Consider the following 144,179-nt stretch of genomic DNA (forward strand, 5'->3'; position numbering starts at 1 on the left):
TCCTCTGCAACCTCTTCTCTACAAACCTCTTCATAACGTCACTGTATATAGACTTATGCAATCCGATTTGATCGGATTCCACGCAACACAGCCCAAAATCAAGCAAGATCAAAAGCCTGTCCATAGAATCATTGAGAAGTTCTGCTCCACTGGGCTAGTCTGTGAATTGGAATGTTTTGGATCTTACAGCCCTGAACTGAAGTATGCTTACTCAACGTAAGCCCTATTGATTTCAAAGGGATTTACTTCCAAGCAGCTATGTTTAGGATTGCTGCTTTAATCTTACTTCTGCCATCTATAGATGATGTGATATGCTTCAGGGAGTAAGACACTTTAATTTCTAGTTGAGATAAATTCAAGATATATAGCAGTTTCACTAATAGTAAGAATAAGGATGCAAATAAGAATAAGAACAATAAACTGTATTTATTAAGATAAAACAAACAAAAAATTAAATCATAACAGATCAAAAAGGGGGGAGGGGTGAAGAAAATACAAAATACAATAAAGAAACATTTCAAAGTCATTGTTAAAATCAATCATGTCACATGATATGTATTCTTAAAAACATATAATACTTCCAGGCAGCTATTCTCCTATCTTCAGGAGCATTAAAAAGAAAAGGAAGCAAATGGGTGATCAGACAAACTCCTCCTTTTCATGGAAGTCCTTGAAGACAAGGCCATCTGAAGAGAAGAGAAGAGAAGAGAAGAGAAGAGAAGAGAAGAGAAGAGAAGAGAAGAGAAGAGAAGAGAAGAGAAGAGAAAGTTTGGGAAGGAAGGAATGCTCTGTCACCCATGGGGCACCTCCTCATCGATGGTGACTCCGGATACTGCCGGGGAGCCCCCTGTGGGAGTTGGAGGTGGTGCTGGAGTAGGTTCAACACAGTGTTTCCATTTAAAGAACCTCCCTCTGGGGGGCTTGCCCTTGGCGGAGTCACTGGTGGGGGAGCTCTTAAACAGCCGCCTGCAGCAACGGCAGACTCTTTGCAGCCTAGAAGAGAGCAGGGAGAAAGCGAGAATGCGACCCTTAAACAGACATTGGCAGGAGAGGGGGGCAATGGGGCAGGGAAGGAGTGCAGAACAGAAGGAGGGCAGCAATACGGGTAGCCCAATAGGCTTCCAGATGGTGCATCATCCTCCTTCTGGCTGAGGAATTGGGTCGAGACAGCTGCCCCAACGCTTTGGGGCGGAGACCTTTGACATATGGGGTGCAGTTCTGGTCAGCCCAGCTCAGCCAGATGATGTTAGAGCTGGGAAAGTTGCAGAGAAGTACCATGAACGAGCTCAGGGGTGAATGGAAACCATGTAACCAAAAGGCAGTCCTGTTTTCAGGCACTGCATGACACTTCCTAGCTGGACCAGGCCTGTGAGGGGCCTGTGCCCAGGTTCACTTTTAAAATGAAGCAACTACAGTCATGCACAAAAAATCACCTACCAGTGTTCAGACACCTGCACACATGTACTACCGACTGTCTGAATAGGGCTTTCATTGCACTTACCTTCAAGATGCTGATTAAGTTCCAGACAGAGGGGGCCTCCTCCAGCAAAGCCCTGATCATCCTCTGGAGCACCTCAATGTTCTCATTCTAGGGGGGGAAGAAAAGATCAGACATGAGTATATGAGTGACAACCGGTCTTGAGAATGCAACATTGAAAAAGCACTCACGCTTATCGTGGTATTGTGTTTCATTCCAGTTGGGCCAAGAAACCACCAGGACATATGGAAGTGGGAAAGGGTGCTCACAATTAACTCCGAAGAAGAGCTTATACATTCAATCTCAGAAAAGTAAGAAACCACCTCTGCAGGGAGTCACACCATTTCAAACTTGGTCATTCTTTGGGAACTCTCCCGTTCAGTGTGGGGTCAAATATTCACTTTCCAAAGTGTTTTGGCAACCAGTTCAAACACCTTGAACCAGTTTAGTTACATTTCCTACAGAATAATATCCAAACTCTTAGCTTGCCATGTAACTCTAGAAAAAGACAACCATGGGACTTGACTTGAGAAGAAAGCATCATGCCAGTCTTTCTGAATGAAACCAATGATGGAATGATGGAACGCCATCTTCTGAACTGGTTACCACTACAGGGCTTCGCTTCTGGTTCCAGTTGGGGCCAACCGGGAGATTTTCAGTTGACACTGAATTCTCCCTTCTTCATAGAACATATTATGACAAAGCAAAACTGTGGCATCCTTACATAGAAAAGATTCTGAAGTGGTCTCAAATGGGACAAGTAGCCCGGGAGTGGAAGCAGCGGGAGTTTGTGGCGCAGGAGAAAAAAAGCTCAATAAGAATATCCCTGCGTCCCTGGGTCCAGCTGGTTGACTCTGGACACGGCCACGTGCAGGACTGCTGCTATTAGATGAATTGGCAGAGCTGGCTTCATTTTGCTGGAGGAAGAAATCTTAGATCTCATCGTGTGAGGAGGGCTGGTGATCCAGCCCACGGAAGCTCATCTAGAGCACAGCATCATGACAACCCAGCAAGTGTTGGGGAATGTCCCGGGCTCGGTGGAGGAAGACCCTCTACTCAATGGTTCCTGACCTCCGCTCTTTCTTTCTTTCTTTCTTCCTTTCTTTCTTTCTTCCTTTCTTTCTTTCTTTCTTTCTTTCTTTCTTTCTTTCTTTCTTTCTTTCTTTCTTTCTTTCTTTCTTTCTTTCTTTCTTCTGCTTTGCAGTCCTCAGACCTGGAATGAAAAAAGAAACAGAGAGGGGTGGGACACCGTCTTTTGGAATGAAGGCTGGCTACCATTGATTGGTTACAGCACAAGTCAATAATCCATCGGTAAGACAGCCGCCTTGCTACCAAATGGCAAAACCTAGCCTGGCTGCTGGGCAAAACTTTGGGGAGGAAGGAATGCTCTGTCACCCATGTCTTGGTCTGTGGAGTCACACCAGCTGACTGGGGATGTGGATGGTAACTGTGCCTGTTGGTGGGGGCTTGCATTACAGGACACAGCAATAAAACCACAAAGAAGACATTGGAAATGTGAATGGCACCTTGCTGACAGTGGGAAGGAAAAGGCTGACTAATGGGAAGACTAGTCCTCCCAGAAAACCAACTGAGAGACTAGCTCTCACCATATGTAATTTTATCTGGCTCAGTAGGGCAATGGACTGAAATGACCCTGACACAATTAAAAAGAAATCATTAAAAATCACCTGATTTCCCAATTGCTCTGTGGGTTGAGTGGTGGGTAGCACCCATCATGCCCAACCCTCTCTGGTGCCCCCAGAAACCATTTATTTATTTATTTGAAACATTTAATCTACTGCCCATTCCAAAGACTCCGGGCAGTGCACAAAAACATGCAAAGAAGGCAATATTAAAAATCACGTTTTAAATTAAAAACTCAAGTAACTAACAACAAACAAATATTTAAAGTACAGGGCAAAAGCCTGGTGAAAAAGAAAAGTCTTCAATAGAGATTTGAAGATCAGTAAGGAAGGGGCTAGATGGATCTGAAGGGGAAGAGTGTTCCAAAGAAGTGGGGCAGCACCCAAAAAGGCCCTTTCCCGGGTCCTAGAGCCCCGAACCTCTCGGAAATCAGGGACCGACTAAAGGGCCATCTGAGACGATCTAACCGGAAGGGATGTAACCTGAAAGGGAGAGGCGGGTCTGTAGGTAGACAGGCGCCAAACCCTGCAAGGCTTTGAAGGTCAGAACCAGGACCTTAAATTGAACTCGGAAGCCAATAGGCAACCAGTGCAATGACTGCAGGAGAGGTGTTACCCCATCATCTTTTCTGGCACCCATGGGAAGGTGAGCCGCTGCATTCCAGACCCGCTGTAGCTTCCTGATTGTCCTCAAAGGGAACCCTAGATAGAGAGCTCATCACAGCAATCACCAAGAAATATTACACACAGACACATAGAGCTGAGCTGCCACTGTCCCTTTCTCTCCACAACACCATCTCACACACAGACTACCAAACCAGAGCTCTAGGAAGGAAGGAAGGAAGGAAGGAAGGAAGGAAGGAAGGAAGGAAGGAAGGAAGGAAGGAAGGAAGGAAGGAAGGAAGGAAGCCAAGTACTGCTTTTGTCAATCTGAGATCCAGCAAAACCAGATCTTTATACTGACAAGAGAACAGCATTACACTCAGTGCAGAGAAAAGGACATTACAGAATCAAACCTCCTTGCCTCTCCTGAGGCACAGCATGGAGCAGAAAACCCCCAAACCAAACCATCCCGCAGAAGAAGGTCAGAGTTCCACTGGGTAGGAACCTCCTGAGGGATCAGGTGTTCAGGTAGGTCCAGCTCAAGCTGCCTCTCCTTCAGCATGCACTGAGCCTTTTCACCCCGGTGGAAATGGCCGGCTATCTTTTGGCGCTTCTCCGCAAGAGCGCCATGGGAGCAGCAGGGGCCCGTAGCCAGGGTGTGTCCCAGGTTGTACACTGAGGCTGGCTATGGGCCTGAGCAGGGCCTGTGTGGTGGGAGCCCCCTATTGCAAGTGCCCTTCGCATCCTGGAGGCTTGGGAGCAACAGCAGCAGCAGCTAGCCGAGGGCACGCCAGACCCATTGCTGCCAGCAGGAGAATGGACCCGCAGGTGAAAGGGGTCGCAGGTGCAGCAGCACCACCATTGTCCCAAGAGGCTTGGGGTTCTTTCCCATGCTGACCCATGTAGGTGCAGACAGTATCTACTACCCACTACTACCCAGTACCTGCTACTCAGTAGGTGCAGAAAGCATGTCTATGGTCACTAAGGCAGAACTTGAAGTGATCCCACACCATGCTGCCACCATGCTCACCGGCCCATGGGTGGTGAAGCTGCTGGTTCCTTCAGGGACCCCACCATCACAACTGGAGACTGGCATTGCTAAGGGGGATTGGGGGCATGGTGTGACCGATCTCCAAGCGAGACCACTCTGGTTGGGCTAGCAGCCAAAGCAGTCGGCACCTCCTCCACAACATGTATTCAACATCAGTCAGTCCCTGCTCATACCTTTGGCTTGTTCACACAGAGAGATGCAGCAAGTTCTCATCATCACTGGCAAGAAGCAAGCAGCCTGGCCTCTGTTGGAGGGTTTCCTTGTCTCAGGTTCAGGATTACATGTCAAAAGGATCTTCACTTTCAAAGAGTGTTCTAATCGGAGGCACCTTCAGCTCAAGATGCAAGTGCCTTACAGTTCTGTGTCCCCCTTGTGAGGAACCAGCAGGGCCGGTGCTACCGTTAGGCCAACTAGGCAGCAGAGTGCAGACCTCAGACCTCAGGGGGGTGCAGAGTGTCGAGTGTCAATGTGTTTGCCTAGGGCGCAAAAGAGTCTGGCACCGACCCTGGAAACAAGTGCACCAACATCCTACCGTTGGTTTTTTCTGCTAGATTGTCTTCAACATGTTCCAAAGCCCAGCTTTCTAGGCCATATGGAAGTTTTGATGCTGTCCATGAGATGTATTTGACATTACGAGAGGGAGGGAGGGAGAGATAAACCTCTTCATTTGTCTCTGCTCAGGAGACTTCCGTGCTCCTTTTGAAATTGAACGTACTGTAAAGAAGTTGCTATTATTAGCTCTGCTGTGGAATACAAAACTACACTTCTCTTGATGATGTGACCACGTTTGTTACCACATGAGAAACAACAGACCGATCAGGAAGACGTGTCAATCCAGCACAGAGCAGCATGACTTGACACCATGCAGAACTCAGTGGCGAGAATCCCAGGAACACATTAGAAGAGAGCCTTTCATACTGGAATCCTCAACTTCAGTTAGAAACTGTTGTTACAAGCAAAGAAGTGTGTACTGTCCCTCTCCTTGATCTGTCTGACAGCCTTGAGGTGCGTCAGGGAGATGAAAGAGAAGACCATGAATGGTTTGGTGTAAGTGTCATCCGCAGTAACATGCAAGAAGCCCACATGTGCAAGCCTGTGCTGCCAAAGAGCAGAGTGGAGGGGAGGGCAAGCAGACCCACACACCTTTCTCCTCCCCCTGGTAGGCATGCTGGTCTATGCAAGTCTCTGTGCTTCTCACTCTGGTGGATGGCACCTAGCAGCCAATGCTTCACCGCACCTCGCTTAAGTTAGAGTTCAGGATGAATGTGGCAGGAGCTGGTCACCCCCGGACCAAGTTTGTAATCTCCAAAGCCACAAATTCTTCAACACAGCAACACACTCTTGCTTTTTCTGTGCAATTCTCCATTCGGTCTAGAGAACCCGTGCTATCTGAGAGCTTCCTTTAGAGCAAGGTATGACCTGCTCCCGTCGGCTGTGCAGGCAGAGAGAATAAAGAGTATACCTAGGGAAGATAGAATCTGCCCTTGTGGTTAGAGGGAGATTGAAACCGTCCAACATGTATTGCTCCCTTGTCTGTTTTAAAGAGAGTTAAGACCCTCCCTGATATCTCCTTGTCTGGCACCCTTTCCAGGATGCTCAGGAGATTTTTGTGTCTCTTAGGGCCAGCAACAACATGCCTCCTGGCCATGAAGGAGGAGGATCCATGGCTTGCCTATAAAGCAGAACCCTTCATAGCCCTCCCAGAGATGGTGATATGAAAGGAAACCCCTTCATTCATTCCCTGGACCTGCTTTGGATCTTCTTTACAGATATCATGGGAGCATTGTGGAATTAAAAGGGCATGGCTGAAGTTGTCCTCAGGTTGAATTCAAACCCAGTTATTCATGGATCCTGTATCTGCGGACCGCTAGGGGCATTGGGAGTAGAGGTCGTGAGTGGGGGTCTCCCTCAACTATTCTAGCTGCCTCTACTCTATGACCCCTGATCTGACTCTTCCGCACTTCCTGTGCTGATGAGTCTCAATCCTTCCTTTCCCAATCCATCAGGGCGGCTGGAAGGAAGGGCACGGCCTACTCCCCACCCGTTAAATGTGTTGAAAGTTGCTCTTTATGGAAGGAGCGGAGGCAGCAGTGCCCAGGCTGACGCCTTGCCTGCACATGCTCCAAGCGATGTGCTTGCATGATGGCCAGTTTGAAGAACTACTCCAAGAGAGAGACAATAAGATTCCAGGATCAGAGTTCCAGTATCGATTGATTGATTTTATTGAACATATTTATGTACCACCCGAAACGTATGTCTCTGGGAGGTTTACAATAAACAGTACACATGAAAGAAAAATAAAACATGAAAATCGTGTATCGTCCTTGCTTGGTGTGAAAATGTGAAAGACACCAATTTTTGTATGATACTGAAAACAAAATCCCGCAATTAATACATCCTTTATTGGGTCTGTTGGGCAAAATGAAGAAAGCATCTCAAAAGGGAAAACCTCTTCTGGCCATGACTTCCTGATGGGAGAAAGAAGGGCTGGATAAGGGCCGCTTCTCAGCCATGGTGGTGATGGACTTCCTGGCCCCTGCTCAGCGGTCGCTGCAGCGGTGCTGGCGAGAGGGAAGACAGGGAATGTGGCGGCACTCACGGCAGGAATCAGCTGGACCTGCTCAGCTGCTGGACAGTGGAGCGCCACAGGATAGATCCAGCCCACGGACCCCGAGTTGGACATCCCTGTTCGAGGTTGTTGTGTCTTATAGACAGGTCAGTAGATTTGAATGACGTCTTCCCTTTCATCAATGGGCCAGATCCCATTGGCCTGTACATTGGGTAGTGAGGTCTTCCAGTCCCATGCCTTCATAGGTATCTTGCATGGTTGGCTTCGATATAGTGGAGGGCTTCACGCGGTACACGTACCCTGAGTTGTATGAACTCGGTCCAACAGAGTGTGGATTTGGAAAACAGGGACCTATGTAACATAAAAGGGAGGAGGGTTAACGCAATGCAGTTTTTAAAAAAGCCTTGCCATGAACTGGAGCACAACTTCTTATGATGCTGCTATGTGGAAGAACTGCATGCAGACAGCACTGTGTGTGCTGTCAGCCTAAATTCTGTGTGTGCACCGACAGCCTAAATTCTGCAACAAGCAAGGTTGAGTTCTGCAGTGAGATAACTGATGCAAATTAAACCCCTTCCCATTATTTCTCTCACTTTGCACAAAACAATTGTGCTTCTGTTGACTATAGGAATGGAAAGGGAAGGGTACACAGCCATGAAGTTGTGGCCTCTGGAGACTGGAAATGTGTCCAGGGTCAGTTACTCTCCCCCTGCTAAATGAAGAGAATCACCATGTGAAAAAGGTGCCTCTTTGCCCCATTAGCAGGGTCCTTCAGCATTCAAGGCCCAGGGGTCTTTCAACAGTATCAACATCCTCTTAAGAACCATTTGCGTACCTTTCTAAAATCACAGGGGCTAGAAATTGGCTTTTTGTTTCAAAGAGGGACAGAAAGCTGAGACTCAAGAAGCTGAATTCTGTAACCGGATTCTGAAGACATTTTGGCACTTTAAAAATGCTGAAAATGGTCCCAATAACTACACAGCTCTGAAGAACATTCTTCTGCCATCCATCCTCTTGCAGTCAAAGCTACACATGATTGACCCTTCCAAGAGAATTAACACCTCCTTGGGAATATCCTTTTTTGTATGTATGAGGGCAAGTTGGGTTCCAGCATTTTTCAAAAATGGTAGGGCATGCTATTCAGTTTGGCCCTCCCTTTCTTCGCTCCAGGTGCTGAAAGAGCTTCAGGTACTCCGAGGGAGACAGAGGCCTGGGATCTCCAATTGGATCTGAAGGTGTGGAACCCCATGCGATGCCCAGAGCTGTTTCAGCATCTTCCTCTGAGGCGGATTCTTCAGTTCAGGAATTTGGTGGTAGAGGGTCAAGGTCCGGCTGCTTAGGTGGTTGAGTTCTTTTATCTCTTGACTGAGACCAAGACCGGCAGTGCTGAGGAGAATGTGATCGGGACCGAGTGTCTGGATGGTCCAATCTCCCCGGATATTGGTTTCGATGTGGAGCCCAAGAGCAAGGGTAAAGATAGCGTCCTCTATCACCAATGCCAGATCTGTCGTCGAAGAAGTTAGTGGAACGATCAGGCATGATCAGATGGAGAGTAGTCCCAGTGTCGAGGTTCTCAGTAGCAATATGCCGAATCCTATGGGATAGTGTTTTGGAGAGTACAGATGGTGAGGGGATTCCCTGTGGCCCGGAGAGCCTTGGTATCACGTAGGGTCTCTTCTCGATCATTGGTATCGTGCAGGAGACTCTTTTCGGTCCGGAGGCGGCCGGTCTTGAGAAGACCAGCTAGTGTTGATGGTATCATCCTCCATATGTGCTTTGTTGATGTCACCTTCAGGATCGGAGGGTGATCTTGGTGTGACTTCTCTGGGGTCTCCCTTGTTGGGAGTGGAGCGGTCTCTCGAGTCTATGTTGGGATGGTAATGATCCCTGTCTTGGCCCGGAAGTCACTGTGCAGACTTAAGGTTTGTAGATACTCAAGTCAGCTTTTTTGGAATCAGAGCTGATGACTGAGACTTTTTTGTGGACTTTAGGCAGTAGAGATATCAGGGTGGGAGTGACGAGCTTCACGGTCGACACTCTATTGGCAGCACAGTGTAGTGTGTGCATTGGCTGAGGAATCTTTTCATTCGTAGTTGGTGAAAAATGCTGAGAATAGAAAGAAATATAGAAACATTTGATTTAGTTAAGATGCACATTCCAAAGTCCTGGGGAACCCTAGAAAAGGCTCGGTTTTGGGTCAGCACCAGCTCAACCAGTGGCAACTGCAACCAAACCTCCCCAGATGATCTGAATAGGAAGCAGCAGGGTTCATGAAGAAGGTAGCATTTCCTTTAATATCTTAGGCCCAAGCCCCAGAAACCAGCCTGGCTGCTGAATTCTACATACATTCTGCATACTACAGACAAAAACTGCCCAATGTACAGTGCATGGCACTAGTGCAGGATGTTACTAGCATATGCGCCACTGTTTCCAGCTGGTCTATCTCCAGGAATGGATGTAGCTGGCATATCAGCCTAAGCTGATAGAAAGCCCTCCTGGCCAGTGCCTCAACCTGAGAGACCAGGAAGAGGCTTGGGTCCAGAAGTACTCCCAGACTACATACGGGCTCTTTCTGGGAGTGTCACTCCATCCAAAACAGGCAGATCTAAGCCACTTCCTATGTCCCAACTTCCCACCATGAGTACCTTTGTCTTCCTTGGATTCAGCCTCAGTTTGTTCTCCCTCATCCGGCTCATCACGGACTCCAGGTAAGTCTTTCGGGAAGTTAGGCCATTTCCTAATGAAGTTGAGATGGAGAAAGAGGTTTGGGTGTCAGTATATGGATAACACCCTTCTCCAAATCCCTGACGATTTCCCCGCACCGTTCCATGTAGATATTAAAAAGCATTGGAGATAGAATGGAGCCCTGTGCAACCCCATACAATAGCTCTCCTTTGGAAGAGCAACAATCTCCAAGCAACAGCATCTGGGACCTACATGAGAAATAGGAGTGGAGCCACCGCAAAGCAGTGCCTCTCACTCCCTACCCCTCTCCTTACCTCTTCATGCACTCCAGTAGGTGCCATGATTCACTGATATCAAAAGGATCGGCTGAGAGATCCACAAGGATCCACAGGCTCACACTCCCCCTGTCAATTCCCAATTGGAGATCACCCAACCAAGGACCAAGTCCTTCTCAAACCCATAGCCCACCCGGAAGCCATTTTGAAATGGGCCCAGATCATCTCCTTCTTCCAAAACTCCTGGAGCTGAGATGGCACTACCCTCTCAGTCCCCTTGCCCTACCATGGGAGGTTGGAGACAGGCCTAGAATGGGATCCAATGCAGGTTTCTTCAACAGTGGTCTAATCATGGCCTTCCTGAGGCAAGGAGGCATCCTGCCCTTCCTCAGAGAAGCATTCATGATGCTTCCAAGACCTTCTCCAATCACCTCCTTGCAAGATGGTATAAGCCATATTGGGCAAGGATCAAGAAAACAGGTAGTCAAGTGAAGTCTCCCAAGCAGCTTGTCCACATCCTTCGTGCTCACAAATGGAAAATGATCCAATTTCACAGTGCAAGAGGAGCTGCCGGACACCTCCACAGTAGGCTCTGCACTACCTGTCGAGTCTAGTTCCGTTGGATGAAGAGAGTTTTCATTTAAACATCTCGTTTAAAATGTCAGAGTGGGTAACTGATGGATCCAAATACTCATTCAAGGGAGGAGGGTCATGTACTAACCCTTTCACAACTCGAGACAACTCTGCTGAACGTGAGCTTGCAGAAGCAATGCGGGCAGAAAAGAACTGCTTCTTTGTGGCACGCATGTGATTGATGGATGGAGTGCTGTCAAGTCGGTGTCAACTCTTAGCGACCACATCATTTTGATCATGGAAAGGCAAAATGTTCATAATAAAAACGATTTTGCCGTCCCATGAATTCTTTGCTTTGCATCAATTTTGGGTTTCTGTATCATGTACCTTTTTCACATAAGAAGTAATATAGCTTCTCCTGATAACTTGGCAAAGAGGTACCTTTAACGTGGTGATTTTCTTTATTTAGCGGGGGAGAGTAACTGGCCCTATCCACCCCCAGCACAGTATCTCCAGTGACAGTTGCTGGTGTCTGTCTTATGTTTCTTTTTAGATTGTCAGCCCTTTGGGGACAGGGATCCATCTTAATGATTTATTATTTCTCTGTTTAAACCGCCCTGAGCCATTTTTGGAAGGGCGGTATAGAAATAGAATAAATTATAAAAAATAAATACTTCCAAATTGGATCTATCCGGTTTCTAATGTCAGAAAATGAAATTAGAGCCAAAGAACATGTTTCCCATTTCAGGAGTAACCTGAAGGGTGTGTCTGTAGGGTGAGACCACTGTGCTTGGAATTTGAGCAAAAGCTCTACAGATCCTACACACGATTGCTGTCTGGAACACAAGACCGAAGGGATGGAATCAGGATGACAGAAATGGGGATCTGCTGAGTCAAAGACAGCAGCCAAGACAGGAGGTTCATTGAGGCCGGGTGGGCCAACGTATATGACGACACTTGGCTTGGTGGATCCTGGGTGGTTTAGACCTGCATTCAATGTTTGTGTACAATTCCATATGGGAACACGAACCAGTGATCCTGTTCTTACGTGTGCATGGAAGGTGTCAGGGTTTCCATATGAGAGCCACTTTCACTTTGACAAGCAACACTACCATAACACTGGGGGGGAACAAAACATAAAATTGTAACCCTCAAAAGAGTTTGCATTGGGGGAGACTTATTACTGAATGACCTCAAACCTGAAAGAAAGAGCCAGCTATTTGTACTTACATTCAATAAAATGAGAGAGAGAGAGAGAGAGAGAGAGAGAGAGAGAGAGAGAGAGAGAGAGAGAGAGACACCTTTCCTCTAGGAAGTGGGATGTCTGTTTTGGAATTTGGACTGTTAGCCCATCCATCAGTAGTTCTAGCCTGTCATGAAAGAAAGAAAGAAAGTCACATGATCCAGGCCAGTCAACCTAATACAGCAGAAGTGACTTTCTTTCCAACTAGTATCATAAAGGGGAGATCGAAAAATACCCAACCCACCAACCAACCCATTCACAAGAAGCAACTCCAAAAGCTCACGGCACATAGGCAACTAAGCAGGGGGAAAGCATCTTTTTTCCAGAGATTTGCATCGGAGGATAAAATGGGCCACAAGCTGGGGCAAGTCCTCTCCGCCTTTCCCTGTTCTTTCTTCTGTTTTTCCTCAGCATCCAGCCCTCAGAGGGATACCTGCAATCGTTCACCGGGCTCCCCAGAGCTCACCTGTCTATCGACAGACCTATCTTCCATTAATTGGCATAATTCTTCAGCGAAGCCGGTGGCACTCCCGACATCTCCAAGGGAATCCCGCAACATAAAGATGCATTGTGCAAAGCTGTCTGTCCTGAATCTACTGCCACTGGGTAACCAAGTTCTAGTATTGTTGGAGTGGTTGTTCTCTCTCAGCCTAGAAAACCAAACAAAAAGACCAAAGATTGAGTCTCCGGCTCAAATGGCTATTCAGCCACTCCTACCCTCTCCATTCTGATACTCATACAATTCTCAAACTCCTCCTCCTCGTCGAAGTCCTCCAGGACAAGATCGTCTGAAGGGAAGAGAAGAGAAAAGATTGGGTTTTCTTCTTTCCATTGGCTAAGAGAAGAGTTAAGGAGGGACAGGTCCATGTTGAATACATGAGGAGGTTCTAATGGGTCACTTTTTGCACTGGGCTTGCCAAAGCGGAAGACAAGCATGGCTTCCAGACCTCGCAGTTTAGCTGCAAGGACTTTCCCAAGAAGAACCGTGTTTGCCCATGTGAGAGGGGTTGGGAGTTTGAGACATGCCCACTTGGGAGGCCTGCCACAGAGAGGTCAGAGCAAAACTGGGGCTCCTTGGACGAATGATGACCTTTGTCACCCAGGCCCATTCTGGGATTCCAAGGAAACAGTTCTGCCCTCCCCACTTCCCTGGAAATTGGCATTACCTTTGATGGTGCTTTTAATCAAATGATGAATCAAGTCATCTTCAATGCAGGAGAGAGCCTTGTGTGTGGTCAGCTGTAGAAATTAAGACGGACATGTTTCTTTCATGTCAACGTGACACCATATCCAAAGCAGTGAAGAACTGAAGATGACCCAGTTGGGAACAAAGTTGAGGATTCCCAAAGATGGAGTGTGGCTCTTCTGGGCACTGGGCAGCCAGAAGAGACATGGGGAGGGGGCGGGTGACAGCTCTGTCCTGTTCCTCCTGTTCCTCGGTGAGCCCCAGTGGAAACAGCCCCTCTCCAGCAAGTGTGCTGCCAGGCAGCCCCCGTGTGACCAGAGACCAATGGGAGGTCTTCTTCTGAACCTGGAAGCTGACAAGGGGTCCCAGAGGATGCTGAAGCAGAGCCAAGCCATGTCCACAGCAGGGTACTTACTTCCACATTGGGCAGTCTGGCAACATGCTGCAGGATGTAGACGTAGGCTTCTCGGCCCAGAGCCTGCAGCCGGGGCTCCTCTGATTCAATATACCTGTGGAGCTCCTGTGGGTTGAAACAGCAGCTCAGAGTCATTGCACTGGCCTAAATCATCCCTTGCCATGCTACTGAGAGCTAAGCCCAGTAGGAATTTGTTCCACTACAGGAACATCCCTTGGTTGCGTCCCAATGGAGTCTAAGGAGGATCTAATTCCATATAAACATCCCCCCCCCCAATAAAGTTGACAAGATCTTCAATATTTCTGAAAGTTGCTTATGGGAGTGATGGTTTTCTCTGTCTTCTCAGCCAGTTGGCTTCTAATAAGGAAGTGACCTATTTGTATCTTAAATACACCAAGAGGATGGGGTCTGCTGCCTCTTTCTGTCAGACCACGTTCAGATGTCAGAGAGGATGAAGACAGAATCCCCATTCACACCTTATGTTGCACACTCGGACCACAAGTGGAGAGTGCACAGGGGCAGATCTGGACACAGGGACTGCAATTCATACATGCTGTTGAATACAGGCACTGCTTGACACTCCCTCTCTGTACCAGGCCTGTGAGGGGCCCGTGCCCAGGTTCCCTTTGAAAAGAAATGCCACTACAGTCATGCACGTACCAGCGTTCAGACACCTGCACGCATCTACTACCTAACATCCCAATAGGGCTTTCATTGCGCTTACCTTCAAGATGCCAATGGTGCTGTAGACAGAGGGGGCCTCCTCCAGCAGCCCCCTGAGCATATCCTTAAAGGATGCCATGTTCTCCTTGGAGGGGGGAAAGAGAAGATCAGTCATGAGTAGGAGACACAAGCGGTCTTGAGAATACAACATTGAAAAATCACTGGTACTGACAGTGGTATCACGTTTTCTTGGCAAGAGAAAAAAGCCCAAGAAGTACAGTATTTACCTGGGTCCCTGGGTCCACTTGGTTCAGCCCGGACACCGCCACGTTGAGGACTGCTGCCTTGAGATTGAAGGGCATAGGCAGCTTCATTTTGCTGGAGGGAGAAAGATGAGATTTCGTAGTGTGAGGCGGGCTGGTGATCCAGCCAATGGAAGCTCCTCTAGAGAAGAGGAACATGGCAACCCAGCAAGCGTCAAAAACGACGACAGGTCTGTGATGGTTTCCCTTCTTTTTTTCAAAAATGACCAATCCCCATCTGGGGAGGCCCTGATTCACAAAAGGCCGTAGTACTTAAGAAGATTTCTTTCTAAAAGAAAAACCTTCACATTAATGGCCATCTTTTGGGAAAGGGGAGATCCAGTTACAGATCTGGCCAGGTTTGCCACTGCCCTTTCCTGACACAACCCCCTCCTATTTAATCCCCGTGGGCTATAAGCATACGTGAGTTCCGTGACGGCGTCCAGGCTTAACCGCAGCAGGAACCCAGGGTCCGGATGCTTCTTGACATCCTCCATAATTTCCTGGCAGAGATCAAAGAGCAGAAGAGAGTTGGTCACTACCCACGGACTTCCTTGGGATAGCTCCATCCCCAAACACACACTTTGGACTGAGCCCTCACTTGGGCATTCCCTTCCATTCTCTGCCGCATCTCACTCACCAATACGGCCTCCATGGCATCGTCTTTACTATAGGAAAGCATATTGGAGCCTGACGACTTGGCATCTTTAACATCCTGGATGACGGATGTCAAAAACTGGCAGCTGTAGATGACCTGAAAATTAGAAGCACTGAACTGTTAGTGATGGAAGGACTCTCCGTGCCTTCCTGGAAATGGAGCGGGCACCCTGACTTGGTGGGCTGCTCTCAAGTCCTTTCTGGGGACACCACCCGCTCCATGGAATATTCTGCAGCTGCTGCTTCTCAGGGAGACTGCAGAACTGGGAAAAGGATCCGAGCAGAGAGTGGGTGCTCCCAGATCCCGGATGGGGCAAATGCCTCTCACAGGAATGTCCTGAGCTCTGTGGAGGAAGGCGTTCTCCTCAATGGTTCCCTACCTCAGCTCTGTCCACTTCCTCCTGGATAGTTGTCAAACCTGGAAGGGAAGAAGAATGGGAAGGGAGGGGGGATTCAGGAATTCCCATGAGGAATTAAGCAAGGTGAATTCCCTTTGTTGGAATTCAGGCTGGCTCCCGGGCTCCCAAGCACCAGCTGTCCCACACTCCCCAAAGAGTCAGCCCCAGTCCCAACCATTCCCCAGGAGCCTGGGGCACCTCCTCACCGATGGTGACTCCTGAGACTGCCGGGGTGACCCCTGAGGGAGTTGGGGGTGGCGCCGGATTCGGCTCAACCCGCTTGCTTCGTGGCCAGAACCTCCCTCTGGGGGGCTTGCCCTTTTCGGAGTCACTAGTGGGGGAGGTCTTAAAGAACTTTCTGCAGCATCTGCAGGCTCTTCGCAACCTAGAAGAGAGCAGCGAGAAGTTGAGAATGAGACCCTTAAGCAGACATTGGCAGGAGAGGGGGCCAATGGGGCAGAGAAGGAGTGCAGAACAGAAGGTGGGGCAGCAATATAGGAAGCCCAATAGGCTTCCAGGTGGTGCACCGTCCTCCTTCTGGCTGAGGAATTGGGTGGAGACAGCTGCGCCAATGCTTTGGGGCGGAGACCTTTGACATATGGGGTACAGTTCTGGTCAGCCCAGTTCAGCCAGGTTATGTTAGAGCTGGGAAAGGTGCAGAAAAGGCCAGCGAAGGTGCGGAGGGGTGGAACACGGAGGCAGAATTACAGGCTCCGAAGGCAGTGCAGGGGCCACCAGGCAGCTGGACTTAGAGGTGGTGCTGCTGGTGCCGGACTGCACACTCCTAGGCGCTCCAGCCCTCTCCTCCTGCTTGCGAACCAGCTTCCTCCTCTAGGCGCTCCAGCCCCCTCCTCCTGCTTGCGACCCAGCCTCCTCTACTCTGAGCTCATTTAATCGGGTTGCTCTGCTAAAGAGGGGTTGATTCAATTATTCCCCCCTACAATCGGGACCTCCGTGAAGCACGTCACAGTAGGCATCTTCAGAGCTGGTGCCCTTCCTAATCGGGCAGGTGGGCAGGCAGGCAGGCGGGGGTCTCTAGTCAGACCTGGCCCGGAACAGAGGGAGCAAGGCAAAGCTGTTATGGAATCCTACTCACCGTGCAAAAAAGCCTTTCCTCGTCTTCTCCCCCATTTCCCTTCCTGTCTAACTATTCCCCCCTGACTAACTATCCCTCCTCTTCCTAAAAGCTGACTGTCCCCCCTCCCCCCCTAGATCCCTCCCAAAACCACCCCAAACAAACAACAAACAACAAGCAACAAAATAACAAACACTAACACTAACTGTAACACTGAATGGATAAATAAATGGATAAATAGCTAAATAAATAAATGGATAAATAAAGAAACAGAAACAGAAACAGACTATCTAATAAACTCTTTCCTCGCTATCTCTCCAACTCCTCTCCACCTCGCCTCCTCCCTCCTCGCCTAACTCACCCACAAAGAGCAGCTGAGCCCCGGAGGTGTCATAAAAGAGGATGTGTCATGAGCCTCAGCAATGGCCACTGGTCCTCTTGCCTCTAGTGGTTGCTTCAGGACTTGGAGGCATCCCCTGCCAAGCGGGCAAAGAGGCACCTTTTCAAAGGGCTGATTCTCTTTATTGAACAGAGGCCGCACGGGGGAGCAGTTGGCCCTACCCACCCCCTGCCCAGTAACCCTCCAGTGATGGTTGCTGGTGTCAATCTTAGGTTTCTCTGTAGACTGTGAGCCTTTGGGGGCAGGGAGCCATCTTTATTCCTTTATTCTTACTCCACGTAAACTGCTTTGGAAACTTGTGTCGAAAAGCGGTATATCAATAGTAGTAGTAGTAGTAGTAGTAGTAGAAGTTCTTCCAAACCTCACCCTTCCTGTTCATATGTCTGTTGATCTGAGAAATCAGAGGACTCTTTTCCCCACCATGTTGAAAGCAAAACCACCACAGGCCCCTCAGAGCAGACCCCTCCACCTCCGCCCACTGCCATTCATCCCGAGAGCCACCTTGGTTGCTGGGATGTGCTCTTGTTGCAGCCCGACACGGGGACTCCTTCCTTCAGGGCAATCCTGACACTGATTCTCACCTGAGGGGACACACATCACTTTGCTGGCTCTGCCCTCTGGCCACTGCTCTCTGCTCTTTCCAGAGTTTGGCGATGCTGTTACTTGCCTGCCAGGAGGCAGCGTGGAGCAGGTCGGTGGCTGCTTAGCCTTCTCCACTCTGCCTCTTCATCGCTGACTTTGGCATTATTCAGCGGAGGGTGGCGGAAGACGCAGCAGCAGGATTCTCCCTCCCTCCCTCCCCTCTGAGTCTCAAAGCCAAGAGCTGATGCCCCAAGTGGAAGGAAGCTCTGAACAGCTGCCTGGCTTCCCTCTGGACCCTCTTGTTTGGGGAACAGCAGGGCTCTCCTTCCCATGCTTGGAGAGGAGGAGACCCCGTGGAAGTGAAGGAGGGAGGAGGCTACTGACGTAATAGTGCAGCAGTCAACCACAGAGAGGCAGCCGCTTGTCTTCTCCATGCTGCCTCTGGAGTCATACTTCAAAACCTGCTTGGAGGCAATGCATCAGTCATACCTGGAGGGGCCAATTTTCAGGTAGAAGAATGAGTTCATGGATGCTGGTGTTGGTCCGTTTGGGTGCAGACCCAAGGAAGAGAAGTCTGGAAATGGCTTGAGTGAAGTGTATGTGCAGGTTTGAAGGGGTGACCTTCAACTTCTCTGAGAAGTGGGATGTCTCTTTCAGGTGGAGAGCGAAAGTTTTCTGAACTCTTAACGGCTGAGTCCTCACCAGCTCATGAGGTTTACAAGTAGAGGGAGTTCCCTGTCCTAAAAAGGGCCAGTGGGCAACCATGAGGGTCAATCTCAAGTGTTGTTTAGCTTTCCACAACTGCTTGGATACCAACATTGCTCGCTGCTATAAGCTGCAGCTACATTGCTTTCATAGGGCTGTAGAGCTGACAACTGATATTATGGTGAACAGCATAGCCATTGCCTGATGACGTTTGAAGACTTGAGGAAGTCTGTTTCCTGATGTCTGCTCTTCAGAGTCACAATGGCACCAGCTTCCGGCCTGCCTTTGAACCCCAACGTGAGTGACAACATGACACACTTGATGGTGGACTTCTCTCAGGAAAGGCACATGCTCCAGGCTTGAACGCTCATTGCGCAGATCCTAAAGGCGGCAACTGCAGAAAGAAACCTAGAGGAGGAAAACCTGGCCAGCATAGCTCCAGAGATGACTGATAGTCTGTCTACACAATAGAAAGGAGGATACCTGTTTTTCACAGACAGAGAAGCAAACAGCAGGTTAGATTGAAAGAACAGGGGAGAGAGAGAGAGAGAGAGAGAGAGAGAGAGAGAGAGAGAGAGAGAGAGAGAGACTGACTGACTCAAAAAGACAAGTCTTTCAATGTAGCAACCAGAAATGAGAGGAATAGTTTTGTTATTGATTCAGGCACTACCCCCAAATATTCTGAATTCCCCTCAACTGTTGATAGATTTAGACAAAAATGACAAAGTTGCTGTTTGGTTTGCTGATGGGAACAATAGTTATTCAGCCAGGAGAGGAACTGCTGAACTGTCTAGTAAGCAATTGGATGGGGAAATGGAAAAGATTTTGATCCAAGATGCCCTCTTAGCCCCTGATATGGAGAGTAACTTGACCTCTGTGGGAGGTGGAGTCAATCAAAGTTGCAAAGTGACTTTGCAGGACAAAGTTTGCTACATCAGCTAAGAAGGATGATTTCATGATGACAGCCTATATGCATAAAGATGTGCTTTTTCAATTGAACTGTGTAACTGAACAGGCCAGGCTTGCAGCCTCATGCAAACACAAGAACTGTTTGACCATATGGCCTAAAAGACTAGCACTTAGGCAAATCCATGTGATAAATGAGCTTGGGAGAAATGGCTTTAGGAAGGACTTTAAAGTGGAGTCATGCAGAGAAGCTGCCACAAGGGGTCAGTGTTGCTTACTTAATCAAGGGGTGAGACCCAGCTTTTCTGCACAGACAGAGTCACAGTGTCCTTTGGAGCTAATACATTCTGATGTCATAGAAACATAGGAAGCTGCCATCTCCTGAGTCAGACCATTGGTTCATCTAGCTCAGTATTGTCTACACAGACTGGCAGCGACTTCTCCAAGGTTGCAGGCAGCAATCTCTCTCAGTCCTATCTTGGAGAAGCCAGGGAGGGGACTTGGAACCTTCCGCTCTTCCGAGAGCAGCTCCATCCCCTAAGAGGAATCTCTTACAGTGCTAGCCTCCCATTCATATGCAAGCAGGGTGGACCCCAACCTTCTCCCAACCTTGGAGAAGCCGCTGCCAGTCTGTGCAGACAATACTGAGCTAGATGGACCTTTGGTCTGACTCGGTCTATGGCAGCTTCCCATGTGTTCCTAAGTCCTTGAAACTCAGATTGCCAGCCAAAGCAATAGACAAGACAACATCTGAACGATGGCTTGGGCACAAACCCTCTCTAAAGCATGTCAAAATGTTTGGATCGAAAGCTTATGCATACGTCCCAAAGGCCAGGAGAACCAAACTCAATCGCAACTGTGAACTGGGAGTGTTGGTTAGATATTCGCCTGGCCAAAAGGGATAGAGAACCTCTGATCGTACAAATGGAGAGGTCCGGATCTACAATGTGGTGTCTTTTGAGGAGAGACAAGGGCCAACTAGGGATGATGTGCCAGAATTTGTGCCAGAGATCCAGGTGAAAGGGGCAAGATGTCTCACGATGCAAGAGCCAGTCCGTGAAGCCGAAGAATCTGTGCCACAACCAGAAGGGGCATTCCTTCTCCACCAGAAGCAGAAGATAAAGGATCTTCTCCAATGCCTGGTAGCTTCCTTGGTGCTTTGCTAAATAATCACAAAGCCCAACAACAGCCTCCTTGAAGTGAATGACCTTCACTGGGTTTGCGCATGTGTACTCGGTGAAATTACAATGCAGCAACCACATTGTAAATCGCAGTTCAATTGTCATGTTGTACACAATGCTTCTAAGTGTTAGCAACAAGATGGAGATCAGATCCTTGGAGGCCGTTTTCAGCAACAGCTCCCTGGTGAGCACCAATATCTGGTCTGACTTCTCACACTCTGATTTGCTTGCAGAAAAGCTTTGCCATATATGGGCAAAGCTTAAGTACACCAAAATATACCCGGGATACCAATAGGGCTGGCTCATTCTAAGAGAATAGCAACTGGCGCTTGTATTGTGCCAGCTCAGATGCAGCTCTTTGATTAGAACATTGAAGTCCACTCCCCTCTTCCACATCAAGCGTGATTTCTGTGCATGACAAGCCACATCAAACAGCTTGAGATATCCCACGTGCAGCCTGGCTTGCTCTGTACAGGCCTCTGCTACAGGGTAAACTTGTCCCAGGCTAGTTAGATGGTCATGAACATGTTCCAAAGCCCAGCTTTCTAGATCAAATGGAAGTTTTGATGCTGACCATGAAACTTTGATGGAAAGAAAGAAAAAGAGAGAGAGAGAGAGAGAGAGAGAGAGAGAGAGAGAGAGAGAGAGAGAGAGAGAGAGAGAGAGAGAGAGAGAGATTCAACTCTGCACAAGAGACTCCCATGCTTCTTTGGAATTAGGTCAGAAATTGCACTTACTGTAAAGAAGCTACTACTCTTCGAGTTGGAGATGGAGTTCCAGTGCATCGAGCTTTTGCACCAGCTCTCCTAATGACCACTTGGGGTATTGGGAGTAGAGGTAGTTAGTGAGGGTCTCCTTACCTGTCCCTGCTTGCCTCTACTCTATGGTCCCTGCCTCGACTCCTCAGCTATTTCCAGTCAAGAGTCGGTCCTCTTCCTTTCCTCTTAGAGAGTAGATGGAAACATCTCTCTCCCCCTTCCTATTCATTATGTAGCTGATAGATAGGACTAGGTTTTCCCTCTCTAAATGTACTTCACCAATACATCTTTTTCGTTTAGATTGTACAACAATCTCCATGCGAGTTCTTCACATAATGGCAACAACTCAACTCTGCACTCTACTCTGTAACTGGTTTGGGTAGCTTCCTTTTGGCGCCTTGCTAATAAGATCAATAAGATGCATAGCTATGTTGTGACCGGACGTCAAACCAAGACATTTCATAACCACATGTTAAGACAGAGATCTATCTAACTTGGATGCGTTTTTGATCACATTTTGTCTGTTCCCATTGCTCTTTTGGTTGCTGTTGCTGTTGTTGTTTTGTACTGAACGTGTGAAACAACCTTGAAGTGAACTAATCACAAAGTCAGATTTCTTGTGATAGCGAAAGGAAAATGATAGCTTCTGTGGACTCCACCCCACGCCTATAGGCTTTACTACCTTGAAAGAAGTTTGCTTTTGCAACGGAAGGTTGGAAGGCCATTGTGGTAGATTCAGTCTAGAACACACAGGTCTACTTGGTGGCAGTGGTTAAACGGGTCATTGGTCAGGAGATCCATGTCTGGTGTTAGCAGCAGAGCAGATCCTTCTAGGGACACACCAAGGTAATTTGGGCATCCGGACCGCCCAGCCACGAGCCCCCACCCCCACGCGAGGCTCCCCAAAACTTCCTTTGGGGGCCCCACCCCACCAAAGCTCCATTAAAAAACCAAACCAAAGACTCTAATGGTGGCTGAGGGGTGGCAGCGAGGGGGGAGGGACGGTGTCTTGAAGCAACTGAGTGTCTTGAAGCAACTGAGATGCACGCCTGTGCAGTTTAGAGATCGTCGCTAGCCCGTGACGTTACGGGGGCAACTCAAGTTGTTCGGAGGGCAACCCAAGCCATGATATTATTCAAAACTGAGCTGGCTTCATCCAGGTCAGGGTCTCCTTGGAAGTCCAACTGGCGCTTCCCCCCTCTGTGAAGGAAGGATGTTGAGAAATGGAATACAGAAGCAAACAACTACTTATCTTATTTATATCTCATGTTTCAAGGCAACTGTTCTCAAAGTGGTTTACATACAAAAAGGAGAAGAAAGTGGCCCCCTTTCCCCCAAAGAGCTCGCAATCTAAAAAGAAGCACAAGGGAGAAGCTAGTGCCAGTCACGGAAGGAATGCTGTTCTGGAGTTGTCGCCTAACAGAAAACCTGAATTGGTCATAAAGGTCTGTTGCCAGCTCTTCAATGTCTCGGCATGAAATAAAGAGGGCTTGGTGCTAGCATCACCAAGTTCCAGATGTCCTCTTGTCTAATCAAGTGCTGAGCCTCCAGCAGGATTGTAAACTGAGAGCAGGAGCAAGCCCCAGATCCAGCCCTATGGCCATTGGTGCTCCTGTGGAGACAGCCTCTCATAATGCATGACTGAGCCACCTCTCCTGGCTTCAGATTCTCTTTCAGCCATGAAAGACACTGGGTGGCCGTGGGCCAGTCACTATTCTCCGCCTAGCCTACCTCAGAAGGCTGTTGCAAGGATAACATGGAGAACTCTACCCTCAGGGAGGAAGAGTGGGGTATAAGTGTAATGGGGGTGGGGTGGGGTGGGGCAGCAGTGTTGATCTGGACCCCGGCTGACATCTGTGCTCAGCCATAAACTCACGGGTGGTCTTGAGCAAGTCACACTGTGATCCTGCCTGCCCACTGGTAAAACAGCAGCTATCATGACTCGCCCAGTTATGTGCAGATTAATCCCACCAAGAAAATGGTGTGTACAATCAAAGATGTGATGTCAAGACTATCATCCAGCACTGCTGTCAGTACAGAGCTCCTCTGCAACCTCTTCTCTCCAAACCTCTTCATAACGTCAGTGTATATAGACTTATGCAATAATATACAAGACTTCCAAACGATTCGATCGGATTCCACACAATACAGCCCAAAATCAAGCAAGATCAAAAGCCTGTCCATAGAATCATTGAGAAGTTCTGCTCCACTGGGCTAGTCTGTGAATTGGAATGTTTTGGATCTTACAGCCCTGAACTGAAGTATGCTTACTCAACGTAAGCCCTATTGATTTCAAAGGGATTTACTTTCAAGCAGCCATGTTTAGGATTGCTGCTTTAATCTTTCTTCTGCCATCTATAGATGGTGTGATATGCTTCAGGGAGTAAGACATTTTAATTTCTAGTTGAGATCAATGATGCTGAAGGTAAGAGTTTCATTCAAAAGGAAGAGCTGTGAAAGTTCTTCCCTTTGGGGAGATGAATCATGTTTGTAGTAGTCCAACTGGAATAGGAGAAAGACTGAGCTGGTCCACATAAGAAGGCCCCAAACTAGGTCCTTCTTTGTTCTCTGCATTAGTCCTCAGCGCTCTCCTGACTGTCATTTGGAAGTAGTGTCATCTTTTCAGGTGGCCTCATCTTTTAACCAGGTCTTTTAAAAGGTCTTTTAACCTTTTAATCAATAAAGGGGAGGAGGGGTGAAGAAAAAACAAAATACAATACGGAACCATTTCAAAGTCATTGTTAAAAACAATCATGTAATATGTCTGATATGTATTCTTAAAAACATATAATACTTCTAGGCAGCTATTCTCCTAGCTTTAGGAGCATTAAAAAGAAAAGGAAACAAATGGGCAATCAGACAAACTCCTCCTTTTCATGGAAGTCCTCGAAGACAAGGCCATCAGAAGAGAAGAGAAGAGAAGAGAAGAGAAGAGAAGAGAAGAGAAGAGAAGTAATATTCTGATCTTAATTGAGAGACGCCTTCCTGTTCATTTTTGTCCCAGACTGGGGTTGCACAGCCTGGCCCAGATGAGCCCCAAACCACCTACCCCGCTAACAACTGCTTTAACCTTTGGGGCCTGCCTCATCTGGGCCCGAGGAGCCATTTTTTAGCACCTCCTGGGAACAAGAGCGCCAAATGCACTCAGCATAGAATAGTCAGGTGAGCTCCTCCACCCGCCACCTTTCCCAGGTTTGGCCCACTCCAGGGCTCCAGGTATGCTATGAATGCTCCTGTGTGGCCAGCCATCATGGGCCTCCTTAGAGAGATTCCTTGAAGGAGATCAGGAATGCAGCATCACAGCCTAGAAGTGCTTGCCCCACTATCAAAACAAACAAAGCTTTCCATGTTTTCTTCGCAGAATTCAAAAAGAAAAATAGCACTTAAGATACACCTTATCATCACCTGTCACTGGGAGAGTCACTGTGGCACGAAGAGTCCACATTTCCCATTGGGAAGTCCCTACTTTAGATATTGTCTCTTCCACAAAAGGCATAAGGAGAGCTTAGACATACCCCAGTGCCTGAGTCATCCCATCTGTGAGATAGGGCCAACGAGACTCACCTACCCTACAGGGCTGTTGTATGAGTTGCAACAAGACACAAGGGTCAGGATTCTCCATTGCCTCTCAACAATTCCCCAGGGACCCAGTATTCTACTCACCTTCATTCTCTTCCTCTTCTCACTCTTCTTTCTGGGCACTTTTACATCTAGTTCCTTAAATATTTCCCAATTGTGTAGGGGTTCTCCACATCTGAGGGCCCCTCAGTGGCAATGTCGGTGTCCTTATCCAAGGATGCTTCAGGGTGTAAGTTAGGGTGGATACTGACATCCAACCCAATTCCGCCTTGGTGTTCCACAAGCTCTTTGGGTGAATATTTGCTCCTTTACCCTGAAGGAAGGAGACTCCCATCTCCTTTGTCCCCCCATCTTCATCCATAGGAGACATGGAAAGGACTTGAGCTATTGACGTGATCCTTCCTATGCACCTTCCTTTCCCACTGAGTGGTCCTCACCAGCTCTTCTTACTTTAATGTCCCCCCACTTAACCCAAACATCCCTTGCTTTCTTTCCTCGTCTCCTCTAATAATAAGCATCTAGTCAGTTAAGCACATACACTTAAGGCCCATTCACATGTTATGTTCAACACTCATACGACGAGTGTACAATGTACACAGGTAAAGATCTGTACACAGGGCAGTCATTCACATGTTATGCTGAGTGCAGTACAGAAGCAAACTTCCTATCTGTACCATAATAGGAAACAGATTTGAAGGAAATACCACTACTACTAATAATAACAACAAACAAACAAACTTTATTTGTTAGCTGCCCCATAACAAATTGTTCTCTGGCCTATATCCTGGCCTATATCCAGGTTCACTTTTAAAATAAACACAGGCACAGCCATTCACACAAACAAGTGAACAGGTGTACAGACATCTGTACACTCGTACCGCATAATGTCTGAATCAGACTATAGACAGTAATGCTGTATTAGTGGCCAGACACGTGAAACATCTTGCGTGATCTGTGTCATGTGGAAATGTCATGTGTGTTTCTTTAAATACAAGTCAAGCCTCTCTTTTGAATTCAATAACACATATTTTTATTTCTATTTTAAACCTGTGGGTGGTCAGTTCTTTTGAGAAGTGGTCTATAACTGTGACTCATTGATTTTTTGTTGAACCCTGTTTGCTCTTTGTGACATCACTCTCTGTGATATTACCAACTGCCTTCTCTCAACTGACTCAACTGCTCAGAAATTTCTGGTGGGAGCAAAAGGGGTTGATTTCTGCCATTCCTGGAGCCGTTCCCATCACTGAATGAGAGAGAGGAGCTGGGAGAGGAGCTGCTTCCTTCTCGCCTCTGCTTTCCTCTGCCGGGGTTAGCAGAAAGGTTGATCTCCAGATGATGCAGTTAAGGGCTTCAAGGATACCAGCAGGCCTTTCTCTCCTGGGCGCCTTCAGCATCATAGCAGGTACAGGATAAAGATCATGATGGAGGGTAAGGGGCTTCTCTTCTGTGCTGTGAACCGTTTCATCAAGTGGCGAGGAGTTTCAAGGGTAGCCCTGGCTTTCCTCTGTTTCCTTTGGAGGAGACGTAGGGGGTTTCTGTAGAATTTCCTTTATCCGGCTGTTAGCTAGACCTTGGTCCACTGGGCCAAGTAGAGACTCTTCTTTTGAGCAGGGGGAGAGCAGTTGTCCCTCTTCAGCACTGCACAGCGCCCTTTCCAGGGCCTCCCTTGTGTCTTTTTTCCAATCATGTGGCCCTTTGGAACAGGGAACCATGGCGGGGGGGTTCCTCTTTTTGTGCCACACAGTTTGGGAAACGGCCCTGCTCCCTGGGCCAAGAGGGACCTTTGGACGAAGTCACAGTTCCTTTTGGGACACGGAAACCTCTTCAGGCCTTCTTGTGACACACAGCTTGGCTTCCCTCCCTGCTAACTGAGCAAAACATTTTTTAAAGTGGTGCCTCGCTTATATTTCGGGGTGGGGGGCAGGGAGCAACTGTCCCCTAATCAACTCAGCATAGCATCCTTCTGAGGCTACTGCTGGCGTCTCTCTGGAGCTGCTGCTTGGACCGTGAGCCCCTCTGGGACAGGGAACTCTCTTCTCATTCCTTTTGCAATGTTAACTCCTTTTAGTTAAAAATGGCATCTCAACCTTTGTACTAATTGTGGATCGTGAGTGTGACTGGAAAGAGTGATGAGATCGCATGGTCCCTCCTCCCTGCATGAGAGGGAGGGGTCTGGTCTTGTTCAGACACACCTCTGCACGTCATTCAGACCCGGGAACTGTGGGTTAAGTGCTTACACATCTGGATGTATCTGATTTTTCTTTATGTCAAAAGAAAAAGAGATACCAAAGCTGGACCGTGAAAGATTTGGGGGCACAAGAGGAGAGCTGGTCTTGTGGAGGCAAGCATGACTTGTCCCCTTAGCTAAGCAGGGTCCACCCTGGTTGCATCTGAATGGGAGACTTGATGTGTGAGCACTGCAAGATATTCCCCTCCGGGGATGGAGCCACTCTGGGAAGAGGAGAAGGTTTCAAGTTCCCTCCCTGGCTTCTCCAAGATAGGGCTGAGAGAGAGTCCTGCCTGCAACCTTGCAGAAGCCACTGCCAGTCTGTGAAGACATTACTGAGCTAGATAGACCAATGGTCTGACTCAGTATATGGCAGTTATCTATGTTCTATGTTCCTATGTCTTTTCTTCTGTCTACCTGGAGGAAGGTCAAGCTGCACAAAGAGAATGCAGGATCCTGCAAGGAAACAGCTGACTGTGATGAGGGCATAATCAAGAAAGGTCTGGATTCTTGAACAGTAGAGCCTGAACCAGCTGCACCCAATAAGGGCTGGAGAGACCAGCTACAGGGTGGAGACCTGCAGGCCCCCATTTAAGCCCTGCTGAGTCTAGATGGCCCTTGCTACAAGAGCATGTTTAGCTGTGTTTCCTAATGTTTGAGTCTCTGTCTGTCCAGCATCCAGGCTCTGCTGGCTTATCTCCTGGGGCCTTGGTCTTTCCCTGTTGTTCCTTTCTGCAGGAGTTCTCTGGTCCTTGTCCAAACTGTCTTCCTCTCCTCTTTTTAGGCCTGGTCTCCACTTGGCCTAGCAGCCTTCCCTGAGCTGGGCCTGTGCCAAAGTAAAAGTGCCCAGGAGAAGGAGTGGGAATCGGAAAAGAATGAAGGCGAAGCAAGCAATGGAGGATCCTGATAGCTGTGTCTCCTGATCCATACTACAGTCCTGTAAGGTAGGCGAGTCTTGTTGGTTCCATATCACAGATGGGATAACTGAGGCATTCGGGGTTTGCCTGAAGTCTTCTGAGGCCAGATCCAAAGCAGGGACTTCCAGATGAGTCATCCAGACTCCTGGTCAGCCGGTCCTAGTAGCTCTCCTAGTTACAGAGAGGGCTTTGGGAAGAAGCTGGGTCCGTCTTAGAGAAAGTAGGTGCTCTTTGTGTCTCTGAATTCTGTGGGGGGAAACATGGAAAACTCTGCTGTGTTTGGGTTGTGGGGCAAGCACTGCTGGGCTGTGATGCTGCGTTCCTGGTCTCTTCCAAGGAATCTCTCCAAAGATTGGGGAAAGGAGGCTTGCCTTCTCCCCATGGCTCTGCTCTATGCTGAGAGCATTTGGGGCTCTTTCCCCCAGCAAGTGCTCCAAGATGGCCCCTCAGGCCCAGGGGAGGTAGGCCCCAAAGTTAAACCAGCTGTCACTGGGGTAGGTGGTGTGGGGCTCATCTGAGCCAGGCCGTGCAATCCCAGTCTGGGACCCAAATGAGCAGGTGTGGGGAAGAGATGCCCCTGAGGCCCGTGGGGAGTTGCAGGGAGGGAAGGAGAATCGTGTGGAGTGTCTCTTGTTTCAATCTGCAAATCAGCCCTATAGGGTAGGCAAGTCTCCTCCGGCAGATGGGAAGCCTGAGGCCCTGGGGTTTTCCTGATAGATTTTTAGCCTCTCTTAATGTCTCTCTGCCATTTAAGTCAAATACATTTAAAAAATATTGCACAAAGTTGACTGAAATGCAGCAAACTGGAAGGAGGTGGCAGCTAGCAGGCGGTCCTGGGACTGGATTTGGGGAAAGTGCTGCAGAAGTCGAGTGTGTGGAGGGGGTTGCAGGAAGGCCTGGTCCCTGCAGCTGTGTGGAAGACAAGGGCCAGATCGCAATGCTCAGTAGCAGTGAATGGGCCCCGTGAGCAGGGGGGGCTGGTCAGTAAGGGCAGGGGGGCTGTGCCCCCTCACCCCCCCCGAATCCCAGGAGGACAGGGGCAGAGGGGAGCATCTCCAGTCAGTGTCCCAGGAGCAGAAAAGGAAGGACTTGCCTAACTGATGTACCAGGCTAGAAGGACTCAGTATCACTTACTGCCTGGCTTTGTGTTTTCATTTTTGAATTCCTGTGTGTCTCCTTGGTTCCCTGTGCCTGCCTCTCAATTTGTGTGCCAAGGTAGGCTTGAGGTGAATATGCCCTAAATATTCTGTTTTCTCAGTATATTCTCACGGGGGCTGGGGGTGGGAATAGGAAATTGTGAGTAATTCCTACTGAGCATTAAAATATTTGGAAAACATTCTCCAAATAATTCTCCCAGCAGCCTCATTGGCAAATGAGAGCTGAACTTTTAATCTGCTTAGAAATGCAGATACAGTTAATTACCCAGCAGTTATAGCCCTTTATTGCTGTGACACCTCCTCCTCTCCCATACTTAATTGACAGATTCACTGTAAAACTGACTCCTGATTCAGTAAGAATTTCCCTTTTTTGTTCCTTTGATTTTTAAAATTAATCTCAGCCTGTTCAGAATCATCATAGCAGGAATGTTAGCATTGAGGAACAGGAGCAGCCCATCAAGACACACGTTTATGTCCTCTTTTCTGCAAACTGACCTTGGAAAAGCAGAATTAAACACAAAATTGTGAAATGTAAAACCCCACATTTGGTGTGCTGATTGTGTTGTGTCTGTTTACCACAAGACAACTGGCGTATGACTCAGGGAGGCGTGAGTTTGAATCCCCCACTCAGCCATGAAAGCCACTGTGTGTGACTGTGGGCCCACATGCTTGTCTCTCAGCCCAAACTACATCTCTGATGGTTGTGAGGATAATAATCATCATGTAAAAATACGACGATGGATATTCATATATTGCTTTTCAACAGCAGTTCCCAAAGCGATTTACAAAGAGAAATAAAAATAAAGATGGATCCCTGTCCCCAAAGGGCTCACAATCGAAAAAGAAACCTAAGGCAGACACCAGCAACAGCCACTGGAGGGATGCTGTGCCTGGGTTGGATGGGGCCTGTTGCTTGCCCCCTGCAATGGTAAACCCAAAGAAAACCACAGGGCTCTGTGGGCGCCAGGAGTCAAAATTGACTTGACGGCACACTTTACCCTGCCATAGAAATATATGGCACTGTCTATATTGCACTGTCCTCTTTGCCTTCTCCATACTCCATAATCTTAATCTTGACCAATCCCAAACTGAAAGAAGTGTGCACACAAATTCTAAACTTCAGACAAAGATCTTCATAAAGAGAAGAATAGGCAGCAGACACTTACCCATTGTTCCAAGAAAAGAGGTCAATCTCTCTCTCTCTGTATTAAGATTAAGAGAGGCTAGAAAACATCCCGTTCCTTTTTACCAAGGCCCTCTTCATAATGTGGAGACTGGAGTAGCACAGGGCCAAGAGGCTGCACTAGCAGTCTGACAGCCCCCACTGGATGCTGCCTCTATCAGGAAAACCCCAGGGCCTCAGGCTTCCCATCTGCCAGAGGGACTTACCTACCCTATAGGGTTGATTTGCAGATTGAAACAAGAGACACTCCACACGATTCTCCTTCCCTCCCTGCAACTCCCATGGGCCTCCAGAGCATCTCTTCCCCACACCTGCTCATTTTGGTCCCAGACAGGGATTGCACGGCCTGGCTCAGATAAACCCTGTGCAGTAGTCCTGTTCAGGTGTTACATCAACCGTAGATGCTGAAACCAAGATGTACTGGTTTCAATACTAGTACTGGTTTCAGTGCTAGATGTACTGAAACCAAGTACAGCATCCTCTAGAGCAGAGATTCTCAACATTGGGTCCCCAGATGTTATTGGACTTCAACTCCCATAATCCCCAGCCAAAGGCCACTGGGCCTGGGGATTATGGGAGTTGAAGTCCAATAACATCTGGAGACCCAACGTTGAGAATCCCTGCTCTAGAATATGCTCTGTCCCTCACGTCCACACTCCATCCCCACACTATCCATGAGTACAACATTCAAATACTATAGTCACAGATTGTGTGGGCTAAAGAACACGTCAGTGTGAGGATGAGGTGTGCTACTGGAGAATGCTGTAGCTGGGTACAGCATCCATGCTTATATAAGACCTGTACAGGGCTAGTGAATACAGTACCTACGATGCAGAAACTGGCACTTACCCAGATCACAATGGAATGTGGAGAATCCATGCATCTTTGATTGTGTTGAAAATTAGGATATCCCCATGGAGATGGTGGGCTCTGCACTACTTCCTGCACATTGCTACATCCCTAAGGATGCTCTGGACACTGCTCTTAGACCCATCCAAAGATATGTTCTTGCCTAGAAATCCTGACAGTTGCATTGTAAAACAATAGCAACAGAGAGATGGGAGGGGGGATAAGAAGAATGCCTTAGCTCAATGCTTTATCTGCAGACATCCACAGTAGTTAGGGTACAATGTAAAGGGACTGAAGTGAAACTTCATTTACATGTCAGAAATGTGGTACTTCTCTAGGCCATGACTGGACACTAGGAACCAAGCAGGAATCTCCCACAGCTTATTTGGGGGTTCTCCTGTCAGCCTGCACAGCTTTTCTGAGGGAGAAGCGAGGCCGATTTTCTCCTCGGAAACAAGGGCTTTTCTGATTAGGGCTATCTCTAGCTGGGAGGTTTTTTTCATGCGAGTTTGCGTTAGCTTATGCAAGGAATGGCACGGGGAGACAAGACTAGGGCCCTATACCTAGCGGTCCTTGCACTGGTTTATCCCACTATGTTCTGTCCACACCAGGGCAAGGTGTAGGGAGCTTCTTGGGTTGGGGTTGCTCACCTGCTCCTCCCTTTGAGGTTTAATCTTTTAAAATGGAGGTATCTTGTAGGTAGGGATGTGCACGGAACCGCCAAACTGCGGTCTGGAACTGGGGTGGGGGTAGCTTTAAGAGCGGCGGGAGGGCTTACTTACTCCTCCCGCCTCTTTCCCGCTCTGGCGCCGTAAGTTTAGTAGTAATTGGGGCGGCAGGATACCTCCCTGCCGCCCCTTCCCCGCTGTTGCTGTAAAACTCCCAGGAGTCCTTTGCGTGCACACGCGCACATTGTGCGCGCGCTTCACGTCTCTGTGACGTGCACGCGCGCAAAGGACTCCTGGGAGTTTTACAGCAACAGCGGGGAAGGGGCGGCAGGGAGGTATCCTGCCACCCCAATTACTCGTAACATTACGGCGCCAGAGCGGGAAAGAGTCGGGAGGGGTAAGTAAGCCCTCCCGCCGCTCTTAAAGCTACCCCCCCACCTGAACCGGAACGCCAAGGTCCGGACCATTCCGGGCCCATCCCTACTTGTAGGGATGTGGATGAATCAAGATCTGTGCACAGATTCACAGCACCGTTTTGGCCCCTTTAAAAGGGAGGAGAGAGCAGGTGTCTGCCTATTCCTCCACCTCTCCATGCTGCTTCCTACTGCGATGGCGCTCCCCCCAGTCGCCCTGGCGCAGCGGTGCAGCAGCACAAGCAGCACACACATGGCCTCTGCACATCTTGGTTTGTGCACATCCCTAGTATGTTGCTGCCCCTGCTAACTGAGGAAAGAGGCACCACCTTTTCAAGAGGTGACTTGGTCATATTGAGCAGTGGGTGGAGCAATTCTTCCTATCCAATTCCAGCATAACACCCCTCCATAGTAGTAAACCACTATGGCCTGGTTTACACAGTCATTTGAAGCTAGGTTTAATGTGGGTTACCAGCATTGAAGTGATTGTGTGAACCAAGGTGTTAACCTGAGATTCCCACCTTGACATGGGTTCATGCAATCACACTAATGCTGGTAACCCACATTAAACCTAGATTCAGACTATTCTGTGAACAAGCCATATATTGTTGTTGTGTTAAGATTTTTTTTAAAAGATTTTGAGCCTTTTGGGGAAAGGCAACCATCTTTTTCCTTTTTTCTATGTAATAATAATAATAATAACAATAATAATAATTCAATTTCTATACTGCCCTTCCAAAAATGGCTCAGGGTGGTTTACAAAGAGAAATAACCAACAAATAAGATGGCTCCCTGTCCCCAAAGGGCTCACATTCTAAAAAGAAACATAAGACACACACCAGCAACAGTCACTGGAAGTACTGTGCGGGGGGTGAATAGGGCCTGTTACTCTCCCCCTGCTAAATAAAGAGAATCACCACGGTAAAAGGTGCCTCCTTGCCAAGTTAGCAAGGGTTCCTTTAAAACCCTTGTTGCTCTTGTTGAAAAGTGATATAGAAATATTTGACATTGTCGTTGTTGCTGTGGACTTCTGGTAGTTCAGCCAATTTTGTTGCTCGTCTAGTCATCATGGTGGATGATTAGTGCTCGATTGTCTCTTATTTAGCCAGTGTCTTCATTATTTCCCCACTTTTATTTCCATTTTAGCAAAACAGTGCAATAGTGACTAGAACTCCCAGCATCATTTTCTTTTCTTTTTTAAATGTAGGAACAGAAGAAGCTGCCATATACTGAGTCAGACCATAGATCCATCTCTCTCACTATGGTCTACACAGACTGGCAGTGGCTTCTCCAAGGTTGCAGGCAGGACTCTCTCTCAGCCCTATCTTGGAGAAGCCAGGGAGGGAACTTGAAACCTTCTGCTCTTCCCAGAGCAGCTTCATCCCCTGAGGGGAATATCTTGCAGTGCTCACACATCAAGTCTCCCATTCATATGCAACTAGGGTGGACCCTGCTTAGCTAAGGGGACAAGTCATGCTTGCTACCACATGACCAGCCCACCTCTCTGTAGCTGCAGGATGTGTGGATATGGATAGGGGCCAGGGTGCAGAGGGATGGGGATCCAGTCTTCTGCTCTTGTGCCAATTACCAGCTTAGATCTCAGTATTCATCACGGAAAGGAAAGCTTATGGGCATTTCCCCTTCAACAGCTAACAAATTCTGGTAGCAATTAGCATTAGGGCTATGGATTTGAGGGGAAGCATTATACCCCTCCTGCACACTACAAACGTCATCCAAATCAGCCCCTCCCTTTGTGGCTTGCTTTATTGGAGGGAGGAGAGGGCATTAGGAGTTCCATAGAGATCCTGAAATACAGTCCCTCTATGTTCAAATACACCCCACCCATTGAGTATTTATCCTGTCTTGAGATTCAAGGTATAAAGAGAGTCTTTGGTCCTAGCAAAAATACATAATTTCTCCCTACAATCAGGCTCTGAAACTACAGGCTGCTTAGCTTAACTTCTGTGCCAGGTAAATTGATGGAAAGCATACTTAAGGACAAAATTGTTAAACAAATAGAAGAATAGGCCTTGCTGAATGAGAACAGGTTCATATGTGGTCTGGTAACAGAAGGCAGGAATAAATGGGCAGTTTTCACAATGGAGGGAAGTGTGAAGTGGGGTCCCCCAGAGATCTGTACTGGGACCAGTGTTATTCAACTTGTTCATAAATGATTTAGAAATTGGGGTAAGCAGCTAAGTGGCCAAATTTTCAGATGACACTCAACGATTTCGTGTAGTGAAATGCAAAACAGATTGTGAAGAGCTCCAAAAGGATCTCTCCAAACTGGGTGAGTGGGCGACAAAATGTCAAATGTGGTTCAATGTAAGCAAATGTAAAGTGATGCATATTGGTATTTTAAAAACCCCAACTTGACATATACACTGATGGGGTCTGAGCTGTCAGTGGCTGACCAGGAGAGAGAGCTTGAGGTCATGGTGGACAGCTCATTGAAAGTGTCCTCAGTGTGCGACAGCTGTGAAAAAAGGCCAATTCTGTGCTAGGGACCATAAGGAAGGGGACGGAAAATAAAAATGTTAGTATTATAATGCCCTTATACAAATCTATGGTGTGGCCAGATTTGGAGTACTGCGCACAGTTCTGGTCACCGTATTTTAAGAAGGACATTGTCGAACTGGAAAAGGTGCAGAAGAGGGCAACCAAGACAATCAGGGGCCTAGAACTAGGGGCATATCTAGGGGAAATAGTGCCTAGGGCAAGCACTGAAATTGCACTCCTGTCCAAACAGGGATGATGGGACTTGTAGTCAACAATATCTGGAAATGCCTGTTAAAAGGAACACTGTACCATCTAGAGTAGAACACTGTACCATCTAGACATGGTTGTTGATCAAAACCTGAAAACATGAGCCATCTCTGTAAAAGACTTAGAACAGCAGTCAGGAGTTATGTGAGGATTCCAAGTTTCATTTTCGGTCTCATCTCATGCTTTAAAAAAACAAAAAACAAAACCGTGACTTTGTCCTAGAGGATCACCTGCCCAAATAGCCACTAGCAAAATAGGGGAAGAAGAAGGTGTTGGTGGTGGTGGTGGGGTGTCTATAAACCAGTGAATGATTCCTGCCAGCCTTTGTCTTGTGATGACTGTTGGCTCATGATGGGGTATATGTGCATTCACCACACTAGTGCTTACTTTGGCACCAGGAGGGAGGAGGATACATTAGTTTGCCACACAAGACAGAGGAATTTGCATTTGCAACAGGAGCAGACAGCCAAGTTCTGGCAGGGCCAAAACCAGCCCCTGCCAGACTAAGAAATCATTGTCATTTGCCCCTTCCTGTCACAAGCAGTGTGCTGTTCTTTTATTATTGACTCTAACTCTCAGATATCCCAGTCATGGATGGAAAATTCAGGGTCAATTTACAAGAGACACATTTTCTACATGGAAGTTTCTTCTGTGCAGGTGTTGTGCAGAAACCCATGTGTAGTGACCACCAGGGGCATAGCAAGGTTGGAATGGGCCCAGAGATGAGATTTTAAAATGGGCCCCCAGCCCCTCAAAGTCCAGGGCCTCCACACATCCCAGGCCCCCAAGGATTAAGTCTGATATTTCAAAATAAGTATGCTGCCTGGAAATACATTTCACTGAATACACACACGCACACTTCACAGTATATAGTGATAGACATTGAGTACTATATATTTGTGCTACTTTTAATGCCTAGAACACACCAGAAACACTAATTATTAAAATGGCCTCCTCGCTGCAGATTAGCAAAGGAGACTTTCAACCATGCAGGGTGAGCCTATGTTTGTTTTCTCAGAATTCTTGAACAAATTCAGTCAAGTTTGATTCCAGGAGGTTTTTCACATGAGGCTTTTAAAGCCCTTTAACACACACCTCCTCTGGAATGGAGGTGCTGCATTCACATGTTGGCCAGATTTATCCTGAAGTCCCTACAAGTTATTGGGGAGCAGTTCACACGCAATTCAGGTTTTTCCACTGCTCGTTAGAGTGCAGCCTGATTGATATCCAGAGTATGAGAAGATGCTCTTATACAAAAGTTCTCATGTCTGAGCAAGTTACAGTCTTCATATGCTCATTGTAAGAGAGCAACTAATCATTGGTTTGACTCATGCTGTAGGACACTAAGTAAACAATTGAAGAGTATTTACAGACAGTATAGATCGGGCTCAGAACACTCCCACCAATCTATTTTTCAGATAAAGAAAACATACAAAAGCCGTCTCAAATTTGCTAAACATCAAGCCTCACCAAATGACAATGGATATTCATATACTGCTTTTCAACAGAAGTTCCCCAAGCGATTTACACAGAGAAATAAAAATAAAGATGGATCCCTGTCCCAAAGGGCTCACAATCGAAAAAGAACCCTAAGACAGAAGCCAGCAACAGCCACTGGAGGGATGCTGTGCTGGGGTTGGATGGGACCTGTTGCTTGCCCCCTGCAGTGGTAAACCCAAAGAAAACCACAGGGCTCTGTGGGCGCCAGGAGTCAAAACTGACTTGACGGCACACTTTACCTTACAAATGCCATCGGTATATAAATATCAGAGCATCAGCACTTAAAAAGGTGTCTCTTTGCTCAGTTAGCTGGGGTAGCTGCTAATTGAGTCAAGTTAAGTAGCTAATTGCTAAACTTTATTTTCTTAAAACTACTTGCTTTCATAAAACTCCCCTGCCTTGTCTAGCACTCCTCTGTGTATATGGAGATTGTAGCAAATCCTAAGAGATCAAAGGTAAAGGTAGACTGTGCCGTCGAGTCGGTATCGACTCCTAGTGACCAGGAGTGGTTTACCATTACCATCTCCCATGCAGTACGAGATGATGCCTTTCAGCACCTTCCTGCTGCTGCCCCATATAGGTGTTCCCCATAGTCTGGGAAACATACCACCAGGGATTTGAACCAGCAACCTCTGGCAGTCATGTCATTTCCCTGCTGTGCCATTGAGTAGCTCCTAAGAGATTAGCAAAGCATAAAAAATCTTTCTCTATTTCACAGTGTTGAAGAACCTCTTGAATTTGTCTTCCCAGAAGATGGAGAGGTAAGTCTGACTCCTACCACCTCCAGAGGCCAGACTGTCAGAGAGCTACATAGGAAAAGACAGCAGTCCACAGATATCAAAGGTGTTGAAAAAGGAGCGTACTTCCTCTCTGTTGCTACTGAGCGCAGCACTGAACGCTGCCAATACGAGAATGCAGGTTTAGGCTAGGCAGTAGGAATGCTTTCCCAAATGGGAGAAGGGTTGCCAAGGTCACCTCATGGAGTCCTGGGCTCCTCTTTGCTGATGGTTTTCAGACAGAAGCCAGATAACGATGATCTCCAAGGAGCCTTCCCACTCTAAAATGCAAAGATTCTGCTGTGATCGTCACATTGAGTCTGCAAGGGATCTGCAAGTCCCGCCCCCCCGACACCCAGACTGATTCTATTTGCCCCCCAAGTTGACTGCAGTTATGAGGAAGCAGATTTAAGCTAAGCCTTGAGAATAATTTCCCACGGGAGAGATGTCTGCAGAGGCACACACAACCATCCCAAGTACAGATATAGATAGTATAGAGGTACACTCGCACGTATACTTGTGAACACTTTTTTAATGTCAATAATTGGTAAAGAGGGACCAGTGATGCATGGATTTATTTTTCTGATTGAATCCCTTCCCTTGATGGGAGTTGCAGCCCAACAACATCTGGGACCAAGTTTGAGAATCTCTTGTCTGTTGGCTTCCCAGAGGCATCCAGTGAGCCCCTATGGGGAAACAGCATGCTGGATTAGATAGGCCTTGGGTCTGATCCAGCAGGGCTGTTAGGTTCTTAACAGTCAGGTATGATGGGAGTTGTAGTCCAACTTCTATTTCCAGTCATTCTCTTCAGCCTGACCTACTTTACAGGACTATTGTGAGGATAGAAGAATTGCATATTTGGAGGTCCCGGCAGTAAGGGCAGATATAAATTCCAGAAGCCAAGGGTTCTTAAAATTGGGTCCCCAGATGTTTTGGGACTAGAATTCCCATCATCCTCAGCTACAAAACCTTGCAGGAATATTGCATGTCTTGTTGATCAAAAGGGAATCATGCATGTTTGGAATGGAAGGGTCCTTGTAAGAGCCCTGAAAAGTCAGAAGTTAGATTACACAGAAGTTATATTAGAAGTTACAAATATTTTAAAGTTGATGCTTATGCTTTATTTTAAAAACATTTATATATTTCATATTGAAAAGACTCTTGGTTAAAACAACGCAGGGTTGTGTACAGCCCATCGGATCCCTCTACTACCTCTTGGTTTCTCCCAAGACGTGCTCAAGAGAGATTTCCATAGAGATCTGCTTGCACAGACATGACACTTTCATCTTGCTTCTGAATCCTTGCAATAGCTGCCACTTGAAGCACTAGAGGGGTGGGGAGGGATAGCTATTCACAGCAATTAGCCAAGAAGCTAGGGATGACCCACCTGTAGCTCAGCAGCTGCTGTTGGACTAGAACTCGCATCATCCCCAGCTGCTGTGTTGAGACTACAGATGATCACACCCATCAAAACAGGTGGCTGGGGATGGTAGAAGTTGTAGTATGGTGGGAGTTGTAATCCAACACAGTGATAACAAATATAGTCCCCTGATGCAAATCCATGGTGAAAAGCATCGTGAAAGAAAGCATCAGGGTTTGGGCAACAGCTTGTATAAGGGGGCTGGATAAAGAAATCAACATGAAAATAGGAAGGTTGAAACTAAGGGCGAATAAGGGAAGGCCATTAAAGTAACACATTGATCTGAATTTAAGATGCTATTACCCCAAATGATTTGATGTTAAAACTCAGGGTCACGACGTAAATTCAGAATCCTGCTGTTTTAGGTAAGTAAATGTTTAACATATATTAAACTGCCACCCATTCCTGGAGGGCCGGCTGCCCGTTGGTTCTTTCCTCCTGCCTCCCAAATGACTTGATGTTAAAATTCAGGTTCATGAAATAAATTCAGAATCCTGCTGTTTTAGGTAAGTAAATGTTTTAACATACATTAAACTGCCACCCATTCCTGGAGGGCCATTCGCCCGTTTGTTCCCCCCCCCTCTTGCCGGACCCCACGAGGCTTGGCGTTCCCCCCCCCTCTTGCCGGACCCCACGAGGCTTGGCGTTCCCCCCCCCCCCTCTTGCCGGACCCCACGAGGCTTGGCGTTCCCCCCCCCCCCTCTTGCCGGACCCCACGAGGCTTGGCGTTCCCCCCCCCCCCTCTTGCCGGACCCCACGAGGCTTGGCGTTCCCCCCCCCCTCTTGCCGGACCCCACGAGGCTTGGCGTTCCCCCCCCCTCTTGCCGGACCCCACGAGGCTTGGCGTTCCCCCCCCCTCTTGCCGGACCCCACGAGGCTTGGCGTTCCCCCCCCCTCTTGCCGGACCCCACGAGGCTTGGCGTTCCCCCCCCCCTCTTGCCGGACCCCACGAGGCTTGGCGTTCCCCCCCCCCTCTTGCCGGACCCCACGAGGCTTGGCGTTCCCCCCCCCCTCTTGCCGGACCCCACGAGGCTTGGCGTTCCCCCCCCCCTCTTGCCGGACCCCACGAGGCTTGGCGTTCCCCCCCCCCTCTTGCCGGACCCCACGAGGCTTGGCGTTCCCCCCCCCCTCTTGCCGGACCCCACGAGGCTTGGCGTTCCCCCCCCCCTCTTGCCGGACCCCACGAGGCTTGGCGTTCCCCCCCCCCTCTTGCCGGACCCCACGAGGCTTGGCGTTCCCCCCCCCCCTCTTGCCGGACCCCACGAGGCTTGGCGTTCCCCCCCCCCCTCTTGCCGGACCCCACGAGGCTTGGCGTTCCCCCCCCCCTCTTGCCGGACCCCACGAGGCTTGGCGTTCCCCCCCCCCTCTTGCCGGACCCCACGAGGCTTGGCGTTCCCCCCCCCCTCTTGCCGGACCCCACGAGGCTTGGCGTTCCCCCCCCCCTCTTGCCGGACCCCACGAGGCTTGGCGTTCCCCCCCCCCTCTTGCCGGACCCCACGAGGCTTGGCGTTCCCCCCCCCCCTCTTGCCGGACCCCACGAGGCTTGGCGTTCCCCCCCCCCTCTTGCCGGACCCCACGAGGCTTGGCGTTCCCCCCCCCCTCTTGCCGGACCCCACGAGGCTTGGCGTTCCCCCCCCCCTCTTGCCGGACCCCACGAGGCTTGGCGTTCCCCCCCCCCTCTTGCCGGACCCCACGAGGCTTGGCGTTCCCCCCCCCCTCTTGCCGGACCCCACGAGGCTTGGCGTTCCCCCCCCCCTCTTGCCGGACCCCACGAGGCTTGGCGTTCCCCCCCCCCTCTTGCCGGACCCCACGAGGCTTGGCGTTCCCCCCCCCCTCTTGCCGGACCCCACGAGGCTTGGCGTTCCCCCCCCCCTCTTGCCGGACCCCACGAGGCTTGGCGTTCCCCCCCCCCCTCTTGCCGGACCCCACGAGGCTTGGCGTTCCCCCCCCCCTCTTGCCGGACCCCACGAGGCTTGGCGTTCCCCCCCCCCTCTTGCCGGACCCCACGAGGCTTGGCGTTCCCCCCCCCCCTCTTGCCGGACCCCACGAGGCTTGGCGTTCCCCCCCCCCCTCTTGCCGGACCCCACGAGGCTTGGCGTTCCCCCCCCCCCCTCTTGCCGGACCCCACGAGGCTTGGCGTTCCCCCCCCCCCCTCTTGCCGGACCCCACGAGGCTTGGCGTTCCCCCCCCCCCTCTTGCCGGACCCCACGAGGCTTGGCGTTCCCCCCCCCCCCTCTTGCCGGACCCCACGAGGCTTGGCGTTCCCCCCCCCCCTCTTGCCGGACCCCACGAGGCTTGGCGTTCCCCCCCCCCCTCTTGCCGGACCCCACGAGGCTTGGCGTTCCCCCCCCCCCTCTTGCCGGACCCCACGAGGCTTGGCGTTCCCCCCCCCCCTCTTGCCGGACCCCACGAGGCTTGGCGTTCCCCCCCCCCCTCTTGCCGGACCCCACGAGGCTTGGCGTTCCCCCCCCCCCTCTTGCCGGACCCCACGAGGCTTGGCGTTCCCCCCCCCCCTCTTGCCGGACCCCACGAGGCTTGGCGTTCCCCCCCCCCCTCTTGCCGGACCCCACGAGGCTTGGCGTTCCCCCCCCCCTCTTGCCGGACCCCACGAGGCTTGGCGTTCCCCCCCCCCTCTTGCCGGACCCCACGAGGCTTGGCGTTCCCCCCCCCCTCTTGCCGGACCCCACGAGGCTTGGCGTTCCCCCCCCCCCTCTTGCCGGACCCCACGAGGCTTGGCGTTCCCCCCCCCCCTCTTGCCGGACCCCACGAGGCTTGGCGTTCCCCCCCCCCCTCTTGCCGGACCCCACGAGGCTTGGCGTTCCCCCCCCCCTCTTGCCGGACCCCACGAGGCTTGGCGTTCCCCCCCCCCTCTTGCCGGACCCCACGAGGCTTGGCGTTCCCCCCCCCCTCTTGCCGGACCCCACGAGGCTTTTCCAGTTGTTTTCTCAGGAGTGGGACAGGACTTCGCTAACTCATGAACCAAGGTTGTACCAAGTATTATTTCCTTTCTCATTTTGTCTTATTTTATTTCAATTCTTGTGTCTGTCCTTGGTTCCCTTTTCTTGTTTCCCCTGGAACTGTATTCGGGGCCCTTCAACTTTATTTGGGCAATGTCCCCCAGAAGTTTTGTATGTGAAATTTTTGTACTTTTAAATTGCCTCTCTCTTAAATGGTATCTTTAAATTTTTGTGCAGCCTATTGGATCCCTCTGCTGCCCTTTGATTTCTCTTGGACCAGCTTGACAGATGTTTCCGTAGTAGTCTCTTTCCACATGTTTCATGTTTCTGCTGCTTGTTTGCTGTAGCTGCCACTTGAGCCCTCATGCTAAATATGCTAAATAAAATAAATGTGTGGTTTTGTGGGGCAGCGGGTGGGGCTATCTATTCACAGCATTTAGGCTCTGGCCGGGTGGAGTTGTGGTGTCAAGAGGGGGCAGGGCAGCAAACTGATTCTCTGCAGAGCAGACATCCAAAAGCAAGAGAAATGGCACAGAGGAAGCCGAGAGGCTAGAGATTGCCCGACGCTCCCCAGCTCTTGTTGGATTACAACTCCCATCATCCCCAGCTTCTCTTGTTCAGGACTACAGCTCCCATCACCCCCTGCCATAAAGCTTGGCTGGGGATGATAGAAGCTGTCCTCCAATCACCCCCAGCCACCTTGTATTGTGGCATGAGTTGATGGGAGTTCAACAATAGCTAGAGAACCTCAGGCTGGCCACACCTGCAATAACAAATACAGTCCCCTGATGTAAATCCAGATCTTCTTATGAAGAGAACCATCACGTTTTGAGCAATGGCTTGTTGGGGGGGGGGGCGGATAAACAAATCAACATGAAAACCAGGCAGTTGAAACAGAGGGTCATGAAGAAAACACCACTTAAGTAGCTCACACTTGTTTCCTTTTTCTTCTCTCTCCGCTATACCAGCAAAGAAGAGCTTCCCTTTCAACATCTAACAAAGGATCCCATCCTGCTTCTGACGCACTGTTATCAACGCGAGTGCTGAGGGTTGCATCGGCCGGGTAAATATGCATTGACACAATGACAAATCTCTCCGGTGGCTGAGTGGAATGGTGGGCCCTAGAGAAGGCAGGAAGAGGCTGAGGAGAGCAACCCCACAACAGATGCCCATTCCCTTTTTGACTAGGTTTGCAAAAGCCTCATGTACACTCAAGGTCATGAGGCTTTTGCAAAGAGGGGGCATAGTTTCCCGGGAAACGACTTCACCCCAGGAGTGGAATCCACACCTTAGTTTACAGAGCTCCCTTCAAACTAGTTACTGAAGTTGCAGCCCAGGTTTGCACCCGTTCCCTCTGTCCCATCTCTTGATTCCGAGTGTGGGTCCCCACCCCACCCCTTCCCCTGGCTCTGCATCCAGTGCGGGGTGCAAATGTCATGTCCAGTCCTGGCAGGGTGCAAGAAACAAGGCTGGACCCCACAGTGAACCATTCTGTAAGGCCAAGCAGGGGGGCAGAGGGTGCGCTAGTGAAAGCGATCCCCGCCCTCTCTTGGCCTTCTGCAGGGACACCTTGGCATCCACTCACCCCCCTCAGGTGACAGTGTGGGACTAGCCGGTCGCCATTTGGGGCCGAGTAGGAATTTTCCCCATCCACCCGGATTGGCCTGGAGGTGGCTGGTTTTTTGCCTACTCTGCACTGTTGCACTGGAAGGGATTTCTGATCTGGCGGATGTTAGGAGTGGTGCCGCTAAATAGTGTAGCCCCTTGGTCACCATGGCAGGTCCGAGGAGGGGATGTAGTGCCCCACCCCATTGGTGGCAGGTGCGATTTCCCCCAGCTACACTCTAGTTCTCTGCTAAAATGAGTCAATAAAGTGATGGCCCTAGTTTCAACCCATTTCCTGTGTGCTGTCGTTTATTTCTGGGTGTGGGTGCAAAGGGACTTCATGGCAGAACGCTTGCAAGACAGTCTCAAGTAGCATTGAGTGTGAGCTATAGATCCACAAAGGCAAGCTTTACAAAGAGGCAGAATCCGAAATTCAGGAGAAGCATGAGTTGCTCCTTCTGCTCTAGACAGGTCTTCTGCTCCTCCAACTCCACAAATGGGAGTCTGGTTCATACTCACACAATCAAGTGGCAAAGCTCTGCATAGACTGTATCACTTCAGGCTGCAAGTGGAAGGTAGGGTTTTTAAATGCTCTCCCTCATAATAGTTTTTTTTAAAAAAATAGCATGTTGGGAACAAGTGTTCAACTCAGGGGTGCAAACAGAGAAAAAGCTTAAGGAGCACCTCATTAATTTTATTTTGTGGATAGGTATGGGCTATTAGAGGCACAGTGGGGAAGTAACTTGCCTAGGGAGCAAGAGGCTGCTGGTTCAAATCCCCGCTATTTCCCAGTCTATGGGAAACACCGATATCGGGCAGCAGTGATATGGGAAGATGCTGAAAGGCATCATCTCATACTGCCGGGAGATGGCAATGGTCAACCCCTTCCCAATTCTACCAAAGACAACCACATGGCTCTGTGGTTGCCAGGAGTTGGCAGGTGGTGTGATAAAATGCAGGGGAAACTGCTCAATTGGTTAAGGGTGATGTGCACTCTTGGTTCAGTCTAACCCTTTCCCTTCAGAGCTATTTTTCGATGTGCAGGGATCTTCTGTGGGGAGGGATGCACAAATCACACATCTGCAGCTTGAAGTGATACAATCCAGGAAAAGGTTACTCAGTGATTTTGCTGAATGTTTCAAGTATTGTCAGCAGTCTGTCTGTGAGCACAGCAAAAAGAGAATCTGGTGTTTAGTAGGTGCCAGCATGAATTTGTCACACTGGAGTAATCTCTCCTCATCTTTTAACAGAGTTACTAGTTTGGTAGAGGACAGGGATGCTGTGGACAAAGTGTGCCTTGATTTCTGCAAAGCATTTGACACAGTCCCCACAATATTCTCCTTGACTTCTGTGGAGAATGGGGCCAAAAACTCCATGTTGTAGGTTTGCTTGGTCTTTATTTTGATTTATATTTAAAATGGCTGTCCATTCCCCATTTGCGTTGCTGGAGTAGATGAAACCTTGACCTTTTCCCTACCCCAGGGTTGTTTTTCTGGCTGGTGTTCATCCCTGCCCCACCCCCCACCCCCAAGTTCTGGTTTGTGTTTGACCTGATTGGCTAATCCAGGGCGCTTTCCAGATTACACTCTGAAATTATGCAGGGATTGTGGTGTCACAACACAGGAAGTATGGAAGCACACTGAGCAGATTAGACATTGTTTTAGGGTTTAATCTGGAAAGCGGCCTCAGGAGGTGGGCAGAGTTCCAGGGATTCAAAGGGGAGGTTGGAGCAGTTTAGGGAGCAGGAGAGCAGTTGGAGGAGCTGAATCGCAAAGAAGAGCTGAAGATCACACAGAGGAGCTGGATTGCTCTTGGAGCAGCTGGAGGAACAGATAGCAGCAGAACCAGACAAGGCAGCGCTGAGCAGAGAGAGAGAGAGCCAGGCTTGCAGGGAAGCCAAGTGGGCTGACGAAGAGCTGCTGGTGAGGTGCCTCTTAGGGCCAGCGTGGAGTGTCCGATAATTGCTGGAAGGGCTTATCTCATTTTCTTCTTCTTCTTCTTCTTTGCTCTTATGGTTGTTAAACATTGCAAAAGCTACGTTCAAATTGGTATTTTTCCCTCTCAAGTAAAGATTTCACCTCTTGATTAAATTCTGGTGTCGTCTCTGTCTGTGTTCTCCACCCCAGGCTTAAATGCCACACCACCCTGCCTAGATTGAGTGAGAGACGGAAGGCTGATGGGCTGCCAAGTGGAGACAGCCAGGAAACATAAGGAATTCCACTTGGGGTCAGGAGCAGTAAAGCTGGTCAAATCATGGGGCTGGTTGAGACCAGACCGTGACAATCTCTCTCATAATCTGATCTATTTAACCTAACTAGCCTTTGCCTGCTGCTGCTTCTACAATTATACTGGATTCTCTGGATAAATCAGAGTGCAGCAAAATCCCCTCTAAAGCTTCCCTGAGAATTACTTGCCGCTTTCTGTAACAATTCTCTCTTTCAAAAACGGAAGACCAGAATGGGCGAGGTCTATTGGTATAAAATAGCACATGGTTTCCATAGATGGTGTGTGTCTGCCATCAGGGAGCATTTATGGCTCTAGTCTGGAGAGTGCCTTCAATAGGTGGAAAGGAAAAACACATCCACTCACTCATTTCATTCCACCATTAGTGGAGATGATTTTGTCTCTATGGCAATTACTACTGACTAATAACTTACTCCAGAGCAAGTGCACATAATGACATTCGTACCTGTAAGCCTAAATTTAATACCACAATTAGTGAAGAAGCTCTTGAAAGTTAGTTGGGTGGTAGAGCACACATCTTCATGTGCGAGGTAGCTTCAGACTTCAGTGTCTCCAATTCTGCACTCTCTCCAGGCCCATAAAAGTACGGAGGCACCTTCAGATGTGATATTGTGCATATTTTTCAGTGTTGAGAGCCAGTGTGGTGTAGGTCTTAGGGTTTTGGACTAGGAATAGGGAGACAAAGTTTAAATTCCTGTGCAGCTGTGAAATTCAGTGGGTGTACCTTCCAGGCTTGTTGTGGGGACAGACATAACATGTACTCTGCTCTGGGATCCTTGGAGGAAAGCCGGAGGTGGGGGTGGGGGAATAAAAGTAAAAACATTTGCCCATCTTATCCATCTAATGTTGTATACCTACAACAGCCCTGTAAGATAGTTTAGTATATTGCCAGTTGGGGGAGCCATGGCTAGTGGACAATGGGCTGCCAAAGGTCTGCTTCATGACTGAGTGGAGATTGGAACCAAGCAGTGTTCCCTAGAAGAGGGATTCCCAGATGTTGTTGACTACAACTCCCAGAATCCCCAAGCAAAAGCCATTGCAGCTGGGGATTCTGGGAGTTGTCAACATCTGGAAATCTCTCTTAGAGGGAACACTGCAGCCAAGGGTTTTTAGCTTGTGGTTGGAACCACGACGCTGCACCAATTCTTCTGCTTGGGTCCTGATTAGTACCTGGATCATCTGAGAAGCCCATGCATGTTGCTCCAAGCTCTGAAGAGGTGGTCTGTTTTGGTATTCATTCAAGACTGAAAGAAGACGCCACGTAGCAAGCATAGGATGAAAGAAGTCCTGTGGAATGTGCAGGGCTTTGGGGAGTAGTGAGGGTGAAGGGAGGCAGGCCAAAGCTTAGGCTCGAGTTGAAGTGATTCCATCAAACAGGGCCAAAGTAAATTGGATTGCTCCCCTGAAGCATCAAACTGAATTGAGAACACATCTGAAGCACCAAGGTGATCCCCAAATCAAATCAGTGCTGATTTATTTGGCCCTGCTATCTAGCCCAGCATCCCGTTGCCCACCATGACCAACTAGAAGTCTACAAGCAGGAGGGAGAGGCTATATGCTATCTCTAGGCTCAGTAGGGTGCTGAATGGCAGTTGTGGGGAGAAACAGTGGAAGAAGGGAGGTATGCCTTCAAGACCAATATCCACTGATAGATGTGTCCTCCATGAATTTGTCTAATCCTGTTTTAAAGCCATCTAAACTAGAGACCATCAATACACCTTGTGGCAGCAAATTCCAAAGACTGATTAAGTGCTGCTGTGTGCATGAATACAGGGAAACCTCGCTATCTGCAGATCCAACACCCATGCTTTCGTGTCTCTGCTGTCAAGTCATTGACAGCCGACCTCGGCTTACGCAGGGAAAAAAGGTGAAGAACGGGTTTATTTTGCATGTCCAGGGTGGCTGGAAATGATCCCCAAAGTCATTTCCGGCTGCCATTTTGGGAGTAGGAGCCATTTTGTGGCTCTTTTTAAAAAAGAAGACAAATGGCCAATTTGGGACTAGCGGAGGGTGGGGGTGGCGGTTTTCCTGGAAGGCTGGAGACTTTGATAGGGCACTTGCTTTTGCTATTTCCCCTCATTTCCTGCCATTTTTGCCCTTTCCCCAGCCTCCAGGAACCTAAGCCCCGGATTCCCATTGCCGCAATATGCCGCTATCTGTGGATAATGGGGTTCACCTGTAAGTCCTTTTGTCTGTCCTAAATCGTATGCCAATCAGTTTCATGGAATGACTCCTGTTCCATTTTTTCAAAGTCCAGCAGATGGAAGTCATTAGAATAATGTTTAAAAGGATACCATTGCTCCTGTGCAGCAGGCCTTTTAAAATTGGAATCAAAATCTGGGGTCTCTTCATTCTCAGCAGACCAGACCTCACTGGGTAATGGAATGACATCTCTTCTTTGGAGGTGCACAAAAACAGCTGCTGTGCAGCCAGCTCAGGATCCAATACCCTTGAAGTAGATGGTTTTGCATTTCACTGAGGAGGACCCAGCTTTGCTAAAAGCAGGCCAAGAAGTCCTGCACAGAGAGGAGAATTGGGGGAATGTAGCTTCTCTGGCAACCAGTGGGTGGGACAGCAAGAATGATAACAGATTGCACGCAATATCGTCAGACAGAAACCAGCTTCAAAAGGTGGAAGGCAATTCAGCAATCAAGAGAAACTCCAAAAGCCAGAAGGAAACCAGAGATGTGAAGGGGGAAATCCATGGCTTGCCAGGGGGACAACTTTCATGAAATTCCAGTTCAGCAAGCAAAACAAATAGGAATGAAAAGGAGTGTCTACCCAGTGTGTGAGAAAAGCTTGAATCGCACACCAGACTTTAATGCCCATTGGAGAATGCACACAAGAGGCAGTATAAATGCATGGAATGTGAACATTTTAATTATTTTAATTATCAATCAATGTGTACACACAGAAAAGCCATATAAATGTCTGGAATGTGGAAAGAGCTTTTCTGATCAATCATATCTTCTTAAACAGCAAAGAATCTGCACATGGAGAAAACTGGATCAATGCTTTTTTAATTTTGTATTATACACTACATTTATAGACCACCCCATCCAAAGGCTCTGGGTGGTGCACAACAAATTTAAAAAGACATAAAACACCATCTAAAACACAGTACTTAAAACAATATAAAAACAATTCAAAAGCATTTAAAATCAATTAAAACACGCCCAAACAATTTAAAAACCTTGGAAGACCAGGCCAAACAAGTTTTCAGGGCCCTCTTAAAGGCCAACAGCGAGCCTAAATTGTGGCTATCTGCTGGGAGTGCATTCCATAGGCCAGGAGCAGCTGCAGAGAAGGCCCGGTTCTGAGTCGCCACCAGACGTACCGGTGGCAACAGGAGATGGAACTTTCCAGATGACCTCATCGTGAGATAGGGATCATACAGAAGAAAGCACTCTCTAATGTAACCCAGACCCAAGCCCTTCAGGGCTTTAAAGGTAATAACTGGCACTTTGTATTTTGCCCGGAAACATATCAGCAACCAGTGCAACTCTTTAAAAACAGGCATAATCTGGTCTCTCCAGGTTACCCCAGAGACCAGTCTGGCTGCCGCATTTTGAACTAACTGAATTTTTCGTACGAGTGTAAGAGATTTTTGACTCCCCCAAAACTCCTGCAACCAGGAATAAATGAGGGCTCCAAAAATCCCCACATTCATAGACGTGGGTCCTTTCTGATGGTACTGGCTGCCAAGAATCCCAAGACCCAAGAAGACACGAGGAGAAGTGAAGAGATTATATTTAATCAAAACAGATTTATTTTCTTACCAATATTTAGATGAATCACAGCATACAGCATGCAGTAAAATTATTTCTCTCACACAAAGCAGTCACAAAACTAACAGCCTAGAGACACTGACAGATCCGCCAGACCCTTGCGGTCACAATATACTATACCCCAAGGGAACCTCGACTTGTTCCTCTTTTTGCTAGATGCTTGGTGCCGTCAAATTGATTGATCGGATCAACTTCCTGCTTTCCTCCTCCTGTGTGCCGTGCCTGAGCCACCCTCCCTGAGGGAGAGAGACCCTTTTTTCTATCCTCAAATTAGGGTTTTAAGTATCCTCTCCTTTCCCACCTACGCATCTAATAGTGATTGGATGAAGAAGGGGTCTTGACCATTCATGACCCTCGGCTAACCTGTTCCATTTGACATTTAATATCATTGTCTAGGGGAGATGTGGAAAAGGAACAAGGCGTGGGCCAAGTGACCCCCCCTTCAAATGGAACACCGAGCCTTGGCGTACTTTCGATCTGAGGTACTGAAAAATGAGGAAGTGTGCCCGAGCCGACAGGCCGATTTTCTCCAGTTTTAGACAGAAGCTCTAGATGGGGGCTGCTCTTGACAGCATGGAAAATTTGCTGGAACAGGGGAACTTGGCGTTCACTCACGGGTTCATGCCAAGATCAAGGCCTAAACTGTGTCGAGCAAACAGACTCAAGTTAAGCATCTATCTAATACAATATGGCTAACCTATCTATGCGCTAATTCAATATAAAATTGACCGGATTGGGCCTTACACTAGGTACATCACTGTTTTGAGATCATTCTCTTCAAGGAATGGACGCAGCTGTCGAATCAGCCCAAGTTGATGGACAGCACTCCTGGCCATAGCCTCCGCCTGAGATACCAGGATGAGGCCTGGATCCAAGAGCACTCCCAAGCTGCATACCTGTCCTTTCTAGGGGAGGGTAACCCCATCCAGCACAGGAAGATCTAACTCATCTCTCAGATTCCAATCCCCCACAATGAGCACCTCCATCTTGCTTGGATTCAGCTTCAATTTGTTATCTCTCACCCACCCCATTACTGCCCATAGGCAGCCATTTAGGGAGTTAATGCCATTTCCTGATGATGATGACGATGACGACGACTGATAAGGAGAAATAGATTTGGGTGTCATCAGCATACTGATAACACCCTGCACCAAATCTCCTGAAGACCTCACCCAGCAGTTTCATGTAGATGTTAGAAAGCATAGGTGACAGAATGAAGCCCTGAGGGGCTCCATACAATACTTCCCATTTCAAAGAGCAACCACCACCAAGCTCCACCATCTGGAATGGCAGGAGCAAAACCACTGCAAAGCAGTGCCCTCTATCGCCAACTCCTACAGGCAATCCAGAAAGAAGGGGGAGGGCAGGAGAGGGTGGGGCAGGGGGAGAGGGGCAGGGGGAGAGGGGGAGGGCAGGAGAGGGGAGCAGGGGGGAGAGGGATGGAGGGCAGGAGAGGGTGGGGCAGGGGGGAGAGGGGAAGGGCAGGAGGGAGGGTAGGATGAGGAGGGAGGAGGGCAGAAGGGAGGGCAGGAGAGGTTGGAGCAGGGAGGAGAGTGGGGCAGGAGAGAAGAGCAGGGGGAGGGGAGGGAGGGCAGGAGAGACTTTGGCAGGAGAGACTGGGGCAGGAGGGGGAGAGGGGGTGGGAGGGGAGGGAGGGCAGGAGAGACTGGGCCAGGAGGAGGAGAGAGGGGTGGGAGGGCAGGGGAGATGGGTGGGAGGGGGACGGAGGACAAGAGAGAGTGGGAGGGAGGGAGGGAGGGCAGGAGGGTGAGTGAGAGGGGTGGGAGGGGGAGGCAGGGGGCAAGAGAGTGGTGTGAGAGGGAGGGGCAAGAGAGTGGGGCAGGAGGGAGGGGAGGGGTAGGAGGGAGGGGAGAAGGCAAGAGTGTGGGACATAGGGGGGAGGGAGAGGGAGAGTGGGGCAGGAGGGAGGGAGGAACAGCCAGCCCCAAAGAGCACACAGATGCTCTGTGCGGGTTGGCTAGTTTCCTTGATTTCCTGACAATGAGCTCCTTTCCCTGCCTCACAGGGGCTGAGGAGCCACTGGCAGGACTACATCCTCTGGCCGCCCAAGTGTTCCTTGAGCCCCTGATGTTAGCCAGTGGCTAACATTCATTGCTTCTTTTCAGCTGATATGTTTATATAGAGATGGAGATGCTGCATTGCTAAGATTGAAGCCCTGGGTGCAAAGATTGTAGGGAACACAGCAAGTTTTGCAATTTCACTTCTCCTTATTGCATCTGTAAGTTTTGGAAACTTAGCTTCGATTCCTCTGATTAATATATGGTGATTGATTGATTAAGTGCCATCAAGTCAGTGTCGACTCTTAGTGATGACATAGATAGTTCTCTCCAGGATGATCTGTCTTCAACTTGGCCTTTAAGGTCTCTCAGTGGTGCATTCTGTTGGAAGTTAAGGACTTTGCACTGTCTCTTGTCTCAGACAGTGGAGGATAGACTAGTGAGTCAGAGGACTAGAGGGTCAAGACATTGGTCATCCCTTCTCTACTGCTCTGACACTATTCCTTTGGATATGTAGATTGCTAATCTCAGGGACTAGCTTCCTCTCTCTCTCTCTCTCTCTCTCTCTCTCTCTCTCCCCTAACAGCCCTTCTACCTTGCAACATGGCAAGCCTCTCTCCCTGCACCATGTGTGCAGAGAAGATGCAGAATCCATCTGCATCCAGATAGATAGATAGATTAGAGATCCTAACTCCTCACTTTCCTATCTAGAATAGAGTTCCTTAATAAATGCCTTATATATTGATTTGAAACTATGAATTGGCTCCAAGTTACTTTACTCTCAGCATACACGCATGCCTAACTAAATTCCGCTGTGCTGTGCCTCTGTGCACTCTGCTATAATGAGAAAGGGATTCTCTCACCACAGAGAATTTCCAACACATTCATTGCTGTTGTCATCGAGTCCATCCGCCTTGCTGCTAGTCGTCCTCTTCTCTTTCCTTCAACTTTCCCCAGCATTATGTACTTCTCCAGGGAGCTGGGTCTTTGCACAATGTGTCCAAAGTATGATAGTTTGAGCCTGGTCATTTGTGCCTCGAGTGGAAATTCTGGATTGATTGATTCTATGATCCATGTGTTTGTTTTCCTGGCTGTCCATGGTATCCTCAAAAGTCTTCTCCAGCACCAAAGTTCAAAAGCGTCAATGCTTTTTCTGTCTTGCTTCTTCAAAGTCCAGCTTTCACATCCATAGAGTGTCACGGGAAAAACCACGGTCCGAACAATTCTAATCTTTGTAGGTGTAGACACGTCATGGCATCTAAATATCCTTTCCAAGGGCTTCATTGCAACCCTACCAAGTGCTAGTCTGCGGCATATTTCTTGACTGCTGGATCCTTTACTGTTGACGGTCGATCCTAAAAGGCAGAAGCTATCTACCACTTCAATGTCTTCATTGTCAATTCTGAGGTTGGTTGCTGTACCTGTTGTCATTAGTTTAGTCTTCTTTACATTTAGTTGCAGTCCCATTTTTTTCACTGTGCTCCTTGACTTCCATTACTAGAGCTTGCAGATCATTCTCAGCTATCAGGGTGGTGTCATCAGCGTAGTGCAGGTTATTGATGTTTCTTCCTCCAACTTTAAAACAGATTGGTCTCTGGGGCAACCCGGAGAGACCATATGACGCCTGTTTTGAAACAGCTACACTGGCTGCCGATATGTTTCCGGGCAAAATACAAAGTGCTGGTTATTACCTTTAAAGCCCTGAATGGCTTAGGTCCGAGTTATCTAAGAGAGCGCCTTCTTCTACATGATCCCCACCGCACATTAAGGTCATCTGAGGAGGTCCGTCTCCAGTTGCCGTCTCCAGTTGTCTGGTGGCGACGCAGAGGCGGGCCTTCTCTGTAGCCGCTCCTGGGCTATGGAATGCACTCCCAGCAGAAATTTGTAATTTGAGATCTTTGCTGTCCTTCAAGAGAGCCCTTAAAACCTACCTGTTTGGCTTGGCCTTCCAGAGTTTGAAATGATTAACTGTTTTAAACTGTTTTAAACTGTTGCCCTGATTTTCAGGGCTTTTAGCTGTTTTATTGGTTTTATTGTGTTTTAATAGTTTGATTTTAATTGTTAATTTGTTTTAATTGTTTTTATCATGTTGTGAACTGCCCTGAGCCATTTTGGAAGGGCGGTATATAAATCAATCAAACAAACAAACAAACAACCACACTCATCTTCTTCCAATCCAGCTTCTCTCAGTCGATGCAATCAAAGGCTTTTCTGTAGTCAATAAAGCACATATTGAGTTCTTTCTGGTATTCTTTGGCTTTCTCAGTTATCCAGGGTGCTTCAGCAATGATGTCTCTTGTTCCTCAGCCTTTTCTGAAACCAGCTTGAACATCCAGCATTTCCCTTTCTACGTAGGGCTCTATTCTGCATTGGATGATCCTGAGCATTATTTTGTTAGCATGTGCTATTAAGGATATTGCGCGATGGTCTTCGCAATCTGTTAAGTCTCTTTTCTTTAGTAGGGGTATGTAGACTGACCTCTTCCAATCTGTTGGTCTCTAGGCATCTTAGAGTTCTTAGATCTCCTTGGGGACAGAATCCAGCTGCAGGACTTCCGCGGGTCACTACTTTTGCATTGATGCCTCCAGCACTGTCTGTCTGAGCAATTTTCAGCCCAGCCCAGAAAAATTAAAGCCTCACCTGGGGGATGGCTAAAAACAGGGGACAGGTCTGAGGAGATAAGGAAGCTAAAGGACAGGCAGCCCACAGGCAAGGAGGCTGAGGGAAGGGGGCATTGCTGGCAGTGAACTAAGGGCCGAACTACGTGTAGCGGCGTGAGTTTTGGGTGGTATATAAGTATGGTAAATAAATGAATGTGAGAACAAGCATGCGATTAGCCCTTGTGTGCCAGCTGTACAGCAGGGAAGGGCAGTCTGGCCTGGGGCCATGGTGTGTGGGACAGGGCTGAACTCTTTGCCGCTGCCACAGTTCCCATCCAGATCAGGCCCTCCCTAAGGCTGCTCTTCGCCCTGGGAAAGAAGTTCCCATTGGCTTCAGGTGGATGATCTTCACTGGGACTGTAGCGTGAAGGGAAATGGTTACGTATCCCCTTGCTGGACGTCACTGTCCTGATTCTGGGCAGCCTGTCAGATACTGTTTTAACTTTTAAAACAACAACAACAATTGCGGGGCCATACGGCGCATTACATTGACACGCACACAAACATGGCCCTAAAAGCATGGGCTGTGAACTCAGAAATTCTCAGTCATAGCTAAGTTGAGATATGGACTTACTGGTTGGCCTCCTAAGATAGTAGTTTAGATTCATTTAGCTTCCAGTCCCCATCTGCAATATCAAGAGTATTGAATAATAATGCTGATTATAATCCAAACTGTGCTTTGGATCTCAGAGACTGCTCAGGGCTGAATATCACACGCTTCCTCTGCTTGCAAATGCCACCTGCAGTTTGACACAGAAACCGGACAAAGAGCGGTTCTTTTAAAGTTCTGCTTTAATAACAGGAATCTGACGGCGGGTGGTTGTTGTAGGGTCACTGGGAGAAGTTCTTTAAAACGGTCAAAGTGTTATAACAATACTCGTTAAAGTGAAATAACTTGTCCCAAAATCCATCTCCGTTGATCAGGCAAAATAAAAGAAGAAAGGCAGCACAGGAAGATCTTTTATTGTCACAAGCCTACTTGTAGTCACAAGTGGAGCAAACAAAACCATGATCTACGACAGATCATCATTCTCGGAACTCTGCTTGTTTTTTCAGTTAGATTGCTTAAATCTTAAATCGTGAAGCACCAATGTGTGAAGCAGAGAAGTGTGAAAGAACAAGGAGAGAGGAGAGGAGAGCTGGTCTTGTGGTAGCAAGCATGACTTATCCCGTTAGCTAAGCAGGGTCTGCCCTGGTTGCATATGAATGGCAGACTAGAAGTGTGAGCACTGTAAGATATTCCCCTCAGGGGATGGAGGTGCTCTGGGAAGAGCACAAGGTTCCAACTTCCCAGTTCCCTCCCTGGCTTCTTCAAGATAGGGCTGAAAGAGAGATTCCTGCCTGCAACCTTGGAGAAGCCTCTGCCAGTCTGTGAAGACAATACTGAAGCTAGATAGGTCAATGGTCTGACTCAGTATATAGCAGCTTCCTATGTTCCTATGTAGCAAGTGACACAAACCTAAATGGCCCTTCATTCTCAATTGATTTATTAATCATCAGCTTGGAGAACCTCCAGCTCTCAGCAGCTGCAAGATGTGATGGGCTTAGTGCTACCATGTGTGTCCAGGCAGGCACTAGATGGCCTGGTCCAGACCTTTCTGAACTGGAACCTGGACCGGCCTTAGGGGTGGGCAAGGCAACTGGTTGCCCAGGGTGTCAACTTTAAGCAAGTGCAAAGAGCTGAGTTTGCACAAGCTGCACAACTTGGCAACACTGAAAGACCAACCTGAGGGGTGTGTGTGTGTGTGTGTGTATGTGTGCGTGTGCATGCCAAAAGCACTCCTCTCTCCTCAAAGGTGCTGTGTATGATAGGGCCAGCCCTACTCAGAGTACTGAGTAGTTAGCTTGTAAATATTTCCAAAAACAAATATGCAACACTCTGCGTGCAGGAGCGTGTATGTGGATGAACTAGGGGGGAAGGAAGAAGTTGGAAGATGCTGCAAGTCATAAGAGTCTAGGTCAGGGCTGCACAACTCAAATGCCCTAGTGGGCCAGAACCATACACAACTTGGCATGCAAGGGCCGAGGTCAATTTTTAGCACATTATTACCTTAAAATAAAAATATCGTTAGTTACTTGTGGACCTATTCCCCCTGTCAACAGACCCATAGTTTTAACCAAGAAATAGTGGCCAGAAAATAGGTCCTGTCCCTGCTCAGTCAGTGGGACCCCTGGAGTGCAAACCGGCCCCCCAAATATGCCAAGTCCTCTCCTCTCCCTAAATTGTCGTTGCTTTCAGGCTGCAATGCTAGGCATGCTTACATGGGAGTAAGCCTCACTGGGTACACCATGGAACATATTTCTGAGAAACCATGCATAGGATGGCGCGATAAGGCAGTTTTCAGCTCCTATGTTGCTGCAGGATACCTGGGGGCCAGTAAAATATTCCCTGCAGGCCGAATCTGGCCCCCGGGCCTTATGTTATGCAAACCAGGTCTGGGTGGCTGCACACACACCTGCCCTCTTGTGCCTTAGCCAGATTGATTTCCAAATGAAAAGGGAGAAGATGTAGACATGCTGCTGACCCAAATGGAACCTCCCCTCCTGGACAATGGCAGAGAAATCTCTGCTGTGAGAAAAACCCATTTTTGGGTTTTTTTGGTCAGTATCCCTGCCCTGCCAGAGCACTACAGACTGGATGTGCAATTCTGTCTTCCCAAGACGTGTCTGGATGGGAATCAAGATATGCCATCCTTGCTTCTCCTTATGCTGTTTAGAACCATATTTCTTTAGGGGCTCCATTTTGTATTGCTATCGCCTTCTTGGCTAAATGCTCTGGAATCTAACATATAGATGAAAACCATAGTCCACTGCCCTCTGCAGCACAGTGGACTATCAAGTTTTCATCTATATCTTAAATGGCTACTTGGATCACATTTTATTTTCCAACTCTGGATTTAGACAGCCATCCCTTTTATTTGCCATTATGAGGGCATGTTATTCTGAATTATGCTCTCCCACAACTTACCTGGGTGCTCAAATGCATTCCCAGTTATACCTCAGAATGAAAGAACTGTTGGGAATTCTCTCTGGTAAGAGATACTCTTCTAATATAGCAGAGTGCACAGAGGCACAACACAGCGGAGTCCGCCCAGGCATGCGTGTATGCTAAGAGTAAAATAACCTGGAGCCAGTTCATCGTTTCAGATCAATATATGGAGCATTTATTAGTGAACTCCATTCTAGATAGTAAAGTGGAGAAATAGTATCTCTACTCTATCTAGATAGCTGGATGCAGATGGATTCTACATCTCTGCATACATAATGCAGGGAGAAAGGAGCTTGCATTGTATGTTGCAAGGAAAAAGAAAGGAAAGAGAAGGAAGAGGAAGTGGCCAGGCAGCAGGCAGGAAGTCAATCCCTGAGAGTAGCAATCTACATACCAAAGGGATAATGTCAGAGCAGTAGAGAAAGGATGACCAATGTCTTGACCTCTCTAGCCCTCTGACCCACTAGTCTGTCCTCTTATGTCATTGAGACATGAGACAGCGCAAAGTCCTTCACTTCCAACAAGAACTTTAATCTTGCAGAAGCATTATGAAGAATTGGTAGACGTGCATTTTACAAAATGTGCCCTCACTTGACTTGTATTTCCATCTCTGAATAAAGTGCTTCTTTTCACTCTTCCCTTCTTTTTCTCCTCTTCCCCCGCTCTGCCTCGCCCCCCCCCCACCTTTCCTGAAATATGTGGGACTGATCTGCTCAGATTCCGAGGTGGCTTGGATGTTACGAGAGGTCAGACAGGAACAGAGTCTGTCTACACCAATTTCCGGGGCAAGGAGATCATGTTCCATGTCTCTACAAAGCTACCCTTCACAGAGGGAGATGCCCAGCAGGTACCTGATGATTCGTGGTGCTTAGGGAGGTGCAAACTGTGGGCGGGGTGGAAGAGAGAGTGATGTATGAGCATCTAGACTGGTAGCGACATATAAATATTTTAGTGTTGATGGAGCATGCTGGGATTGGGCTTTAGAATGGATTCTGGTTTGCAACTGAGATGGGAGGCCGGTGGGGTTAAGTAGGCCATGTTGGGCTATTTGCTGTTTGGAAGAATAACTCCCTCTCTTGTGTGCTTCCTTCCAGCTTCAGCGGAAGCGCCACATTGGGAACGATATTGTGGCCATTGTCTTCCAGGATGAAAATACTCCCTTTGTCCCTGACATGATTGCCTCCAATTTCCTGCATGCCTATGTGGTAGTGCAGCTTCATCACCATGCCCTTGGGGAGACTCTCTACAAGGTAAAAGGCACACCTGGGAGCCATAAACACTTTAAAAAGTAGCACCTGCTGCATCTCTGAACTTTTTCCGTTGCCTTCGCTCCTTGCTCCTGGCCACTAGGCCTGTGTAAATATTTGGCTCCAAGTAGCCAAAGTCAGATAATCCTCCGGGCCAAAGTCAAAGAACCCTTCCGAAGTGACTATCCCCATTGCCCACCTGCTCACAATGTTGTGCTGTTCCCCGCAGTGGTGGAGACCCTTAAAGATGCCGCTGGATGCTCTGGCAAACTCCAGTGGCATCTGGGAAGGCACGCAGGGAGCACTGGAAAGTGAGGAGTCCATGGGAAAGCGCGGGAAGGATTCCACTTCCCAGACATTGCTGCAGCTCACCAGGGCACCTACTGGCCACGTTGGGGCTCTTCTGCTGTATTAGCAGCAGGGAGCGGCAGTCATCTGCCTGTATAACAGGGTCTTAATCTAAGCTGCACTTTGTCCCTCAAGAGGCAGGGATCAGATTGCTTTGTCATTGCTTAAAAGATGTGGAAGTGAAGCCTTTCGTGCTCACTGGTTCTGTGTATTTTGTTGAGAATGGCCAGTGTATCATGTGTGTGCCATTCTCCACCAATGCACAGCGTGCTGCTTGTTGTCCTCTGCTATCCTTAAATAAGTACCGAATTGACTTCTGTGATCACACTGGTAACGCTGACTCTGATTGGTGATAATGTGACCCATTCTTGTTTGGGGACAAGAACCTGGATAATGGCAGGCCGGTTAGTTTCTTAGTGCTGCAGAAGCACCCAGCACAAATCCTGGAAGGAACAAGAGTGGGAGGCTGAGGTTGCCGAGGTGTTTTGCCACTCTGGTCTGCGATCTCTTCGGAAAAGCTAAGGAGGCTGTTCACACGAGCAGCCTGGATAGAGCTGCTTGTGTGGAGCACCGGCGGTCAGAGCCGATCTTGGCGCTGCCCTGCCGGGTAGCCGAATTTCTGTCCTGGGGCTATTCTCGGGGTAGACTGGTACCCTGGTCATGTGTCTGCTGGGGCTGGCTGGGGTGGAAATGCCCCCAATGCGCCTGGCTCCTTGCGCAATGCATTGAGGGGTTTCTGGAGGCCAGGCTGTGTTCCCCAGGCCTCCAGATGGCTGTGCTGCCATGAGGAGCATGGCATTTATGGGCCTGTGAGTCGTGCAGTCCCGGAAACAGTAAAGATCATCTGGGGAAAAGGTCAGATCGATCCTGCCTCCCCCCGACCGCACCCTCCCTGCCCTGCTCACAGGTTGTGAGAATGACCTGAAGGAGTTCCCTGGTGAAGAGAAATGCAGCTGATCTGATCTCTTTAGAGTTATCAAGGCATTTTTAGAGCACTGCCTAGTAAACCACAAATAAGCCATCTTATATTATTATTATTTCTCTGTGTAAACCGCTTTGGAAACTTTTGTTGAAAAGTGGTATATAAGTATCACACATGCCATGATGTAAGCAACTTAGTCCGGTTTCATTGGTTGCTGACTCCCACTACAGTCCAGGAGCAGGCAGCACAGGTTTTTGGGGTGCATGGTCCTGGAAGCAGGACCCCAGCCCTTGCCTGTCATGACACAGAAATGCCACGATAGCCTCAGGCAAAGTGCCTCATTGTGAGCGGGAGGATTTGCATGGAACTTGTTGCAAGTGTGAATGGGATCAAGGCTGGAGGATTTCATACCCTGTTTTGTACAATGCTGGGGGAGTCCACAAGAAGAACCTTTGCAGCAGCCGCAGTTGTCAACTAAAGTGTTGTGTCCTGGAGCTGGGCACATCCACAGCCTTTGGGCACATCCAAGTTTGTAACTTGTCACATCACCTTGCAGCCACCTAATGGCGCAGCAGGGAAGTAACGTGTCTAGGGAGCACGAGGTTGCTGTTTTGAATCCCCACTGGCATGTTTCCAAGAGTAGTATGGGAAACACCTGTATTGGGCAGCAGAGAAATAGGAAGGTGCTGAAAGGCATCATCTCACACTGCACGGGAGATGGCAATGGCCAACCCCTCCTGTATTCTCCCCAAGACAACCACAGGGCTCTGTGGTCTCCTGGAGTCGACACGGACTCGACGGCACCACCTGACTTTCCTTGACATCCCCTGGGCAGTTTCCATCTTGCTTTCCCAGGCTTTGATGGAGCTGCCCCTGCCCAGGACTGGAGAAATGCTTGTGGGGCTTCCTTCCACTGGCCGAAGATATGAGGACAAAGGTCTGTGGGGACCGAGTTCCTTCTCTCCAGATGCTTCTGGGCAGACTCTGCGAGTAATCTTTACTTCAGCAAGAAAGAGAGGTTTCTAGTCCCTCCCGGTAGTTGTAGATATTCCTCTATATTCCAAGCTTCTTTTTCATCTGAAAAGAGAAGCCTGGTAAGAGGAAGTCAAAAGCATCCTTGAAGAAGAGAGATGATTTTTTCATACTTACAAGCCCCTCATGGCAGTTGCAGCTTCTCCTGCAGAAAGCTCCTGTTCCAGCCATAAGCAATGGCAGCTAAATCAAGCCTCCATGGGCAGAGACAGTATTCTTCAGAAGACCAACTGCTGAATACCAAATACCACAGAACTATCACCTTAAAGGGGTGCGGGGTGGGGGGACACCTAATATCATTCTCTCTGCCCTTAAGTTTTTTGGTTTTTTAAAAAAGACTGAGCCTCCGGCTGTTACCGGCAGTGATTAACCAATTGCACACAGACAGGCAGGTGGGGAAACAGCCCTCCCTTCTGGTTTGTCCCCAGCATTTGGTATTCAGCAGCATACTGCCTCTGCCCATGGAGGCTTGATCTAGCTGTCAGTACTGTTGGTGGAACAGACAGGAGGAGCTTTGAGTGGGGAGAGAGAAGTGGATGGAGGTGTGGGAGTGGCTTGTAGCACCTCCACATTTTGGAGGCCCCAGCTGCCCTTGGCACAGGGAGGCACACAATGGTTTTGCAAGACCAACACCAAAAAATTAGGAACTAGATCAGTGGTTCCCAACCTGGGTCCCTCCAGATGTTGCTGAACTAAACTCCCAGCATGGGCGTAGCTGGGAATGATGGGAGTTGTAGTTCAGCAACATCTGGAAGAACCCAGGCTGGGAACCACGGATCTAGATTAAAGGGAGGGAGGGGGAGCATCAGTGGGAGGAGGGATGCTGTTCTTACAAGCGTGTTCTGGTCTGCTCCTCCTTCTCTCGCTACCTCTCCTGCTAGTCCTGCTGCTCCACCTGGACTTGAGAGCGCTGTGAGCCAGACTGCAATGCAAGGGTGATGGAGCTGAGGGAGCTAATTGAGCCAGGAAAAGAATCAAGTAGGGAGTAAACTAATGGTCCAGTGGGGAAGTAACTTGCCTAGGGAGCAAGAGGTTGTTGGGTTGAATCCCTGCTGGTATATTTCCCAGATAATGGGAAACTCCTATACTGGGCAGCAGCGATATAGGAAGATGCTGAAAGGGATCATCTCATACTGCGCGGGAGAAGGCAATGGTAAACCCCTCCTGTATTCTACCAAAGAAAACCGCAGGGCTCTGTGGTTGCCAAGAGTCGACACTGACTCGATGGCACAACTTTACTTTAAGAGGAGATAGCAGCCAAGTCTTCTAAATAGCAGCATGGGGGAAGAAGAAATCGGCTCCATTGTTTTGGCAGGAAGCAGCCTACCTGCTAGTCATGATGAGGTCAGATGCCACTACCGTCTGAGTGCCTTGCCTCGGGGATGGGATCACATATCTGTTATTCTTGATGATTTCTGGAGTGTAAAAGGCAGGAGCTTGAAATAAATGAGAATATTGGACAGGAAATGATGTAATGCCCTGAAGCATGCAACTCCTGCTTTTTCATGATGGTTGGCAATCATTTGGCACTCCCCCAAAAGGTGCAGAGTTTCAGGGGCAGCACTAAAGGGTTTAATTTCCTTTGGATGAAAAAGAACACAGGAGACTTCTCTTGTCTTGGTAGTAATTGCTTCATTTACAAAAATGCAAGCAGAGTATTATGAAAGCAAACAAATGTTCTTATAGCAACAGCAGATCCAGTAACCCTCAGCCAGAACCTTAGAGAGAGCCTGTGTGTCCCAAAATGCTTCAGCCAATTTATCGTCCTGTTTCTCCTGGGCGCTTTCCAAACTAGCTGCTCAACAGCAGCAAAATGCCTCTGTTCAGCAAGTTGTATTTGGAATGTAAACAGCAGGGAGAGCAGTCTTGCAGAAATTAACAACCTGAAAAAACAGCAACTTTCTTGAACCAGATATGCGACGTCATAGCACTATATCGCAGTGATTAAATTCAAAACAAGTCACTGGAAATGTGAACGGCAGGCACCCTCCTGTCCGCATAGGGACTGCCGTGTCACAACGCAGGAAGTGTGGAAGCACACTTCAGAGATACGCCGTGACCCCGTTGCAGGGTCTAATCTGGAAAGTGCCCGGGATTCAAACTGTAAACTGGTTCCAAATTGTTTTCTCTGTGCCCTGGCAACAGTTAGAAGGTATCGCCTTTCCAATTCTGATGGCTATTGCATTCCATGGACTGGAGAGAGACTTACAGATGGAACATTAAACATCCTTCTGCTGTTTAGATCCCCGACTCCTTGGTTAGACACAATAATAATTATCCCTCTCTCACTGCACTAGAATGAGGGGTCATCCCATGAAACTGAATGCTGATAAATTTAGGACCAACAAAAGGAGGTACTTTTTTTACACAGCACATAATTAATCTATGGAATCCTCTGCCATGGGACGTGGTGATGGCCACTAGCTTAGATGGCTTTAAAAGGGGCTTAGATAAATCCAGGGAGGTGAGGGCTATCGACGGCTACTGGTCTGAGCGCTATAAGCCACCTCTAGCCTCAGAGGCGAAATGCCTCTAAATACCAGTTGCAGGGGAGCCACAGAAGGAGAAAGGGCATGCCTTCATCTCTTGCCTGTGGACCTCTCAGAGGCATTTGGTGGGCCAAACAGGATGCTGGACTAGATAGGGGCCTTGGGCTTGATCCAGCAGGGCTGTTCTTATGTTCTTATTTGGATAGACACATACACAGTAATCAAGATGACCAAACTTACAGCAAGACTTGTAGCCCAGTCACCCAATGGCTATGTTTCCCACAATGTTATAATCATCCCGAAAACAGTGATGTAGGAAGGAATGCAGATACTTTGCAATAGAAAAGCCAAAAAATGTCCTATCCTAAGGAAACCCATCCTATGCAATATGTGTACATTACAAAGGTGAAGTATGTATTCCCGTATTCTGCACAATTTTGTTCTGATTTTGCTAGAAGCACTGAGCCATGCAAGGCATTGGAGCCCCCTTTCCTAGCCCACGAGCATTCTACTGACAACTCTGCCCCCGTTCCCTCTACCTAGCCTGGCTTTGGGTATCTCATGAGTAGGCATTGCCTGCTTGACTGATCTGGCCAGCTCTAAGGCTCTGAAACCTGCTTTTCTGTTCACAGAGATGATCAGGATGCTGAATTCCTGCCAGTACCAGATCTTAGCAGCTTGTCTGTACTTGCACAGAATTGTGGCGCTCTGAGTAGGCCCTCCTACTGCAGGTGTGTCCATAGCACATATCTAGACCAGGGCCAGACAACTTCCTGCCCTCCAGCTGCTGTTGGACTACAATTCCCATCATCCCTAGCCACAGTGGCCAGTAGTCAGGGATGATGAGAGTTGTACTCCAACAGCTGGAAGGCTGCAGCCCTAATCTAGAGAGTACATTTTAAACCCCTCAACAAGCTCCATCAGACCCTGTGGTACTTCTGCAGGAGATGCTGATATTTCCGCTTAGCTCTAGCTAGGGAAAGGGATCAGGCAAGAATCAATGAGGCAATCTGCATTACTGGCTTTTCACTAAGAAAATGAGGATGGGAAGCAGCTCAGGGCAAAGGGTCTGTTTCTATGATGGACTTTTTCCCTGCCTCTGATCTGGAGAGAAAAAAAAGCATAATCAATACCCTCATTCAGGGTATCAATTGTTGGGATGCACCACTGTAGAGTGTGGGGAATGCGGGGGCACTGAATCTAGTGGCAGACCATATCAACGCCACTGACTTAAATGGGTTTGATATTCATTTCCCCAGGGAACCCTTAGAAATGTCATTGTTTCCCCCCGGAGTGAGAATGGAACCTGTCCAGTGCATGAGATTATTGATCCTGTAACATGTGAAATGTCTATATGAGGAAAGAGGCACCTCTTCCCAATGGCACCAAATTAGTTCCCGAGCTGGCCACCCTGTTTAGCGAAACTCAGGGCTGACAAAAACCAAGGAGGCTGGCCACAAGCTCTTCGTGACATCTGCTCTTGTGATATAGGTGCTGCCGTCGACAGCACATCCTGTAACCTGCCGCTGTTTAGTGCTCTCCGTCTTGGGGCTTTTTGCAATATAGACACATCCTGAATTCTTCTCTCCTTTGTAGAAGATCTGTCTCACTCAGGTCTGGTGCTTATTGATGGCCCATATGTATAATCACTGACTCTGCTTTCTGCTTGTGCTGTACATGATAGTCCATGGCTAAAGTTTCAGTCTTAAGGGCATTTTCACTTGAAAGCAGATTCCATTCAAAGCAAGGAGACTGAACAACAAATGTGCTTAGAACTGGGGTACAAGCAGGAAAGGGCTCTAGAGCTGGTAAGATTCTGGACTGCATGACTTCTGTGGCAGGTGAAGATTTGAATGACTTTTCACTTAACAAAACAGAACCACCTCCCTCTATCTAGTATACTAGAGTCACAGGGCAAGGGTTGTGCTGAACTTTACTTTTACTGCCCTATATCCTATAAGTGCGCATGCATGGTTCGGGTTTTGTTTTGTTTGCTGTGGGGTGGGCCGCATTCAGACATGCAATCCTCCACCTGCAGTTTAAAGTGGCATAATTCTGCCACATCAGTTCTGTCACCTTATTTTGCATGGTGTGGGCCTGGTTTCCACAACCAGCAGAATATAGAATCCTGAGATGACAGAGTTGCCTGTTTCTCAACACCCCTGGAGGTACGCAAAACACAGGCAGGGGTATGGGACGAGGAGAGCGGGGAAGAAGCTCAAGAAGGAGGGTAGAGAGGAGAGGGCCCAGTTGCCTTTGCTGCTCAGTCTTTGCTGCTGTTTTTTGCCTAGAATTAGTCTCGCTTTCTCACAGCCTTATACACACAACCCTTCTTCCATCATATGGCACCCGTTATTGTGAATATAAAATCAACTGGAAAATTGAGGTTCTACTTAAATTTCTCAGAAGGTAGGGGTTCTCTCTACTTAGAAGGCTGAAAGACTTGGGCCTGTATAACTTGAGGCTGCAAGATGCGATTTTTGAATCCTCCTTCACCTTAAACAAACTTTCTGCAAGTAAAAAGCACTCTCTGCTACACTGCGCATTCAACAATGTGATTGCTCCATCTGCAGCCCACTTCCTCATTCTGCTTTATGTGCAGACCAGGTCATGTAGAACGATTCTGAGGGGCCTGGGCATTTTTCACACAGGGCTTTTAAAGCCCTGTAGCTGAACGCACATCTCCTCCGGAATGGAGGGTGTGCGTTCACATATCGGGCAGATTTATCCCGAAGTCCCTACAAGCTATCAGGGAGCACTTCACACACAATTCGGGGTTTTCACTGTGTATTAGAGCGTAGCCCAATTTATATCCCAGGTTAAAAAATCCACTTTTTGTATCAGTTTTTTGGAACAACTTGGAGTTTGCAGTCAAGCTTGCTGTGTGAAGGATGCCCTGGGAAGTCATCACCTTTTTGACTCTAGATGGAAAACCTTGATTCTATTTTTGATGGAATATCTTCATTACAGTAATGAGAGCCTACTCTCTCAACTGGTGCTGGTGGCTCTAGATAGCAGTGGAAGATGTTGGGTTTTTGGAGAATTGGAATTATGTTGGTGAGTATCTCTTATTTGCAGGAGACTGAGAACAAAGACTTTGGCAACACTGCTAAGGATGATCTGGATTAGATCAGTCCAAGTAGCTTCTGTCCAAGGAGGTTCAGAAAGCAGTACCTTCTCTGCCTGAGTCTTGGCGATGTAACCTTAGTTCCCTCGGCGATGTAACCTTAGTCTTGGCGATGTAACCTTAGTTCCCTCGGCCTCCCTCCCCACTACCCTCTGCTGTCTTGTGGTGCTCTTCATGATGTCCTTCTGTGTGTCTGTGAACCTGTCTGTGTCTGTCTCCCTGTTGCCCTCTCTCCAGCGGGTGATCCGGGGCCGTAGCCAGAGCCTGGATACCATGGGAATAGCCATGAGGAAGCAGCAGCAGCATTCGCCATCCACTCTGCCCAGCCGCCCGGCTACTGCTGGTCTTGCTCTCAACCAGAGTGTCGCCGAGGGCCCCAAGGCCATTGCTGCGGTAAGGTATTGGGGAGGTGGGGGTCACAGTGTGGAGAGTACCAGGTCTTCAGTGTCCCCTCCCCTCATTCCCCTGGACCTGCTACTCTGTTGACATTATCAGCTCTTGGTTGCTCCATGTTTGCGTTAAGTGCAGCAGGGTTCATCTCTGTGTTCATTTCCCCATCTTATTTCCCCTCTGTCTGGACCCGAATCATTTATGTGCTGATTCTGACTTTGACACACAACTTGAGGAATGGGGAATGCTTCACTTCTATGGGGTTGAATATTGTAAACTTTAGAGACCCCTCCCTCCTTGAGCATGGCGAGCAAGGACTCTCTCGGCTGCTTGCGGACCTTTTGGGGCATTGATTCTTCACATTCAATCTATGCAAAGTAATTCTTTCCCTAAATGCAGATGTAGGAATTTAGTTTAATATATTTATTGAAGTTAATTTTCCATCTCAGCCTTGCCTGACCAGACCTTGGCTGTTGGGTTGGAATTGTCCACTGCTTCAGGAATGGAATACAAACTCAAGAAATCAAGTTTAAAAGTTTATTTCTATCTTATCAACTTCAAAACAGCAATTGCAAATGTAGATTAGACAACCATAAAAATCGCAAACATAATTCAGACAGACAGTACACCCAGAGTCAATTGACCGTTGCCTGTGGTAGGTTACAGTGGACAGTACTTGTATACTCCACCCACTTTCAGAAAATCCTCCTTTCTGTAGGAAACAGAATCCATTTTAGTCTGTGATAGGCTATTACAAATAGATATTCGTCTACCTTAAGTGGTGCAGTGGGGAAATGCTTGACTAACAAGCCGAAGGTTGCTGGTTCGAATCTCCACTATATCAGGCAGCAGCGATATAGGAAAAATGCTGAAAGGCATCATCTCATACTGCGTGGGAGGTGGCAATGGTAAACCTCTTCTGTATTCTACCAAAGAAAACCACAGGGCTCTGTGGGCGCCAGGAGTCGAAATTGACTTGACGGCACATTTTACCTTTATTCAACATTACAATATATCCTCTCCCAACATGAATCAAGCACCCTCTATATTTTTGTGCTGACAACCAATTGTTTTTGCTGATAGGTCTGTCATTCTTTCTCCCATTTACGCCCTGTAACTACTAGTAGCACATCGATATCAATGGCTTTGCTTAATTCCCCTTTTCCTACAGCCAAGATATCCTATGCTTAAAGCTTATGAAGGGCTACCCATGCTAACTAATGATGCTTGCTGTAGGCTTGGTGGTTCTGAATATATATTGACGATTGATTAAGCCCCCATATATATCTTACATAGTAAAGTGAAATTTTGAAACTCATTTGGAGGCTTGCGCTTGGGCAAAACCCCCCTACCAAACCTAATATCTGAAGAATTTTGAGAGAAGTAAGAGTTTTGATAATGTTTCTAGAATTTTAGGTCTATCTGTTCTTACATGGGCCCCTGCATAAAACATATAGCTCAGAATATTTAGTGCTGCTGAGTAAGAAATGACACCCGGAATCCAGGTAGACGAAACACCTGCATTAAAAATGTAATGTCAGTGCTTCATCAGGTTGTGGGTATAGCTGCCTTTCAGCAGCATTAAATTGTCCTGTTAAGAGTCCAGAATTGGTAAAGAAGTCTCCCATGCAATGAGCAAACTTGAGAAGAATAGGGATGTTTGCTGCCACCCCCAATCTCCCCCCACCCCACTCCCTTCAGTGCTCACGTGTTGAGGCCACCCCCAGACCTGGAGTTGACCTTGGCCACCGTATTTCTTGAAAGTGAAATTTTCTGGGAGAAACTGTCTGAGGAGTTCTGAGGGAAGTAAACATTTCTATAAGAGTAGCAAAATTTCTCAGGGTTTTCCCCACTTACAGCAGGCAATTTGCTGAGGATATTGTATCTGCAATGGGTATTGTTTGCATAGCAGGGCCAGTCTGTTCAATGACTCACTGACTGCGAAGTGTGATTAAGTGGTGTCTGTCTAGAAGCTAGAATAGCTGGAGATGCTACATTGGCAGCTGTTCTTTCACTTGGCATTCATGTAACTGTTGCTTGATCAGATTTGGGCTGAGCTTGTTTGGGATGGTTTCTAATGAGACAAGTGAGCATTTCCTCTCTTGCACAGGCAAGGCTTTGGAAGGACAGGAATCCTAACATCTTTTTCAAAAAGCCACAATTGGGTGGGTGGCGTGATTTGGAACAGAACTGCACAAGGGGTCGCCTAACAGTTTGTCCCACCTTGCCACAGCTCTGCTCCAAATCACTCTCTTGGCAGTTGCTTTTTGAAAGAGAAAAAGTCATCTGGAGTTCCAGTTGCAGAACTCCTGCATCTTTGGCCTTGAATTACTCCTGCAACTTTGGCCTTGAATTACATGTGAAGAAAAAGCTGTTCTGGAGATAGTCCAGTCAGCTTGAGGCTTTAGTAGCAACCAGAATGTGAAAAGCCTGTCTGTGTGGATTTGTTCTCAGACAGGGCTTAATTTGAGCAAGGCATGGTCCCTGAAGACTCCGAGAACTGTAGTCAAAACCGGTGTTCAGTCACTGAACCATGTCCTTCCCTTTAGTAGTAGAGTGCATGCTGTAGAATACCTTTTCCTTAGGTCGGAGGCTGTGGCTTACAGTTAGTCTTAAGCCATGATACCACTGCCCTCAGGGCTCCAGAACATTCAATCACATCTGACCTCTATGTTGCCGATATCACGTGTGCAAGAAGGGCAGTAGCCAAAGGAGAAATGGCAAGTTGATTTTCTTTTCCTTTCTTTTCTTGCAATGAGATTACAGTACATAAACATGGTCAAGGATGATGATAATAATGCATGTTAATATAATGGCGGGGGGAAGGGGTCGGGGAGAAAAAACCCATAAACATAGCTTAAACATAGTAAGATACAACCAATGCAGGAGAAAAGTGGGGGAGGGGGAGGGGGGATCGCCTTCTTCAAGAATATATATCTTATATTTCAAAGCATAAACAGTTAATTAAAGTTCAGCCAGGTCGCTGAAAATTCTCCTTTGCCTTGCCGATGAAAAAAGACCCGTTCAAATGCTGACAGAGAACACATACCAGTAATCCAAAGTAGCAATTCAGGAGTGAATTTGTCCTTCCAGTGTTGTATTATAATCCTTTTGGCAACACCCCAAGTGCAAAGAATCCACAGTTCTTGATATAGTTCTAGATTCTATATGCTGGGGATGTACCCCAACAATATGTGAACATCCTTAAAGGCAATGATAATTGCAATGTCATATTAACTACCGTATTAATTTCAAGCCAAAATGGCACAATAACTGGATAGAACCAAACCATACGCTTAAGTGTACCCTCATACAGATTACACCAACATCTAGCAGTCTGCAGCCATCCTTGATTAACATTGATTTAAGGCAATGGGATGTGCTGCGCCTTTTCTTTTTTCTTATCCTCTGGACCAAACTAGACGATTATAGTAAATGTTCAGGTACTCCACACACACTGGCCCTCACACACCTAGTTCCACCCCCACCTTAGTCTTGCCGAGTAGAACTGTTCCTGCCATTACATCATGACATCCCACGTTCTGCATCCCTGCTTCACTTCATTGGCTTCTGGCTATGGCAGAGAAGGAGACGTGTCTCAGGAAGTTCTCGTGAATTTTAGGCAGGAAGGTGGAGCTTGACACCAGGGTGCCATTTTCAGCCACAACTACACATCTCTCAGAGTGTCCCACTTGGCCCTCTGGGGATCTGTGCATCTACCTTTCTGTGTGTTCTCTTCCCTGGATCTATATCTCCCCTTGTTTGTGCTACTGTCACTCTCCCACCCCCATACTTATGGAGTTCTGTCTACTGAAGTTTGTTCCCTTCTGTCATTAGTGTGCTCCTCTTTCTCGAGATTCTTCCCTTTCTCCTTTCCTGTTCTGTCAACCCTTGGCCGCTCCCTCATCCTGCTCACCTGGTACCTTGTGAGACTGGACAGGGCTGGATCTGTTGGCACTGAACAGCAGTACAAGGACAGGGCCTGGACTCCAGGCCTCCCCCTAGTCTTCCTCTTCCAGCTCTTGTCTTTGTTTCCTTCCCTTCCTTTCCTCCCTCTAGTCCTTTGCCCTGCCTGGGAGAAGCCCGTCGCGCAACCGGGGCAGCCGCTTCAATGGGAGACACAGTAGTGCCATTGGCATTGAGAACATCCAAGAGGAGAACAGGTATGGCTGTGCGAGGGAAAGGGAAGGCTAGAACGGGGGCTGCTGGGCGGGGGGTGATGATGGCAGCTCTCTGGGTTGTGCGAACCTCTTTCTGTGAGAGCTGTTACTAGAATGAGTGGTCATCGGCGCTTGCCATTGCAGAGCCCGAAGTGAGGTGACATTTTTTAAACTGAGGGGCTTCATCCTTTTTAGTCATAACCTTCACTCACTGTTGTGAGCTGTGGGCTCTGTCGGCCCCCTCTTTCCCCCAAGAGCTTCAGGCCAACCGGAAGAGGCACCAGCTCCCGATTGCCACTCGCTGGTGACACATCACCCCTGGGAAACGGGTCTCTCCCCCTTTGTATGCATCTTAATCACTGGGCATTTGGGGGAGGTGATGTGTCCAGTTTTAATTTCTGTAGTCAATTATTTGAAACTTGCATGTGGCACTTTTTGTGCAGGTTTTTGCTATTTACATGTTTAGGAGTTCTCTGACTTGGCTAGCTTTTCTGTATATTAAAATGGGGGGGGGAATAGAGCAATAACCGGAGAGAGTTGTTAGTATTGTGTGATCTTGTTTCCAAATTGATGACATGAAAAAAAACAACACCCTAGAAAACCAGTTCTAGATAAAATAGGATAAGATGGCACCAGGTGGAACTGAGAGTCTGGATTTGGGGGAGAGAGAGGGGAACAAATGGCTGGGGCTGAAGAGAAGGCAATGGTTCCAGTGTTCCTTCTAACAGGGATTCCCAGCGGTTGTTGAGTACAACTCCCAGAATCCCCAGCTGTGACAGTTTCTGCTTGGGGATTATGGGAGTTGTAGTCAACAACCTCTGGGAATCCCTGTTAGAGGGAACACTGAATAGTTCGTAAGAGAGGTGAAGGTGGTACCAATAGAAGATCATTCCCCATAATCTTCCATGCTCTTCTCTTTTATCCCACTGTCTTCTCTGGTCAAACAGTGGCAAAATGACAGTGCATGTCATGGGCAATCATAACGATTGTACCACCTTCTTTTTGGATGAAAAACAACCGCCTATTACATGTTTTCATCCTAGGAGATGGAAAATGATGCAAAAGTGGAAGATAAGTCCAAAGAATCAAATTTTCTCAAATGGTGAAGGGATTTTGAGTTTTATGACGGGAAGAAGGACATAGATAATCTGTATTATAATTTGTGGCAAAATTTGACCTTTCCTTTTTGCAGCTGACCAGAATGGGATTGTTACTTTCAAATTATAAAATAACAAAAGTTTCTGGTGAGATTGAAGCACGCTATGCTAAGTAAAGAGGCTTTTCCAAAGTTTGCAGCTGCGATTGTAAGAGTCTTTTGTGTGTGTGCCAGGGAAAAGTGATATTCTGACTTAATAATAGCCCCATTTGCTGCACTGCAAACAGCTTTGGAAGGGTCTCAGGAGTTTTTAGAAAGAACTTGTACAGCAGTTCAACACCACACTGTGCTCCTGAAACTTGCCGCCTTTCTCTGTCATACGTCTGTCATCTCATGGATTAGGGTTTAAGAGTATACTCAGTAATAGTAAGCAGGGGCAGAATGACCCTTATTTTACTCACAGTCCCTTCCCAAAAGTGTGTTGTCATCCCTTTGCCCCACCTATGGGCAAAAATGGAGGTTTTTTCATTTGCTCCAAGAGCGACAGAAGTAAATTAAGATTCCTGTTACATGGGCAGTAACAAAATAGCAAAATTCAGGCATTATATGGCCTTCCAAGTCCCACCACCACCACATATTTATTTTCATTATGTGAACAACACATAGTGTGAACATCACATAAGAATAGCTAGAGTCTGTGGAGCAAACTAGATAAGACATTGAAGACACATGCAGCATCTGTTTCAGTTTTTTATTTTGAACTAAGTGTAAACTCCAAGTTTGATGAGAGCAGCAGCAGGGGGAAGAAGGGGTGTTTAGCCCTTTCCCCGTGGGCTATTTCCCCATTCTTAATTCTGCTCCTCCTTACTTTCTCCCAGCATCTCAGATCACCAGCTGACATCCTGACTAACAAAGTGTGTGTGTGTGCTTCAAGGGACTGAAGGGCAGGTTGGGAGCCCTTGAAGAGTTCCCCCCTTTCCTCCTGCACGCACCCTGTTGATCCAGAGCCCTTAGAATCCAGAGCACTCCGCACACTCCAGAAGGGCTCTGCAAGATTGGAAACGCATTGCTGGCTGGGACTTGTGTAAGGGCTCCTGTCATGGCCCCGCAGTCTCTTGAAGTGTGCGTACTTCATTAGTGGGGATGTCGGCCACTGTATCTTTCCCAGCCAGAAGAAAACCAACTGGATAGAATGTTTTTGATCAAGCAAAGGGCCTGTAGGGAAGGCGTTAATCACCTCCGGCTCCCTCAGTGCTACTGCTCTGGTCAAATTTAAATTAGGAACATAGGAAGCTGCCATATACTGAGTCAGACCATTGGCCTATCTAGCTTACTCAGTAGTGTCTTCACAGACTGGCAGTGGCTCCTCCAAGGTTGCAGGCAGGAATCTCTCTCAGCCCTGTCTTGGAGAAGCCAGGGAGGGAACTTGAAACCTTCTCCTCTTCCCAGAGTGGCTCCATCCCCGGAGGGGAATATCTTACAGTGCTCACACATCAAGTCTCCCATTCAGATGCAACCAGGGCGGACCCTGCTTGGCTAAGGGGAGAAGTCTTGCTTGCTACCACAAGACCAGCTTCCCCACTCGGCAGCATTAAAGTAACAGAGATTTCTCTTGCATCACTTCTAATTTGACCCTCCACTGTGACAGTGGAGTCTACAAACCAAAGTTGCAGCAGCTGGCCTGCCTTGCTCTCCAAGAGTAATGCTCAGTTTTAGTTGCAAAGAAAGTACGTCTCTGTGTGTGTGTGTGTGTGTGTGTGTGTCCATCCCTTCTCCTTACAGTCATGAGGGCTGGAATATCTAAATCGGATCCACCTTGTATTATGTCAAACTTGTGTCTTGTCTGACTGTCCATGAGAATGGGGAGCAGTACAAAGCCAAATTTCTGGCTACATGTAACAATTTCTGGCATACTCCTAACGACTAGAGTGCATTTGCCCTTCTTCAGCTTAATTGGAAAGAACAAACGGACAAAGCCAAGAGAGATTTAAATGACCTTTAAACAAAACAACAACAACCCTCTTCCCTACCAGTCAGGTTTCCTCTCTCTATGGTACCACTAAACACATAATTGCAGAGAGGAAATGTGACTATGTGGCTCTTCTTCTTCTTTTTTTAAAAAAATTAAATTTTTATTAATTTTAACAATAATCAATCACAACACATTAAACAAATAAGGACTTCCCGCTCACACCTCCTCGTGAATCACCAACTATAGAGTTAACCCTTGCTATAATAATAATTCAAAACATAGATTTAAACTTTACAAACACAATTTTGATCTACTCAACCTGCTAATATTACTAAATTTCAAACCCTGTGGTAAAATCAATATTTTACAAAATAGTTCTTTAAATACAATAAAAATGGTTTCCAATCTTCTTTAAAGCATTCCAAATTTTGGTCTCTTATCAATACTGTAAGTTTTGCCATCTCCGCATATTCCAAAATTTGTATCAGCCAATCTTCTTTTGAAGGCAGTTCATTGCTCTTCCATTTCTGTGCATATATTATTCTGGCCGCCGTGGTAGCATACTTAAAGAATGTTAAGTTAGTTTTAGAAAACACTCCTTGTGTTATTCCCAGCAGGAAGGATTCTGGCTTCTTAGGAAATGTCGTTTTAAATATTTTCTTTAATTCATTATATATCATGTCCCAAAAGGCCTTAGCCTTCCTACAAGACCACCACATATGAAAAAAGGTTCCTTCAGAGTGTCCACATTTCCAACATTTGTTTGAAACATTTTTATACATTAATGCCATTTTTTTAGGTGTCAAATACCACCTATACATCATTTTATAATAATTTTCTTTTAAAACATAACATGCAGTGAACTTTAAATCAGTTTTCCATAATTTTTCCCAGGCTGCCATTTCTATATTGCACCCCACATCTTGGGCCCATTTTACCATAGTCATTTTAACCACTTCGTCTCTTGTCTCCTCCAAAAGCAAGAGCTTATACATTTTAGAAACTAATTTTTCATCATTTTCACACAGCTCCTTCTCAAATCTCAACATCTGATCCTCAAATCCAACTTTAAGATCCTTCTTATAAACTTCGTTTAGCTGATGGTACTGAAACCAATCACTAACCAAATTTTGTACTTCAATTATACTTTTTAACTTACAGCCCTTTCCTTGAAAATATAACAGATCCCTCTAAGTACCCCATTGTGATTGGATATTTACCTCTTTACGTGCTAAAGCTTCAATCAGAGATACCCATAGCGGAGTTTTAGGTTCCAGCCATTTTTAATATTTTACCCATACCCTCATTAGACTCCTTCTTACATAGTGATTCAGAAAGTCTTTATGTATTTTACTTTTTTCATACCACAAATATGAATGCCATCCAAACCTTCTATCAAATCCTTCCAAATCAAGTATTCTAGGATTTCTTAATGTTATCCATTTTTTCAACCAGGTCAAACAAACAGCATCAAAATACAACCTTATGTCTGGTAGGGTAAGACCACCTCTTTCCTTTGCATCTGTTAAATTCTTAAAATTAATTCTTGATCTTTTCCCTTGCCAAACAAATTTAGTTATGTCCTTCTGCCATTGCTTAAAACAAGTTAAAGTATTGATTATAGGAATAGTCTGAAAAAGAAATAACATTTTAGGCAAGACATTCATTTTCACCACTGCAATTCTTCCCATTAAAGACAAATTCATATCAGACCATCTTTGTAAATCAGTTTTCACTGTATTCCATATTTTAATATAATTATTTGAGAACAACAAAGAATTATTATTTGTCAGCCAAACCCCCAGACATTTAATTTTCTTCTCCAATTTCAACTCACTTATTTCAGAGAATCTATCCTTAGATTTCTGATCCATATTTTTAGTCAAGACCTTCGTTTTAGTCTTATTTATATAAAACCCAGCCAATTGGCCAAATTGTTGTATTTTTTCCAAGAGTCTTCCAATCTTGTCCAATGGATTTTCTAAAAAGAACACAACATCACCTGCAAAGGCTCTTAGTTTATATTCTTGTTTCCCAATTTTCGGGCCTTGTAAGCTCCACACCACAACTCATATATCTCATCACTGCCAGTTTAATTTTCTCACGGTAGAGTGGAACGCCTTCTTTTTTTAATTGGCTGACTTGATGATAGACATATTCAATAGCAAACAGCAAAACGCTTCTTTCATAGACTTTCTCAAACAGCAGTGGGGGGGAAAAGCAATAGTAATTCCCACTAATATAGGTTTTTTTTAAAGCTTTAAAGCTTTTAGACATCAGTTCAGTTCTTGAATCCCAGCATTTAGTAAGAAGATTGAATTTCCCTCCTTGATTTATAGTCAGAACACTTACAGCAACGGCTTGAGTTCTGTGAAGTCCTTCCAACAAAAGCAGGTGCGATTCCAGCAAGTTATCCTTAATCACGCTGAGAGGTGAGCTTCTTGAACTTTAAGTAATTAATTAAATCCAAACCGTAGAGATTAGATGCCAACCAGCTTCAGTCGAAAGGATTTCCGATGGAGGAGTGAGCTTGATGTCTCCCAGCCCCCACCGCTCTACTTAAAACAGAACTGCGCTCTTCAACACAGCTCTAAATTAAGGAGCCGGCTCAGGGGGAATCTGTGGGAGATCTTGATCCAAACCCTTTAATCCAGGGTGGCATGGGGGTGGTGGTTATGAAGCCTCAAACCCCCCTTAAATTGCTCCTCCTCGGTCTCCCCTGTCGGGAAGCGTGCAGCCTCATTAGCTATCCAACCGGAAGTCCGACTATGTGGCTCTTCTGACAGATTAGCCCGTATCAAAATTGTGGTGTCTCACAAGCAGAGAACTGGAAAGTGCTGCGATGTTTGTAGTGCAAGGAATAATGATAGAAAATTGTGCTGTTTGCTACAGAAAAGGGTCAAGAATCCTTGAGATTACTAGTCAAACTAGTGAAAAGGGGAGTAATTTCTCTGGCCTTGAGCTTCTGGAGAATCTAAATGGTCCCTACACAGCCTGGGCTGGAGGAGCGTCTGCTGATGAGCCTTATAGAAATTGTTAGCTCTTTTGGAAGGACTCCTGGCTCTGTGTAGTAAACTCTTTCTCATTTCTCCTTAGCAGACGTTGCTGAAAGAATACAGAAGGTACTGGAGAGTCCAGGACCCTTCTTTGACCTCAAGTCAGATGGTTCCTCCAGTCCCAGTTCCCCAGAATTCCCTAACAGGAAGTGCAAGTGAGTTCCGACAAAATATTGCTGTGAAGGGAGAGGCTGGAAAAGGTTTCAGTAGAGCATAGAAAAATTGGTCATCCCTACCGTGTTGCTACCTACCAATACAGAAGACATTGGCTGACATGATGTGCAGCCCACCAACCTCTGTAAGGATGCGTTGTGGGGCTCTTGCAGTCGCAGACTTCAAAGGAAGCTCCAAGGTTGCCCTGAGGCAGCAACTGCAGAAGCTATGTTTCCACAGGTTTCCCCAGTTGGCACTTCCTCTCAAGGCTGCAGAGCCCCACAGTGGATCCTCCTTATGGAGGTGGTAAGCTGCGCACCATGTCAGCCATTGAGCATAGTAGCTAGAGGCTTGAGCAGTTCTGTTCTCACAGAATAGACTTTAAGATCTATATACAACAGGAAAGCTTTGTTGTAGGGATGTGCGTGAAATGGATTTTGCATTCTGTCCCAAGCTCGGAATGGAATGCAAAATTCCTGGAAAGTTCTGTCAGAACAACCAGTCGTGTCAGTTGTTCCGACAGAATGACCCTGTTTTGAGTCAGAACGCTCCGAGCACCATTTTCAACTCCAAAATGGTGGTGCTGACCACAAAAATGGCTGCCATGTGTGTGCAGAGGCCAGAAGAGTGCCATTTTGCTTGAATGTTTTGAGCTCGAGTTCTTCTGTTCTGAGCTCATTTGAAGGCACTCTGCTCTGAGCTCGGAACACTTGAAATGGCTGGTTCCCAGTCAGAATGTTCCGACCATGATCCATTCTGCATATCCCTACGTTGTTATAAGGGAATGTAACATTTTTTGATCCTGTGTTATTACAAGGGGGGTGACTGGGGCTTCTGTTCTTTCAGCAGAATCCCCTCCAGCCAGACATCCGAATATTGTGTGATGCAGCCCCTGTCCCACTCCTCATCCAATGTGAGGAGCTGTTGCAGAAGAGTGAGTGAAAATGGAACGTCTGAGGAGGAGGAGATTGAGGCGGTCAGTGTGGGGTCTTCTGAGCCCCTTTCACTCTAGTAATTCCCCTGTCTCAACTGAGTAGATACAGCAACCCTAAAAGCTCCCTCTTAACATCTAGTGATGGGGGCCTCTTTCCCATTTCTTTTGTGCAAGAGTTGATGTGTTCCCTTGAAGGTCCCCAGAAGCAGGACACGCTGGCTCAGAGTGCGTGGTTGGACGATAATGTCTGTACACCCAGCAGTACCAGCTCACCAGGTAAAAACAGCAGGAATTCTTGTGTGTTCTTGGTCAGACTGTACATTCCAGGGGCAAGGATAAGAACATAAGAACAGCCCTGCTGGATCAGGCCCAAGGCCCATCTAGTCCAGCATCCTGTTTCACACAGTGGCCCACCAGATGCCGCTGGAAGCCACAGGCAGGAGTTGAGGGCATGCCCTCTCTCTTGCTGTTACTCCCATGCAACTGGTACTCAGAGGCATCCTGCCTTTGAGGCTGGAGGTGGCCCATAGCCCTCTGACTAGTAGCCATTGATAGACCTCTCCTCCATGAAGTTATCCAAACCCCTCTTAAAGCCATCCAGATACAATGGATAAATTTGTGTCTAAATGGACATTGTTTGTCCAGCATTGGAATGGGAAAGTCCAAGATTCTGTACATGCTTATGAATGGTTATCAATGCTATGATTTGTTAATTGAATAATGTTGATATTTCAATTTAAACAAACTTCAACAGATTGTTCAGGTCAACTCATACATTACTCTGGCAGTGTTGTTGATGTGCAAAGTCATGGCAGGCCTCATGACACTACAATGATGACAGGAATGTTTATATTGCACAAGAAGATTTGAATCATATGGGAACCTTGCTGCCCTGATGGAAGGAGGATACCAGCCTGGGAAAGACCCATGGGTGTCCTGGCCTATTGGCATGATGTAATCCCGATTCTCCCTTCAACCTCCGACATTTAGGGAGGCGACTGAAACCTTAAAATAGCAACACCTCTTGAATTACCCCATAAAAGATAAATAGGGTCAGCAATTTTCCAGGGAGTAGTACCAGAAGATTGGGACTGTCTTGGGCAAATTTAGTTAGCAGGTGATTATGATTCAGTGTCACAGTTGGGAAAAGGATGAATCTAAAGCTCCCAAAATAGGTTGATTTAAAAACCTGCTTTTTTTAAACCCTTGGTTCCTTTTCAGTTACTCGTCTGCTCCCTTGCGGCAGCGGTGCAGGCTCCATGGAGAAGGGGAAAGGTGGCAAAGTGGATGCTCAGCATTACAGCCCAGTATGTTTCCGTTTTTTCCATGACATTCAGGAGGCAGGGAGGTGATTCGTGGGTTCTTCATATCTAGGAAACCAGGGGCAAGGGGAAGAATTTTTAAGAAACTGCCACTTCCTTGTTCCACAGGCCTCCATTTTGTGCTGTGTGTGATATCATCGCTGGAGGGGTGTCTCAGTGCATGCTGGGTAACGCACAGGTAATCCACACCCTAGGGGGCCTTGGTGCCCTAGGGTAAGGGAATAAGGGCATGTGGGGAAAAGATGACGGAAGGGAAAGGGACTCTGCCATTCCTACACAACCTGGTAGAAAAATGTGGGCTGGAATCCAAAGTAAAACTTCTTTGGGTCTGTGTTCTCCTTTGCCCCACAGCACTTCCCAATCCCTTTTCCTTGACCCTCTTGCCACACTATGTGGGCCATATCTAGAGAAGATGAATATGCTCTGTTCCCTACCCAGCACCATTCTCTCACGGTGTCTCCTGCATGCTTCTAACAGGCTCGGTGAACCTCTTGGCTAAATTCTCCCCCAAATCTCTGTTCCTTACGATGCCCTTCCCCACTCCGTCTCTCTGTGTTGCTGTGGCTTGCTGCTTTTCTGAATCATCTCTCTGCTCACTGGCTAGTTTTGTGTGTGTCTGCCTTTGCTGCTTTCTGTCTCCTGTCATTAAGGTTGGTTGCACCCTTTTGTCAGTTTCCCAGTGTGTTTAGGGAAGTGTAAGGTGTTGAGGTCAGGAGAGGGGCAGCCAAGGCTAGGGAGGCTTTCGAATGGCACTCTGCAGCTTCTTTGATCTGTAACTCATTTTCCAGGCAATGTGCTCTTTGACCCCTGAATACTTCCTGATCTGGCACAATATTGATTTTTCGGTCTGGCTTTGCAAGAGACAAGCAGAGCGTCTTGCAGCACAATGGATGCCAGGCTATTGTGTGGGCTCCATAGATCAGGATGATACAGGAAACCCAGCCCACCGGACCCTCATCACTTAGGGTCCATCACTTAGTCCATCACTTACCTCATCACTTAGCTGCTTGTGCCCTAACAGGCAGTGCTTTCTGCTTTGCAGGATCAGCCCCAATTGAACCCACAGTGTTGATTCTGAAATCCTTCCACCATCTTTCTACTCTCTGAATATCAAGCAATTGATTCATATGCCCACATGCAGCTAACAGGCTGCTTGGCTCTGCATGACATTTGGTAAATAGCAGTCACAGGGGCCGGTGTCCAGAATGGGGTTGTGGTATGCAGGGATTGGGATTTTACCTTTTATCATGATCCCAATCCAAGTTGCAGGCTTGCGCAACTGCTATTCAGTAAACAAACCACCACGCAAACAAGATGCTTAAAATCACGTCTAGTTTGGCCCTGGTGACCAAACTTGCCATGTGATGGGATTGGTGCATCCCTGCAAACAGTCCAAATGACCTGAGTGTTTATTGCTGACTTGTGTATCAGCCCAGAGTGAGTGTGTGAATTGGCCTCCCAGCTGCATTCATAGTAAGTGCCATGTTGTTGTTCTTCCTTACTTTCTACCCACAGTCTCTTCCTCCTCCTCCTCCTCCAGCACCAAAGGGTGTTCCCTCCAATGGGATGAGCATTCTGGGGAGCCTCTGAGCAACGTCATTTTCCTTGTAGGAAAAACCCCGTGGAAGGGGATTCTTTCAGCCTGGCTAAAAAGCCCACACAGATCTCTACAGAAACCACTTGCCCCACTTGTTACCCCTGCTAACTTGGCAAAGAGGCACCTTTTAACATGGTGATTTTCTTTATTTAGCAGGGGGAGAGTAACTGGCCCTATCCACCCCCCAGCACAGTACTTCCAGTGACTGTTGCTGCTGTCTCTCTTATGTTTCTTTTTAGATTGTGAGCCCTTTGGGGACAGGGATCCATCTTATTGAGTTGTTATTTCTCTGTGTAAACCGCCCTGAGCCATTTTTGGAAGGGCGGTATAGAAATCAAATAAATAAATAATAATGAATAAATAATGAATCTATTTTGGGCTTAAAATAAATTTTAAAAATGATTCATGTATAGCTTCCTCAGCTGGTCACCTGAGTGCTTTTTTACTCCCGCCACACACGTTGACAAGTCTGGATTCTTTACGGAGGCTGCTGGTAACTGAGAGGTCACTTTCTGGCTTCTCTGCTGCAGTGCTGTCTGGTGTAATCTCCAAGAGGGGAGGGCTTTTTCTGTCTAACCTTATTACAGCTAAAGTAAGTGTCCATGATCCAACATGGAAGGACTCTTGTACCCAACTAAGCCTTCTCAGGAAGGCAATGTCTGTGTCCCAAATTCACTCTTCAGACTCCAGGCCTCAAAAACTGAGTACTGAAAACCTTATCACTCCAAAGATTATACCCGATTTGTAAGAAGGCCTGCTCCAACAGGTGCTGCATTATGCAGTATAAATACATGTGCATATTTATTTATTTTATGTTATTGTTAAATTTATATACTGCCTTTCATTAAAGCAATCCCAAGGCAGTTTACAGCAAAAAGTTTTTTAACACAAGATGGTAAAAAAGACACAATTAAAATAATAAGTGGGGGGGGGGGGATATTAAATCCAATTAAAAAATTTAAACAAAAAGCATAAAAGCAATAAGGATTATAAGGAGCAGCAGCAGAGAATCAAATAAATGCCTGGGCAAAAAGGCAAGATTTGACTTTTTTTTCCTAAAAGCTGTGATGGAAACTGAGGAGCGAATAGCCACAGGGAGAGCATTCCAGAGTCTGGGGGCAGCAACAGAGAAGGCCCTGTCCAGCGTGCATGACAACAGTGTCTCCCTCATTGTCGGCACCCGGAGCAGAGCCCCCTCAGATGATCTCGTCAAGCGGGCAGCAACCCTTGGGAGCAGGCGGTCCCTCAGGTATCCCGGGCCCAAACCATTTAGGGCTTTAAAGGTCAAAACCAGCACCTTGAATTGGACCCGGAAACAAACTGGTTGCCAGGGCAGCTCTTTCAAAATGGGTGTGATGTGCTCCCACTGGGCAGCTCCGGATAAAACCCTAGCTGCCGCATTTTGCACTAGCTGCAGTTTCCGGATGTTCTTCAAGGCAGCCCCACGTAGAGCACGTTACAGTAATCCAGCCTTGACGTGACTAAGGCATGGGTAACTGTGGCCAGATCTGCCTTCTCGAGAAAGGGACGCAGCTAGTGCACTAGCCGAAGCCGTGCAAAGGAACCCCTGGCCACCGCCTCCACTTGAGCTTCCAAAAGCAGAGCCAGGTCCAGTAATACCCCCAAGCTGCGTACTTGTTCCATTCAAGGGGAGGACAACTCCATCCAGAACCGGTAAAATCTCCTCATCCCGATTGGCTCTCCTAATGACCAACATTACCTCCGTCTTGTCTGGATTCAATTTCAGTTTATTAGCCCACATCCAACCCATCATGGCCTCCAGACCCTGATTCAGGACATCCACCGCCACCCTAGGATCAGGTGACAAGGAGAGATATTGCTGAGTGTCATCCGCATATTGCTGACAACTCCGTCCAAGTCCCCGGATGACCTCTCCCAGCGGGTTCATGTAGATGTTAAACAGCATGGGGGATAAGACTGAACCCTGCGGGACCCCACAGGCCAACGGCCACGGGGCCGAGCAGTAGTCCCCCATCACCACCTTCTGGACCCTCCCCCCAAGAAAGGACCGGAACCACTGCAACACAGTACCTCCGATTCCCATACTCGAGAGGCAGCCCAGAAGGATACCATGGTAGATGGTATCGAATGCCGCAGAGAGGTCCAGCAGAACTAACAGGGACGCACTCCCCCTGTCTAGTTCCCGGCGTAGGTTATCCACTAGAGCGACCAAGGCAGTCTCAGTCCCATATCCGGGGCGAAAGCCAGATTGAAAAGGGTCCAGATAATCCGTATCATCTAAGACCCTCTGCAGCTGGAACACCACCACACACTCTATCACCTTGCCCAAAAAGGGCAGATTAGAGACCAGTCTATAGTTGTTCAGGTTGGAGGAATCAAGGGAGGGCTTTTTTAATAATGGTTTCACCATCATCTCCTTGAGGCATGATGGCATCTTGCCCTCCCTTAATGAGGCATTGATAATCACCTCCAACCATCTACCTACCCCTCCCTGGCAGCTGCATTAGCCATGAAGGACAAGGGTCAAGAGCACACAATGTCACCCATACACTGCCCAGCATATGATAGCAGGAGGGGTGTGTGTTCCATTTCATAATTCATGGGACTCCTCAGATCTATGGAATTTCACTGTACATACATATATACAGGTGAAACTCAGAAAATTAGAATATCGTGCAAAAGTCCACTAATTTCAGTAATGCAAATTAAAAGGTGAAACTGATATATGAGACAGACGCATTACATGCAAAGCGAGATAAGTCAAGCCTTAATTTGTTATAATTGTGATGATCATGGCGTACAGCTCATGAAAACCCCAAATCCACAATCCCAGAAAATTAGAATATTACATGGAACCAAGAAGACAAGGATTGTAGAACAGAACAATATCGGACCTCTGAAAAGTATAAGCATGCATATGTATTCAGTACTTGGTTTGGGCCCCTTTTGCAGCAATTACTGCCGCAATGCGGCGTGGCATGGATGCTATCAGCCTGTGGCACTGATGAGGTGTTATGGAAGACCAGAATGCTTCATTAGCGGCCTTCAGCTCTTCTGCATTCTTTGGTCTCATGTCTCTCATCCTTCTCTTGGCAATGCCCCATAGATTCTCTATGGGGTCAGGTCAGGCGAGTTTGCTGGCCAATCAAGCACAGTACACTGTATACTTTTCAGAGGTCCGATATTGTTCTATTCTACTGCTCTGACACTATCCCTTTGGAATGGAGATTGCTACTCTCAGGGACACTTCCTACCTGCCTGCCTTGTCACTTCTTCTCGCCCTTCCTTCTCCCTTGCAACATGCAAACTCCTCTCTCCCTGCACCATGTGTGCAGAGATGCAGAATCCATCTGCATCCAGCTAGAGAGATAGAGATCCTATCTCTTCACTTTCCTAACTAGAATGGAGTTCTCTAATAAATACTCCTGATATTGGTTGAAACTATGAACTAGCTCCAAGTTATTTTACTCTCAGCATACATGCATGCCTAAGCAAATTCCGCTGTGTTGTGCCTCTGTGCACTCTGCTATCGTGAATAAGGGTTTCTCCTACCAGAGGGAATTCCCAACAGCACTGGTGACTCCTTGCTGTGTATGTCAGCTTGATTAATTTCATGTGTTCCATTATTGTGAAATAGAAAAGAATAGAAAACATTACAAAATTGAAACAATATAGGTCTCAATATTCTACTACCAGAAATATATGACTACCCCACTTAATATGTCAGCCTTTCTTTCTATCTATAATTCATCATATTTCTGCTTATATTACAGTTCAAGAGAAATCTATTCACAACATTGAGATTATTGTTATTCCTTCTTATCCACCCTTCTACATAAGAGGTAAATTTCAAGAAGTTGATAATACCCTAGCCATTATTTTCCCATTATTTAATAATTGGAGTTGCTTTTTGTTTCCAGCATTGAGCTCCTAAACTCCTAGCTGTCACAAGCAAAAGAAAAATAATCTGTACCTCTTGTTTTCTTCCCAGTTAATCCTAATGGTCCAATACTTGATGTTTAGAATCTAGTGGAATAAGAACGCTCACTATCTTTTGGATTCTATCTAGTCAAGGTTATGTTTTGTTAACTAGACGTTTGTCCAAGTGGGGATCCTGCGGGAGTGTTGGGGGGGGCGGTCAGGAACAAAAAGGAGGGAAAGGAGAAGGAGAAAATTGAGTTGTTTCTGAATAAAGACTTAGTTAAATCTACATAAGATGGTTTTGTGTTTACAAGGGAAGCAATTTTAAAGTATTTGGTGAATTTTGAGCCAGCTATGCGTGGGAGCCTGCAAAGCTTGTGACTGTCTCTGCATCTTCATTTCATCGCATTACTGGGCCGACATTCCTGAACTACTGCATTCTACTCTTGGGAATGCAGGAAATACTCCTGGCACTGCCATATATTTACAAACAGCACAAACGGAGTTAGCTAGATTCAGAAAATGAAGCAACAATCCACAGACAATCCAATTATGCCCCTAAAATATATATTAATGGAATGTATGCCATCGGGTTGGTGTCAGGTATAGTGGCAAGAGTGATTAACCTGGATCAAATTGACCTGGTTTAAGTTGCTGCTCTATCAAGTTGCTTGCTGAGTCAGCTTCAGCAAGAGCTTTTTCAGGGAGCATCTTCACTTTGGGAGGGTTAGTGTGCGGCCACATATCGGCCCAATTAACCCAAAGTGCCTGAAAAATTTCAGAGAGCACTTCACACACCATTCAGGGGTTTCCCTCCATATTGGAACCTAGCCCGGTTGATGTCCAGGGTGAAAAAATCCTCTTCTTGCATCGGCATATCCGTTATGCCCCAAACTTGCAGTAAAGCCTCGTGGTAAGGCCTGCTGTCTAAAAAGCCTCCCGGATGCTTTCCAGACTGGACACAACAACAGTGTAACTCCATGGCCATTAATTGTCCTTCCGCACTGCCTGGGTTTCTACATCGCAGTCCCTGCACATCAGCACGGTGCCATCCACATTTCCAATGCTTTCTTTCAGGTTTTCTCTTTGCAATACAGCGCTACAACCTTGTAAATAGATAGCTGTATTTTCCCGATGCAAAAGTTTCATGCAAGCTAGAAAAGACTGCTCCCCCTGGTGTTGAGTTTGCACAACAACCTCTATTTACGAGTTCAAAACGATTTTGCTAAGCTGAAGTCAACTACCGCTGTTCAGTGGGTAATCTGGAAAATGCCCTGGGAGCTTTCCAGATGACACTCTGTTCAGCAGTAAAATGCTTCGGCTTCAGGATCATTTTAAAAATGAAAATAGCTTGCGCAACCCTCCTACAACGGGAAAATACAGCTATTTATTTGTGATGCACATGCAACGTTGTAGGACTAAAACAGAAGGATAAAATCCTAAAGATGTCATGAGAAATGTGAATGGCACCTTTCTGACAGCACAGGGTTTGCAGTGTTGAAACACAGGCAGTACGGAAGCACACTTAACAGACAGTAGTGACACTGTTGTAGTGTGTCATCTGGAAAGCACCCTGGTCAATTTCTCTTCCTTGCAGTCTAATTTCTCTTGCAGCATTGTTGTGAGGATAAAGTTGAATAACCCTGTATTCTGCACTGAAGTCCTTCGAGGAAGAGCAGGCTATCAGTATGAGAAATAAAGAAGGAAAAATTAAACATTTTCTTTGAGAAAATGAGTTTTCTCTCTTTTTAAAAACAGGAAGCAAAGCACAGATGTAGTGGAACATGAGCATAAACGAAAGTATAACTAGCATGTTTTTGGAGAGGTTTGCCAAGTCTTTACTCCAAAGAAGAGAAACTTGAGCTACTAACTATTTATTCCATGTTATCCATGTCTGTGTTCAAGACTGTGTTCCAAATGACTGCTATATGAATGAGATTTTCTCAATCAAAGGATTTGATAGAAGGTTTGGATGGCATTCATATCTGTGGTATGATAAAAGTAAAGTGCATAAAGATTTCCTTAATCACTATGTGAGAAGGAGTCTAATGAGAGTGTGGGTAAAATACAAAAAATGGTTGGAATGTAAAACTCCATGATGGCTATCTCCAATTGAAGCTTTAGCACGTAAAGAGATCAATATGCAACCTGAATGGGGTACCTATAGGGATTTGTTATGTTTCCAAGAAAAGGGCTGTAAGTAAAAAAAACCCTAACTGAAGTACAAAATCTGGTTTCAGTATCATCAGTTAAATGAAATCTATAAGAAGGATCTTAAAGTTGGATTTGAGGATCAAATGTCAAGATTTGAGAAGGAGCTGTGTGAAAATGATGAAAAATTAGTTTCTAAGATGTACAAGCTGCTGCTTCTGGAGGAGACAAGAGATGAAGTGGTTAAAATGACTATGATAAAATGGGCTCAAGATGTGGGTCATAATATAGATATGGCAGCTTGGGGGAAATTATGGAAAATTGATTTAAAGTTTACCGCATGTTATACTTTAAAAGAAAATTATTATAAGATGATGTACAGGTGGTATTTAACACGCCAAAAATTAGCGTTAATGTATAAAAATGTTCCAAACAAATGCTGGAAATGTGGACACTGTGAAAGAACCTTTTTTCATATGTGGTGGTCTTGTGGGAAGGCAAAGGCTTTCTGGGATATGATATATAATGAGTTGAAGGAAATTTTTTAAATGACATTTCCTAAGAAACCAAAATCCTTCCTGCTGGGAATAACGCAAGGAGAGTTTTCCAGAAGAAATTTAACAATTGTTATGTATGCAACCACGGCGGCTAGAATAGTATATGCGCAGAAATGGAAGAACAATGAAATGCCCTCCAAAGAAGATTGGCTGATAAAAATTTTGGAATATGCTGAGATGGCAAAACTTACAGTACTGATAAGGGATGAAAACCTGGAATGTTTTAAAGAAGATTGGAAACCATTCTTACTATACTTAAAGAACTATTTCTCTAATATTGATTTTTCAGCAGGGTTTGAAATGTAGTAATAATAGCAGGTCGGGTAGAGTAAAATTGAGTTTGTAATGTTTAGGATATATGTTTTCAATTATTATAGCAATGGTTGACTTGTATACTGAATGAATCACACAGACTGGTGAGTGGGAAGTCAATATTTAAGATATTGCAAAAACCAATAAAATTTTAAAAGCAAGAAAACCAGGAAAACAACACTTGTGATGTACCATATGACCTAATTTCAACTTATACGATAAATCCATTCTTTTATAGGTTGAAGAAAATGTCAGTTAAGAAATGTTGTTAGTTTGTACATTCCATTACAATTAAAAGCAACATACCTATCCGAGAGAGAGAGAGAGAGAGAGAGAGAGAGAGAGAGAGAGATTTTCTCAATCGATGTTTGCTGGAGAAAAGTATGTGGACTTTGTCTATAAAAATAAAAGCTGTGCATTGAATAAAAATTAAGCAAGTACCTGGATTATCTGTGCGTCTGAAAGATTTAACAGATTCCATTCAGATTGTCTGCTGCTTCAAACTGTCATCAAGATGCAAACAAAATATGGGAGTTCAGTCAAAGCAGAGTTGTCACAACCAAAAGATGCTTTTCATCTAGAGGTGTTGCTGCAGTTCATATTTCCTTCAGAAATATGGGCCCTGGGAGCTCCTAATGCTCACTTCAATCATTTGAATCTGAGGCAGGCATTTGAATCTGAAGGGGAATTTCCCCCGTCCTTCCAGAATAGGCACCTTCTAACCCCAATAATTGTTGCAATCCAACTTCATACTACTTGTTGCAATCCTCAAACCTAACTTCATAATCTGAACCATCCAGCTAGAAATTGGTTGAGATAAGGTTTGAAGACCTCTGTGGGGTTGACTGTAGGTGAGGAGTAAAACTGGGGATCTCCTAAACCGAAAGGAAGGTGCTCAACCACCCAATCCCTGATTTTAACTCAAACACCAACACAAAGTAGCTTGTGTCCCTGCTGAGGAAGTACTGAGGAAGTACTTGGGGCATGGATAGCAAAAGAAAGTCAACCACTAGTTTCAGTACCCCCCAAATAACTTCAAAATCTTTTACACTCTCATTTTGTGAACTGCAGCTGCAGAATACCTCACAATGATAAGACCTAAGAACTCAGCACAGTTTCACATAGGACTAAAAAAAAGAGTTCCCAGATGGTCCTCATGATCCGCGGTTTCAACAACCCCAGATCCACATATCTGCGAACGGGTCTTAGAGACAAGGTTTCTTTAACTGTAGTACAAAAATAGACTAAAATCCACCAATTCGTCATTTTGAGGGGCAAGAAATGACCCAGAAATTACTTCCGATGGCATTTCCGGCCACTATTTTACAGGGCAGAGCTATTTTGTGTGTGGAAATGGGGGGTTTGGGTGGGCATTGCTGGAGACCTGGAGAGCAAGGTAGAGTACTTTATTTCTCTTATTTATGCCCCCCCCCATTATTAGTCTTTTTTGGTGTGTGGGAACCTAACACACAACCTCCAGTGATTAACCCTCTACTTCTAAGACAATGAGGTGATTCTTACGATTGCAAAAAAAGTGGGCTAAGGGAGCCTAGCCCAACTTTTGGCGAGCGTGAGAACCACCAGGCGAGCCCAGTGTCCTCAAAGCGGGTAACCCGCTGACGGAGCCCTCCCCTTAGACAAGGTTAGTGGAGCAAGTGCTCCGCTAAGCCCATCTATTGGATTGTGTGTTGCCACGGCACGGCTCTGCGCCACGGCAACACATGAGGAGACCCCCGCCAGGAGGCTGAAAGAAACCTCCCACACTTGTGTGGGTCATCCTGGAACTCCCAGGGGCTGCGCGACCCCCAATCCCCACAGCCCCCTCTCTTATTTTTACTGATAACCTCATTTCTAATCAACATCTTCAAGATGCATGGTTCAAGAAGATAAAGAGGGTAAGTCCTCATAGATCATTTGCATCTCACCATTCCTTTCCCATTTCCAGGATCAAATCTGATATTCTAAAGACAAGCAGAGAGGCCTTCAACTATTTTCATTGGGTTGTGATGATAAAGAAGATTTAGATCAAGTTCTGCAACCACAGAACGTTTTCCAAGAAGTTTTCTGGGCAGCCGGCAGACCCAGTAAAACTGCCATCACGGAGGGCTTCAAGATGACTGCTGCCAGCATTGTGTGGAAGCACTTTGACATCTCTCCAAGTGCCCCAAACCGTGCTTCTTGTGTCCACTACAAGGCACAAGTCAGCAGTGGGGAGGTGGTCAAGCATCTGGGGACGTCCTCGACACGGTGACACATCTTGTGGCATCACCCTGGTGTCCTTTCTGCTACTGACAGTGCTAGCAACCTATTTGTGTGCCTTTGATGAGCTCTGCCAAGGGCTGTGCCCCAGTTGCTGAGAAGCAGGGGACATTGCCTGCCAAGCAGTCGGCACACTCATGATCGGGCAAGCTTCCTGGTCATCCAGACCCAGGTCTCATCACCCAGACCATTGAGGATTGTGGAGAATGTCAGCTCACGCTAGCTACTCGCCCCAGATGATCAGATCTCCTCAAGAACCATCTTCAGTCCTGTCCCTGTACCGAGCATGCAGGGAGCTCTTGTCGGGGCTACTGGAGGCAAGAGGGCCCAGCCCCAGTGTGCATTTTACAACTGACCTGGACTAGCCTCAGTGGAATGCAGACTGGTTTCCTGTTCCTCACTGCTCGCTAGGGACATCTGGTGCTGCTGCTGTGGCCAGCCCCTCGCATACAGCATGGCCCAGGTGGGCTGTGCTGCATGTGCAGGCAATGGGTATGACACACAGGGCTGATAAGCTGGTGGCCATCATCAGTCAACACACTGAGGAATGGCTAACTGGGAAGCCAAACCTTGGGCGCGTCTTCATTGTCACTCACAGTGGCTCCAAGGCAGTCTCCCAGCTGCAGTCTGTGTCCATACACTGTATGGCCCACACTCCGCACTTGGTGGTATCAGATGCCCTGGGCCTCAAGGAGGTCAAGGAGGCCAAGGAACAGGGAAGCAAGCCTAGTGGTCCTTCTGCTTCCACAGCTGCACTTGTGGAGAAGTGCTGCAAGATTGCAACCTATTATCACTGCAGTGAGAAGGGCAGGCGCATACTCTGTGAGCAGCAGCGTGAGCTTGACCTCCCTTGACACCTCATCCCTGGGGATCTTCAGAACTGGGGGATCTCCACCCTTCTCTTGCTCCAGCACATGGTAAAGCAAGAGGTGGCCATCCACAACCTGGCAAAGAATCGTGGGGTGTGTGTGTGAGAGAGACCTTTCCAACTTGGAGTGGAAACTCATGTCTGGGCCAGTCTTGGCACTCCTGACTGTTTGCCACAAAGAGTGTACTGAGGCAATACCACTTAGACAGGCTCTGCCCACCACACTTCTCCTTAAGAACGTGATGAGAGAACTCCAGACCTCCCTGACCATTAGGGAGGGCAAAGCCCTGGCAGGTTGGCTGAGCACTGGGTGGGTGGAGTAGCTATGCAACAAACTGAGTGACTCAGAAGACCATACTTTGGCCTGCCTGTGTTGACCCAACTATGACGGGCAATGCCATCAACCCTGGTTGAGTGCATTAGTGAAGCAAAGCAGAGGAGGCTAAATAACCAGGGGGAGGGTGCTAATGCACCTACATCTAGTGCATGTTCCACACCGAGCACCAGTATAGGTAGGTCGTCGCCCCCTCCTCTTCCCAGTCCAACAGCGTGGCATCCCTGGTGTGACCAATATTTAAGGGGGTCACCTTTAATTAGGAGTATTGCTTCGGATAAGGCTAATACAAGTCCCAAAAAGAAAACAGATCCCGGACAACAGCTGGATTTAGTTCATCAGTTTATTGTTACATCCTAAACATTAGCTAAAGTATAGTCCATTCACTCACACACACACACATACATACATACTCACCAGCCCCATTTAAAAGGTGTTCAGTCTTTAAAATGGGGTGTTGGAAGAAGCTGTGGGCCCCACGATCTTCGATGCTTCTCTGGGGAAGCATCTGTTGATGCCTGGCTTTAAAAAGGGTTGCCTGTCCTTGAAGCAAGGGTTACCTGTCTTTGAAGCTATATGATGTTCTGTATTGGCCTCCGTTCTTATCTCTTGGACTGACCATAGTCCTTGTTTGAGCAACTCCTTTCCTGCTGCCTTCGGCATTTCATTCCGGTCTTCCCTGGCCCTTCTTGGGGCCATCTGCATTTCTCCCCAACATTTATTCTGTCTTTGGGGCTGGTATGTATTTTGCTCACTCATGCATTCTTTCACATACACCCCCCCCCCCAATTCCTTTTACCTTTTGTTTTGGACAGAAGTAAATCATACCAACAACCTTTCAAGTGGGACCAATTCCCCTTATCAACATCAATACTTCATTCAGTTATACTACAGAACTACAACATGGACAATCACTTTTAATCAAATAATTATACTAGCTGTATTATATGTCACTGGCAACGCTGCTGCCAGTTCCACACTTTGTTCCATCCAGCAGGAATGGTTTGTTCCATCCAGCAGGGTTCCATTATGCTTTAGCACATCAAAGTGCTAAAGCATAATGGGATTGCAACAGTGCCAGCGCCAGGTTGGAGTGGACCCTGAGGCAAAGCCCTGTACTGACCGCGATGGCTCTCTGGGCTCCCAATGGGTGGCAGCCAGGAGCTCCTTCCATCCTCCCCATCAGTAAATGGGGTAAAATCTTCAGTGGTAGCTCCTCCTTCTTCCACCCAGTGCCTGATCTGGTCCTGATGCTGACCTTGGATTGCACACAATGGGGCCTAGAGCCTCAAAACAAGTGACAGATCTGGGCCTGATGATGCTGTAGACTTCCATGGGTCAACCTGTCGATGTCTGCATTTGTTTTATCAGAAGTTCCATCCAGCAGGGTTTGTTCCATCCAGCAGCTGTGTCCTTGGCACAGGAGGAGAGGGGGCACCCTGCCCTGAAACCTGAGCTTGCCGGAAAAAGGTTGGGTCTACGTTTACGATTCCTCTGAAGAATAAATGAGAAGGTACATTTTGAAAAAACAGCAGTTTAGCAATGAGGTTGACTTGGAACCGAAAATTCAAAAAGCATCCTACTAAAGGAAGGGGTATCATAATACAAAGAGACCAATCAGGCACACAGAAGAAGATCAGGAGACCTGCCTTCAGATATTCGAAACCAAAGGAGAAGCATCGATTCTGTCTGGAGTGAGTGTAGAATGGGGGCGTTTGAGGGGGCCTTGTCGGCCTGGGCCACCTAGGCCAATCTCCTGCATGATGCAGGGAATCCGGAGCTAGAGAATCCCCAGCACAGCTGACGATCCAGTCTCTGCTCAAAGACCTTCAGTGAGTGGGAGCCCCAGCCCAGGTTAAGGGATCCATTCTCAAACGGCACTTCATGTGTATGTTTGAGGGATGTACGTGATCACAGCAGCTTTCATATCTGTCAGTTTTTGAGCCACAGATTAATCCTTAGCTTTCAAAGAGGAATGTAATGCTTTAGCATCAACTAAATTATAAATATAATATGACTACATGCACACTCCTTTGAAGCTATTCTGACGATCACTGAAAACCGGGCTAGAGGAGCCCAGCCCGATTTTCAGTGATCTTCTGGACAGTGGACTTGTCTCTTTATGTTTTCTGCTGCTGCTCTCAGGCAATTGCAGGGGCGATGGGGTGGGGGTGGGGAGGTTTGCTGGATGTGGGGAGGTGGAAAGGCAATGGACTTGGGAAAGGGGGGCAGCTAAAGCAACTTAAGTGGACGCTTCTTTCTGTTTGCTGCTACTCAAAAAGGGGGGTGTCTTTTTGTGAGCCATCTTATTTATTTATATATCTATGTAAACCGCTTTGGGAACTTTTGCTGAAAAGCAGTATATAAATATGTGACATATTCATATTGTGGGGAGTTGGGAGGAGTGTGGCGGGGGGGGGGAGTCAGCAACACCAGTGGACTGTTTTTTTCTATTGTGTTCAGGGAAGCAAGAGGATTGTTGGATGTGGGGAGGCAGAGAGTTAGCCCAAGCAAAATAAGTGGACTGTTCTGTTTGCTCCTGCTGCTCAGAAGATGATTTGTGGAGCATAGGGGGTTGTTGCTGTGGGGAAGTGGGAGGAAATTCAAAGCTGTGTTCAGCTGCAGAAACAAATAATTTCCCACACATAGCTTTGTAGGATTGTGGCCACTGTGTGAAACAGGATGCTGGACTAGATGGGCCTCCTTGGGCCTGACCCAGCAGGGCGGTTCTTATGTTTTTATGTAGAAATACAATCCTCATTGCAGTGGTGTACCAGGGAAATAGAACCATGGTGGAAATTTGTCGTTTGAAAGACAAATGGCCAGATGGATTCTCACAGATGGAACATTTGTGAAAAGGAGAGCAATGAAACATTCATATTATTAATGATGAAACTCAACATCAATGTTCATGACATGTGATTTGATATGTCTTTTCGTAGATGTGTAAATTTATATCCCACTCTTCCTCCAAGGGGCAGTGTATATGGTAACCTTATTTATCCTCACAACAAGCCTGTGAGGCGGGTTAGGCTGAGAGAAAAGTTGCTGACTTTTCAGTGTTGTCAGTGACAAGTCAGTGCTGGCCAGTGAGTTAAGAGTTGTTGTTGTTCTTCTTCTTCTTCTTCTTCTTGACTTAAGATCTAGTGTGGAGCTAGAAATGATGATGAATAGCAGTAGGGAAGTGAGAAAGCCGTGCCTGGATCCCTGTCCCTGTTTTAATTTTAATGTTCAGTTAATAGGTGCAATAAAAGGGCTGAAATATTTATTTATTTATTTATTTATTTACACAGTCAGACAGTTGTTATTAACTGGTTTGTTTTATCCAGACATCGAGTCCTTCCCAAGGACCTGGGATGGCTGAATTTTATTGTCAATGTTGTTGCTGTTTTTATAGATATCGTCACAAAATGTGCTGAAAAAATCAGCATCGGCTTATACTCGAGTCATCTATCTGTCCATGCTAAAATGTCCCCCTGAAATAAAGTAGATACTGGTCACAATATACCCCACTGATGTCTCAATTAATGTAATTTTATTGGCATTTGTTTTGATTATTGAAACTCACCAGTAGCTGCTGCATTTCCCACCCTAGACTTATACTCAAGTCAATCAGTTTTTTGGTTTCTTAGGTAAAATTAGGTACCTCGGCTTATATTCAGATCGGCTTATACTCAAGTATATACAGTAGGCTGTTCCCAATAAAGCTCCTTTTTGTAATTGGCTGATGGTGATTTCTGTGGCCCCTATGATGTTGAGGTGCTCTTCAAGGTCTTTTGGAACTGCACCCAGGGCGCCAATTGCCACTGGGATTATTTTGGTCTTTTTCTGCCACAGCCTTTCCATTTCAATTTGTAGATCTTTGTATTTGGTGATTTTTTTCTATTTCTTTTTCTTCTATTCTGCTATCCCCTGGTATAGCTATGTCGATTATTTTGACTTGTTTTTCTTTCTTCTCGACTACAGTTATATCTGGTGTATTGTGTGGCAGATGTTTGTCTGTTTGTAGTCGGAAGTCCCATAATTTTTTTTTTGCATCTTCATTTTCTACAACTTTTTCAATTTTATGGTCCCACCAATCTTTGGCTACAGGTAGCTTGTATTTTTTGCAGATGTTCCAGTGTATCATGCCTGCTACCTTGTCATGCCTTTGTTTGTAGTCAGTCTGTGCGATCTTTTTACAACAGCTGATTAGGTGGTCCACTGTTGCATCTGCTTCTTTACAAAGGTGGCACTTGCTGTTTGTTGTTGATTTTTCTACTTTTGCTCTTATTGCATTTGTTCTTAGTACCTGTTCCTGTGCAGCCAGTATTAAACCCTCTGTTTCTTTCTTCAAGTTGCCATTCTTAAGCCATTGCCAGGTCTTGGTGATGTCTGATTTTCCACTTATATTGTGCACATATTGGCCATGCAGGGGCTTATTTCTCCATTTTTCTGCTCAGTTCTTGACTTGTTCTTTCTTGTAGGCCTGCTTTGTTTCATTGGTATTGAACAGTTTCTCATTATTGACCATTTGAAGTGCATCTTCTTCACTGTCCTTGATATATTCTTCAAGGCCTCTTTTCTCCTCCTCTACTGTTTGATGGACTTGCAGAATTCCTCTTCCACCTGAGCTGCGAGGGAGGTATAACCTATCGACATCACTGCGGGGGTGCAGAGCATGATTGATGGTCATGATTTTCCTGGTCTTACGATCTAGCGTCTCTAGCTCTGCCTGGGTCCAGTCTATTATTCCTGCAGTGTATCTGATAACAGGTAAAGCCCAGGAGTGTATGGTTTGTATGGTGTTCCTGCCATTGAGTTTAGACTTGAGGATTTTTCTAACTCTCCTGATGTGTTCAGTTCCAATTTTTCTTTTAACTTCAGTGTGTGCAATGTTTTCAGCCTGGAAAATGCCCAAGTATTTGTAATGTTCTTTCTCTTCCAGGTTCTTGATGTTGCTTCCATTGGGCAGTTCTATTCCTTCTGTTTTTCTTATTTTTCCTCTGTTCATTATTAATGCAGCACACTTGTCTAGTCCAAACTCCAATGCTATATTGCTACTGAATATACAGACAGTATTTAGCAGTGATTTGATTTCTGACTGGGACTTTCCATACAACTTCAGATCATCGATGTACAGCAGATGGTTGATTTGACTTGATGTTTTAGATGTTTGGTATCCAAGGCCTGTTTTGTTTAGTATTTGTGAAAGTAGGGTCATGGCGATTACAAACAAGAGAGGGGATAGTGAATCCCCTTGGAAAATGCCTCTTCTAATTCTACTGATTGTTAACTGTGTACTCCACATGCTCATTGCTTTTTAAATAAATATCTGATTGTTTAGGCTGACACCAGTTGTTTCTAAACATTTTAGTACCCATGTGTGAGGCAAGGAGTCGAAGGCTTTCTTGTAGTCAATCTATGCAACACTTAGATTTGTTTTTCTTCTCTTGCAATTTTCTAAAATCATTTTGTCAATCAGCAGCTCGTCTTTTGTGCCTCTGGTGTTCGGGCAATTTCCTTTCTGTTCAACTGGAAGCTGTTTGTCAGTTAATAAGTGTTGCATCACTTCATCTGCTATTATTCCAGTTAATAATTTGAACATGGTTGGCAGGCAGGTTATCGGTCTATAATTACTTGGGACTGTACCTTTTGCTGGGTCTTTCATTATGAGATGAGTTTTCCCAGTTGTTAGCCATTGTTCAATATCACCACCTGCAAAATGTGATTGAACTGTTTTGATGGTGGTTTATGAAGGCTTGTTAGGTGTTTAAGCCAAAAGCCATGCAGTTCATCGTCGCCTGGAGCAGTCCAATTTTTAATTTTCTTTGCTCTTTCACTTATTAATTCTGGTGTTATTATTAGATCTTGAAGATGCTACATCTGAATTTGTCACCTCTGCACATGTATCCTCTGTACCAGTTTGAGAGAGAAGTCTCTAGTGGATTTGAAGAGATGCAAGAACCAATTAGAAAAATGTCGACCCCCCTGTCCCCAACAGCAAGCAATTTTAAAGGCTATTTCACATACAGATATTCATCACTTGATGCAGCCGTGTCGTGGCTTTTTCCTTGAATTTGGCAGCATCGAGAGAGACCTCATCAGGGTACATCTGAAAGACAGGGGAAGATTTCTGTCTATTTGTTATTTATTTATTTATTAGAAACATTTGATATACCGCCCACTCCGAAGACTCCAGGTGGTGCACAAAACTATGCAAGCAAGACAACATTAAAAATTACATCCTGAATTAAAAACTAAAGTAACTAACAAAAAGCAGGGCAAAAGCCTGGTGAAAAAGAAAAGTCTTCAATAGAGATTTGAAGATCAGTAAGGAAGGGGCTAAACGAATCTGGAGGGGAAGAGATTCCCTTTAAAAAGCTGCTTCTTTCTACCTCTCTGTGATAGATTTTGATTTTTGAAACTCTCTGGACGGGTTGTAAAAGTTGTAAAAACCACATTTACAAGATACAGTCAACTGGAGAACACATCTTGGACAATTCCCTGCACCAACCTTTGTTTAGCTGTTGTGCTGTGGACACAATTTCTTTTTCTTCTGCACATCTCATTTGAAAAACATATCTCTCATCCTACAAAACAAAACAGAAAACAAAACATGAAGTCTCTGGCTTATATCCAATGGCTATTCAATCATTCCCACTCTCTCCTTTCTGATTCTCATATATTTACCAAACTCCTCTTCCTCGTTAAAGTCTTCCAAGACAAGGTCATCTGAAGAGAAGAGAAAAGACTTGATTTTCTTATTTGAATTGACTTTGATAAGAGGTAAGGAGGGACTCATGCATGTTGAATCAATGAAGGAGGGTCTACAGGGATACAGTTCTGCCCCCCCCTTCCCTGGAAATAGCCCAAGTTACCTTGGATGCTGCTCTTTATCTTTATGGCGAAAGGATACTTCAGTGTCTTGAGCTGTAGAAATAGAGATGCATTTTATTTATTAAATATGTGGACTTCTTTTTCCGTGTCTATGAGTACCAAAAAGATGATACAGTTGGGTGCAAAGTTGAGGATTACCAAAGCTGGAGTGTGGCTCTTTGGGGCACTGGGCAGCCAGAAGAGACACAGGGGGAACCCAGCTCTCTGCTGTTCCTCCTGCCACTGCTGCTGTCCCAAGGGGCATTGGGTGAGCCCCAATGGAAACAGCCCTTCTGCAGCAGGTGTGCTGCCAGGCAGCCCCCGTGTGACCAAAGACCAATCGGAGGTCTTCTTCTGAACCTGGAACCTGACAGGGGTCCCGGAGGATTTTGAAGAAGAGCCAAACCATGTCCACAGAGGGGTACTTACATCAAAACCTGGCAGGCTGGCAGCATGGCTCAAAATGCACCTGCAGGCTTCCTGGCCCAGAGCCTTCAGTTGGGGCTCCTTGGCACTGATGTACCTCGAGAGCTCCTGTGGGTTGAAAGAGCAGCTCAGTCACTGCACTGGCCTAAATAATACCTTGCCATGCTACTGAGAGCTAAGCCCGGAAGGAATTTGCCCCATTACAGGAATATCCATTGACTGATGGCCCAAACAAGTTTAAGGGTGATCTATTCCTGTACAAACATCCCCCAAAATTAAGTTTAAAAGATCTTAAATATTTGTGAAGGGTTGTTTATTGGATTGATGTTTTTCTCCTTCTTCTCAGGCAGTTTGCTTCTAATTGGGAAGTGGCCTAGAAATACTCTAAATCAACAAAGAGAATGGGGTCTGCTGCTTCCTTCTGTCAGACCAGGTGCAGATGTCTGAAAGGATGAAGACAGAAGCCCCATTGACACCTGATGTTCAACACTCGGACAACGAGTGGACAGTGCACAGGTGCAGAAGTGTACACAGGGACAGCTATACATACAGGCTGTGGAAGACAGGCACTGCTAGACACTTCCCATCTGGACCATGCCTTGGAGGGGCCTCTATCCAGGTTCACTTTTTAAAGGAATGCAACTACAGTCATGTACACAAAATCACGTCCAAGTGTCCAGACACCTATACACATGTACTGCCTAATGTCCGAATAGGGCACATTACACATTAAATTGCACATTGCACATTAAATTGCACTTACCTTCAAGATGCTGTTTAAGTTGGAGACTGTGGGGGCCTCCTCCAGAAACCCCCGGATCATCCTCAGGAGACTTTCAAAGGTCTCATTCTAGGGGGTAAAGAGAAGATCAGTCATGAGTAGGAGAGACAACCTGTCTTAAGAACACAATACTGAAAAGCACTCATGCTTACGGCAGTATCATGTTTGATTCCAGTTGGACCGAGAAAGAACCAGGATATTTGGAAGTAGGAAAGGCCACTCACAATTATCCCGGAAGAAGAGCTTACACATTATATCTCAGAAATGTAAGGAAGAACCTCTGCAGGCAGTCAAACCATTTCAAGGACCCCAGGAGTAGAAGCAGCAGGAGTCTGTGCTGCAGGAGGAAAAAGCTCAGTGAGAATTTACCTGGGTCCCTGGCTCCAGGTAGTTGGCCCCGGACACCGCCACGTGCAGCACTGCCAACTTGAGTTTTTGTGGTAAAGCCGGCTTGATTTTGCTGGAAGGGGGGGAAATATAAGATTGCATAGTGTGAGCAAGGCTGGTGACTCAGTCAAGGGAAGCTCATGTCGAGAAGAGGAACAGGGCAACTAAGCAAGCGTCAAAACGGTTGGTCTGTGATGGTTTCTCCTGTTTTTTCAAAAATGACAAATCCAGGCCTGGGGAGGCCCTGATGCAGATAAGGCTACTTCTAGCCTTATCTACCTCTAGCCTTATAACTTAACAAGATTTTACCCAACCCGTTAGAATTAATTGCCATCTTTTTTAAAAGGGCAGATCCAGTTACAGATCTCGTCTAGTTTGTCACTGCCCTTTTCTGATACAACCCCCTCCTATTTAATCCCTGATGACTATGTGTCTACCTGAGCAACGTGACCGTGTCCATGGCTCTTCGTAAGAGGGAGCCAGGGTCCGGATGTATTGTTATGTTCTCCATTAGCTCCTGGGAGAAGGTAAAGAGCAGAAAAGAGTTGATCAGTACCCATGGACTTCATTGGGACAGATCCCACAACAACATTTTCACACTGTTTTTCAACAAAAGTTTACTTAGAGAAAAAATAAATAGAACAACAAACAAACAAGATGATGCCCCAAACACACAGTCTTGGAAGTCAGGTTTAGACTGAGCCTGCTCTTGGTCATTCTCTGCTGCATCTCACTCACCAAAATGGCATCAACAGCCTCCGCCTTGCTGAATTCCAATGTATCAATGCCCCTTGATTCAGCATCTTGTACTTTCTCCACTATGGAATCCAGCAAATATTTCCACCAGCGGATGATCTGAAAATTAGAAGCATTGAGCTGTTAGTGATGGAAGGACTTCTCTGTGGCTTCCTGGAAATGGACCAGACACCCTTACTGCATGGGTTGCTTCAAGTTCTTGGGACCCCACCCCCTCCATGGGTTATTCTGCTGCTTCTCAGGGAGATTGCAGAACTGGGAAAGGGATCACAGCAGAGGGTGGGTGCTCCCAGATCCCCTGTGGGGCAAATGCCTCTCACAGCAATGACCTGGGCTCTGTGGAGGAAGGCCCTTTACTCAATGATAGCTTACCTTAGCTCTATCTCTTTTCTGCGCTGCAGTGCTCAAGTCTGGAAGGGAAGAAGAAATTCAGGCCCACACATTTTAAATTAAGGCCCACAAATCTGCCAGTCTGCTAAGCACTAGCTGTCCCATCCCCCCCAAAGTGTCACCCCCAGTCCCAACCATTCCCCAGGAGCCTGGGGCACCTCCTCACCGATGGTGACTCCCGAAGATGTCTGGCCCCCTTTGGAGTTGGTGGAGGAGCCACAGTTGGAGGAGGAGCCGGAGTGGGCTCAATCCAGTTCCTCCTCTTCCAGAACCTCTGTCTGGGGGGCTTGGAGTCACCTGTGGGGGAGGCTTTCCACAGTTCCCTGCAGCAACTGCAGACCCTTCGCAGCCTAGAAGAGAGCAGGGAGAAGGTGAAAAAGAGACCTTTAAGCACACATTTGGAGGAGAGGGAGCCAATGGGACAGGGAAGGGTTGCAGAACAGCCGGGGCAGCCTAATAGGTTTCCAGGTATCGCATTGTCTTCTTTCTGGCTGAGGAATTAAGTAGAGACAGCCGCCAAAATACATTGGTGCAGAGACCTTTGGAACATTGTGTGCAGTTCTGCTCAACCCAACTCACCAAGCTTATGTTAGAGCTTGGACAGGTATAGGAAAGGACCATGAAAGAGCTCAGGGGTGTAGCTCCTTCCTGGAAGGGAAAAGGTGGAGGCAACTGGGACCTTTTCGTTTAGAAAGAATGGGGGGCATGAGAGAGGTGCACCATCGTGCATCATGTTTGGGATGGGTTTTTGGAGTATGCTGCCACAAGATGAAGTGAAGAACAGTAACTTAAACAGGAGTCGCTTTTCACTTCCAACTACTACTGATGTGCTGGCTGCATTGGCGCAGCCAGGGACACCATGCTGCTGGACTAGGAAGTGGAGATGACACTGCTGCTGGGTATGGACTGCACACTAGAAGTAGGCACTCCAGCACCCTCCTCCTGGTTCAGACCCAGCCTCCTCTCCTCTGCCTGCCTAACTTCTTGAACCCGGAGGGCCCTCCACCTGGGTGTTGCCCTTCACAGTTGGGTCACATCGGCAGGCCAAACCATGCTCTGCCAATTGACCCAACTTGCTGCTGAGCCATGCCACCACTCCAGTCCTCAACGGACCTGCCAGGGGGGCAGGTGCTTCCCCAGTGGTCAGGGAGGGCTGGAGCACACTCATCATCTTCTCCAGGAGAAGAGCAGCCACCTCGTCACACAAGCTGCTCATCGCAAGAAGGAACGGCTCAAGTGTCATGACAAGCTCGGAAATGAGCTTCCTGTCTGCGTTGGACTGTTGGCATACTCCCAAGCCCAGTTCCTTGCCAGGGCATGGATGTGTCCACCTCTTGCTTCTGTAGGCGCTGGAGCCAGAAAAAGGTGGAGTTTCACCATATCTCAACATACTCCAGATGTTGCTGAACTACAACTCCCATCATTCTTAGCCACAATAAATTGCAGCTGGGGATGATGGGATCTGTAGTTCAGCAACATGTGAAGTACCACTGGTTCGGAACCCCTGATCTAGAAAAGGGAACACAAGTATTTGCAGAAGGCAGAGGGCCTGCAAAGTTGCACTGGGAACTGGGAGAAATGGAGAAACCATTAAACTAAGAGTTGAAGACGCTTATATGGTACCATACCTGAAGCCAGTTTAATGTCAGTCACTTGACAGTACTTATGCTACTGAGAAAGGCTCTGAAATGTTCAAGGGAAAGCATTGTTTTGTTATAACTGGAAAGGAATTGCTTATGAATGGACTCCAGAAGAACAGCCCCGCTGGATCAGGCCAAGGTCTGTCTACACCAGCATCTTGTTTCACACAGTAGCCCACCAGATGCCTCCAAAAAGCCCACAGGCAAGAGGTATGTGCATGCCCTGTCTCTTCTTGTTACTCCTCTGAGAGTGATATTTGGAGGCATCCTGCCTTTGAGGCTGGAGGTGGCCTATAGCCACCAGATTAGTAGTCATTGATAGACATGTCCTCCATGATTTTCTCTAAGTCCCTTTTAAAGCCATCCTAGCTGGTGGCCGTCACTACATCCAGTGGCAGAGAATTCCATAGGTTAATTATGTGCTATGTGCGGAAAAATACGTCCTTTCATCTTCCTGGCCCTCAGTTTCACAGGATGGCCCCTAGTGTTGTGAGAGAGGGATAAAACTTTCACTCTCTCTACTCCATGCATAATTTGATAAACCTCTACCATATCATCCCATAGCTGCTCTTTTCCAAACTAAAAAGCCCCAGATATTGTAGTCATGCCTCAGAGAGAAGATGCTCCAGGCCCCTGATCATCTTGGTTGCCCTTTTCTGCACCTTTTCCAGTTCTACAATGTCCTTCTTAAGATACAGTGACCAGAACTGTATGTACTATGGTATAAGGGCATTATATAGATTTGTATAAGGGCATTATAATATTAGCATTTTAATTTTTAGTCCCCTTCCCAATGATCCCTAGCATGGAATTTGCCTTTTTCACAGCTGCCGCACACTAAGTCGACACTTTCAATTAGCTGTCCACCAAAAACCCAGATCTCAATCCTGGTCAGACACCGAATGCTCAGACCCTGTCCGCATATATGTGAAGTTTGGGGTTTTTGCCCCAATATGCATCACTTTTCACTTGCTTACACTGAACCACATTGGCCATTTTGTCACCGACTCCCACAGTCTGGAGAGAGCCTTTTGGAGCACCTCACAATCTCTTTGGGTGAATGGCCTATTTGAAGTAGACTGTGAGAAAGAAAAAAGCAAAGCTGCAAGACTGTGCTCATACAGAGAGAGTTATCAAAGCTGTGGCACAGAAGATGAGGTCATCAAGACAACTCCCAAGCTATATCTCAGCTGGAGAAAGAGGCTTTAGTCAGAGGCCTAAAAACCGACACCTGCATTGTACAATCTATGCATATGCATACATATGCGGTGTGAAAGCAAAGGGAATCGGATCGACTTTTTCCAAATGCAAGGAAAAAGAGAGAAATATTCCCCTTGAAACAACTCACACTGATATCAGTAAACACATGCAAATATTGTTAATGTTGCAAACATTTAGGAGAAAACCTCAAATTCTGCACTCAGACAATGGAGGCTTTTGTGAGCACATGGCATGTTATGGTGAATAGGAACAGAGCCTAATGAAGGTTTTTATATATTTTTTATAAATCATTGACTTTTCAAATATATATATACAAATATATAGTTCTACAACATATGAAACATATAAAAGAGCTCTCATACATAAATCCCACAAATTAATCACAGTTAGTTAGAGGATTAAATACAAAAATGGACTCAAGATTGCAAGAATGAAATCAAATATTTTGTCTGTCAGATGATATTTCCAATCAATTTGCTACTTATCATGAACATTTATATTCTTCTAGTAGTTTTTCTGAATCAGCTTATTATTATTATTTTACATTTATATCCCGCTCTTCCTCCAAGGAGCCCAGAGCGATGTACTACATACTTAAGTTTCTCTTTCACAACATCCCTGTGAAGTAGGTTAGGCTGAGAGAGAAGTGACTGGCCCAGAGTCACCCAGCTAGTTTCATGGCTGAATGGGGATTTGAACTCGGGTCTCCCCGGTTCTAGTCCAGCACTCTAACCACTATACCATGCTGGCTCTCAAATACAAAGCTTAGCAAAGTAGGGATGAGTTACCATCAGATTTTTGCAAGAAATTTCAGAAGGTTATGTCCATTTCATATCTAGTTTCAGAAGGTTATGTCCAGTCCATATCTAGTTTAGAGATGTGCGAACAGTTCGAAAGGGCTTCGGTCCAATGGTTCCGTGGTCAAATTTCAGAAGGTTATGTCCAGTCCAGATCTAGTTTAGGGATGTGCGAACAGTTCGAAAGGGCTTCGGTCCAATGGTTCTGTGGTCAAATCAAACCCCCCTTCTCCCTGGTTTGGTCCGACCTTGGACCAAACCCCACCGATGGTTCAGGGAGTTCACGATTTAAAAAAATTAAAAAATAAAATAAAATCTTTAGTCCCTTCGGGGGGCTTCCTCTAGGCCACGGGGAGACCCATGAAAGTTCCTCCTCCCCCCACCGACCTTGGTCAGCACCACTGTGGCCTACCGCATTTTTTGGCCTGTTCGGGCCTCCGTATGTTGGCACAGGGGCCATTTTGTCCACCGCCGCACATGCACATATGGTTTCCGCAAGTACTGGCATGGCCCAGGGCCTCGCAGAGGCATCTGCACATGTGCGGCAGACTTTTTTTTTTTTACATTAGGTCAGCTAATTAATGAATATTAAGAACTGATAGCCTCTCTCACTCCTGGTCTGAGGCTAGGATTGTTGTAATCCATATAACAGATACGAATCCTTTGGAGGATCTGATAGACCAGTTTCGCTCTTAAACCAAGATCCAAAATTACTGACATCTATTTTAGCAATGAAGAAGCATGGCTTGACTGCTTATTAAAAACATCCTGATTAAAATGGTTTTATTTCAAAGACTGCTACTACTACTGTACTGCTTGCGTAGATTTCATAATATATTCATCAATGTCAATATAGTCACTAAGGACATGTTAGGGGGAAAAAGGTAATAGGGAGGTGGTCTGAGGAGGAGAGCTGGTCTTGTGGTAGTGAGCATGGATTGTCCCGTTTGCTCCGCAGGTCTTACAATGCATGTGAGCATTGTAAGATACTTCCCATAGAAGATGGGGACATAGTTGAGTGGAAGAGCATCTGCAGGCTTGCCTGCAGAAGGTCCCAGGTACATTCCCCCACCACCGCCCTGCCTAAAACCTTGGAGAGCTACTGCCCATCAGTGTAGACCAAGGCTGCTCAACTTTGGTCCTCCTGAAGACGTTGGCGTACAACTCCTATCATCCCTCACTACTGGCCACTGTGGCTGGATGATGGGAGCTGTGGTCCAAAAACAGCTGCAGTGCCGAAGTTGAGCAGCCCTGGTGTAGACAATACTTACTGAGCTTTACAATACTAAATTTGAAAAGTTCTAAGATGTTGGGTAGAAAACCAAAAGATTGTTAGAACTTATAAAAAACAATATTTTTTTCTGTTCTAAAGGCTTAACATTAGGGATGTGTGTTTTGCTTTGGATACAAAATGTTTTGTGCACAAAACAGGCCATTTGGCTGTTTTGTAGCCAAAACAAAACACCCAGTGCTCAAAACAGAAAATTTTGTAGCCAAAACAAAACATCCCTGTTTTGGATACAAAATGTTTTGTTGTTTCGGCTGTTTTGGAACTCCATTTTGCAATCACAAAAAGTCTTTCTCCTTCAGTCTCCATTTTGAGTTTTGACAGCTGTTTGAATTTCCAGCCCTTCCAGCCTGCAGATTGGCCAGCGAAAGCACAGGCTGATCTGCTGGCAATTGCCTCCTTATTCCTTTTAAGCAAATTTAAGGGTAAATTTTACCCTCATTGGCTAGTGGGGCAGTGTGCATTTACTCTCATTGGCCAGTGGGGCAGTGTGCATTTCGTTGTTGTTGCTTCACATTGTTGTGTGTAGATCAATTGCATTTCGGGCGGCGGGGGGATGTGGATGTGCATGACCTTTGGAAATCTGCCTGATTTTTCCCAAATCTCTGCTGTTATTGATGTGTGATGTTGATGTTATTTGGGGTGGATTGGGGGCAGAAAGGGGGCTTTATGGGCAGAAGAGTGGTTCAGGTGGTAGTGCCCCAATGGGTGTCTACTGCCACCCAGATTCCAAAGGAATTGGGGAAAGGGCTGATTTTTAAAGAATTTATGAAGTTGAAATGTCTTTGGGGCAGATTCAGGGCAGAAAGTGGGCCTGAGGGGCAAAACAGTGGGCTGGGTGGCAGTGCCCCAAGGGGTGCCTGCCACAACCCAGATTCCAAAGGAATAGGGCAAAGGGCTGATTTCTTAGGAATTGTTGGAAGTTTACGCTTCTTTAAGGTTCCCCTCCACCTAGGGAATAATGGAGGTTTCAGCAGACCCATAACGCCACCTGGGGGGCACAGGGGTGGCCGGAAGTGAGTGGTGGTGTAGTGCACATAGGGTGCCAACCACCCCCATGGGTTGCTAACCCATGGGGTGCTGTGTTCTGTTGTTTCTGAGGTGTTCTGAGTGTAGATTCTCTGATAGCATATGAGATTTTCAATGACAAACCATGAATTCACTCTCATATGCTACCAGAGAATCTGAATCTACACTCAAAACATCTCAGAAACAACAGAACCCAGTACCCCATGGGTTAGCAACCCATGGGGGTGGTTGGCACCCTATGTGCTCTACACCACCACTTGCTCTGGGCTACCTGGGGCCCCCAAGTGCAGTTATGGGGCAGGAATTATGGAGGTCCATCATTCCCTATGGGGAAGAACTTTACAGACATGCAAACTCCATTACATCTTTAAAAATCAGTCTTCTGCCCAATTCCTTTGAAATAATTCTGGCAGCTTCCTAGCCCCCACTGGACACTACCACCCACCCTACTCTGCTCCGGGCCACCCCTTTCCCCCCAACATCAAGCTATACTTTTGCTAAAACCTCCATTCTTCCTTATGGGAAAAATCCTATACTTCAAAAATTCACCAAAAACCAGCCCTTTGCCCAATTCCTCTGAAATTTAGGTGGTAGTTTCCATCCATTGGGCACTACCACCCACACCCACTGGTTTTTCTCTGGGGCCATTTTTTAAAATCCAAAATGTTTCGGATTCAGATTTTGCAATTTCGAACAAAGAACAAAATTGGGGTGTTTTGGATTCGTTCCAAAAACCAAACAAAACAAAACAACAAAATGCACAACCCTACTTAACATCTATTCTCTCTTAAAAACATATATCCATATATGGAACCAAAAAGGCCACAATTCCATGAAAAGGTGGGAGCTGGATTTCAATACAGTTTTGGGATCAGAATGCTGGGGTGGGGGATGGAATCAATGCTATCTTAAAACATTATCGTTGAATATTAGAGAACTAAATGCAAAGGTTATTACTAAAATGGTATAGAATACCATGTGGTTGCGAAGGGTTGACACCAACTTGATGTCAGATCAATCAGACTTGATTAAGATCAATCAATCAATCAATCAATCAATCAATCAATCAATCAACAGAACAACATGCACCATATACCATGCAAATGGTATAGAATACCAGTTTTAATACTTAGGCTTTTATGTATTTCTGTCTTCTCATGTCTTTTAATCTTTTTACATCCATTTTATCCCCCCCCCATGCCTTTTATTACTTTTCATTCATGCATTCAATCATTCGATTTCTATATCGCCCTTCCAAAAATGGCTCAGGGAGGTTTACACAGAGAAATAACAAATCAATAAGATGGCTCCCTGTCCCCAAAGGGCTCACAATCTAAAAAGAAACATAAGATAGACAGCAGCAACAGTCACTGGAAATACTGTGCTGGGGGGTGGATAGGGCCAGTTACTCTCCCCCTGCTAAATAAAGAGAATCACCACAGTCAAACGTGGCTCTTTGCCCAGTTAGCAGGGGTATTCAGGCCTTTATTCAGCGGGAGTATTCAGGGTATTTTCAGGCTTTTATGCCCTCATGCTTCTGGTGTACTTTCTACTATTTTTAGTAGTTTTAGTATTAATATGTACCTTAAGTACCACACACTTTTTATCTACTCCCATTTTTATCATGTAATCACCCTTATACTTTATACTCGTCTATGACCGTAATAAAGGCTGATTGAGTGATTGATTGGCTATCTGTGTATTGTAATGTTTAAAGTTTTTGGATTTATAGCGCAATCCATTTGATGCATGCCTGCTTAGGGTTTCAATCAGATTTTCAATCAAGTAAGTGTGTACAGAATTGCAGCCTTAACTGAAAAGCTCAGTGTATTTTTCGTTCTATTGCTGTTATTAATATCTCAAACTTAGTGCCGTATTCATTTATTTTCTATACAGGGGCGTACCAAGGTTGGAGTGGGCCTGGAGACAAGATTTTTAAATGGATCCCTCGCTGCCTTCCTCTCCTGCTCCTGGCCCCATGTCTCTGCTGCAGACGAACATTAAGGACATGTGTAATATAGTACAGCAGCAGCTTAACAGAGGACAGGAGACTACAGCTACAAGGTGTAAAGAGCAGCAGAACCAAATCATCCAACAGTCTCAGCTTTGTGAAATACAAAGGGGCAATTCATGCTTGCTACCACAAGATCAGCTCTCCTCTCCTTCTGTGGGTTCCAAAGGAAGCTTCTTCCCCAAGCTTAACTATTTTTGTCAGGGCTGTAGTATGGCGGGATTTCAATAACAACAACAACATGTTTCATTTGCTCATTTAAAATGAACAGTAATATGAACAATGCATCACGTTAAAAATATACAAACAAAATTCAGTGTTATTGATATCCAAAAGGGCATATAAAATATCCCCATCCTTCTCCGGCATGGGCGGGCGCCTCTTGCCTTCCTGCCTTCCCTTCCCTCCACCGCCTTGGACAACCCTGTCCGTGGAGAGATGCAGTGCCGGCTCAAGGGGTTGTGGCACCCTTGGCCAATGTTGCTCTGGTGCAAACCCCCCCGCTTCTTATATAGTTAAAAACCTTTTCCCCACCCAGTTTGTATATAGTTAAAATCCATACATTTGTATGTCTTATTGTTTATTTCATTCAGTACATTTTAATAAAATATTAAAACGTATTTTGGTAACTTCCAGGCATCAGGTTCTGTGTAGCAGGAACCACTTGCAAGTTACAGAATCCCGCCCCCCGTCCCCCACCTCAGTCTACCCAAACTCACTCATAAGAACATGCCCTGTGGGATCAGGCCTAGCTAGTTTAGCATCCTGTTTCACACAGTGGCCCACCAGTTGCCTCTGAGAAGCCACAGGCAAGAGGTGAGGGCATGCCCTCTCTCTTGCTGTTGCTCCCCTGCAACTGGTATTTAGAGGCATCTTGCCTCTGAGGCTGGAGGTGGCCTATAGCCTCCAGACTAGTAGCCACTGATAACTAGCCATCTATTCTGTATAGATCTATAGATAAGTAGCTATACGATTCTAGTAGCCATCTATTCTGTACATGGGGCCGTCCCAGGATCTACTATGGATTGCATAAAAAGATTAGCTTCTGGAAGCGCCAATAGCAACCGGGGTTCTTCTACTAGCTGATACATTCTTTATGCCAAAGAAGATGCCACAATTTGCCTTTTGTGCAGTGCTTAGGACAAAACACTACACAGGACTCAAGTTGCCTAAAAGCTGTATTGGCTGACTAGGTAGTCCTTCCACTGAGAACAATGAGACTTAAATTTTATTTAAGAGAATGTCTTATTATCTAATTTTTATTTGAGAGTATTTAAGAGTGCTTCTTCTCCACTATTTATTTATTTATTTATTTATTTTATTGTTAAATTTATATACTGCCTTTCATTAAAACAACCCCAAGGCGGTTTACAGCAAAACATTTTTTTAAAGATTGTAAGAAAGACACAATTAAACTATCAAGCTAAAAATATAAAACAAATCTGATTAAAAATTTAAAACAAAATCATAAAAGCAATACAGAGTACAAAGAGCAGCAGCAGAGACAATCAAATAAAAGCCTGGGTAAAAAGCCAGGATTTAACATGCTTTCTAAAAGCTGTGATGGAGACCGAGGAGTGAACAGCCACCGGGAGAGCATTCCAGAGTCTGGGGGCAGCAACAGAGAAGGCCCTGTCCCGCGTGCACGACAACTGAGCCTCCCTCATTGTCGGCACCTGGAGCAGAGCCCCCTCAGATGACCTCGTCAAGCGGGCAGCAACCCTTGGAAGCAGGCGGTCCCTCAGGTATTCCCACCGCCCAATGAGGTCATTTGAGGAGGTCCGTCTCCAGTTACCACCAACTCATCTGGTGGCTACACAGAGACGGGCCTTCTCGGTTGCTGCCCCGAGATTGTGGAATGCGCTCCCTACTAAGATACGATCCTCCCCATCTCTGGCAATTAAAAATAAATAAATCTGAAAATCCATCTTTTCACCCAAGCTTTCTCAGCTTTTAAAAATGTGTCAGTTTTAATTTTGTGGTTGATTTTAAATTGTTTTAACTTTTTATATGTGTTTTAATTATTTTATGTTAACCACCCAGCGACGAAAGTTTGGGTGGTATATAAATCTGATAAATAAATAAATAAATAAAATAATGTAAGGTAATTAAAAATAGTTAAATGTCTGAGGTGCCGATTTTGTGTGTTAGGATGGAGTGTCTACCAGTTCTGAATTTTATAAACCCTTCAGTGTTCTGGTAGGTATGGGGAAGTAGTAATTTTGGAGTATGGGAGACCAAGCCACAAACTCACAGCTAACACTACAGTGAACATTTACTGTATATACCATTTTCCAATCAGCATTCTCAAAGTTGTTTACATAGAAAAAATAAATAGTGGATAAATAGATGATTCTCTGTCTCAAAAGGGCTCACACTCTAAAAAGAAATATGTGATAGACACCCACAACAGCCACGGGACAGATGCTGTGCTGGGGCTGGATAGAGTCAGATGCTCTCCCCGATATTATCTCCCTCTATAATATAAGATATATTAGAGAGAATCACAACTTTAAAAGATTTTTCTTGTTCAGTTAGCAGGGTCTCTTAATTTACATGTACAGGATTTTGTATGCTATTGGATGCCTGATAAAAATTTAGAAGAAAGATGGAGGGAACCTGCATTTAAAAAACAAGCAAACATATTTACCTGAACTGATCTGGAGGCCATGACAGAGGCCTCTGAACCGGTTCGAACTTGGCCTGGTCCGGCAATCCGGTGCTGGTGGAAGGTGGTTCTTTAAGGGCGGCGGTTTGCACTTACCCCTTCCGCCGCTTTTCCTCCACTGGTGCTCTGGTTTTTGGAAACAATTTTTGGGCGGCAGCATTCCTTCCTTCCCCGTTGTTAGCCGGAAATACCAGAAGTACATGGGCGCTTGATACTTCCGGTATTTCCAGCTAACAATGGGAGCAGGGGCAGCAGGGAGGAATGCTGCTGCCCCAAAATCGTTTCCAAAAAACAGAGCGACAGCAGGGGAAAAGCGGCGGGAGAGGTAAGTGCAACCCCCCGCCTTTAAAGGGAGACCCCCGCCAGCGCTGGACCGTGCCTTCGTGGTTACGTGCACATCCCGTGTGTGTGTGTGTCTTAAATTTAGACACCTGTTCCTTTTATAACTGTATTTTTCAAGGGGGTTGTCTTAACTTTGGAATCATCTTCTATTTGAATAAATACAGGAGGGAGGAGGGAACACTCTCATCTCACAGGGCTGTTGTGAGAGAAGAGAAAAGCAGGGGTAAGCAGCGAGGTGGCCAGATTTGCAGATGATGCCAAACTTTTGGGTAGTGAAATCCAAAACTGATTGTGAGGAGCTCCAAAAGGATCTCTTCAAACTGGGTGAGTGGTCGACAAAATGGCAAATGCAGTTCAGTGTTGGCAAGTGTGAAGTGATGCACATTGGGACGAAAAACTCCAAATTCAAGTATACACTGATGGGATATGAGCTGTGGGTGACTGACCAGGAGAGGGATCTTGGGGTCGTGGTGGACAGCTTGTTGAAAGTGTTGACTCAATGTGTGGTAGCTGTGAAAAAGGCCAATTCAATGCTAGGGATCATTAGGGAGGGGATTGAAAATAACACTGCTAATATTATAATGCCCTAATACAAAAGGGCATTATAATATTATGCAGCCACACCCAGAGTGCTGCGTGCAATTCTGGTCACCACATCTAAAAAAGGACATTGTAGAAGTGGAAAAGGAGCAGAAGAGGGCAACCAAGATGATCAGTGGCCTAGAGCACCCTTCTTATGATGCAAAGCTAGAACACCTGGTGGGGCTTTTTAGTTTAGAAAAAAGATGACTGCGAGGAGACATGATAGAGGTCTATAAAATCATGCATGGTATGGAGAAAGTAGATAGAAATTCTTCTTCCTCTCCCATAACACTAGAACCAGGGGTCATCCCATGAAATTGATTGCCAGGAAATTTAGGACCAGCAAACGGAAGTACTTTTTCATACAACGCATAATCCACTTGTGGAATTCTCTGCCACGAGATGTGGTGACAGCCAACAACCTGGATGGCTTTAAGAGGGGTTTGGATAACTTTATGGAGGAGAGGTCTATCATTGGCTACTAGTCAGAGGGCTAAAGGCCACCTCCAGCCTCAGTTGCAGGGGAGTAATGGCAGGAGGGAGGGCACGCCCTCAACTCCTGCCTGTGGCTTCCAGCGGCATCTGGCGGGCCACTGTGCAAAACAGGATGCTCTACTAGATGGGCCTTGGGCCTGATCCAGCCGGGCTGTTCTTATGCTCTTAAAATAGTCTCTCCATTGGGAAAGACAAACTATCTTCCAAACACATCTAGAGTCATATACCGTCCGGAAGCAGCACTGTATGGGAAGCCAACCAACCAAAGACAGGAGGCCAGAAAGGTTTCTCCCTGCCATTACTGTCAAGTCAAGAGGATTTCTAAGAACACAGAGACCACCAGATTAGAGCAATAAGCAATAGTCTTCAAAGTAAACCCAACACACCAGCCACTACATGGTAAATCACACACATCATGCACACAGAGACAGAGGCTTCAACAAGAAGTGTGTGTGTGGTGGGGATCTCTCTCTCTCTCTCTCACACACACACATGCACGAGTTCCAGACCAGGGACAGGAGGAAGCTGGGAATGTAAGGAGAGCACACACACATAAACTGGCTGGCTTTCAAATCACACAGGCTGCTCACATACCCCTTTTCAACCTGGGAGGGGAAAAACACAACACACAACTACACACAAACCAATCCTCCCCCCAAAGGCTGAGCAGTCCTAGGCCTCCAAAGGCGTGTGACAGACCCAACATGAAGAGTAGCACACTTCAGTAACAAGGACTTATGATTAGATTGAAAGGGAAAGGTATGTCATAAGAACAAGTGTCTTTTCACACAGCAGATTGCAAGAGAGAGATTTCATTCAATGGCAACTCACACTCCAAGCAATGACAGAAAAGAAAAGCCACCGTCCTCCTAACATGCCGAGCTTCGCACTGGTCCTTATTACTCACAGGCTGCGGCCTTCCCAAATCCCCAGCAGCTCAGCCTGCGGCTTCCTCAGGGCCCTCCTGGGACAGACCTGAACCAGCAGCAGCCTAGCAAAGCTCCCTCTGCTCCAGAAAGGAGTGGGGCCAGAAAACCCAGCCCAGCCCTCTGGATTGGTCCCTTGGACTGGAACTTCCCGGGCTATTTCTTCCCTTTGTAGGGCAGGCCCACCTCCCAACAGTTCCTCTAAGAGAGGCCGAGTCCTGCCTCTGATTCTGATTATCACAAAAGCTTTGCATTTACTTCTCTACTATCCAAAGATCATGATTTAAGATAGCATTGATTCCACCTCCCACCCCAGCATTCTGGTCCCAAAAAACTGTATTGAAATCCAACTCCCACTTTTTCATGTAATTGCGGCCTGTTTGGTTCCATCTATTTTCACAGAGAATAGATGTTAAGCCTTTAGAACAGAAAATATTGTTTTTGATAAGTTCTAAAAATCCATTGGTTTTCTACCCAAAATCTTAGAGCTTTCCAAATGTAGTATTAAGTTCCTAACTTGAAAACACTCAAGCATGGTATTTCCCCTTAGGAACATAGGAAGCTGCCTTATACTGAGTCAGACCATTGGTCCCCCCAGCTCAATATTGTCTACACTGACGGGCAGTGGCTCTCCAGTGTTTTAGGCAGGCCGGGGTGGGGGGTCCTCTCTCAGCCGTACCAGAGATGCTGCCAGGGCGTGTGTCCCTGGGGCCTTCTGCATGCAAGCCTGCAGGTGCTCTTCTTCCACTCAACGATGGGCCCATCTCCTAAGGGGGGTATCTTACAATGCTCACATGCAGTCACCCAAGGTGGACCTGCATAGCCAAGGGGACGATTCATGCTCACTACCACAAGACCAGCTCTCCTCCTCAGACCAACTCTCTATCAACCTTTTTTCTAACTCGTCCTTAGTGACTATATTGACATTTGATAATATATTATGAAATTTATGCAAGCAGTTCTTCCCCAAATAAGAAGTTCTTTTGCATTCAACCCAGAAGTGAAATAAGGTTGTCCTAGAAAGGTACCAGCAGGTGAAATATCCGGCATCAAATGCTTTCATCTTTTATCCTGAATAGGTATTTATGGGCAAAACACTCCAGCTTGACATATACCCTGCTGAGGGTCTTATCTGTTGGTGAATGAACAGGAGAGGGATCCTGGGTGTTTTGTGAAATTGAAAGTGTCAACTCAGTGTGCAGCAGGTGTGAAAAAGGCAAATCCAATTGTGGCATTTCCTCCTCACTAGCATCACCATCCCTGGGCATCCAGGCCTCAGAGGGATGGGGAGGGGGCTCCAAGCACCCTGTTTCTCCTCCATCTGCCAGGGAGAGGAAAGGCCTTGCTCTTCCCCGGGAGCCCATACAGGAAGCCACCCTCCATCTCCCCTGGCTTCCTCATCACTGGCTTCAAGCCCATTATAGCTGTTCCCAGGGTCAGCCGCCACCCCTCTTAGCCCCTCCCCTTCCTTCCATTCCCGTCCTCCTGTATTCTGCCTGTTAGTCCTTAAAGGGGCTGCCTTACAGGACTCCATTTCCTTTTTCTCCATCATCCCCCCAGGGTCTCTGCAGAGGGGAAGGGCCAACTAGTAGGGATGTGCAAACAGGTTCAACCCTGAACCAGTTCCGTTTGATGGTTTGGGGTTGAACCGAATCCCCCAGCAATTCGGTCCAACATTGGACCGAACCCTGACAGTTCAGGGGGTTCGTGATTTTTTTAAAAGTGGAAAAAACCTTTTTTTAACCTTTCTCCCCTTTGGGGGAGTTCTTTGGGGCGGAGTTCATAGTTCATAGTAGGCAACACCTACTTCATAGTTCATAGAGTTCATAGTTCATAGTAGGCAACACCCAAGGCAGCATCTTATACCAAACCCTCTCTGCCTGCCCCACCCCCACACATCATTTTGAATATTCTACAGAAATATTTAACTTTGGCTGGATTGTATCCATGTCCCTGGGATTATAGCTTTCTTTGATGTCTCTCTCACACATTTGAATGCCACTGCAAACTTCAATAGAGTCCTCAATTCTGAAAAATTGCACTTCTGTTGGTCTAACTTTTCTCTCTGTAGAATTTCTGCTGTATAGAGAGCATCAGTGACATCTAGTGGCTAGTAAATGCAATGCGAGATTTCAAATTGGGTGGCTCTTTAAAGAACAGCATGAAATCTTGTTGGAAGCATCTAATTAATCAGTGACAAACAGTACTTGAAAGGAAAAAATGAAAAATAACCTACATAGGTTCATCCACAAAAATAAGAGACTTTAAAACTCAGGAAAGAGGTAGCACAACCTACAAGAAAGGAATACAAACTGGACTAAAATATACACTATGTGGCACCAGACGTAGTGGCCCACCCTTAAGTAATATGAATAAAACAAGTAATTAATATGAACAAATATTAAGTAATATATTAAGTAATATGTACTCATATCAAGTAATATAAACAAATTAAGCTTGAAATGAGAAACTAAAAATTGAAATGACTATGACAAAATTACTAATAGTTTTGTTGAATACTTCTTAAAAATACATTTCCAAAAATATCACAAGTGCTTCTGTAGTTTTTGATACTTATAGTTGGGAGCAGAACATCCTCCATTACTACTGAGAATGCATTCAAAAGCAGTTTCAGCAGTCACATCATACTATGTAAAACGTTTACTATGTAAAAGCTTTTTCAAACCCAAGGAATCTCTCTTACATTCAGCATCTTGCAAAGAAAAGAAAGCCTATGCCAGAAACCCTTGGAGCTGATTCAGCTGAACATCCTCCTTTACATACAAGGAGGATGGGGCTGTGGTGAGAACACACCCAGCCCCACATCACTGAAGGATATACCTTCAGAACCAACCATGTACTGGTTATGTACTCTAGGGTCCTTGAAGGAAGAGTGGGATAGAAATGCAAACAAACAAACAAAAACAAAAGGTGATCTTATGTCCTCTAATCACATGTGTATCCTCTCTAAAAAAACACCCCTATTTAGCTCCAAAACCCTATTTAAACAGGTCGATTCTGATGAACACCCCTCACATGTGATTAAAGGATGTGCTGAGATTGCATTGGCATGTCTTTTAATGATGTCTGGGTGTGCAAGTTCTCACCATGACTCCATCCTTGTCACATGAAGCAGAGGCTGTTCAGCTGAACTGGCTCTTGGTTGTGGTTGTTACTTTTCGTTGGTACCCTTGTTCTGCTATGTCCCTGACTCCTCATGCTCCTTTATAAATTCACAACACAAGAGCATGAGTTCTTCCTGTTCTCCAGTTGAGGATTTCTTTGATAAGGAGTTTTCTGAGAGCAGTTTGGATGTCTTTATTTCTAAGACTGTAGACAATGGGATTCAAAAGTGGAGTTACTAGTGTGTACATGATAGACACCATGATGTCTTTTCCAGGGATGTAACTGGAGATTGGCCTTAAGTAGGTGGCAGAAGCACATCCAAAGTGCACAATCACAACAATAAGGTGGGAGGTACAGGTAGAAAATGCTTTGCGCTTCCCCTCTGCAGAGGGAATTCTTAGGACAGTGACAAAGATGAAAAAATAAGAAAGGATGACAGAGAGAAAGGAGCCAAGGATAAATATTGTACAGAGTGCTAAAATCACAGCTTCAGTGTTCTGATCAGGAGGGCAAGCCAACTTGACCACAGGTGCAACATCACAGAAGTAGTGGTCAATTCTGTTTCTTCCATAGAAGGGCAAGTGGAATACAAGGTATGTCTCAATAAATGAGAAAAAGAAGCCACTCACTGCCAAAGAAGCTCCCAACTGCAAACAAACTCTCCTGTTCATCATAAGATGATAATGCAAGGGGTGGCACACGGCCACATAGCGGTCATATCCCATCCCAATGAGGATTAGGCAGTTAGTGCACGCAATGCCGATGAAGAAAAACATTTGTGTCACACATCCAGCAAAAGAGATCGTCTTCCTTCCCAAGAGAAGAGTTACCAGCATGTTGGGGACAATGACAAATGTGTAGCAGCTTTCTGAGAAGGACAAGAGTGAGAGGAAGAAATACATGGGAATGTGCAAACTGTGATTCAGCCAGATTATAGCCATAATTATAACATTTCCAGAAAGAGATGCCAAATACATGAGGGAAAATACAACAAACAGCACCAACTGCAAGTCTGGGAAGTTTGAAAATCCAGTCAGGACAAATTCTGTAACTTCAGTTTCGTTTCTTCTCTTCATTGGTTCAAGGCCTTGGGTCTATAAATGAATCATTAGCATTTCAAGAGGAGGAACAGGAACTTGGCTACACATTTCATCTAAAAACAAATTAGCATATGCATACAGCTTCCTTCAGGAAATCTCCAGGACAATTAGATATTTGGGTACCCTAGAAGAATACCCTGCTCTGTGCTCCATGCTTCTCCCTCCTCTGCTCAGCTCAGCTCATCCTTGTCTCCCAGAGATACTTATTCCCACAACCATGAACAGGCTGAATCTCAGTACCAGATGGTGCAGGGATGATGGCTGGCAACAGAGGCAATCCAAAACCTACCACCTCTGTATACTCTGTGCCTGGGCCAAAGGTATCTCTCATTGCTACTCACTACGTTTTTCTACACAGCCCCACCACCCCTCTATCATATCCCAAGCTGAAAAGCACACCAATGCTCAATGCAGGGGCATAGCTAGGGGAGAGGGGGCCCGTGTTCGCATGTCTCCCCGGTGGCCCCTCAGAATAAATAATGAAGAAAATCGGGAGGGGTGGAGCTGGGGGCTCTCAGGATCTGGGGCCGCTGGGTTCTTTGAACACATCCGTACCATTATAGCTACACCCCTCAGTTAAAGAGGAAAAAAAGGGGACATATGGCTGTTTAATGGAGCTTGTATTGGACATTTGCTAGCATGTCTAAGTAAATGCCAACACAAATGATGGAGAGAGGATTTTAAAAAGATCATTAGCTAAAGAGAAAAGCTTGGCCATGGCATTTTCTGGTAAATATCAGGAATTATGTCACACGGCATATTTTAGACATTTGTCAACTGGGTTCGGATATTGTTACAGGAGAAAACAGAAAGAGTGGTATGTCTACAACTTCCTGCATTTCATATTTCAAAATTTGTGAGATTTTGTGTGCACATTTCAACATCTTTTGTGTGTGCATATTTCAAAACCTGTGCAATTTCAAAATCAAAATTAAAAAAATAACAGATCACAAAACTACAAGCAAACAGTTACTGAATGCATAGATTATATATGTCTATATTTGAAATATCAACTACTGCCACTGAATGCAAATTATTTTAATTATAAGAGTTTACCGTAGCACCTGAGCAGCTATTCCTTCCTTCTTAAAAACCACCTTTCCAAAATAATCATAACACCATTCAACAACATAACACCTACTAGATGTTTAGTAATGATGTTCCTTATTTTCTAATACAGAGGAAGAACTATATCAAAAGAATTCATAAAAACAAGAATCCATAAGAGAGGGAAAAGGAGTGAAAGAGAAAAACATGAATGAAAAGTTCAGAAGACACTTTTGGCGGAAGTCTGAAGATGCCCTCTTGGATGAGTTTAAAAGAAACTGTTCTTTGATAAAGGATATTATATACGTTTATTGTATTGACACCCTGTGGGAAAACCATCTCAAGTGCATTGTTGGAAATGGTGATTCAGTTCCAAGAAAGCAGCAAAAACCATACCTAGGTGAAGGTAATTATAGAAACACCCGAAAAAACAAGCCAAGATCAAAATTTGTTCCACATTCTAATCAAAACAATTAAGTTCAGTTTCTAAGGCCTCATTAATTTCATTTGAAAGACTTAAGCACATTCTTTAATATGTTATGTAGCACAGACCTGCACAACCCGAGAAATGAGAGATACATTTAATGCAGTAAATTCTGAACGTCAGCATATGTATATGCCCTTTGTTGGCTCAAAGATGTTGCACATGTCCATGTTCAGTGCCTGAATTTGTGACTATATGTGAGTCTGCCCAGTGTTTCAGCAAAAAGACAATCTATCAGACCTTCATCTATCAGAACAGCTCTAGCCAGGCTGTTCCTTTAGATCAGGACTGCACAACTGCAGCCCCTCATCTGTTTTTGGATTACAACTCCCATCATCCACAGTGGCCAACAGTCAGGGATTATGGAAGATGTAGTGCAACATCTGCAAGGAGGCCTGAGTTGTGCACCCCTGCTTTAGATGAACTACAAAATGTTCATATTAATGAACATAAAATTGTTTTGCATAAAATTGCAGGACATAATTGTGCAGTCAATGGAAACATGCCTTACCATTCAGGTGTTGGTTTTTAAAAACAAATTCTGAACATTAGATTAAGGCCTATAACAACAAAAATGTCATTAAAGTACATAAGTTTGATCATTTCAGATCCCAGATGGCATTGCAATGGAGTGATGACTTCTTTGACATATGTCCCATTCATATTATCCAGTTGTGACACTATTTTGGCAAGAGGTAATTAAGTATTCAAAACAGACTTTGAGGAATATTGGGCTGCTTCTTGGAACTGCCATACTAGTAAACCCCAGGTACTTATGAATTCCAGAGGCAGTCTCTCTCCAGTCTGATATCACTCACCAAGGATATCCAGCAAATAAAACAAATTTATTTGATGCTCTGCAGATCCACACTTTCCAAACAATCATTAAAATCCAATGAAATCTATGGTTAGACACAGGCTTATGTAAAATTGAGACCTGAATGATGATCAGTATTGGCTGAAATTGAGATTGCACAGCTGGGAGGGGTGGCAGCTTTAGTTTTAAAAGATGGATTTAATTCATCATGGAAGAACATCATGGTTAAGGAATTTAATGTTATTGGGATGGGCTCATTACTTCAAGCCAAAGAAGAACTGGAGAAGTTAAAGATCACAGTGAAGCAGCGGCTGACAGACAGAGACAGACAAAATGACATTGCCAGGATTTCAGAGCATAGTGAGAGGTGGTTGGGATCAGCGAAATAAACTGACAATGAGATGGAATTGCGTCCCTTACATTAACTTTTCAATTAATGGGGTTATTAATTCTCTCTGAGAATCAGATATATCCGGATTCTTGGAGAGAATTAATAACCCCATTAATTGAAAAGTTACTTGGTTGGTCTGACGAATTTTATATTTCCTGGTTTTGTCTGATCAGAACACTGAAATAACGTGTAAGGTTGCACAATTTTGTGTTGTTATTTGTAGAATTCATCATCAAATTTGTAGAATTGGTCATCAGAGTAAGAACTGCTCCCCCCCTTTTTTTTAACTAGTTATCTTGATTTTAATTTGTTTTAAGTTTTATATATCAGCTATTGGTTGCTGACCACAATAAAGATATCGAGCCCTTTCTCGCGATCTGTGAGAAGGGCTTCGCGGGTGGGTGGGGAGGAAGGTTTTGTTCCCTGGCCTTCCCCGCTGACGATCCACAGAGGGCACTGGGTGCGCAGATTCTCCACTACCTCTGGCAGTGTGGAGGGCTGGGGGCTGGAATGCATTGTTCCCCTCCCCCAAACTCCCATAATGCACCATGCGAGTGCCTGGTGCATTGTGGGTATCCTGCAGTCTGCTTGCAGCTGCGACTGGCAGGCAATCGGAAAAAGAGGGGGCTAAGGGATATTTTAGGTGCGGGCTTTGCAGGCAGGTTTGCCCTGGTAGTGGAACCCACAGCTGCTTGCCTCCTGCTACTTCTCGCAAGCAGCCAAGAGTGGGCTTGACTGCCTTAGCCTGCTCTTGTCTGCTTGTGGGAACAGCCTCATTGCATTGGAACCGCCATGTGAGCAGCAGTTATATATGAATCATTACCTTCAAGTGACCAAAAGGCTCACTCTAAGGAACTGGAAAACAATAATTCCTCCTGTATTCAGACATGGATTACTGATTGTAAGCATATGAATACCAGAGAATGATGGAGACAAAAGAGTATTAATGGGATCCTGTTTTGATGTTCCGAGTGCCATTTTGGAGGCCAGTTTTCCCCTTGCTGATTGGTTTTCTGGCACTGGCTTCTGATTGGCTTGTGATCTCCTTGCTTCTTGGTTGGCTTGTTATCATACAAATCAAGTGTTGTCATAGGCAACTGTGCCCCCATTGGCTGGGGAGGGGGGGGCAGGTACACAAAAAGTGGGAGTTTCAAAATGTATTCAAAGGGACTGGGGGGGCAGAGAGAGACATGTGTGCCTCTCTTGAAGAGGATAGATCTGGAAGAGAGGAAGGAATTAAGGAAGGTTGATTTTGTGGGTTTTGTGATAATAGTTGTATATATTTCAGGACAACTAAATGACACTCTGTGTGGAGAAAGGGAAGGTTTGGAAAGGGAAGATTAAAGTTAGTTTCTGTTTCAGCTCAACATGGTGTCCAGGCTCTATGTTATCTCCACAGTTTTCTCAGCACCAAGTATAATATGCTGTTGCTGTACTTTTGCTGCTATAACTATCTGGTTTTGCTGACTCTCAGATTGACAAAGGCAGAACATGGGTGCCTTCCTTCCTTGAGTTGTGGCTTGTTTTGTTTGTGAGAGATGGTGTTGTGGCAAGAAATTGACAGTGGCAGAGGGGTGTGTTTGTGTGTGTGTGTGTGTGTGTGTGTGAGAGAGAGAGAGAGAGAGAGAGAGAGAGAGAGAGAGAGAGAGATATTTCTTGGTGATTGCTGTGATGAGCTCCATGTCTGGCCTTGAGACTAACTTGTGCTTCACCCATTGTTCTGGTCTCCTCTGCAATCTGCATTGCAAGTTGTACTCGGCCAAACATGTTGGGAATTCTCTCTGGTAAGAGAATCCCCTTTTCATTATAGCAGAGTGCACAGAGGCACAACACAGCGGATTTAGTTAGGCGTTTAGTTAGGTGTATGCTGAGAGTAAAGTAACTTGGAGCCAGTTCATAGTTTCAAATCAATATATATGGCATTTATTAGAGAACTCCATTCTGGATAGGAAAGTGAGGAGTTAGGATCTCTAATCTAGCTAGCTAGCTGGATGCAGATGGATTTTGCATCTTCTCTGCACACATGGTGCAGGGAGAGGAGCTTGCTTGCATGTTGCAAGGTAGAAGGACAGGAAGAGAAGAGAGAGAGGAAGTGACCCTGAGATTAGCAATCTACATTCCAAAGGGATAGTGTCAGAACAGTAGAGAAGGGATGATCAATATCTTGACCCTCTAGCCCTCTGACTCACTAGTCTGTCCTCCTATGTCACTGAGACAAGAGACAGCGCAAAGTCCTTCACTTCCAACAAAAAGTGTGTCTGAAGTTGCTTTAGTTGAGCATTTGGCTATGCTTGCTGGTAAAGGTGCTGCTGTGGCAGCTGCTGCAGTGCTAGGAAGTAAGCAAACATAATTGTGTGTGAGAGAGCAACTTGTGCCAGTGATGTTACTCCACTGTGGCTGGCAGTGCATTCTGCATCAGTGATTCCTTTTTGGCCATTTTTGGACTGTTTTTGAAACGTGTGATCTGTGTTGGGAGGGACAGATTCCTTTTTACTGTGTGCTTCTGAGCACTTTCCAGACTAGACCCTACAAGAGGGTCAGGATATATCTCGGAAGTGTGCTTCCACACTTCCTGTGTCGTGACACTGCAGTCCCTATGCGGACAGCAGGGTACCATTCACATTTCCAATGCCTTGTTCAGAATCTAATGCCTGCAATATAGAGCTAGGACATCGTATATACGGTGTGAAAAAGTTGCTGTTTTGGTGGGTTGTTAGTTGCTGCGAGACTGCTCCCCTTGCTGTTTATGTCCTACAATTTTTATGAATATTTGAAATATTTTCAATTATTTTCTCATAGAGTATAATGGGACCAAAACCAGCCCATATCCACAATTGTGGAGCACCTAGGGATACAAAAGTTGGGTGGGTGGTAGACAGATAGGGGTGCCTACCACCCACAACCCCCCAAGGCAATTGGACACTCCTCTGATTATTGGTGAATTTTTAAAGTATTTTTGAATTCCTCATAGGGAATAATTAGGATTGCAGCAAATGTATAGCTTCATGTCAAGGGGAAAGGGGTGTCCTAGAGCGGAGTGTGGTGGGTGGTAGTTCCTAGGGTGGGCAAGGAAGCTATCAGAATTATTTGAAAGGAATTGGGCAAAGGGCTCATTTTTAAGTGATTTTTGAAGTTTATGCGTCTTTAAGGTTTTTCTCCATAAAAAAGCATGGTGGTGTCAGCAAATGTATAGCTTCACGTTGGGGACAAAATGGGGGCCTAGAGCAGAATGTGGTGGGTGGTAGTGCCCAAGGGGGGCCAGGTAGCTATCAAAATTATTTGAAAGGAATTGGGCAAAGGGCTGGTTTTTAAGTGATTTTTGAAGTTTATGTGTCTTTAAGGTTAGCAGATGAGAGTGGATTCATGGTTTGTCATTGAAAATCTTATATGCTACCAAAGAATCTACACTCAGAACACTTCAGAAACAACAAAACCCAGTACCCCATGGGTTAGCAACTGATGGGGGTGGTTGGCACCCTCTTTGCACTAGACCACCACTCACTCTGGGCCACCCCAGCACCCCCAGTATACAGTGTACTGTGCTTGATTGGCCAGCAAACTCGCCTGACCTGTCCCCATAGAGAATCTATGGGGCATTGCCAGGAGAAGAATGAGAGACATGAGACCAAAGAATGCAGAAGAGCTGAAGGCCGCTAATGAAGCATCCTGGTCTTCCATAACACCTCATCAGTGCCACAGGCTGATAGCATCCATGCCACGCCGCATTGAGGCAGTAATTGCTGCAAAAGGGGCCCAAACCAAGTACTGAATACATATGCATGCTTATACTTTTCAGAGGTCCGATATTGTTCTATTCTACAATCCTTGTCTTCTTGGTTCCATATAATATTCTAATTTTCTGGGGTTGTGGATTTGGGGTTTTCATGAGCTGTACGCCATGATCATCACAATTATAACAAATTAAGGCTTGACTTATCTCGCTTTGCATGTAATGCGTCTGTCTCATATATCAGTTTCACCTTTTAATTTGCATTACTGAAATTAATGGACTTTTGCACAATATTCTAATTTTCTGAGTTTCACCTGTATATGTGACTTCCCTAATGGCAACAAAATATGTCTCCCTTCTTAGAAGAACATTGGAGGAGGGAGAAAAAGAGGGTGCAAGATACCTCAGAATGTATGTTATTGTAGGGACCAATAAATAACAAATGTTTAGGTTGTGATGTACCCTTAGGATTCTTGATGGCTACAGGCTACCTCTGGGCTTAGATGTAGGATGCCTCTGAAAGGCATGCCTTCATCTCCTTCTTGTTGGCTTCCCAGAGGCAGATACCTGAAATCCATGTGCTGTAGGGATGTGCAAACCGATTCAGGTACCTGAATCCAGCTGATTTGGGTGATTTTGAGACAGATCACTCCTGAGGTCCATTGGCTAGATTTGGGTACAAATTGAATCATGCCAGATTCAATTCAAATTGCTTTGAGATTTGGATTCCTCTTATCATTTCCCCCAGATTCCCAGCTTTCATTTAAAAAAAAAAAAAAAAAGCTAAGCTCTAGCCCTTATAGAAGTGGAATTATGGAGCAAAATGTGTGGTCACTATTTTTCAAGTGTTTGGATTCTTTGGTCTATAATAACTTTCCCTCAATGAATCCCTGTGAGGATTCATTACACACCTTCATTTCTTCTATTCATTTTGAATGTCTGGCAGTTGACTGCCAGCTGTCAACTGCCATGTGCCAGCTACACCCCCCTCGCACCTCCAAGGCAGTGGGGTACTACTCAGTTTATGTTCTAGGAATTTAGACTGCTTGGTGTCTAATAACCTTTCTTCATAATGAATCCCTATGAAGATTCATCACACACCAAAGAGTCTAAACAGTTCAAAAATTCCTAAAAATAATAATAAACTGAGTACCTCACTGCCTTGCAGGAGAGAGTTGGCACATGGCAGTTGACTGTTGGCACTGTCCATTGACAGTCGAAATGAACAGAAGAAATTAAGGTGTGCAATGAATCCTCATAGGGATTCAGTACGAGGAAAAGTTATTATACACCAAAGAATCCAAACACTTGAAAAATAGTGACCACATATTTTGCTCCATAACTCCACTTCTACAAGGGCTAAATCTTATCTTCAAAAAAAAAAAAAAATAAAAAAAATAAAAAAATAAAATTAAAATTAAAATTAAAAAAAAATTAAAGCTGGGGATCCATGTTAGGGTTCGGATAGGGTGACTGTGAATCCCCATTATTTCCTATGGCGGAAATATACAAAACCTGTAAAAAATAAAAAATAAATAAATCAGTGCCCCACTGCCTTGAAATGTGGTTGGTAGGTGGCACTCATAGGGACCTACCCAGTACCAAAATATGGTGCCCCTAGGACCTTTATAAGTGGTCTGAATCAATACAAATCTAAACTGAATTGAATCCAAATCAAATCTGGGGTGATTTGCAGGACAGATTCAGACACAAAACAAATCAGAGGTGATTCAATCCAGGCACAAATCAAATTGAAAAAATCAATTTTTGCACATTCCTAATGTGCTGCACTAGGTGTAGTTAGAGACCACGTAAAAGTTGAATAATGCATCATTCCCTCCACCTGCCCCCCACCTCATAGCACCTTTCAAAGGAAGACAGGTTTATTCCCAGATGAAAAGAGAGATAAGCCACTCGGGCATGATTAGGGAGTCAGCACTTTTCAAATAAATGATCCCTGAAGGGACCTGAACTTCTAATTGTCTGAGTTCCCTGATGTTTTGTTGGGCAAACAAGACACTTTGGGAGTAATTATTTTTCTTCTGAAATATACATTAAGCTTTGCTCTTTAGAGACAACATATACGTGTTTGCTGCTTTTCAAAGTGTGCCAATTTCATAAATGTTTTCTTTCCCCTCGATCTGTATCATCACTTCTTCTTGTGACATTGCAACATGTTAACTTCCTCCCACTCTGTTTCTTGTTCTCACTGCTCATTGCTTAACATGTCGAGTGTTCTTAACACACTTCTTCCTCTTTTAATTAATGAGCTGTACTCTGAATTTTTGGCTTACATGGGTTTAAGAAAGACACACACACACACACACACACACACACAGCTGTGACCCCCAACAAGCACTATTAACTGTCTGAAGGGCTTACCCTTCAAAAGCTTTGTGCCCCTGCAGGCACTACTAATTTTGGACATTGCAAAATATGTATGTAACAACACTGAATGCAAATCCAAATGTCCACAGTAAGGTGAATTGTTAGTTGTGCAAGACATTTGATTAGATCTATATTGCACAAGCCACTCATGTGTTTGCTATTACAAGTCATCTAAAACCATTTATAAATTTGATTAGTTGGTTGGTTGGTTGGTTGATTTTTATACCGCCCTTCCAAAAATGAAAATAAATAAAATAAAAACAATTAAAATAAATTAACAGTTAAAATAAAAAGCTATAAAAACAATATAAAACCAATTAACAGTTAAAATGTGGTTAGAGTGCTGGACTAGGACCAGGGAGACCCGAGTTCAAATCCCCATTCAGCCATGAGACTTGCTGCGTGACTCTGGGCCAGTCACTTAGGAACATAACAAACTGCCATATACTGAGTCAGACCATTGGCCCATCTAGCTCAGTATTGTCTTCACAGACTGGCAGCGGCTTCTCCAAGGTTTCAGGCAGGAATCTCTCTCAGCCCTATCTTGGAGAAGCCAGGGAGGGAACTTGAAACCTTCTGCTCTTCCCAGAACGGCTTCATCCCCTGAGGGGAATAGCTTGCAGTGCTCACACATCAAGTCTCCCATTCAGATGCAACCAGGGCAGACCCTGCTTAGCTATGGGGAAAAGTCATGCTTGCTACCACAGGACCAGCTCTCCTCTCCTACTTCTCTCTCAGCCTAACCTACTTCACAGGGTTGTGGTGAGGAGAAACTCTGATAGAATTAGTTTCAACAAAAAGACCTTGATAAACATAGGGCTGTGAAATGTTTTTATAAACGTACAGTTACATGAAAAGCCCTCCTACAGATTGAGCCACATGGTGTGAAAAGAAGGCTGGTTAAAATTATAAAGAATTAGCATTATGTTAAGATGTACACTGAAGTGTGGAATGATTGTATTAGTCTGTAATCATGCTTCTGCGGACAGAATTGAGGGTTGATTGATCCACCCAGAACCTGAAAATAAGTGTGAAAGGGAATAAGGAAGAGTACACAGGATAATTTGTCCAGTCACAGACCTCTACAGCAGTAGAGATGGAAATAGTATTTATGGATCTTCTGAACATCTGTGTTAGTATATAAACACAGACGTTCACAAGATATACGTGTGTGTGTGTGTGTGTGTGTGTGTGTGTGTGTGTGTGTGTGTGTGTGTGGTGTAGTGGCTAGAGTGCTGGACTAGGACCAGGGAGACCCGAGTTCAAATCCCCATTCAGCCATGAGGCTAGCTGGGTGACTCTGGGCCAGTCACTTCTCTCTCAGCCTAACCTACTTCTCAGGGTTGTTGTTGTGAGGAGAAACTTAAGTATGTAGTACACCGCTCTGGGCTCCTTGGGGGAAGAACGGGATATAAAATGTAAAAATAAATAAATAAAAATAAAACAAATAAAACATTTAAAACAGTTTTAAAACCTTGGAAAACCAGGCCAAAGAGATAGGTCTCAAGGGCTCTCCTGAAGGCCAATAATGAATTCGAATTACGGATTTCTGCAGGGAGTGCATTCCACAGCCTAGGAGCAGCTACAGAGAAGTCCTGCCTTTGAGTCACCACCAGACATATCAGTTATAACTGGAGACGGACCTCATCAGATGACCTTAACGTGCGGTGGGGATCATGTAGAAGAATGTGCGCTCTAAGGTAACCTGGATCTAAGCCATCCAGGGCTTTAAAAGTAATAACCAGCACTTTGTATTTTGCCTAGAAACATATCAGCAGCCGGTGCAACTGTTTTAAAACAGGCATAATATGTCTCTCCGGGTTGCCCCAGAGACCAATCTGGCTGCTGCAATTTGAACTAACTGAAGTTTTTGAACTACATACAAAGGCAGCCCCACGTAGAGCGCATTGCAATAGTCAAGTCTGGAGGTTATCAGCTGATGCAACACTGTTTTGAGATCATCCTCTTCAAGGAATGGACGCAGCTGTCGAATCAGCCAAAGCTGATAGAAAGCACTCCTGGCCATAGCTTCCACTTGAGATACCAGGGTGAGGACTGGGTCCAGGAGTACCCCCAAGCTGCGTACCTGCTCCTTCCGGGAGATTCTACACTATGAGCCAGGGGTTTGTTGACTCGAATTCAACAAAGGCAAGTCTGGAATTATATCACTGCCTGTCTGTGAGCCTCAATGAGCTGGTCTTGTGGTAGCAAGCAAGACTTGTCCCCTTAGCTAAGCAGGGTCTGCCCTGGTTGCATTTGAATGGGAGACTAGAAGTGTGAGCACTGCAGGATATTCCCCTTAGGGGATGGAGCCACTCTGGGAAGAGCAGAAGGTTTCAAGTTCCCTCCCTGGCACCTCCAAGATTCCTGCCTGAAACCTTGGAGAAGCCGCTGCCAGTCTGTGAAGACAATACTGAGCTAGATGGGCCAATGGTCTGACTCAGTATATGGCAGCTTCCTATGTTCCTGTGGTAGACAATAATAATAACCAAATCTGATGAATATTTTCTTTTGCATGTTGCACAATTTCAGTTGATCATATCCTATCTCCAGAAGCAAAATTGTTTCATTAGTTGGCTTAGAATTTTTTTAATTGTGTAATTTTGATGCAAAATCAGCTTTCAGGTCAGTGCACTACACAAAGGTAACACCAGCAGATGTTGCTAAGATGTCTTTGCTTCAGCTTTTTGTATATGCTTTTATTAAGGATTTGGGGGTAAGAATGCACAGTACACATACATCAATATACATCAAATAAAAGAATTCAGGTGGGATGTTCTAATTAAACTATGTATTCAAATATCTAACATATTTCAATTGTTAAAATAGAAATTCATCTTATCATTGCTTCCTTTCCTGAGGTAAAATGAAAAGGTTAGCATATCCATTAATAATATGTCCCAGACTATTTTTAAACAGTCCTCTACTCCGGTACCATCTAGAAGTAAATAAGTAAGTAATCTTTATTTTGATCATGCACCAGACAATAAAAAACCATTACATAGAATCAGAGCAAATCTTACAAATGATATAGCAAAACCTTACCATTCTGCAGATAATCCCCTTGTTGGAGTTAGTCAACAAAAATTTTAAGTAAAATTCATTGGGATGTCCAGGAAATTTTTCCAGAAGAGGAGAAATTAATCTTGAGCCAGCATCCCTGTAAAAATCACAATATAAAATGACATGTGGGGTGGTTTCTATAGCGCCAGAACCGCATGGACAAAGTCAAGAGCTAAATTAAAGTCGAGAGCTAAATCGAGATCCAAATAAATCTTCCTTTCAGAACAGCCGTAGGAAGTGCATTAAGGTAAGCAAGCGTAAGGGCATGCCTTGGGTACAAGTACCCAAGTACTCTGCTGGTTTAAAATTGAGAAATTGATTCCCTATATAAATGTCAGACCTAAAGCTAGCCACTTCCACTTGTAATTCCATATCCAAGATGCGTTGACTAATAACCCTCAATGCCTGATCTGGCTCTAATCTGGCAAATTTGTCTTGAGAAAGGCCGAATTGGAGGAGTTTGTTTTTAACCAGAGTCTTCCGCTTGCAATTGAAGCCATCAGTCATTGTAAAGGAGGCCAAACCCACTTGGGCTAGTTTTAACCAGAACTTTATAATGCATCTCCAGTAACACGACTCCAACCCAAGAAGACCTACTTCACGTCTAATGAGAGCATTGGGCACACAGCAGGGGACCTGCAGGATAGCTCTGATAAATTTGGATTGGATGACTTTCAGCAGTGCAGAGTTATTAAAAGGCCTCAATTGATCTCCATATAAAAGTTGAGGGTATACTTTAGCAAAAAAAAGTCTAATCGCAGCTGAGAAAAATGAGGCCCCCAGCGTGAAGTGATATGATTTGATTTTGTTTTTTGAGAGTTGGGCATTCTGTATAATAGAGTTTAAATGAGCATTCTGGGAACCAGATGAATGGAAAACTACTCCTAAGTATTTAAAGGAGTAAACTTGTTCAATGATATGTCCATGCATGACCCATTTAAAGTGTTTTGGACGTTTAGCAAATACCAATACCTTTGTTTTATGGTAATTGACTTCGATGGACTCATCAACACAAAAGTCACTGAGTAAGCCAAGAGCAGGTTTTAATCCTATAGGGGTCTGGAACATAATAGCCATGTCACCCACCAGAGGCGTATCTAGGGGAAATAGCGCCTAGGGCAAGCACTGAAATTACGCCCCCTGTCCAAACATCTGACACCCATCTTTCAGATAACTTTACCATAATATCAGCTGAAAAATACAAGTCGAGCTCGTTAATCTTTTAATATTTCAAAAACTATTTAGCAGTGGACATAGCCAGAGCAAAAAATGCTGGAAAACTACAGATTTCAGTATGCTGGGGCTCATGAAATACCCAAATACTATGTGGAGGTGTACTTGGAAAACTAAACAGAAGTGCCTGTCTAATTCTCTACTATGCATTGTAGCATCACTGTTACATAAGTTTTAAAAATAAATGGAGAATTTGACTTTTCCCAGATACTCTGAAAATAATTAAAGGCTATGCAGAGTAAACTGTGTCACTGCTTGGAATATATTCTAGTATTTCAAAAAGACAGTTAAAAAGAAAGAAAGAAAGAAAGAAACTTCCAGTGGGCCTTAATAGTAAGGATTTCACACTGACTCAAAGACAAACTCACCATTAATAGCCATATTATTAAGACATCACATTTAACTCACTTATCACAAGAAGCAAAGTAAGAGCAAATGAATACAATCCTAGCTCATAAGCTTCAGCTCAGTATTCACAAGTCCTGATTCTCTGTACATATAGTGCCAATCTGAAAATGTGTACAGTGACTAAAGGCCATAGTGGGTCTGCAAAGGTTCCCCCTCCCCTCCCGCCGCTGGCCTCTAGGGCCTCACAGGGACCATTTGAGCATGTGTGGTGGCCATTTTTAAAAATACTTTAAAAAAAAACAAAATGGCCACCATGCATTCTCAAATGGCCTCTGTGAGGACTGGCATGGCCTAGGGCCTCACAGAGGCCATTTGAGCATGCGCAGTGGCCATTTTATTTTTGGTGGCAATTTTTTTTAATTCTTTAATTTTAGAAAATGGTGCCCCCTTAAAGTGGCACCCGGAGCACGTGCCCTGCCTGCCCTACCCTAGATACACCCCTGTCACCCACATAGAGGAGAATAGAGACTTGCCTGTGTGCTAATTTCGGGGCTTGAATAGAGGGGACAGATAGATGGGTCACCACAGAATTAATATAGATATTGAACAAGATGGGTGCTAAGTTGCAGCCCTGTTTCACTCCTCTGGAAGTGGCGATCTCTGACGATAAATGGCCTCTCAGGTTACAATGGATCTTCAGACAAGAGTTCACGTATGGGTTGGAAATTAAAAGCAAGATCCAATTGTCAGTTGAAAGGTCTTTCCGTTTTTGCCAAAGTCATTCCCTGGAGATATAATCAAAGGCTGACTTTAAGTCAATAAAAGCTACATAAAGGGCAGAGCCAGGTTTATGGGTATATTTTTCTGCTAGAAACTGCAAAGTGAAGGTATTTTTTATGTTAGAACGACCTGCTGTTCAAGGGCTAGAATATTGTTGGTCAATCAGTTTACCTGGAGGATGTTTGGTGTAAATTTTAATAATTGTTTTTAACAGGCTTATGGGACGGTAGTTTGCTGGTTCATCTCTTTTACCTATTTTGTAGTGGGGGATTATTATTGCTACACTCCAATTCTTCGGGATTTTGGCCGCGTTGTCAATATAGGTAAATAGAGAAACTAACATCAGAACCCACCAATCCAGGTTAGCCAGCAAAACTTCGATAGAGGTAAAGTCAATTCCAGGGGCTTTACCCTTTTAAAACTGCTTAATAAGATTTTTGACTTCTGAGCAGGAGACAGGATTCCAATTTGGTAAATCATTAGTACTCAGGTCAATAATACACACTGCAGCATCAGACTTCTTATACAGGGCAAGGAAATGACACTCTCAAAACTCTGCTGATATGATAAATGGAGAGGGCGAAGGGGCTCTCTCCAAGGAGGGTGAAATAAGCTGCCAAAACGTGGCAGAATTTTTCAATTTGGCCACCTCTATTAGTTCAGTGCAATTGTTCTGTATGTACGTATGTATGTATGTATTTAAAATATTTTTATACCACCCAAAATTACATCTCTGGGCGGTTTACAACAAGATAAAATAATAATAATAATAATAATAATAATAATAATAATAATAATAATAATAATAAAAAAAAAACATTAAAACATTAAAACATTAAAACATTAATTAAAAACAAAAACAAAAAATTTAAAACACAACAATTTGAAAAAATTTAAAACAATATTATAAAACAACAGTAAAAACAATCAAAACAGTATCAGTTAAAAGCCTGGGTGAACAGATGTGTATTTAAAGACTTTTTAAAAATTGTCAGAGATGGGGAGGTTCATTTCACTAGGGAGCTCATTCCAAGCCTTGGGGCAGCAGCAGAGAAGGCCCGTCCCTGAGTAGCCACCAGACAAGCCGGTGGCAAATGCAGACGGACCTCTCCTGATGATCTCAATGGGTGGTGGGGTTCATAATGAAGAAGACGTTCTCTTAAATACCCAGGGCCCAAGCTGTTTAGGGCTTTATAGGTCATAATTAACACCTTGTATTTTGCCCGGAAACATATCAGCAGCCAGTGTAACTCCTTCAAAACAGGAGCAATATGGTCTCTCCTAGATGACTCAAAGAGCAGCCTGGCTGCCGCATTCTGAACCAACTGTAGTTTCCGGACTATGTACAAGGGCAGCCCCATATAGAGTGCATTACAGTAATCCAGTCTGGAGGTTACCAGCAGATGCACCACTGTTTTGAGGTAATCTATCTCAAGAAATGGATGCAGCTGGTGTATCAGCCGAAACTGATAGAAGGCACCTCTGGCCACTGCCTCAGCCTGGGACAACAGGGAGAGACTTGGATCCAGAAGCACCCCTAGACTGCGCATCTGTTCCTTCTGGGGAAGTGTGACCCGATCCAGAACAGGCAGATCAAAATTGTCTCCTGAGTTTCAACCCCGCACAATGAGTACCTCCATTTTATCTGGATTCAGTCTCAGTTTGTTATCCCTCATCCAGCCCATTACCGCCTCCAGACAGGCATTTAGGGAGGTTATGCCCTTTCCCGATTATGCTGACATGGAGAAATAGATTTGGGTGTCATCAGCATACTGATAAAACCCTGCACCAAATCTCCTGATAATCTCTCCCAGCGGTTTCATGTAGAAGTTAAACAACATCGGAGACAATACGGAGCCCTGAGGGACACCATACAAAAGTTCAGATTTTGAAGAACAACAGTCTCCAAGGGACAGCATCGGGAACCTGCCTGAGAGGCAGGAGCAGAACCACTGCAGAGCAGTGCCTCTCACTCCCAACCCCCTCAGATGCTCCAGAAGGAATCTATGGTCAATAGTATCGAAAGCTGCTGAGAGGTCCAAAGGGACCAACAGAGTCACACTTCCTCTGTCCATTCGCAATTGGAGATCATCCACTAGGCCAACCAAGGCAGTCTCCACCCCATAGCCAGCCCAGAAGCCAGTTTGAAATGGATCTAGATAATCTGTTTCCTCCAAGACTGTCTATTTGACTGGAATTTCTTATACTTTAACAGTTGCTTATATTGTAATTTCATAATATGTACTACCTGGGCACTAATCATGGTTGAGCCTTCCGCACAGATTTTAAGTGCACCTAGTAAGTTTCTTTTAGCAACCTAAACCCAATCGAACCATGGGCGAGAGGGGAATTTTAGATGGTTTCTAGATAAGGAAGGAAAGTTAACAAGCACAGGATACAGTAAGGACTGGATACTATCATAACAATCAAGCACAGAGCTCTCCAAGAAATTGGAAGATCCAGCCATAATGTCCTCACACATGTGGCAAGTTTTGGGTGAGTTAAGTGCAGCAGTGATACGCAAGGATTGGGCCTCAGACCATCTTATTCTTTGAGGAGTAAAGTAATAGCATCTGTGCTGGTGCAGGCGTTGAAATAGCCAGCAATGACCAGATGATCGTGTGTGTTATTATCCTGAATTTCTAAGATAAAAATCTCCAATTTAGATAATGTCTCCTTCTTGTAGGCTTGTGAGCCAGCTGGCAGAATATAAACATTAATCAGGATGAGATTAGAATCTCTAATATTAATTAGAACAGCTAATGCCAAAGAGTCCAAGTTTCCCAGTAAGGACGCTTTGGAGCAAAGCACGGTGGAAACAAAAACTGCTACACCCCTCATAGGTCTTCCTCTTCTTATTTCAGGCAAAGCATCCAATACAAAATGAGAATAGCCAGGCAGAAAAATATTGCCAATCAGCCAAGTTTCCTGAATTGCAGGATGTCAAAGCCAGTGATAAAAGCAGAGAAATCTGGATCACAGGTTTTGGAAATCCAGCCATTCACATTCCAGGTCAGCACTGAACGCTTGTGAGAAGAGCCCGCAAGTCAATCAGAATCAAGCTGATGGCACTCTCTCATCGGAGAAGAGTGACATTTAGGGTCCAGAATAGAGGAAACAGCAGTGAAGTGGGGATTGTCAAGAAGGCCTGCCCACTGGTCATTCTGTATATGACCATTCTCCTGGAAAGCCAAGGAGAGCTGCTGGAGTACATCTGGGTTGGAGCTGAGGTCACCCAGAGGCTGAGTCAAGGGGGCAGTTCCTCCCAGACTGTGGAACAGGACACGCCTCGATATCCTGAAATTCTAGAAGATTTTTTTATTGCGAAGCTGCATCATTATGCTTTCCCAGGAACGCCAGGTCATCCACAATCTCTAGCAAGGATTTTGAGTTGACTTGCAGCTCCAATAACGATTGGGAGAGCATGTCAATAAAGGTGTGGGAGGAATTGTGATCACTGAGATTAGCAGCCATAGCAGAGCAGGAGATTACTTCATCTCTGAGTTGTTTTTGTTTTGCAAGTTGGTCATGAGCAGGCTGAGTCATTTGGCCTTGAGAGCCAGTAGACACCAGAACTTGCCTGGATATCTTGGAGCTGACATCAATACCCGGGTGGGGATGGGGAGGCAGAGGCTTTGACTTCAACTCTCTTGTGATCAGAGGAGCTACCAGAGAGTTAGAAAAACACTTCTGTGCTTGAATTCCAAAGTCAGCTAAAAGCATCTTCCAATTAAAGAGTAAATGTGGAATTCTGTCATTTCTGAAAGTGAGTTTAATCCTTTGACTATAATTAACATCAGGAAGGTATTCAAACTCAATGAGTTCCTGGCTGTAAATGGGGCAGCAAGTTAACAGTCTCAAAGAGCAGAGAATTGCCTCTTTGTGTAACCATTTATTGTGGTTTATGGGTGATCGAGAGATAATTAAGGTAATGCAATTGGGTTGTAATATACAGTTAAACTTGTTACCAGGCACAGGGAAGAGTTATTCCTGTGGGTTATTACCGCACCTCTCTGGCTTTGAGAGAAAGAGCAGGCTAAAGCATTTATTTTCGTTTCCCGGCGGCCTATACGTTGTAGGACATATTGCAATGTATCCGCTATTGGTTTACAAAACTGAGACAGAGTGGCATTCAAATCAGGAACAGCCTGAGGATACTGCAAAACATCAGTCAGTACCCAGTCAGTGTTTAATTTTTTACAATTAACTGTGGCGGAGTCATCAGGAGCCCCAAGGGTAGCAAATCTGTCCTGAGATGGTAAAATAGATGGAAGGCTTACGTCCGCAGTTAAATATTTCTCCAATCTCGATTGCTTCGATTGCTTCTCCAACTCCGCAGCTCTGGCAGTAGGGCTAGCCCGAGGGCGCTTCTTTCTCCCTATCCTGGAGTGATTGTTAGTTAAAAACCATAAAGGTCATACTTGGTGTCTGGCCACAAATGTTTAAAAATCTCCAGGTGTGGTTAAAAATAATGAAAACTAACTTTTGCAGAGAAAAGGGGGATCAAAGGGAAGAGCAGAAAAAGATACAGCCCTCCGGCACCATGTCCACCATCAAGAAGTTTCCATTTACAAATGAGTTCTATCATTGCAGATACAATTAAGATTTGTTCTTGACACCCTCTACCCACATATCTAAGCTAAAACTGAATCCCTAAATGCCTGCCGGGAGGTGGTAATGGGCTGGATGCAGCTGGGGAGTTGGAAGATGTCCTGTAAGAACCTTGACTGAGCAACTTCAAAAGATTGTAAGTTCCCAGCTAAAAGAATCTGGGCACCATATAGCATCTGAGCCCAAGGTTTCGCATGATATACCCTTAGCATTGCCAGGATGTTCTGAGCACCTTTAGAGTAAAAAAAATTAAAAAAATAGCGACAATGGATCTTTGGGCATTTGCAGTTACAAACTCACAATGTGGTCTCCAGGATTTCCTCGAATGGAATATGAAGCCCAGATACTTATATGTTTTGGCTTGTTGAAGGCTCCTACCATTGATTGACCACTTATAAGATCTCCTACGCTTACTAAAAACCATTATTTTTGTTTTTTGGGTATTGATGGACAGTGCCTCCTCTTCACATAAATCTATAAAGGCTACATATCTTTGAAAGACATGTACACACTGGATTTGAAAAGTGTCCTTGGATGTCACATTTGACTCTTAAAAAGGTTTTTTCATATAATGAATTAATTAAGAATAGCAAATGGGGGCCTAATGAAGTTTAGTTTTAGCAAGTTTACACCATAGATGGGTTCTAGGGATCAAATCGAATGCAGCCTTAAAATCTATAAAGGCTAGATATAGGGGCACATTTCTGCTAAGTTGTTTATCTACTAGATGTGAAAGCGTCAAAATCTGATCCCGCATAGACCGGCCTGATCGAAAGCCAGCCTGTTCATCCCTTATAATATTATTTTGCTCTGCCCAGTCTATGAGTTTATAACATGAATGCCTCGCATATAATTTGTTGATGACACACAAGAGACTGATTGGCCGATAATTGGCTGGGTCTGACAGTAGTCCATTTTTATATATGGGACAATTATGGCCATGTACCAATCCTCCGGAATACAACCCACATGGTCTATGTAGGTAAAAGGTCTGGCCAGAACTAGAGCCCACCAGTCAGATCCTGCCTTCAACAATTCCCTGGAAATCAGGTCTATGCCAGGAGCCTTACCAGGTTGTAGTTGGGAAATTAAATTATGAATTTCTTATTCCATGACCGGAGGCCATGGGGGAAGGCAGTCTAAATAATGTAAGCAAGGGAAAGGACCCTTTATTGAAGGCAGGATCTGACTGGTGGGCTCTAGTTCTGGCCAGACCTTTTACCTACATAGACCACGTGGGTTGTACAGGAGCTGTATATAATGATTTAAAATGGGCCACCCAGCAGTCCGCAGTGATATAACTATCCAAAATAAATTATCCAAAATAAGGGGGCATTCTCCTTTCCCCAGTTTTGTTTAATTTTTATATAAACTCAATAGTTTTGCATTTTAATGATTTGGATTTGCACCCCCCAAACTTGTTGGCAGACATGTTTCGTTATTGCTCTATGCGGATGATATTGCCCTTTTATCTCAAACCAGGATAGGTCTCAGTCGTGCTTTAACTTCCTTAGGTAAGTATACTGAGAAGGAGGCTTTAGAGATCAATTATTCTAAGACTAAGATAATGGTGTTTTCAAAGCACCCCAAAATATTTAAAGGGACAATAAACAGGCATAGTATTGAACAGGTTAAGGTTTTTAAGTATTTGGGGGTGGTATTCCACCAAACTGGAACACGTAAAGCCCATCTTGATTATATTTCCCAAGGTGCTCAACAGACGGCAAATGTGATTAAGTCCTTCTGTTACTTCAGGGGTGCCTTTTTCGTACCAGCGGCTATAAAATTGTTGAATGCCAAGATATATCCCCAAATTCTTTATGGGGTGCAGATTGGTCCTCTGGAAAACTTCTCTCAGCTTATAACAGAACAAACTAAATTCCTGAGGGCTATTTTTCAAGTACCCAATTGAGTGATTGATTGATTGAAGTACCCAGCGGTACAGCAAATGCTGTCCTTCGTAGGGAAGCAGGGGTCACCACTCTGAAAGCAAAAGTATGGTTTTGCATAATTAAATTATGGTTGCCTGGTCTTCTTTCCGGCTGGCCTTGCCCCTTTAGTGTTATCAGACAGTTTCATTTCCAAATGGAAATCAGCTCTGAAATTAAAATTGCATCATTTGGGCACGTCTCAAGAAGCTCGGATTGGGCAAGGATTAGAGCAGACGCTTTGCTTTGTAAAGCAATTGCTCTGAGATATAGATTTGCAGGCGGAGTCCGCATGGCTACCCAAGGGAATATACTTAGATTCTCAAACTTTTAACTATAAACCGGCTGAATATTTAGACCAGATCTTGGTACCAAAATTTAGGAGCTTTCTGACAAATTTATTGCTCCTATTTTAGCCATTTATCCTGGTCACACAGACCAATTTTATTTGGAAATTATGCTGACCAGTTTTAAACCTGTAATTTCAGATAATGTGGCAAAGTTCTGTTTCCTGCCGTCGAAGCTCCATAATAGCACTTACATTTATAGCACTTACATTTATATACCGCTCTATAGCTGAAAGCTCTCTAAGCGGTTTACAATGATTTAGCATATTGCCCCCCAACATTCTGGGTACTCATTTTACCGACCTCGGAAGGATGGAAGGCTGAGTCAACCTTGAGCCCCTGGTCAGGATCGAACTTGTAACCTTCTGGTTACAGGGCGGCAATTTTACCACTGCGCCACCAGGGACTCAATGGACTCATAAAGACTATATTAGTAATTTGAACGGTTTGTGATTTTGCAAACTTTGAAATTTCTTGAATTTTCTTATTAATACTATTAATTATTATTAATTGTTAATCTGCTCTGTGACCACAATAAACTTACTTCACTTCAGGGGACGTTCAAAACAAAGAAAGAAAAATTGTCTAATAATAGCCTCCTTAAAGCAAGGAGGTATCTTGCCCTCCCTCAGAGAAGCATTTATAATATGTAGCAGACCCTCTCTGATAGTGCTACTGGAAGATGAAATGAGCCAAGTTGGGCAAGGTCAAGAGAACAGGTAGTAGGATGTACAGTCCAAAGCAGTTTGTTCACATCCTCAGAAATCACAAACTGAAAGTGATCCAATCTGATTCCGTAAGAGGAGTTGCTGGACACCTCCCTAGTAGACTCTACAATAAATGTGGAATCCAGTTCAAACTGAATAAGAGAGATTTTATCTGCAAAAAAGTCATTAAAACAGTACAGCAGGTGATCAAAAGTTCAAAAATTCAGTCCAAGGGGAGCGGGGGAAAGTACTAGCCCTCTCTCAAGGCTTAGGTACACGTATTCAACATAGGCCAGTTTCCTGACAGGGATCCTGGTAAGTGAGATGGTATTCTTGTAGACCACAGCCACACCACCTCCCCATCCACATCCTCTCACCTTCTCCACCACAGAATATCCCACCAGGAGAAGCTGAGACCAGAACGGATCACTAGCGGCTCCTGTTCAGTCTCTGTACTACACACCAGGTTGACTCCTTCATCCATAATCAGGTCATGAATGATCTCAGATTTATTTTGGAGCAACCTGGCATTACAAAGTAGCAAGGAGAAATTCTGTGGGTGATAGGCACTGCCCCCCAAGGTCAAAGAGCTGGAAGGCTAGCTGGAAAGAGGAACATCTATCAGGTTTCTTGTTTCCTTCCCCTGTAGTGACCTGTTGACCTAACAATGCCATCATTGGAATAGCTGTGCCAGAGTCACTCCCTCTTTCCCCATCTCTTGTTTCCCAAGACACATACCTGCACTAGTCCCAACAATGTGTTTGGCAACAGCAGCACTGTGGTAAGCAGGACTCTTTCCTTTAGGAAACAGACACAAGGTATGCTCCAGGCCTAAGTCCCATCTCCAAAAGCCACTGCCAAAGGCTGGCCCCCTTTGGTGGTCGTCTTTGGCAGCTGCCTGCAGGTAACCCTCCCCCAAGCAGGCCATGCCAGCAGCTACACCCCGGGTGCTGCCCACCTTGATGGAGGGCCAGAAATTTACAGAATCCAAAAGGCGTGCCTCTCACTCACCCTATCAGGCAAACTTGGCCCAGCTGCAGGATTTTTTTTAGCAATTAAGGCAAGAAAGCAACAGGTAGCAGTCAGAAGAGAGGATTGATAAAATCCCAGCTGCAGCCAAAGTTCCTCTCCCAAACCAGAAGGGGATTCAGGGGTGGGGTGGGGGAGATGCCAGATGAAAATAAAACTCCTACCCCACAAGGTATCTTCACATTGCCTTCTGAGCCTGGCCCTGCCCGCCTTTATCAAGGCTCAGAAGTTTAGGGGGTCCAATAGGCATGCCTCTCACTCACCCTATCAGACAAATTTGGCCCAGCTCTTTTAACAATTAATGCAAGCAATTGACGATTATAACAATGAATAACCAGAAAACACGTATGAACCCATCCCCAAACCACTGTGGTGGGGGTTACACTGCAACAATGAGCCCTATCTCACGACTGAGAGAGAGGGTTGAGGGTGGGCAGCGGGAAAGGCAGCAGAAGCTTGCCTTCCTCGCAGATGAGCAACCTGGAGTTCCCGTGTCCAGATGATCCAGGGCTGCCGTGGGCAGCACAGAGGTGCAGGGTCACGATGTGTCATCCTGGCTCCCGGAAATCCCACAATGCATTGTGGGAACCCCCCAGCATTGGGTGGGTGCCTGTCAGTGTTTCAGAGCCGGCTGAAAGCAGCCAGTGTTGACACATAGGAGCTCTTCTCACAATCAGTGAGAAGAACTCCAACGCAGTCTATGGGGAAGGCAGGTTTAACCTGCCTTCCCCACAGACAATCTCCATTCCTTCCCTGGGAGGGCGGATCACCTGCCCAGACAAGTGGCCGTTCCTGCTGCAGGTGGGGTGCCGGGATGTGCCACTGCATGTTGCCCCACCCCTGGTGTTAGGGACACCTCCCTCCCCAACATTAGACCCAGAGATACCAACCCAGAAGTATGTGGAATTCAGGCCTGTGTCTGGTTCCTTTTTATTAAGAAATGAATTAAATGCCCCTGGACTCAGGGTGAACTGACACCCAGGTCTCAACTGCTCTGTGAAGGAAGAGGTTATCCAGCATTGTATTGTGAAATGGGTACTCGAAGAAGCACAAAAGCCAGGCCAGAACAATCCAAATGTTAAAATCTAACCCATTATCAGATAATGTCTGGAAGAAGTGTCTAGATTAATCTTTGTCAATGATTGCTCTGCTATGCCCAAAGGGGATACTCAGTTGCTGTCTATAGAAAGCCCACTCTAGGAAAACACCTGAAGATTTAATCCTTGTACTAACACCTTTTTACACCTTCTGGGACCAGGCTGGCAAATCTGGGACAAGAAAAGGTGCCCATTTGCAACTCAGAGATGCAGATTTGCTTTGGGCAATGTCCCCCCTCCCTTTCTAAGTTTACAGCTTACAGAAGATGGGCTTCAGATCTCAAAGACAATATCCAGAAGGTAACAGGAAGTTGTCACCTTTCTGGGGACCCAGGAAGGATGAGTATATTTTGAGTAGACTCTATGGGGCTCAAAGGAAGATACAACTATAAAGAATGGGGCTTACTGGACAGAGAGCTAGCAGTCTTTTGCCTACTAGCAGCTTTTTGCCTACTAGAAATCTTGCCTAACCAGCATACTTGCTCAAGAGCCATCCCAGAGTTTGCTGCTAAGCCGTGGGGCAACCAGCAGGAACTCTGTCCATGGACAGGAACTGTCTGACTTCGGCTGCGCAGTGAGAAATCAAGACTTCCCCAGCCATGGTGCTCTCATTCTCAGCCTTGCTCTGAGCAAACTGCCCACTTGATCATCACTCTCGAGCTCCTGTTTCCATCCAGCCACAGCCTCTCTCCTACAGCTGAAGGCCACACCGCGCTCAAGCCTCTGACCCTGGTAATATGCCACCCCACAAGCCTTGGATCCCCCCCCCCATCCTTTCCCCTTCTTCTTCTCCCCCCTCTCTTCCCTCTACTAATTCCTGATCTCCCCAAACCATGCCAGCCCTCAGCCTTCCTTACTCCCCTCTTTTTCCGTCTGTATCTGAATTCTGTTAGGCTCTAGGAAGATTTAATATACATACATATGTTAGTTAGGAACACTGGGTGAATGTTGTTGCTGGCTAGGGTTGAAATATTGTTAGTAACACTGATAGATTGTTCTGTTTTCTGCTCAGTTAGATTGATGTTGTTATTCTTTTATACTCAATAAAGCCCATTGAATCATTTAGGATTGCTTTGATCTCCTTTCTTCCTTGCATCCAGATCCTACATGGTCACCGTATAAAAGAACTGGTCACTTTGTGACACTGATGAAACAGGCCTAATTTTGTATGCTAGCTCATAAGCAGATTTAGTATACAAATCAGGCCTGGTTCCCAACACTGGAGCTCCAATAATGTACCGCGTAAGGGATCCTCCTCCCTCCCTGAGTGTGCCAGTCATGGCTGCAAGCAGCTGTGGCTGACATATGGTCACAAAAATGGGGTTAAGGGAGCACTCGCTCCCCTAGCCTCATTTAGAAGGGAAGATACTTAGGCAGGTTTGCCGCCATGTAGCTGCCAGGATCAGGCCTGATCTCAGCAATCCACATTTGTGTGCAAAACCAGGCCGGGCTCCCTTAGCCCAGTTTTGCACACGCATGTGAATAGCCCCACAGTCAACTGAGTGGGGTTAAGTTAGCACTCGCTCCCTTAACCTCATTTAAGAGCCCGGCTTCTTAGCCAGGTTTGCCACTTGGGAGGCAGTTTTGACTGCTCATGAGAACAGCTTCAATGTTAGTTACTCACTACAATAGCAGTTAGTCCCTGAGGAGGAATAGCTGCCTATCCCAACTTTGTGATATCACGTGTGGAGGAATTACAGATCTCACCAGCCCTGTGATATCAATTCTTTAACAGCTGCCACCAAGTAGACTTTTCTTTTCTATGCTGGGTCTACAACAACAGCCCTTACATGTTTGCAAAAAATACCCAAAACAAAACTCAGTACAGTGCAAATGCTTTTAGCTGTGGGGTGGAGACAACTAAAGAAGTTTCTGATTTTTAATAGTAATAAAAACATTTAATTGGGTGGGGGGATTGTGCAATTAAAACATTATCTTTGGGAGTTCTTTACGCAGCAAAAATGTGAACACAAAACATTTACCATAAGAGCAATACAAGAAAAAAATAAAAGGTTGGGGCAATCCATCCACTAACGCATACTAAACTGGTCTCTACACAGTCTT

General features: G+C 45.8%; 2 protein-coding genes and 2 long non-coding RNA genes across 8 annotated transcripts; 3 read left to right on the forward strand and 1 right to left on the reverse strand.

Annotated features, from left to right (window-relative positions):
- Positions 1-26,076: 26,076 nt before the first annotated feature.
- Positions 26,077-43,655, forward strand: LOC128346917 (uncharacterized). Of its 4 annotated transcripts, none has more exons than XR_008317294.1 (3): positions 26,077-26,354; positions 27,938-28,097; positions 37,325-39,452. It is a non-coding gene; the product is annotated as an uncharacterized LOC128346917 (long non-coding RNA). The 4 variants fall into 4 exon arrangements; XR_008317291.1 differs by having other exon boundaries at positions 26,079-26,328; XR_008317293.1 differs by lacking the exon at positions 26,077-26,354 and adding an exon at positions 27,377-27,653.
- Positions 43,656-53,838: 10,183 nt separating this feature from the next.
- Positions 53,839-71,086, forward strand: LOC128343706 (rap1 GTPase-activating protein 1-like). Its single transcript, XM_053293143.1, has 7 exons — positions 53,839-53,974; positions 57,781-57,910; positions 58,158-58,313; positions 66,466-66,621; positions 70,678-70,781; positions 70,923-70,930; positions 71,034-71,086. Exons 2-7 carry the CDS (start codon positions 57,860-57,862, stop codon positions 71,084-71,086), a joined length of 528 nt encoding a protein of 175 aa, XP_053149118.1. The 5' UTR covers positions 53,839-53,974; positions 57,781-57,859.
- Positions 71,087-76,112: 5,026 nt separating this feature from the next.
- Positions 76,113-88,179, forward strand: LOC128342482 (uncharacterized). Of its 2 annotated transcripts, none has more exons than XR_008315007.1 (8): positions 76,113-76,278; positions 76,943-77,057; positions 77,902-78,031; positions 78,185-78,265; positions 79,211-79,296; positions 79,420-79,489; positions 84,664-84,732; positions 88,070-88,179. It is a non-coding gene; the product is annotated as an uncharacterized LOC128342482 (long non-coding RNA). The 2 variants fall into 2 exon arrangements; XR_008315008.1 differs by having other exon boundaries at positions 77,905-78,031.
- A 28,943-nt stretch (positions 88,180-117,122) lies between these two features.
- LOC128343707 (olfactory receptor 10T2-like) lies at positions 117,123-118,091 on the reverse strand. The gene has a single exon (XM_053293144.1). It carries the CDS (start codon positions 118,089-118,091, stop codon positions 117,123-117,125), a length of 969 nt encoding a protein of 322 aa, XP_053149119.1.
- Positions 118,092-144,179: the final 26,088 nt, after the last annotated feature.

Source organism: Hemicordylus capensis, chromosome 2, assembly GCF_027244095.1.
Source record: "Hemicordylus capensis ecotype Gifberg chromosome 2, rHemCap1.1.pri, whole genome shotgun sequence".
NCBI classification, from domain to species: Eukaryota; Metazoa; Chordata; class Lepidosauria; order Squamata; family Cordylidae; genus Hemicordylus; species Hemicordylus capensis.

What these genes read in the sequence shown, in the direction of transcription:
- LOC128343706 (XM_053293143.1), top strand. Translation starts at nt 57,860, where the DNA reads ATGTTCCATGTCTCTACAAAGCTACCCTTCACAGAGGGAGATGCCCAG. An exon ending in TTGGGGAGACTCTCTACAAG is followed by an intron (nt 58,314 to 66,465) that starts GTAAAAGGCACA and finishes CCCTCTCTCCAG; the next exon opens with CGGGTGATCCGGGGCCGTAG. An exon ending in GCCCCAAGGCCATTGCTGCG is followed by an intron (nt 66,622 to 70,677) that starts GTAAGGTATTGG and finishes TCCTCCCTCTAG; the next exon opens with TCCTTTGCCCTGCCTGGGAG.
- LOC128343707 (XM_053293144.1), bottom strand. Translation starts at nt 118,091, where the DNA reads ATGAAGAGAAGAAACGAAACTGAAGTTACAGAATTTGTCCTGACTGGA.